General features: G+C 38.9%; 7 protein-coding genes, 1 long non-coding RNA gene and 2 pseudogenes across 10 annotated transcripts; 7 read left to right on the forward strand and 3 right to left on the reverse strand.

The window, feature by feature from the left end:
- Positions 1-7,742: 7,742 nt before the first annotated feature.
- LOC146559843 (extracellular calcium-sensing receptor-like) lies at positions 7,743-12,263 on the reverse strand. Its single transcript, XM_085244350.1, has 10 exons — positions 11,995-12,263; positions 10,827-11,124; positions 10,516-10,602; positions 10,290-10,397; positions 9,993-10,159; positions 9,404-9,881; positions 9,095-9,325; positions 8,867-8,990; positions 8,284-8,756; positions 7,743-8,186 (listed from the first exon to the last, which is right to left on the reverse strand). Exons 1-10 carry the CDS (start codon positions 12,261-12,263, stop codon positions 7,743-7,745), a joined length of 2,679 nt encoding a protein of 892 aa, XP_085100476.1.
- Positions 12,264-27,270: 15,007 nt separating this feature from the next.
- On the forward strand, positions 27,271-30,225 carry LOC146559844 (extracellular calcium-sensing receptor-like). The gene is made up of 6 exons (XM_085243646.1): positions 27,271-27,413; positions 27,491-27,779; positions 27,879-28,634; positions 28,737-28,964; positions 29,048-29,171; positions 29,318-30,225. Exons 1-6 carry the CDS (start codon positions 27,277-27,279, stop codon positions 30,223-30,225), a joined length of 2,442 nt encoding a protein of 813 aa, XP_085099772.1. The 5' UTR covers positions 27,271-27,276.
- Positions 30,226-34,877: 4,652 nt separating this feature from the next.
- On the forward strand, positions 34,878-38,315 carry LOC146559845 (extracellular calcium-sensing receptor-like). Its single transcript, XM_085243645.1, has 6 exons — positions 34,878-35,035; positions 35,121-35,409; positions 35,632-36,438; positions 36,533-36,760; positions 37,163-37,286; positions 37,417-38,315. The coding sequence occupies exons 1-6, from the start codon at positions 34,899-34,901 to the stop codon at positions 38,313-38,315; spliced, it is 2,484 nt and encodes an 827-aa protein (XP_085099771.1). The 5' UTR covers positions 34,878-34,898.
- A 452-nt stretch (positions 38,316-38,767) lies between these two features.
- Positions 38,768-42,046, forward strand: LOC146559846 (extracellular calcium-sensing receptor-like). Of its 2 annotated transcripts, none has more exons than XM_085243630.1 (5): positions 38,768-38,973; positions 39,103-39,388; positions 39,504-40,328; positions 40,423-40,653; positions 40,786-42,046. In XM_085243630.1, exons 1-5 carry the CDS (start codon positions 38,768-38,770, stop codon positions 41,953-41,955), a joined length of 2,718 nt encoding a protein of 905 aa, XP_085099756.1. In that variant the 3' UTR covers positions 41,956-42,046. The 2 variants fall into 2 exon arrangements, with proteins under 2 accessions (XP_085099756.1, XP_085099757.1); XM_085243631.1 differs by lacking the exon at positions 38,768-38,973 and having other exon boundaries at positions 39,137-39,388; positions 40,786-40,909; positions 41,042-42,046.
- A 2,920-nt stretch (positions 42,047-44,966) lies between these two features.
- On the forward strand, positions 44,967-47,988 carry LOC146559847 (extracellular calcium-sensing receptor-like). The gene is made up of 4 exons (XM_085244351.1): positions 44,967-45,872; positions 45,963-46,190; positions 46,388-46,511; positions 47,075-47,988. Exons 1-4 carry the CDS (start codon positions 45,081-45,083, stop codon positions 47,986-47,988), a joined length of 2,058 nt encoding a protein of 685 aa, XP_085100477.1. The 5' UTR covers positions 44,967-45,080.
- Positions 47,989-57,227: 9,239 nt separating this feature from the next.
- LOC146559848 (extracellular calcium-sensing receptor-like) lies at positions 57,228-61,306 on the forward strand (annotated as a pseudogene).
- Positions 61,307-62,502: 1,196 nt separating this feature from the next.
- On the reverse strand, positions 62,503-64,464 carry LOC146559849 (uncharacterized). The gene is made up of 2 exons (XR_014888188.1): positions 64,008-64,464; positions 62,503-63,244 (listed from the first exon to the last, which is right to left on the reverse strand). It is a non-coding gene; the product is annotated as an uncharacterized LOC146559849 (long non-coding RNA).
- Positions 64,465-69,295: 4,831 nt separating this feature from the next.
- LOC146559850 (extracellular calcium-sensing receptor-like) lies at positions 69,296-75,947 on the forward strand. The gene is made up of 6 exons (XM_085243648.1): positions 69,296-69,559; positions 69,704-70,498; positions 70,589-70,816; positions 70,967-71,090; positions 71,626-71,839; positions 75,929-75,947. Exons 1-6 carry the CDS (start codon positions 69,296-69,298, stop codon positions 75,945-75,947), a joined length of 1,644 nt encoding a protein of 547 aa, XP_085099774.1.
- Positions 75,948-80,745: 4,798 nt separating this feature from the next.
- Positions 80,746-91,775, forward strand: LOC146559851 (extracellular calcium-sensing receptor-like). 2 transcript variants are annotated; one of them, XM_085243636.1, is made up of 6 exons: positions 80,746-80,936; positions 81,074-81,371; positions 81,453-82,247; positions 82,399-82,626; positions 82,803-82,926; positions 90,862-91,775. In XM_085243636.1, the coding sequence occupies exons 1-6, from the start codon at positions 80,761-80,763 to the stop codon at positions 91,773-91,775; spliced, it is 2,535 nt and encodes an 844-aa protein (XP_085099762.1). In that variant the 5' UTR covers positions 80,746-80,760. The 2 variants fall into 2 exon arrangements, with proteins under 2 accessions (XP_085099762.1, XP_085099761.1); XM_085243635.1 differs by lacking the exon at positions 80,746-80,936 and having other exon boundaries at positions 81,108-81,371.
- Positions 91,776-94,573: 2,798 nt separating this feature from the next.
- On the reverse strand, positions 94,574-99,426 carry LOC146559852 (uncharacterized; annotated as a pseudogene).
- Between the last annotated feature and the right edge of the window lie 1,773 nt (positions 99,427-101,199).

A 101,199-nucleotide genomic window follows, 5' to 3' on the forward strand; every position in this document is an offset into this window, starting at 1 on the left:
GATACAACTTGATTGACATTTAGTGGCTAATTAGCTTAAGTGCCAACAGTATTGGATGTAGGGTTGCCAACCGTCCCTTAAAAAAACGGAATCGTCCCGTATTTAGAAACAAAAGTTCACGTCCCGTATTGAGCTAATAAGGGACGCACTTTGTCCCGTAATACAGTGAGAATCAAAAGTAGTCTATAAATGTTTATGGAATTAACGCTTTGTTTGAAAACATAATTCCCAGCCCCTCTCCTGCTTTGTGACCAATGAGCTGACAGCACACTTATGACAATTCGAGTATGACAATTCAGATTACCGCTCATCTCATTGGTCGAGGAAAGGTCGCTTACGGAGAAAATACCGGAAGACAACAGATGACCACAACAACAAGCATGGCCAACAGGGAAACAAACGCCGACACTGCGGTGCAAGTCTCGGACGACAGTACACCTGAAGCTGGGCAAACACTGTGCGATTTTTTTCAGTCACGTTATTCAGCTGCTGCTCAAACTGCACGATTAACTCGCAGGGGTTAGACGTTGGTAGGTCACGATGCAGGTTCTCACACTATACCGCCCGATGCTCTGATGCGACCTGAGTGCGCACACTGTGTCTCCATAAAATGAAGGTTATAACAGAAAATCTGTCGCTCTCCCTCTCTCTGTCTTTCACTCACACAGACACGCACACCACTATGGGCTCAAAATGTGGTCATAAATATTTTGTATGTGTAAAAAAGATTTGTATGTGTAAAAAAGATTTGTGTGTGCGTAAAAAAGATTTGTGTGTGCGTAAAAAAGATTTGAAATAATACCTCAACTGAAGCCAATTGTACTAAATGCACTATATGTGCACTGTTACAAGAATATTTTTCGTTCTATTGTTTTCTATTAATTTATATTATTTTAAGTTAAGCAGGACAGAGTTCTTTTAAAGAAAGATTTACTTATATTCTCAAAAGTTAAGCATGACAGGCTTCTGTTTAAGAAAGAGACCTGTTTTACTGTGTTAATGTTGTCATTTTGAGCTAAAAATAAATGGCTAAATGATCATTTGTTTCCCATATGGTCATATCACAAAGAATATGCATCTGCTTAAATCAAATTCAAGTCAAATGGTTAAAAAATAATTTCACACACAAAAAAAGAGCTACAAAATTCACCACACTGTGAAGGGTGAACTGGGTTGCCCGGCCCTGGCCACGAGGTGTCCCTTATTTATTTTTCAGGGAGTTGGCAACCCTAATTGGATGCCAGTGTTATTTAAGACCACTGGCAGCACTGTGTTAAAACAAAATAATTCCATAATTCATGGAAATCACTGCATAGGCTCAGGAAAACTTCCAGAAGGCACTGTCTATGAACACAGTTCACCACCTTAAATTACTAGTTAAAGCTCTGTTACGCAAAACATGGATCCACCTTGCTATCAGAACTCAGTTCAAAAGCATAAATCCCTGATGGTATGGGTGCACGATTACTTTAAATTGAATTGTCAGTTTGCAGATCTGGAAAGCAACCCTCCATATTGAAAGGTTTAAGAATTCATTTAAGAGTAACATAGGCTTCCATCCATCTATCCATCCATCCATCCATCCATCTATCCATTCTATTCCACTTATCACTTGTGGCGGGGGGTGGGGAGTGGAGCCTAACACAGAGAGACAGACAACCTTTTGCACTCATAATCACACCTATGGGCAGCTTAGAATTACCAGTTAACCTGACCCTATTAACTGCATCTTTGGACTGTGGGAGGAAGCTGGAGTACCCGGAGACAAGCACAGAGAGAACATGTAAACTCCACACAGCCAGGTGGTGAAAACAAAAATCAGGACCTTCTTGCTGTGAGGCAACAGTGCTAACCACTGTTCCACCGTGCTGCCTGTGATGTGCTGACAAATCATGAAACAAAAAAAATACAACAAAGTACGGCCAGGACTGTCAAAAAAGCTAGAATCCTTGATCAGACAATAATAGGACAAAAGTAACAGTAACTGCTCTCCATAGTTCTCAGACATAAACAGGCTTTTGCTAAAAGAAAAATTAATGCTACACAGTAGTAAATATGGCTGTATTACAGATTTTGAGATGTGTTAATGCCATCAAATTCAATATGACTCTGGGTTATGATTTCTATGTTTTATTGTAAATAAAATCTGTGATTTGCAAATCATTGCATTCTGTTCTTAATTACATTTCTGTTAACATTTTGCACAGTGTCCTATCTTTTTTCAGGGATTGTACTATTTATTTGCATTATTTGCAAGGAGAGACATTTAGGCATTGAAATGCATGTGTACACAAATGTGCCTCAACTAAGAATTTCAAAAGCAATGAAATAAAAGATGCACATGCCTTTGAAGCTCAAAAAGAAACGCATGACTGCATGACTACAGTGGGGTTCAACTAGTCTCTTAAAAATATCGTGCCACTTCTTGCAGATAGTGCTATCTGAGACAGGACAGGATTGGTTCTTTTCACTTCTAAAACTGATAACATCTGTGCCTTCTCAAGATTGTAGAATTTCATTTACAGGTACAAACTGAACCTGACCTCTGGACAGTCTCATATGACATTGAATGGTCTCTGACAGGATATGAAACAATAGTTTGACACTGTTGGTCATCTTGTGATGCGAGCATCAGTTACACATTGACACTGACTGAGTGGTTGTAAGGAAGCAATTCCCATAAAGTGAGAAAAGTTGACTTACCCCCTGAATCTCTTTTACGCACTCAGAATCTTGTTCTGAAGTCTGAATGTGACTTCTTTTGAATTCTCAGAGTCTGATGTAATATTACCATGTTAACTGGTCCTGGGTGCCTGGGTGTATATGTGGTAGTCCTTGTCCTCCTGGTTCAAGGAGAGCAGTGCTGACTTACATGTTTCCTTGACTGCTGGCCTTGTGCTGAGAGAGAAAAGGGTACTTTTCAGGATTCATTATACTGAAATAGTGTTTGAATAAATACATAATAATAACTGGAAAATAGCTCTTCTTCACATGCATTTAAGAGAAATGAAATACATAAATAATGTGTGTCTTGTGCTATAGACCAACCCATATCCATAGCCTTTCTTTAAAAAAGTTTTCCATTCATTTTATGTATCAGTAAAAACTAAATTTCACACTTCAAAATGCCTTCAAGTTGTCATATTAATATTAAGGTGAAATGTGGAATCATAAGGTATTTTAATATAATAATTTCATGTAGCTCCACGGTAACTGTTAATTATTTAGGTCTTTAAAATCTTAATGAGAAGCACTTTTTTTTCATTGAAATATTTCCTTTAAAGTTCACGGAATAGAAAATTAAAGGAAACTTTAGGGAAATGTCCTGTACATGCGGTTTCCCTACAACGTGTAAGTCATTACTATAATAGTGCTACTCCTCCTCCTTGTCATAACCTCCAATTGTTCTTGTCTTTCTGGATTTTATGAGTCATTAGGTTTTGTTACTTAACATAAGGAAAAGCCTAAACATAACTGTTATCGATCTCTCTTGTGTGCTGCCTTTCTCTTTGTGTTTTCACAGATAATTTTTTTCTCTCCAAAAAAACACCATCATTCATTCGACTGTCACAGCTTAGGCTGCACTGACAAATGAGCAGAGATTGCCATAGGTGTGTGTTGTTAGTATAAATAACCAATTCAGGAAAAGATGTGCCAGCAAAGTGTAGCACCACCACAGGTATTAAATTACATTTTTGAAAAAACGGCATCTTTTTTTTACCATGCCAAAAAATATAATTATTATATAATCATAATGCAGTTCTGTCATTCATAAAGTCTTCCTTTTTAAAAAAAAAAAAAAATCTCCCTTAATTTGAGGTGTGAGCTAATCACCCAGAAATGAACTTCATGCTCCTGCTTTCACTGAATTTGCTTCTTTTCCGAGGGGGTTCTCTTTGGGGAGCCTGCATTTTGGTCTATTGTGGCCAGATATTAGTTGCAGTCTGATTTATGTTGTCTATCTGCTGCCTGCTGAGTTGAGCTTCGGTGGTCCTGGTGGCTTTTCATTCTGTGGTACCACAGGAGAACCTGATGTGTTGTCAGCAGAGGTTGGGAATTTGCCCTCTGTAGAGGTGATCCTATGTTTAAAACATAGCACTTCTTTAGGTCTGTAGTGATTGGCGTACTTTTCATACTAGTGCCCATATGAGGACATGCAACAGAGATTTAGTCTTGTTCAAAGCCCTGTGCATTGCAAACTGCTTTATATTCACAATTTGAATTTCCCAATATGATTTGTATTCTAAACATATTTCCCTTTTCATTTCCTCAGTCAACCTTATTTTCACAGGCACTGATCTGTGCACTGTGGCTGACCTTGCCTGCTCATCAGCCAGCAGAAACAGACATCATGGACAATAGGGAACCAAGATCATTACTGAATGTGCAGTGGGGTCAGTATAGTGCCTCTCACTAGTTTTGGGCTACATTGGTCTACTGGCCTTTGTCTGCCTCCTCCTGGCCTTCTAGCCAACAAATGTCCTGATTTTAATGAAGCCAAACTAATCACCTTCAGTGTGCTGATCTTCTGTAAGTGGCCTTTGTGCCAGCAGTACATTAGTTTTCCTGGAACTGATACTTGCATAAAGAAGGTATTTGCACTGTACTGAAGTTAAAGCACTCTGTTCTGTATTGCACCAAAGTCTTTTTTTATTCTTCTTCTGATGCCTGAGACAAAACACACATACACTTACAAAAAAACCAAACAAAACTAGGAATCAATCAAACAAACAAGAATAAATCTTGATGTCCTAATAGCATGACACATTGATCGATAGGAAAGAACATAACAGACTTAAAACAAAAGTGAAGCAAAATCTGACCAAGTACTGACCCTTTACAAAATGCGATGTATTTATCATGACACCATTCCCTAATGGTCAGATAAAATGAGATTGATCTGTCCATTTTCAGCTTACCTTACTCTAAGGAGGAGTATGTATTTCTGCATAAATAGAACAGAAATTTTATCATACTATCAGCTCATGAGCTCATTTGGTGCTACTCATATGACAGTCCAATAAACATTCATCAGAGCTCACGTGCGAGTGTGCTGCACATTGTGGGAATTGTTTGCTCTGTCACATATTATTCAGTGTGAGAAACTGTATTGCTGTCTCTCGTGTTCATTCTGTCAACACATTTCTTATCTGTCCTCCCATTTTGAACCGCTCCAAAAATGAATCTGGTACCTAATTAGATTAACATGGTGACTCATACTATATCAAAAAAAAAAGACATCATCACACTTGCTTCTTCAATTTCAGAGGATTTTTTCTAAAACCCTCTAATCATTTGGTGTCCTATATAATGGAGGCAACGATGTGGGCTCCGGTGAATGGTGCTATTATGGAAGAGACCATTAGTTTCTGCTGCAGTTACTATGGTGCCCATCTCCCATGTGACTATTTCTCTTACTACATAATAGGTAAAAGAAAGAAAAAGCAACCTCAAAAGAGTTGGTGTGAGGAGCAGAGAACTACAGAAAGCTTTGGGAATATAGCAAAAGAAAGACCATCATCACAAAAATAGATTTGAGGTCATGGTGCACAATGGTTATACAGTGTGACAAATATATAGACTTACCTTCCTTACCTACTTCCTTAAAATAGTTTTTCATATTCATTACATCAATACATCGTGTCCTTTGATGTCATCGGTAACAATGGCGCATTTGAAAAAAAGTGGATAATAGAAAGACTGCACCTAACAATAAAATGCAACAGATCTGCATCTACGCAAAATGACTCTCAGAAGCTTTTATCTTTTAAAAATATAGTTTTGCACAAATATCCAGTGATTTGCACTTCCTCAAATGCAGGCAAGGGGTTTGTTGTGATTAACTTTTTCTTCTGTTAATCTGTTCTTTTTTATTATCCATATAATGTCTGAATTTTGTAGAACATTTCCCTTCTAGCAATCCAGGAAAGAGATATGACATTTTTTTTCATCTCTGCCAAATATGTTGCTTTGATGGCTTGTCTTAATGGAGTCTGTGAGACTAAAGGCTGATTGCTGCTTTTATTGCTTACAACCCTTTAAGTAAAAGTTTGCTGAGTATTAATCAACAAAGTCAGATTCTCAACAGTTCCAGCTTTTTGACATAATAACAGAGTATTTACCCAACTTTACAAACAGCTCCCTTAAAGTATAATGTAACGAACCGCAGCATCATGCTGTTACTTAATGTAGGGCTGCTGGAATTTATAGTGAATTTAGTCATACGTTTATCTCAAGTTCAGTCATTTCTAATACTTACAGTATATCTTATTTTAAGCACTTCATAATAATGATACAATCTTACTAATAATTATTCTAATCTCTGTCACTGTAAACTCTTGGGTAATCTGATAAACATTTAATCTGCATTTACCACATAACAAAAAAACCCCAACAAACAAAGAGTGATAAATGATGAGAGTAAATAGCTGTACATAGAAAATAGCTGTATCTATGAAGAATTCATGCTCTCATCCTAACATTTTGTCAGTATTTTTATTAATGGATTTACTCGAATCCTGGATGTGTGCATTCTTCACAGTCACTTATATTTTTAACACCAAGCCACACTTCAAATTAATTCTGTATGTCTGGATATTTAAAGACCATTCATTTTATTGAAGTTTTCTCCTTTTAAACCAAATTCATTATTTAACCTTCCAATGGAGATTGTTTATTCTGGTTTCTTCAATTACATCTAGCAAACACAGTTATGATCTAAATGATTACTCTGAAATTAATCAGGCAGGCAGTGCACTTTGAAGAGGAGTTGTATTGGAATTTGCATACAGAGAAGATACAAAGGCTAAGTGTAAACAGGGTGTAGATTAAAAAATAGTTAATAAATGTAAATCAGTGAGGCACTTTTGTCTATGTGCCACTCCCACTCACTTGTTTTCCCTGTCTATCTCAAATGAATGACAGAGGCCCACCATTTCTCCATTTCCCAAAGTATTCCTCTGCCTTGGGAGGAACAACAGATCAATCAGTGTTGGATAATCAATGTTAGCTTGAGAGCAGCTGGGTAAGCCAGGAAAATGTCTAATGCTTTAGTTTGTTATTGTAAGGAACAGCCAAGCGTGATGTTTATATGTAAAGGCCCCAGGAGTAGGATTTAATTAACAAATGACAGCTGGGATTTCTAGAGAGCATACCTCAGATACCCTGGGCCTCATTATTCTATCTCAGGTCAAATCAGCATGGACACCATTGCCAAAACCCATTCATGTCTGGCAATGACTTGTCCTTCAAATTTCCACTGAAGATGTCAAAGAAGTGTGTAGCCTGAAAAATACAACTGTGGGATTGTAAAGAAAAAGAAGAAGAAGAAAAAATAGTGTTCATGCATTCAGTTAACAGGATAATGAACACGTAAAACCCATGTAGTCAGCACTGACTGGATGACCATGATTTGTGTCCATTATTTTGGCGGTGTTCTGATGATGGATGGTGTGTGTGTGTGTGTGTGTGTGTGTGTGTGTGTGTGTGTGTGTGTGACAGACACACTGAGACACTTGGAAAAGTTCTTAGAAAGAATAAAGGTATCTGACATTTCCTGATATGATAAACAGCAGAAGAGACAATTGACAGCACACTACCACCATCTGGTGGCAAAACACTGATGCCACCACTTGCATTTATTTACCAATCAAATACACACAACTGTTTGCTGATTAATTAGTTTAAACTATGTGAAAAATAGTGAGTGACTGTAAGTTCAGAAATAAAATTAATACAATGTTCTAAAATCTTTTGGATGTGGATGTTTTGGACATGAGATGTTTCCTTGTGTTCTTTTCTGGCCTTAGTAGAATTATGTAGCACTTGGGGGCAAAGATGCAGCCCAGCAATCCATAACTTGAGGCCAAGATAGCAAACACCTCTGTGACTGTGGAGTACTTTCCAGGAGAGCTGATGTAGGCAGGAATAAACGCTATCCACACAGCACAAAAAATTATCATACTGAATGTGATGATTCTGGCCTCATTGAAATTGTCCGGAAGTTTCCTGGCCAGAAAAGCCAAGACAAGACAGAGAAAAGCCAGCAGGCCAATGTAGCCCAGGACCAGAGCATATGCTAGATGGGAACCTTTGTCACAGAGAAGAATGACAATAGGGCTATCACGTGGCATTAGTTTTTGTGGCATTGGGGGAGCAACAACCAGCCATACTGTACAGATGATTACCTTTATTTAAAAAAAAAAGTACATGTTTAGTATTTCAACTTTTTAAAGAAATGCTCCATAATTATTCTTATCTTAATAAAAAGTAAAAATTCTTTACCTGGACAAGTGTACAACAGGTAATGATTATCCTTTGCTGCAAAGGCCCAAACCATTTTATGACATGACTGCCTGGAAGTGTAGCCTTAAAGGCAATTAGGACCACTATGGTTTTCCCCAGAATGCAGGAGATACAGAGGACAAAGGTAATTCCAAATGCTGTGTGGCGCAGCAGGCAGGACAACTTAGAGGGCTGACTGATGAAGATCAGGGAACACAGGAAACACAGAGTCAAAGACAAGAGTAGCAGGAAGCTCAGTTCAGAGTTATTAGCCCTAACAATGGGGGTGCTTCTGTGACAGTAGAATATGAAGGCCACAAAGCAGGTGCTGAAGATGCCAGTGAGGGAAATAACCATCAGAATGATTCCCATAGTGTCACTAAAGGAAAGGAACTCCATCTGTTTGGGGATGCAGGCAGTCTTCTCAGCACTGGACCAGAACTCTGGCAGGCATTGGATACACTCTATGGCATCTAAAGGAAAGACAGAAAGGCCTTAACTGCCATATTGTGACTTTTCCACAGCAAATGCACTGGGTAAGTCACATTGTAAACAGTAATGTGGCCAAATGGCATTTCCTCACCAGTCTGATTGCTAATCTCCCCAGCTGCACAAACCACACAATCATGGCAGCAAATAGGGAAGTTAGGTCTGATTGCTTTCCGGGTCCCTGGGGGACAAACATTGCTGCATACTGACAAGGGAACCTAAGGCAACGTGGAATCACAAACTACACTGGTCACATAATGAAAACCTGAATATACAAATTACAGTTCAGAAAATTGTTGTTGTATTCTGCTGAGACCCTTACTTTGGTTTGGTTACCAGTCCATAAAATGTTCTCTTCCTGGATTTGAAGTTTATGGTGTGAAGCTGCAGTTGTCTCATCAAATTTACCGACAGTGACAAAATCCATTTTTCCATTTGGCTTCAGCTGCCAGTTAACAAGGTCATACATGGCTCTAGGGTCACCATTCCCATCAAACTTTGTTTCGTCACCAAAAGTGTTGAAATATTTTACCTGTTTTATATAATGAAGCAGCTAGAAAAAAAGTAGATATGATCATTTGAGTAAAGTGACTTCTGTAAATTTATAATGAATTATTAAACAAAGTAGTACCTGCCATGGCTTTATACTGTCCATATCTGGACATGCTTGCTGAAGAAATGGTCCTTTTCCTTTCACACAGCTTCTCATAGCCTTGATTGCATGGGCAAGGGCATACACAGCGTTATAGACATTGTAGGAAATCCTTAGCTGTGACACATCTGAATAGATATTTGCTATGCTCCCCAACTCTTCTGTTCCAGAGCATGGAGGATTACCCTCAGTATTATATTTTTGATCTTCAGCCTCTACACCCAGACTGCACTGAAACACCTCTTCCCAGAAGGGTGCCAGGAAGGGATCATTACTTGCATCTGAGCTTAAGGGATTCAAACGAAGAAGGAAATCTCGCAATCCAGGTATGTCTGCTCGCCGAATGGCAAATCCCATCGAACCCTGGAGGATGTGATGGTACTTTCTAGGGGTGGAAAGAATGGCAGCTGTGCTCCAAGCCTCACTGGCCAGCCATTGTATCCCAGCAAGCTCCATTCTGAATTCATGAAACATGTAGATTTGTGTTTTTACAGTGATAAAAAAACATTATAGACTTAAAGTCAGCAAATAAAACAGATGATACTGAGGACTTGTGGAAGAATCCAACCTGAGCACTTCATCAAACAGAGCTGCTGCGTCTTGTTCCACGGCAAACACCAGAATCACCCAAACCCCAGATGATTGGATGTTGGAAACAATAGATGATATCGTGCTCTGCGCTCTGTTCTTAGGTATAATTTCATGAAGAGCAACACAAGCACCCAACTTTGTAACCTAAGAGAGCAATAAAGAAGATAAATAACAGTAAATATCATTTTCATAGTTATTTTAGTAAGATACTCAAAGAAAAGGAAAAGAATGCAATTTTATTATGAATACCTTTATTTGTAATTGTCTGACTCACCTCATTTACAAAGATATTAGCCCCACCACGACCATAATCATCATCCCCTGCAATCACACCCACCCAAGTCCAGCCAAAATGCTTGACAAGTTGTAGTAGTGCATCTACCTGGCAGTAGAAAAAAAACCAAGACTAACACAGAGAACCAAAACAAAAAACAAATATAAAATAAAACAACAACAAAAAACAATGCAAAATATATTTTTGTTTGAGTGTTGCAGTGAACCTGGAAGAAGTCACTGGGCATGGTCCTTAAAAAGGCAGGGAACTTGTTTTTGTCACTGAGACATGCACAGCTTGAGAAATAGCTAACCTATAAAAACAAAACAAACAAAAAAAATCCCATAAATTTCAATGTAAAATAAAACCTTGATGATGACCGGTATTGAACCTTAAAAGACTCTTAAATTAGTCTGTTGGATTTAATTCACAGGCCTGACCTACCCTAGTGGTAATTCAAAAAAAAAAAAAATGACAATAAGCAATGCACACTACTATGTCGATTACAGAATATTTTACAAGCTGTGAGAAACCTACCTGTGGCACATGAAAGACTCCCAAGAAATGAGCTACTACAAGAGACTGAGTAGAGCCCCCATCTCCAATCACTGCTGGTATGGACTCATGACAGACTCCTTGCTGCTGTGTATTTCCTGCTGAATTGTTCTCTGTACCCCTTAACTCTAATACAGCCTTTAGAGCCTGATGGGGTGTACTGCATGAATCATATATCTTATAGCCCAGTGTGATGTTGGGAAGGAGATTGCCCTTTCTGTTAATTTCCTCAATGGCAAAGATCATAGTTTGCATCCAACGGAATGTCCGAAAATTAAACCTGGAAGAAAACAGCAAGAAATTTACATTTGAGATGCACGGGTTGACTGGCCAGGGACTAGAACTGGATGATTTCCATTGTTCTGAGTCAGGACTGGTAACTGGCATACCAGTCTCACGTAGTCTCACGTCATGCATGTACAACACATGCACAGTGATGCAAGCAAATAGTTACTTGTTACATGGTACCATGTTGCTAGGATACAAGCTCCTTTCTGTGAGAGTAGACACAAAGTTCACCAAAGCTATCAGGTAGGGGACTACAATGAAAATAATCCTGTCAACTAACATTTGTGACACTTAAATTATCTTAAAGATTAAAGATTTCTAACAAAGGCAATGTGGCACAAGCTAAAGCTAACAAGAAGTCAAATGGGTTGATCTAGTCACAACCCAGCAGCCTCAGTATGCACAAAGGATCACTAATTATAAGGAAAATAATGGAAACAAGTTAAAACAGAGGAAATGATCAGTGTCCTGTTATTTGGTCAATTTATAAACATTCTGGAAAATTATGTCAGCAACTGACATTTGTTTTGTTACATAAACGTGTTGCACCTGTGTAAAGCTGGGGGTACAGTGTGTGCATTAATTACAGTTAATTGTTCTTAAAATAACTTTATTTTCAGTTGGTTCAGTGAGAGAAGATTCTCCAACGTATTGCAGTTTGGGGGAAATTGTAAAGCTTAAGTTATTTTGTATCCATAATAAACAAAATATTTTGCATTAAAAGTTTATTTTTATTTGTACATGCTTTTAATTATAGCTCTTCGGAATCAGCAAAAATGATATTCCCAAGTAACACTATATTTCAACATCCTTAATGTGAAGTTCCAAACAGCAATGTTAAGGATATTTAAAGAACTCTTACCTCGTGCACTGGGTAGACGGAGGTGTAGAAGTGAAAGACAGACTGGGCTCCACCACCATGTCATGAAGGGAGAAGAGTCCTCCTAATATGATGTCCCCTTTTTTTTCCAGTGCAGGCAGGCTCATCGTGCCAGGAATTATCTCACATTGATCTTGGTACGAGTCATAGGCAAAAATCCCTGTCCACAAAAGACTAAAGAGGACAAGCCTTGCTCTTCTCCATGAAAGACTAAACTTTGTTAATGTCAGTGTCATCCATAAAGGGTTCATCCTTTCTGGAAAATAAATAACTATATACATCTGATAGTAAATTTTGCAAAACTTATAGAAATTTGACCATGACCAAAAAAAACTAATAAATTAAAAAACAGTTAACTTGTTAAGAAAAAGCATGAAGAATGCATCATTACATCATTAACTTATGCTGACACAAACACAACATTTAAAGAAATTTAACATACAGTATTTGGCCAACATAAGTTGATTAATATAAGCTCAATCTAGTAGTTAAAATACTTTCTATCAATCTGCTGTATCTTCCACCCCTACCAGTGGTGCACAAATAACTGTATAGTCTTTGGCATCAAGTAAGAGATGCTGCCCTGTATGATATATATGCTCTCTGTCTCATGCTGCAACTGTCAGATTGGCACTATCTCCCTGGAACTTATGATCAAAGGAAACAGAACATGAGGTTCACAACAAGTAACAACAACAACAAGGAACTGGGATGGGCACCTGACCATAATGAAGAAAGACATGAGCTGTCTCATGTCTTAGTGTTATGCCTGACTAGGTATTCATCCTTCAGGGATAAGGAAAGGCACATAGTAGTGCAGTGTTAGACAGGGCTTCTACACTACATCACACGTGAATACATTACTTTTAGAACATACACACAGCTGTACTTTTATCAATATAAAATACATTAAATTGACTTACACTGATTTACTCTAACCCTGAACCCTTTCTCCTACAATTCCCTAAACTTTTAAGGTACATTTAAAATAACCATAATTCAGCCATAATTTGATTTTTATGCTTTTAGGATTTATGTTCTGACTTACTTTTGGTGCCTAAAAGAAAGGTCAGACTCTGGAGTAATTTAGTGATTATTAATGAGTCATTGGTGTGTTTTGCATATTGTTATCAAGACAAACTCTGCAGGCTACAAAACACAGCAAAGCAGAATGAATATCACATGTTGTATGTTGTGCTGCCTTAGGCCATGCGATTGTGTTATGCACCTAATATGTCCCTGAGTGATGCTCAGAAGTGGAAGGATGGTGTCCTAGGAGACAGTGTTTAGTATTAGGATACGATAATCTCTGTATTGTTTAGTTGAGCTTTTTAACAAGACCTTGGGCTCAAAGGATCAAATGCTCTCATGGGAAAGGATTAACATTATTTTATTCTAAAAACAACTTGATGAAAAGAAAAAAAATAGACTGTAGTTAAAAGCTATCGTCGCTGGGAGATGGGTATCATGGTAAGTGAAGTTCCTCTCTTATAACAATACAAAGACAATATAAATGAATCAACTTTCTAAAAAAGGAAGAACAGAAAGAAAATACTGAGTCACAGTTAAGATCTTTGTCTTGCCTTCCTCCCCTCACCCCAACTGGCAGCCCCTCGCTGAGCCTGGTTCTGCTGGAGATTTCTTCCTGTTAAAAAGGAGTTTTTCTTTTCCAATGTTGCCAAGGCACTTACTATGATATGTAGGGGCGGTTTTTCTGTTTTCTTTGATTATTTTAGGAGTTCTCACTTGCAACATCGTCACCATTTTCTCTGCAACAGCTGGAGTTAAGCGTGTGAGAAATCGGGCAGGGCAAACTGTATGGAGATCGCACCAGGCTATTGGTTCTGAATGATTATGATTCACTAACATGGTGGCGAGAACAAAATAGACTGGTATGCAACACCGTTACCACACATTTCTGTCATTTGACTTTAACATTCCATTCTTGTACCTTACATCTCCCATCATAAATCAGACAGACACACATACATATATGCACATATATCATTATACACACACACACACACACACACACACACACACACACACACACACACACAGTTGCTAGCTCATATATAACAAATTAACTTACTGTTCCTCAGATAGATGATTTTGTTGGCCCTTACTGGACACTGACTTTTAACAATACATGAATGGATGGTTGTTAGTGGCATATGAAGGAATCCAGATGAGGGTTGATACCTTCATGTTTGAGGCCAGTGAAGTGTCATGTGTTGACTGTGAAGCAGACAGGTAAGACCCATATGCTGGACAAATGCGCAGTTCATTTCCCCAAATTTGAAGTGTAGACCGGTGTAGACTTTGTGGTCCCATATATCCCACAATTCATAGCGCGGCGGTGGGTGTGGATATTTTGTTTCGAAAAAAACGGCGGATGCCTGAAGCGTGGCCGCCAAAGAGTAAACTTCCAAAAGTAAGTACTGAATATTATGTCACTTATTTATGTGCGATGTATGTTTAATAATGAAGAACATTAAAACATTACTGTTGGCCACATGTTGGCAAATATATGTGTCATTAGTGATGTTTGTACTTTCAGCGTCAACTTGGTTTTAAAGCTTTTACTTTAAAATATACGCTGTTCAATAGTTGACTTAATCTTACAGAGAATGTGATGATTTTATAGATAATTAAAGTCAGTCATATATCCACAAACACAACAAGCTGAAAGTCAGTGATGCTGCTCGGTTTGCAGTCGTGAATATCACGGCACAAGCAGGATTCACTGCATTGTTAATGTTTGCTATGTTATATTGCTGCCTCTGTTCGGTGGTGTCGAGCCAAACAGACTTTAACATGTGTTTGAACGAGCTGACGTTTCACTTGTTAAGCTGAAAGAAAGATGCTTTAATCACAAGAATCACACATGTGTCCTGGGAACCAGGGGCGATTCTAGGATCAGAGCTTTGGGGATGCTGAGCACCCAGACAGCTGCGCAGCCAGGCAAGATAAACTTTACTCGTCACGATGAGACTTCTTCCCTGTCTCTGTCAGTCCCTGCATTCCTAAATGTCTCCAGTTTTCCCGAGTTCTTTCTGATTGTCTCCTTGGTGCATTTAAACCCTGTTCCTCCCTGTCCTCATCATCTGTTGTCTTCGTCTCCGTTATCAGTCATCATAATTTTACCATCTCTGTTCAAGTCTGCAAATTTCTTTATTAAATCATAAGATTCTTAAATTCATCAAGTCTCTCTGTGCCTGGGTCCTCGTCACAAAACATGACATCACTGTTTTGTACATCTTAATACAATTTAATCTCCAGACTTGTGAAAGAAAAGCAAAACACTTTTTTGAAAAGTCTGTAACAAAACCATCAAATCTAATCATGGTTATTTAAATGCTGCAAAAGAAGAATGGATTGGAATAAAAACAAATACATATCCTAACCTTAACTACTGGGGGAGAATAATGAATGATGCTCATAGTGAGTGATTTACTTAATCACTTTACTTTTTACATACACATTTTTAATGTGTATGTAAAATATAATACAGATACATAAAAATACACTTCAAAAATAGAAGTCCTTGAAATGTACAAATGTACAAAATATTAATTTAAAACAATTATAAAAATGGAGGCAACTTTGCCAATGGTACAATGTATACTATGTATGAAAAGATCTTTATTGCAGATACTACTATGGCTCTGCAGATGTTTTTATTTCATTTTAACCTATTTCGCCTCACCTTGAGGTTAGCACATCTGTCTATCACTTTTGGTGGTCAACTCTCTCAAGCAGTTTAAAAGTGTCTGTTTTGCCTGTCACTATTCCCTGTCTGTTTTCTTACCTGGTTCTTCCTGACCTTGTAATTTCTCCTCACGTTCCCCTCTTTCCTCTCTCCCTCTTTGGACTGACAATCATACACAAATAGATTGTATTCAATTAAATGAAAAAATTACATTAATATGAAAAAAAAATACTATTATGATCACTAATGAAAAAGTCCTCTCTCAGTGTACTTTCAACCAAAAGGCAAATAACCAAACTACATGTACAGCTGATAGAAGATATAAATATTGAAACACTGATCCAGCGAACTGCGTGTACTACGAAGCGTGCGGTCGCTGGATTGGGACACAGCCAGAGAGATGCAGTCAATACATACACAGGAGGAGATGGGGAAGTGGAGACAGCTGGGAACACAGCGGGGGCAAATCAGGAGTAACGACACAGGTGAAGCAAAGCTGAACATAATGCACAAGAGACACCGGCCACCACAATAAAACAGAAAGCATAACCACTGAGACAGAGACAAAGACACGAACTTGACATGGACAAGAAAGGTAAACAAACAGAGACACAACTGACTTCATGAGGAAGGACATGGGAGGAATGAAATCTAAAGACTAGATAATACAACAGAAAAAGTAAATAAATATAAAACAGAGGGATTACAACTACAATAAGAACCAAAACCTGGAACAGAATCTTAACTGCAGAATATTAAATAAAACAAAATCAAAGGTCCAAACACATAAATGCTAGGTCGCAGACCGACAACTATGAAAACAGATTGTTTTATCTTTTCTGTTTTGGAGAAAGTCACTGCTACAAGTGGTCTGAAGTAGCTTTGGGTATTGGTCGCAATTGAGAAGGATGAAGATTAAATTCCACAGACAGATTAGTTCTGTCTCAGCATTAATGTGGGAATTGTAACCACACTTTTTCACTGATGCTTCCCTTTGTTGGATTTACCTTACAAGCTCATTTCACTGGACCCCGCCTGGTAGAGTGACAAATCAGTGACATGCAACACTAAATCTTGGAGAAACTCTAGGAGAAATTATATAAAAATGATGAAATTATATCTTTCTTGGGACGCCTTTCTAGGCTGCATCGCGTTTCATGTGTGTTGCTCCTGCATATCATCCCTCTGGTGACAGGCTGATTGCTGAAAGGAGCATAAATTGAAAGTTTCGGAGGTCTTGCTTAATTTACAGTCATCTCTGTCCCATCAGTCTGAGTCTGCAGATATTATCAGCTCGATAGAGAACAACTTGTTCATTTTCTTTCTTCCTTATTAGATGTCATTTTTGCGCCGTTATATTGATGTAAAGGGCTACAAACAACTAGTTTGATAATCAGCTAATCCAAATCCAATCTATCTATTTATCTGACTTCTTTTTCTCATCTTTACGTTAGGTAGTGAGGTTAGGTGTAGTGTAGTTTCTTTCTTTTGGTTAGGATATCTTGATCTAATTGGAGATAAAATATCTGAATTTCAGGAGCAGGACCATGCCTCCAAACATGCTCATTCCGGTTCTCATCTATATATGTCCCCCAAGTTTACATGCCCCACCGTCCCAGCCCTTTACAATTCGTTAACGTCTTCACTTCTATTTAGTACATGGGGATCTGCCAGGCCCGGGAACCTCCGCCAGTCCCCTTCGAGGCCTTTCCCAAACCGTAGCTCAATTTATGTCCAAGCCATTCACCTTTATCTACTAAAACGATGTAAAACCTCATATGAGGACGTGGGCCCAGCGAGTGAATCTATCTATCATGGAATGCATGTCACACATATCTAATTCCTTAGATTTGTTTGTCTGATATTTTCAGCTAGAACGATCTCTTTCTCAGCCTCATCCTAGAAGGGACATAACATGACAGTAAAGGAAACACTCTGGATTTAGCAGTCAATTTGAATTTAAAGTATTACCTGTGGCTTCAGCTTTTAAGTATAAGCTGGATTTGCAGAATGCCTGGAAGGTGAAGAGCTCAGAAATCAGGAATAACATTGAGTATAATAAGTGCAAAAATTACATGGCTGTATCGAGCACACAGAAGAGATTAAGAACATAGAATTACAAATTCTAGCTGGCCTGGAAACACATTTTCTCTGCTGTTCTAAGGAAAATGAAAATGATCCAGGCAATATGTATGCCTATACTCTACATGCACTCTGTTGGATATATATGGAAAAATAAAGAACCTCTGGTTGTGATATGATGGTATAGGGCTTGATTCACTATGCAGATCAAGCAATTCCTTGTTGTTTCTCACACAGTGAATATTGAGCAAAATTTCACTGCCTCTCACTGTCATGCAAAAATCATTTCCTTTTGTACTGGAAGAAGTAAGAGACCTGCGGCCTATTAGAGTCTTCAGAATATTCAGTCTCCAGGCTAATAGTCTGTTCAGAGAATGAAGGTTACTTCAAACTTTGCTGTTTGATTTTCAGCATTTTTAGCATGAATATTTTTTCCCACAAAATCAACTTAAAGCCAGTGGTGTGGGGCAACTTTTCTTATTATTATAATAAAATAATAATAAAGAATCAGCTGAATTAAGAGGCTTGAGCAGACAAAGTTAACTGTAAATATCTACACAGTGGGGATTGAAAATATGAATGAAAAATGAATCTGATGTGTTGACAAAGCAGCTGGTTAAACATATTCAGATAATTTCATAGATGCTACTTCGAAAGTGTACCTACTCTCCCATCAGATTACCATCAAAGACCAGTGGTTTATCCATAATGTGCACGTGCAAATTACAAGAAAAACACAGCTGGCCTTTCAGCTTGTCCAGTTAAAGTAATTTTTAATGGAGAATGGACACGTCCCCAAAACAGAGAGAAGTGGGTTTTTTCTGAGATTGACACAAGTGAAGCTGACTGCAGCCACAAGATGGCAGCAATATAAAGGATGGATGCACATGTTAATTGACAGGCGCGAAGATCTCTGACAGTGACAGCATTGTCTGAGATAAAAAGAAAGAGGTTGGTTTCCTATGGTACACATTATTATATATGTATTTTTAGACAGCATTGCTTGCCTTGCTTGTCCTGTCAGAATGCCACAGGAGTTATGGAAAATTTTGAAAATTCTTGTTATTAATTAAAATGGTAACTATTAAGCAAACTTCAGTTAAACACCACAACTTTTGATTTTCCTAAAATAAATCTCATATCTCAAATCCTATACATACTACAGGCTATAGTAAGAAGGAACAATTGGGTGGCATACACACAGTTGTACAAGCTATTTGGATAGAGCACCACTTTGCTAACGTTTGGAAGAAGACCCAAAATGTCACAATAAGAAGAAAGGGAAATTGGTTAGGATGTTCAGCAACAACCCAGGAACCACCAAGCCTGCCAGAAACTAGAAACTGCTGAAAAAGTAGTGTCACTGTCCACAAGAAGCCAGTTTTACATAACCATGGACTGAATGGTTCAAAATTGCCACTTTCAAATCAATATTCAGCTGCCCAAATTGACAAGCCAAATGATTTCTGGGAGAAATGCTTTATGGTCAAACAAGAAAAAGATCAAACTATTTAGCCAAATTGACAAGAGGTATTTTTGGAGTACGAGTACCAGTTATTAAGCATGGTGGTGGTATCATGCTCTCGGGTTATTTTGCTAGTACATTGCACAAAGTCAATGAAATAATTAACATCACCTCAAATCAACAGCTTCAACTTAAAAACAACTGGTTGTTCCAAGACAACAAACATCAAAAGTGATTTTGAAACTGATAAAGTTATAAAGTAAAGAGTTGTCAGTTATCCAACCAGAATTATGCTAGAAGGTTGTTGCTGTCTACCAGGAGCATTTGGTGTGGTGCAGCATTTGGTGTGGTGCAGCTCGATAAAAGTCATTTAAGGGGTAGTGGTCACATCACAATTTAGACTCAGTGCCATCTTATAAATGTATAGATATAATATACGATTTAAAATATATATGCATACGCTTATGTATAACATGAAATATGTCACACATATTCACAGACACAAAAGTTTTTAAATATCCTTCACTTGTGGCAAGTTTTTTTGATGTTTGCATGTCACTTGTTTGTGAACTTGTAGATGATGAAAACAACATGTGTTGTCTTAATCTGAATGAATAACAACATGCATTGAAGCATAAGTGTGTGCACTTGGGAAGCACTTAAACTTGTTTGTGAGCATATTATGAAAGGGAAACTATGTTATGACATCAACCTAAACCTGCCAATTTACCTTTTTCCCAGAGGGGTGAGAGGTAGACAAGGGGCAAACTGGGCAAGAAAAGACAAGCAAGTGTTTTCGACAAGACTGATGACATCTGGCCCTTAGGATAGAAAACAAGCGTTCACCAGGTGTTGCGTTGAAAACTAATTAATTTAGAATTTTTTTAATTGAAGGTTACCTTGTTTCTCTCAAAACAATTAGCATTGATGCCATTAATTAGTGAGATGGCAGTGAGACATTAGTTACTGTCACCTGCAATTATTAGTTTAATATTGAAGAGAAGAAAAAAAAACTCTTCTAAGTTAACTTTAAGAAACATACACACATACTGAGTACAAAGGTATACAAAGTATAAAGGTTTCTATTCAAGGGTGTCATTGTTTTCACAATTTGAAATTAAACATTACATTTCAAAGTAGTTTATCTAATTTATGTTCAAGCTAATGCTGTACATATATATTTATATTCATTAGGTTTACAAGGATTAAAAATATCAGTATGAGTTCAAATAACATTGGCTGTATTCAGGCCACTCAAATCTCCATCATGACTTTCAGACTTCATTGTAACTCTAATTCTGCTGAATATCTTCTATTTGATTGTCATCTACCCACAATTTAATTGTAATTCAGTTATCTAGCTGTAAAACCTTTTAGGCAGAACTGGGAAATATAGTCTTTTTCTTCTATGAGCACAGTCATCTTTAGAATTTCCCTCGTTGCAGCCTTTTAAAAAGTATCCACACGTCATCATCAATTCTTTGGTAAATGTCATATTTTGATATGGACACTTGGGCCTGTGACTATCTCCTAGTATGCAGCAGAAATCAGGGCAGTGGGAAAAGACTTGCCGCCAAAGATGACCTTAACCAAGTACCCCTATTGGTTCCATTGAATTTTGGCAAACAAAGCAATTGTTTGATTTCAGTCCTTTTGTGAGTTTGCACTTCACATCAGAAGATGTTTCTCATTATTACTGAATGTCACCGTTATACCTGAAGCCCAGTGATATTTTGCAAACATTTGGATTTACTCTTAAGATTGTCCCTGTAAGAGAAACTACTGTGACCTTATAGAGTCATGAGAAAAGAAAGTACATCTTCTTTCAGTTCTAAGGTTTTATGTATCTGGACATAACAAAAAATAAATAAACCATCTGGTCCTTACCAGGTTCAAAAATTATTTCAACACATTTTGAGGTACACAGCAATAAATAATCTAACATACATATTACATACAGTATATCATTTTTGTTTTTAACAAAAACTATCCCAGAATGAACAAACAATGAGTCAGAAACTATCAAGATGACTCAAGAACCACCTTTAGCAACATAAACTTGAAGTAATGTTCTGCATATCTTTACCAATCCCTCACATCACTGAAGAGGAATTTCAACCCAATACTATTAACACTATTGCTTCAGATTATTGATTATTTGTGGGCATTTTTTTCCCAGTGATAGCATTCTGGCCAGGGTGAGGTCTGTCACTTTGATTCTTTACTTTCTCAGGCATTATGATTTGCTGCTGTGCTTTGGATCACTGCTCTGTTACATGATGTAGTTTAGGCCAAGCTTTAGCTCTCGGATAGATGATCTCACATTAGACTCTACAATACTTTGGTATCAATGTGCTCAGATTCTGTGGTGAAATGGGCCCAAAACATCACCCCTCTACCAATGTGCTTGATATGTAATAATTTCCCCCAGGGATCAATAAAGTATTCTGATTCTGATTCTGATGTGGTATGAGGCGTCTGTGCTGATGTGCTGGATTTGGTTTCTAACAAACATGCATTATGGTTAGACATTTCCATTTTCTTCTCTGCTTTTGAAAGGATATTATTCCAGAGGTATTGTGGTTTATTAGGGTGTTGCCATACTTGTTAAGGCTTTTTTCTAATTGTACTGTCATGAACTTCAATATTTAACATGCCAACTTGGGCCTATAGAGTCTGAGATGTGACTCTTAGGTGTTTTTGCAATTTCTTTTAAACATTGCACAGTCTGACTGAACAAGTCCCTTAATTGGTTTTAATTAAAGACACAACATTGAATTTTAGGGCTTATCATCATTGAGGTTAAGAAATTAAGAAATTAAGTTTCAATCTATAATAAGAACACACAGCCAGTGTCAATATTGGTGTGTCTGTGGCCATGCCACGTAAAAAAAAAAAAATAAATAAATAAATAAAAAAAAAAAAAAAAAAAAAAAATATATATATATATATATATATATATATATATATATATATTTAACTTGTCACTGTGCTTATGTTGAATTTCTTTATATTTCCCTCATGTGTTGGTCTACTTTTTGTTCTGTAATTGTTGTATATGTTTGTATTTATATGCATTTTTGTCCCCTTACAGTGTGTGTATGGACTAGTAATATTGGCTGTATACAGTTTTTTAGTTACTACTACTACTACTACTACTACTACTACTACTACTACTAATAATAATATGCTGCTGCTGCTGCTGCTGCTGCAGCAGCAAAATATACACCATAACTGGAATTAGTATGGTTTTCAGTAATTCCACAATACTACCAGCAGATGACAGTATTGTCCATGGTATGGTGATCCAATGGAGGTACAAAGAAATCACTGATTTGTGATTGTGTGTATGTGTAATTTGTTAGGAAAAGTATTTTACTTTTTTTCTTTTATTTTCATTGATTTAAATCTTGCACTACATACTGTATTGCTGTCCCAGATGTGTTCTGTATAAGAACAAAATTAGGTTTCAGCTTTTATAATTTCTTATTTATTTCTCTCTTTCCATGTTCTACCCCATAATTTAGCTGACTTGTATTCTAAGTTCCCTGTTATGGTAATACTGACCTTCCAAGACTAACTCTAACACTTTAGTGTAGGCCGTTCACTCTTGCAACACTAAAATGCTCTCCTGAATATAAAGATCATTTAGTAATAATAAAGAACATCACTGGACTGCACAGAGATCTGACCTGATCCCCATTAAAAAAAGAACACAGGTAATAATCATCTGCTGCACTGCTACAAACTTATAAATACTACATAAGTGTACCAAAGGAAGCAGATCGTTTTTGGATTGTTATCGAAATGTAGCTTAAATATTTATTATTTGTCAATGTTTTGCTAACCTACCCTGCAACAACCCTCATAATACCAAAGAGAATAAGCCTAGGTGTATAAAAAGTTCAGATCCAGTTGATTGATAATATGTCTTTTGACACTAAAAAAAACATATACGAAGTTACCTTCTGACTTTCATTCATTTCATCAAGTTCAAAAAGTAAGATCAATCATAGACTTTGGCCTTGACGGCACCAGCTCTCCAGTGGACATCATAAGGGTATCATGATGCAACACTCCTGGAAACAAGTATCTGCTAAGAGGATAGGTGTGTGAGCTGAGTGTATTCTGGAGGGAATTTCTCAGTTTGTTATTGTGCTTGTTACTGGGATGAGCCACAGGTGTAGGTCATGGTCAGGCCTTAGGCACCTGCACTTCAGCACCTGTGTTCGAACTTAATCAATACCCAAAGGTAAACAACCGTGACTGAAACACCAATTTAACTTTGCATAAACAAAATTAACAATATCTTTTGGTAATTCAAAAGGGCCCAAGAGGCACACCAGCTGCTACTGAACATCCCTTTGGCTGAAAGGCAACAATAACAAAATTAATTATTGCAAGGCTCAATACACTGCTAAATCAGTTATGCTAAATTGTTTATTTTGCTTCCTTGTCAAAAGTGTAACTTTAATCCCCTAATCCAAATGCAATACCTTCTTAAAGTGCCACACAGGGAAATAACTGAAAATACAAGGTAAACATGCCAAAAGCATTTAGCACAAATTCAAATCAAGAATGATTATGTGTAAATCCCCATGCAATATATAATGTTGTTTTTTGTTTGTTTCTTTTGTTTTTATTTCACATTCAAACTTTCTGTTCAAAGCAGACAGAACAAAGAAAGAAAGAAATTGACCGATTAAAAAAACAACAACATATTAGCCCAGATTTCTAGATTACTAGATGTAGGATTCCACATCACTATGTTCATCCAGCTGAGGTTTTGTTAGTCAAAAAGACTTTCAAATCATCTTCCCCAACTGTTCATAACAGTTTACAAAAAAACAATAGTTACTATCGAAAACTACTGCACTAGTTGTTTTCTGAAAAAAATGACTTACTTGGTATGTCATGTTACAATATTAAGTGTAATGAAAAAGGCAGATATTTGGGTCACATTACCAGGAATAATGTACACGGTTATGACAGTGTTCAGCAGTAATACTACCATTTGTATGCTGGAACACAAATTTCCTATGTGATCTAAAATAGTCAATATTAAAACTTTGCAGCATTTTGAAGCCCTGCAAAATGGAAGTGCCTTGTTTGTATAAGTCCCCAAGATGAACAACTGCAAACCATATACTATATTTAATTATGGTCCCCACTTTTCATACCTTTACATTTTGAGGAACTGTATGTACACTGATGTATAAATTAACTAACTCTAAAAATGTAATCTTATTGAGCTACAGTTACACAAGATATGGTATTACTTGTGTTTTCACAAGTCTGTGTTTAATTCACTTGTAAACTTCTGTTTTTCATTTGCAATGATATGGATCTATATATTATTGTTTTAGCACTGCGGTTATTGGAACACTGTTAATACAGTGGAATAAGTAAATCGGGTATAATTGAAGATATTCACAAATACATGTATGGATAAAATACTCTTGTAATTGTTTTTTGAAGACATATATTCTCATTATTTTCATTACAGCAAACAGAGTGTGTACAATCATATGTATAAAATAAAATAAACTGAATGAAAGAAAGGGAATCTGAACACTTTCAAGTTAAACATACGGTAGCATTCATCATCTCTACATTTTGAAATCAAGGCCTGCTGGCCATAACTCTGTGTGAAAATAGCCAAATAGTACATTTTACTCATAAATCAAATCCCACTAAACATCATATCTATATTGGGTCCATCAATTCTGGTCATGGATTAATGTCCAAAGCAGGTCCAGATCTTGGACGTCCAAACTTGGACGTCAATATGATGTTCAACGTTTGAGCTTTGGACTGGGTAATATTTCTGGACATTATGTGTCTATGACAGGTGCAGGAAATGTACATTATTTATACATTTTTTTAAATCATTTTTTAATTACAAATGTGTTTTATTACAAAGAGCTTATGGTTGTAAGAGGAAGTGAACATGATTGTGATTGGTAGAGAAGTTGCAATGACAAGTAGGAGAAGTTTGTGAAAGTGTATATGTATGAACTGGACTATCTGCTCGACAGTCTTTGTCAACGCGCACATTTTCCAAACTGTGAGAAGCTGGGGACATGTCCACCGAGCAGCTGCTCACTTTTGTTTTAGCTTCAAGAGCCTGCGGCATCTTGGAGATGTGCACTGATCACTCTGCATTTCTTTGTACATAAATGTTATGATCTAGACCCATTTCAGAAGGTGGCATACTGTTCCAGATCATTTTCCAATAACTTCATTTGATTGTCTCAGCCACAAATGATAGCTATAGACGGATACAAAAGTGTAAACAAAGCAACAAAAAGATTAACTGGTAGTCTATAGAAAACATGTCCTTTACCCTCTGAAAATATGTGACTACTGACACTATCCGGTCTTTAAGTGATGACGTGACGAATCCTGCTTCCGGGCCTAAAGTAGTCTGTGTTTAATATGGCTTTTGTGTTGTTAACATGTTTAATGTTATGTATTTTCTTCTATTTAATCTCAAAAAGCTCCTAAAACAGTCAGTGATCACTGTTGACCTCCCTCGGCTTTCATTACTGCTAATCATTTATTTAAGCTCAGTTTTTAAAACCTTAGGATGTAACTACAGCCCAGCCCATGCAGCAGTATATGAATGACTAACCTTGTATTGTGGATGGATTATCTCAGTTGTTCTCCTGGCTGAAGTTTGGTCCTTTTACAGCATCCTGCCATGCGATTACATTTGTTCCTGACCACCGAGAACACTCACGTTAACTTTTATCGAGTGGAAAAAAGTTAGCTTGTTTACATTATGTGTGTGTGAATGCCAGAGTGAATGAATAAAGTGCTTTGGGTGCCTTGAAAAGCGCTATATAAATCCAATCCATTATTATTATTATTATTATGCTCACATAGCTGTGTCACTAGCGGTCACGTAGCAAATCATTATATACCAGCTAGCCAAACTTCAGTAACCCTACAAACGTCACTGCTGTTCTGACTTCATTTATGTTGGATGTGATAGAAGAGCCGTACGTTTGAATTTGTTTCCAAAATCCATCAGTCAGTATTTAGATGGAAGCTAGCGAGCTAACTTTCTGCTAATTTCTAACTCCGTTAAATGTCATAAATTCCGTTTTCATGGATGCCCGGATGTTAAACTCAATTGTTACACCTGGTAGAGCAGAACACTGATCATTTTATTACAGATGAAAAACTTTAGACAGTTTTTCAGCTCTCAGTGATGCCACAGTGATCATTTGATTTATGGACCTGGAGTTTGAGCCCAGACACGGCTAGTGACGTCAGACTTAAAGACCGGATAACAACAGTATAAAAACAACATTTAAACAGGCTTTAGGCTTTAGGCTAAGTTTTGTTAAGTTTGGCATTGAGAAGATGTCCACAACAACCACAGTTTGACTATAAATAGCCTGTACATGGAGGTCCTACAGACATCTACACTAGATGTTCTGTAGACGTTGAGAAAAAAATGTCACCTGGCATTACAAAACAACCCCTCCAGTGGACCAAAACTGGATGTCCAAAAGTGACATATTAAAAAGGTTACTCTGACATCACTTTGCATAGTGGGATTAAATTAAAATTTTAAGTATTTATGGATTTTTTTTCAAAATGCACAAGTTTTATCTAATATTTTATGTTAAATCCTCAAATTGTGTATAATTATGCATTGATATCCACTGGACTTTATGTTTGTTGGTCTGAAGTTATAATTTGTTTCATTTGTTTAATATAAATTTGGAAATCTAAAAAACCTAAAATTGTAACAAATCATTATCAACACATAATATCATGACGAGGCCCAATGAAAGTTTTCCTGTCTCTGATTGGTTGGTAAAAACTAACGTATCCTGCCATGGTCTAAGATAAAATTCTGCTCTAACCCAGACAAGAGTAGCTTTTTCCCACCATAATGCATACATAGAAGATGTTGTCATTGATAACAGGGCTAGTGTTCATTGGATTTTTTGCATTTCAAACTGTAGAGGAGAAAGCTTCTCTGTGTCAAATGCTGGGGAGTCCAGAGTTTCCTATGATGTCAAAAGAAGGAGATGTTATGATCGGTGGAGCCTTTTCCATCCACAGCAAAATAACATCGCCTTCACTTGTCTTTACAGAGAAACCCAAACGCCTCAGGTGTTCCAGGTAATTTTATGCTATTAACAAAAATACTGAGTTTTGTGACAGTAAACACAAGTTTATATTTCCTTGTCATTTCTCAGTGTCAACCTTAGGGAGTTTCGATTTGCACAGACGATGATATTTGCTATTGAGGAAATAAACAAAAACAGTTCTCTTCTTCGCAATGTTTCTATTGGATATCGTATTTATGACAACTGTGGCTCAACACTGTCCTCAATGCGTGCAGTTATGGCCCTGATTAATGGTGATGAATGGATGCTGGGAAAGAGCTGCTCTGGCCAATCAGCTGTGCATGCTATTATTGGGGAGTCTGAATCCTCTTCAACCATTGTTCTGTCACAAACTACTGGACCATTTAAAATACCAGTGGTAAGAGGGATGTTGATGGATATTCCATGTATGCATATGAAATGTAAACTTTCCTTATTCTGTCTCTCTTTCTTGCATCTTTCTATTGTGTGTACTCAGATAAGTCATTCAGCTACTTGTGAGTGTTTGAGTAGCAGGACAGAATATCCTTCTTTTTTTCGAACCATTGCCAGTGACTTTTATCAAAGTCGAGCCCTCGCTCAACTGGTCAAGCACTTTGGCTGGACCTGGGTTGGAGCAGTCAATAGTGATAGTGACTATGGTAACAATGGCATGGCTATCTTCCTCGCTGCGGCCCAAGAAGAAGGAGTATGTGTGGAATACAGAGAGAGGTTTCACAGGGCAGAACCAGAAAAACTTCTAAAAGTGGTTGATGTGATCCGTAAGAGCACTGCCCGGGTTATTGTTGGTTTCCTGGCCCATGTAGAGATGAACAACCTTCTGGAGCAATTGAGTCTGCACAACATCACTGGCAGACAATTCATTGGAGTGGAGGCCTGGATTACTGCTAACAGCCTTGTGACTCCTACCAGCTTTGCTGTATTGGGAGGCTCACTGGGCTTTGCAGTGCAAAAGGCTAATATCAGTGGCATGGAAGATTTTTTAGTCAAAGGCTTTTGGGAGACAGAATTTCAGTGTAAGGAGGCAAACCAGGACAGTATGATAAATACTACATTTTGCAAAGAAAATCAGGATCTAATGGAGCTGATAGATTATGATGATGATGTGGCAGAGCTGAGATACTCCAGTAACATTTACAAAGCAGTCTATGCTGTAGCCTATTCTCTGCATAATATCCTAAAGTGCTCAAACATTCAAGGGTGTGACAAGAAAGTTCATGTTACTCATAGGCAGGTAAACTAAACTAATGACTAAACTTTTCTTTGTTTTGTACATCAAAATAGTGATATTAATATAATGGCAATATATGACACAGTTTAGTTTTCTGGTCTTCAGGTAGTGGAGTCCCTAAAGCAAGTGAACTTTACTATTAAGAATGGGGATCGAGTGTGGTTTGACAGCACTGGAGCAACTGCTGCCAGGTACGAGGTGGTAAACTGGCAGCATGGACCAGATGGATCTGTTCAGTTTATACCAGTTGGCTATTATGATGCTTCTCTACCTCCTGGTCAGAGGTTTGTTCTTAAAACGGAAGCCATTGTGTGGCCTGGAGGAAGCAAAGAGGTAAATATTTTAACTGATAAAACAACAGTTAAAAATGCGTCTCTTCAAAAACTTTCACATATTCCTCTTTATTGGATCTGAAGTTGCCTGTCTCAGTGTGCAGTGTCAGCTGCCATCCAGGAACACATAAAGTTCTTCAAAAAGGAAAGCCAGTCTGCTGCTATGACTGTATGCCATGTGCAGAAGGAGAAATCAGCAACACCACAGGTATCACAGTCCTGAATTACAGCAACGTGCATACACTGTTTGCTTTCTACAGTTTATGTGTCATGTTTAAGTCTTCTGTGGTACAGTTACTGATTTACAGTTACACTGATTTAATACCAATAACGGCAACACTATTTTCATTACAGATTCTAATGACTGCAAAAAGTGTCCTGGAGAATATTGGTCCAATCAAAACAGAGATGCATGTATATTAAAAAATGTTGAGTTTCTTTCCTTCACAGAATTTATGGGAAAGATTATTGTGTTTTTTACTTTCTTTGGTGTTCTCCTTAATTTGATAGTGGCTGCTCTATTCTTAATCAAGAAGGACACTCCACTGATAAAGGCCAACAATTCTGAGCTGAGCTTCCTGCTGCTCTTCTCCTTGACTCTGTGTTTCCTGTGTTCTCTAACTTTCATTGGTCAGCCCTCCGAGTGGTCCTGCATGCTTCGACACACAGCATTTGGCATAACTTTTGTGCTCTGTATCTCTTGTATTCTGGGGAAAACAATAGTAGTACTGATGGCCTTTAAAGCTACACTTCCAGGGAGTAATGTCATGAAATGGTTTGGACCTGTACAGCAGAGACTGAGTGTTCTAGCATTCACTCTCATACAGGTATTGATTTGCATTCTTTGGCTAACAATAAACCCACCATTCCCCTACAAAAATATGAATCATTACAAAGAGAAAATTATACTTGAATGTGCCCTGGGATCACCTGTAGGTTTCTGGGCTGTGTTAGGATACATAGGGCTGCTGGCTATGTTATGTTTTGTACTTGCTTTTTTAGCTCGAAAGCTGCCTGATAATTTCAATGAAGCTAAATTTATCACTTTCAGCATGTTGATATTCTGTGCAGTGTGGTTAACCTTTATACCAGCTTATGTCAGCTCCCCTGGAAAATTCACAGTTGCTGTGGAAATATTTGCTATTCTGGCATCAAGTTATGGGCTACTCTTTTGTATTTTTGCACCAAAATGCTATATTATTGTAATTAAACCTGAACTGAACACAAAGAAACATTTGATGGGAAAAATACAATCAAAATAAATCAAGGCACCAGTTTTATTTCAAATGCATTTAGTCGTATACTTTTTGATTTCACTACTTACCCTTACGTTTTGGTGTGACATTCATTTTCACATGTATTATATTTGTATTTTCTAGTTTTTCAAAAATCTTCAAAAAATTGTACAAAGTGAATGTACGATGTTTTCTGTAGAATGTAGAGTTTTCTTTTTTGTATTGATTTTGATAATTTTATAGTGTACTAATTCTAACACTGTCAGTAATATTAACAATAACAATCAACAATAAAAATGTGTAATAAAAATTTGATACACTTTTTTTGGTTCATTATTAAATTGGGAATTAAGTGAATATAACGTTCTTTAGTTTAATATGAATAAATTAAACTAAAAAAAACTACTTGTCGCACTTTATTATTAGCATAGGTATAGTCTACAGTATAGACAATGCCTTCTGATTTGCAAACCTTTATCATGTACACATGAGTCAAAAAGCTTTGTCATTACAAAATAAAAATGCTTGAAAAAACACAGAAACCTGAACCTGATCCTGCAAATTGTTGGATTATTGCAGGGTCTTTTTACCTTATAATATAAAGCACCTTGAAGCAACTGTTATTGTGAATTGCTGTTATATAAATAAAATTAAATTGAATCAGTTCTGAACTGAGTTCTGTGTTTAATATGTTAAAAGTAATTTTTTCAAATATTGCAGTATGCACTTGTGAACCAGGCCTCTTTCTCAGGCATGACCTGTTCACACTCAACCTTTTAAAAACAATCACTCCTCAGCACTGATCAAGTTTGTTGGACATAGTACAGCCTCACTGACAGAAAAGTGCAAGGTACAGTGGGGCAAAAAAGTATTTAGTCAGCCACCGATTGTGCAAGTTCCCCCACTTAAAATGATGACAGAGGTTAGTAATTTGCACCAGAGGTACACTTCAACTGTGAGAGACAGAATGTGAAAAAAAAATCCATGAATTCACATGTAGGATTTGTAAAGAATTTATTCGTAAATCAGGGTGGAAAATAAGTATTTGGTCACCTCAAACAAGGAAAGTCTCTGGCTCTCACAGACCTGTAACGTCTTCTGTAAGAAGCTTTTCTGTCCCCCACTCGTTACCTGTATGAATGGCACCTGTTTGAACTCATCATCTGTATAAAAGACACCTGTCCACAGCCTCAAACAGTCAGACTCCAAACTCCGCCATGGCCAAGACCAAAGAGCTTTCGAAGGACACCAGGAAAAGTATTGTAGACCTGCACCAGACTGGGAAGAGTGAATCTACAATAGGCAAGCAGCTTGGTGTGAAAAAATCAACTGTGGGAGCAATCATCAGAAAATGGAAGACATACAAGACCACTGATAATCTCCCTCGATCTGGGGCTCCACGCAAGATCTCATCCCGTGGGGTCAAAATGATCATGAGAACGGTGAGCAAAGATCCCAGAACCACACGGGGGGACCTGGTGAATGACCTGCAGAGAGCTGGGACCAAAGTAACAAAGGTCACCATCAGTAACACACTACAACGGCAGGGAATCAAATCCCGCAGTGCCAGACGTGTTCCTCTGCTGAAGCCAGTGCATGTCCAGGCCCGTCTGAAGTTTGCCAGAGAGCACATGGATGATACAGCAGAGGATTGGGAGAATGTCATGTGGTCAGATGAAACCAAAGTAGAACTTTTTGGTATAAACTCAACTCGTCGTGTTTGGAGGAAGAAGAATACTGAGTTGCATCCCAAGAACACCATACCTACTGTGAAGCATGGGGGTGGAAACATCATGCTATGGGGCTGTTTTTCTGCCAAGGGGACAGGACGACTGATCCGTGTTAAGGACAGAATGAATGGGGCCATGTATCGTGAGATTTTGAGCCAAAACCTCCTTCCATCAGTGAGAACTTTGAAGATGAAACGAGGCTGGGTCTTCCAACATGACAATGATCCAAAACACACCGCCCGGGCAACAAAGGAGTGGCTCCGTAAGAAGCATTTGAAAGTCCTGGAGTGGCCTAGCCAGTCTCCAGACCTCAACCCCATAGAAAATCTGTGGCGGGAGTTGAAAGTCCGTGTTGCTCGGCGACAGCCCCAAAACATCACTGCTCTCGAGAAGATCTGCATGGAGGAATGGGCCAAAATACCAGCTACTGTGTGTGCAAACCTGGTAAAGACCTATAGTAAACGTTTGACCTCTGTTATTGCCAACAAAGGTTATGTTACAAAGTATTGAGTTGTATTTTTGTTATTGACCAAATACTTATTTTCCACCCTACTTTACGAATAAATTCTTTACAAATCCTACCATGTGGATTCATGGATTTTTTTTTTCACATTCTGTCTCTCACAGTTGAAGTGTACCTCTGGTGCAAATTACTGACCTCTGTCATCATTTTAGGTGGGGGAACTTGCACAATAGGTGGCTGGCTAAATACTTTTTTGCCCCACTGTATATCAGACAACAGTTTACGGACCATATTCAGTGTTAGTATTTATCATACAAGCCCAATTCTGAAAATATTGGGATATTGTACAAAATCTGTTTAAAATTTGTTTACGCTATTGTGGATAAAGTATGGGTTTCTACGATACCATCTCACACACATGTCCACACAGAGAGAAAAGAGAGAAAAAAATGTCAGCCATAGACATCGCCACTATGATACCATGATGTCACCCATTAGTTTTGGACTGCATTTTAAAACCTCAAGATTAATGTGACTTCTGTGTTAATGCTATAATAATGCTAACATTTCACTCACCACTGCTGTCAGGACACCTGTCAGTCACAGTGGCTATGCAACTAACTACAGTATCTATGTGAACGAGTTACAATAAAGTCCAAAGATGTCAACAATACATTTTGTACTCACTTATAAACATGATTTCAGTTGTAAAGCTCCTTGTGATTGCTTTTTTCTCTAGCTGATTGCCACAGTCACCCACATTTTGAATCAAACGCACCAACCTGTTAGTAGTCATTTACCATGTACTCTCAGACATACAGCGAAACCTGAAAAAGTGTGATGCAGGCCAGAAATGTAGAATATTTGCCCTCAAAGTAAAGGTTGTGCTTCATAACTATAATCAACATGTTTCAAGAGGTAAAACTTTAAAGGTAAATGTTCTCTGTTTCTGGTTTATGGGGCGCCGTTTGTAAACTGAAGCATGCTGAAATTAACTACCAGCATGTCCAGAGATTTAGCTGGACATATGCTGCGGTGATTGTAAAGTGGACACTGCAGTTGCTTAGTGTGACTACTGCTGAACCTTTGGATGGCCAACAAAATGGCTCTTTCGATGTTTTCAGCTAAATTGCTGGACATGTTGGTAGGCAAGAAGTGAAGCAGCCCATGGCGGTTAGATGTGACTGTCAGGCAAGAGCAGACAAACAACCTGACCACTACCGGCACACTTTAGCGCCGGAGGTTTTTGTAAAGCTTTTATTTTGGTTTTCTGTTGACCTGTACAATAAATTTGCATGTTAGCTAAATATTTAGTTTCCCGTAACATTTAGATTTAACATTTAAATTTAAATACAATATTTAGATTTAGTATTTAACATGTAGATTTAACATTTAAAATTGTGTTTTAAATATAAAAAGTTACAAATGTTTTAGTAAATGTTGTAAAAGTGACTCGAAAAAACATGTTTTTGTAAGGTTTTAAGCTATATGTGGAAAAATTTTGCCGTTAATTTCAGCATGTTTCAGTTTACAAACGACGCCCCATACTGGTTTGCTTCACCCTTTTCCCAGTGTAACTAGAGCTTGGCAAGTCACTTGCTTATCTTTATCGTTCATACTAACTTTCAAATGTGGGAACTAGCCAGCCGTAGCTACGTATGCTGCAGTGCCATAACGGTTTGTGACCAGTTTCATGACTGCTAGCAATCTCCAGTAACTACTCATGAATTTCAGATTTCACTAGCAACTTTTGGTTGCCAGTGGGTTACTAATCAGTCTATATAAGTGTGTGAGTGTGTTTACAAAACAAATATTTACATATATGTCTTGTTTAGAGTCTTTATTTAGTTACCACAAAGGTTATGGAATGTTGCCACCTAAAATATCTTAAATAGAAGTTTGACAGCTGTTTAAGTATTAAGTATTTATTTTAAATTGTGTTGATTTTATCACACTGCCAAATGGTTCCTGTTTTGAACCATCAATTAATAAAGAAAACTGTGCAGCTGAATTAGAATATCTAGCTCTGTGTGTGTTGAGTTGTATGGTCCCACGTGGAGTCTTGTGTCATTCAAAAATTTAATGTTTTTAAATTATTAAATCGTTTCAATTACCACTATTATAACAATTTACATAATTTACAAAACAATTTACACTATTATTATATCAAATGTTTCCAAAGAAGACAGCTTCAAATATATGCATTTTCTGGTAAGGGTGACTCAAAAAAAAAAAGCTGTCTCCCATAAAAATCGCAAAACAGTGTGACAATGTATGTCATACTGTGATATGATAGGAGGACCTCAGGCTTCATCAATTATAGCTCTATAAAGCTCTGCCCATTAAAGAATACACATGCTTGGTCAGTAATATCAAAACAGAGTACAGGGCTGTACATGCATGAGTGTGGTTGTCTGTAAAAGATGTATGACTGCACATTCAGAGTGTTATTTTGGGGTTTATTTATGGGAGTCTGCAGAGCAGAGGAAAATACTGTTCTCTGTGAAATGCTGGGAAGTCCAGAGGTTCCTCTTTTGACTAAGAAAGGGGATATTACTATTGGAGGAGCTTTTTCTATCCATAGCCAAATCTCAAAGCCTTCGTTCTCCCTGACTCATACTCCAGAAACTCTCACATGCTCCAGGTTTGTCTTTTTTCCCTTTGCAGGGTTCATGACTTGAAGAGCTTTACATTACACTTTTTAAAACACTTTTTTTTACTCTTTTCAGGATAAATTTGAGAGAATTTCGTTTTGCCCAAACAATGATTTTTGCAGTAGAAGAGATCAACAATAGCAGCACTTTACTGCCTAATATTTCAGTTGGTTATAAGATATTTGACAGCTGTGGTTCAACACTGCCTTCAACACGTGCAGTGATGGGTTTACTAAATGGACAGGAAAGGACAGCAGAGAAAACCTGCAGCAGTCATTCATCTGTTCATGTCATCATTGGAGCTTCTGAGTCTTCCTCAACCATTGTGATGCTACAAATTTGTGGGACCTTCCAAATACCAGTAGTAAGTATTTATAATATTTGTGTCAATTTTTTATAATGTGACTCTCTCCAAAAATTGAAGTTTAGTAACTTTTTTGGTCACTTACAGGTTTATGTGAATCTTAGATTTAAGGCTTCCAAGCTTTACATTAAATTTAGTTACAAGCCAGAAACAACATTTTGTTTTGTCTCTGAAGACCCAACTGTAAATTTGTTTTTGTTTTTCTCTTTTACTTCATTTCAGATCAGCCATTTTGCCACATGTGCTTGTCTGAGTAACAGAAAGGATTACCCTTCATTCTTCAGAACCATCCCCAGTGATTACTATCAGAGCAGGGCCCTGGCAAAACTGGTAAAATATTTTGGATGGACATGGGTTGGGGCAGTCAGAAGTGACAATGATTATGGCAACAATGGGATGGCAACTTTTATCACAGCAGCAAGTCAGGAAGGGGTTTGTGTTGAATATTCAGAGGCCATTTCAAGGACTGACTCTAGTGAGGAGGTTGCAAGGGTGATTGAAGTGATTCGTAGTGGCAGTGCAAGAGTTTTGATTGCCTTTCTTGCCCAGGGTGAGATGGACATTTTGCTGGAGGAAGCTCTGAAGCAGAACTTGACTGGGTTGCAGTGGGTGGGCAGTGAATCGTGGATAACAGCAAGTCATTTGACTACTAAGAGGTACTCTGGCATACTGACAGGGTCTCTGGGCTTCACTATCAAAAAGGCAAAGATTGCAGGCCTGCGAGAATTTCTTTTACAGGTTAACCCAAGTCAGGATCCTCAGAATAGTGTGCTAAGAGAGTTCTGGGAAACGGTTTTTGGCTGCAGTTTTCAATCCAGGCTGCCTGGTCAGATTCAGTGCTCTGGCTCTGAGAAGTTAGAGGACATAAACAATCCTTTTACGGATGTATCACAACTAAGGATATCTAACAATGTGTACAAGGCTGTGTATGCCATAGCTCATGCTATGCATAACTTGTTAAATTGTGGTCAAAGTGCTAAAGCCATGAATCAGTCATGTATATGGAAGGATCATTTAGAGCCAAAAAAGGTAAGACATTACCTTACAAAATCGTAGAAAAAGTATTTATTTGATCTAGAATTCTATATATGCTAAGTTACCAACCCTCGTTTTGGATTGGTAGATTGTGAAACACCTCCAAGATGTCAATTTCACTCTTCAGTCGGGAGAAAGAGTATATTTTGATGAAAATGGAGACCCTTCAGCAATGTATGAACTTGTGAACTGGCAGAGAAACCAAGCAGGAGATATAATTTTTGTGGCTGTAGGGAGCTATGATGCTTCACTACCAAATGAAAGTCAGCTTGCCGTGAATGAAATCAATATAACATGGGTTTCTGAATCCCGAATGGTAAGTCTATTTGAGAGCAAGGAATATTTATTTAATACTTATTTTGCAGGTTGATTAAAATTCAAATTTTATTAATAAAAACTGTCATTCAGAAAGTTTTTTAATATTGAACTTTAGCAAATAAAAACAATCTCTCCCACATACACAGATATGTATAATCCTTAATTTTCAATGTTAATTTTCAATAACAATGTTAACATAACAGCTTCAGAACTATTTTTATGTTAATTTTCCCCTCTGATGCAGAATAATGAGTAAAATAATGGTCTGAAGGTTAAATGCATGTTTGTATGTTTTTCTTTCTTCAATATTATTAATGAGAAATAAATTGAACAATCTAAATTCAGTATGTGGATTACAAGAGGAACAAACTGTGACCTTTGAGTTGTGGTGTTGTTACAGAAGCCATTGTCTGTCTGCAGTGAGAGCTGTCCGCCAGGTTTCCGCCAGGCTGCAATTAAAGGCAAACCCATCTGCTGTTTTTCCTGTATTGCCTGTGCTGCTGGAGAGATTAGCAACTCAAACAGTGTGTAGAAAATTTCCTGTCATTTTTACTATGTAAAAAAGTGTTAATAAGTTGATACATTACTAGGAAGTGTTTATTTCAGTATTAGGTGTATCAAAATACTTTTTTATGTTTGACACTTTCTACTCAGATTCTGCAGTGTGTTTACTATGTCCGCTGGAGTGCTGGTCGGATGAAGATCGCAGCCACTGTGTTCCAAAGGTGATTGAGTTCCTGTCTTTTGGAGAAACTATGGGGGGCCTACTCGCCGCTTTCTCATTGTTTGGAGCAAGTTTAACATTGGCAGTGTCATGTGTTTTCTTTCGGTTTCGTCACACACCTCTTGTCAAAGCCAGTAATTCTGAACTGAGCTTCCTCCTGCTCTTCTCCTTAACTCTGTGTTTCTTGTGTTCTCTGACCTTCATTGGCCAGCCTACTGAGTGGTCATGCATGCTACGCCACACAGCTTTTGGCGCAAGCTTTGCCTTGTGTATGTCATGCATTTTGGCTAAAACTATAACAGTGGTGATTGCCTTTAAGGCTACAAGGCCAGCAAAAACAGTTCCTCAGTGTTCTGCTGCACTTCAGAGAACAAGTGTGCTCAGCTTTACTTTACTCCAGCTGCTGATTTGTGTGCTGTGGTTAATTTTTGCTCCACCATTCCCCTACAAAAACACAGTCCATGCCACTGAAAAGATTATACTAGAGTGTAATTTAGGTTCACCTTTAGGATTCTGGGCTGTTTTAGGATATATAGGACTTCTCAGTTTGCTATGCTTTATCCTTGCTTTTCTGTCTCGAAAGCTGCCTGATAATTTTAATGAGGCCAAATTCATCACCTTCAGTATGTTGATATTCTGTGCAGTCTGGGTCACTTTTATCCCAGCATATGTCAGTTCTCCTGGTAAATTTACTGTAGCTGTAGAGATATTTGCTATTCTGGCCTCAAGCTTTGGGTTATTTTTCAGTATATTTGCTCCAAAATGTTATATTTTATTAGTGAAACCCGAAAGAAATACAAAAAGACATATGATGGGGAGAAACCATTAAAAAATAATAAATGCATGAGGGTTTGCTTACTCCATCTTTAAGATTTGTTTATTTTAATTTGTATACAATCATTGATCAATTTATTACTTTATATATTGGTCCTGGAAACCAGTAATTCAAATATGTATTGCATTTGTTTATGTTTTACTCTTTAGTACGATGTTAAAATGTGAACCACAGATGGAATATGTAATAAACAATAATAACTTAGTATAAAGAGTGGTTATGTTGAATGAAAAGATATTACTTTCGTAGGAGGCCCTCTAAGCCCATTAACATCCCTATTCACTGGTCAGTCACAGCAGAACCAATATCATTGGTAGAGACAAAGACAATAAACACAGCTGTCACCCATAAGTCCCTGTGGCTTTGTGACATAAAAGTCATATTAAAAGCAGTGTTGAGGAGGCTTATCTTTGAGCATTTGTTAGGAAGCATTCAGCTGAGGAACTATGCTGCTGATAGCCAACCTACTACTTCTTTCCTGTCTGGCTGTGAGAGAAGGGAAGCCTGTGTGTCAGACCTATGGGACAAAAGAACTGTCTCAGTTTTCTAAGGAGGGAGAAATCAACATTGGAGGAATTTTTTCTTTCCATCAGAACCCCATCACTGTTTATCCAACTTTTGAAGTCAATCCAGGAAAAATACAGTGTGAAGGGTAAGACTGGGATGAAATAATTTATCTATAAATCCTATTACAATATGGGTTGTTTGTTTATATTTTAAATATAATCTTCCTCTTTGCTTATTTCTGCTATGAAAACTTTGGTCCTTCTTCTTTGTCCAGACTGGACCCAGGAGAGCTTCAGTATGCATACACTATGATGTTTGCTATAGAAGAAATTAATAACAGCTCAGGGCTGCTGCCAGGAGTGACACTTGGTTATAGGATCTTTGATTCCTGCCCCAGTATACCTTTGTCTATTAGGGCATCACTAAACTTGATGAATAGATATGAAAGTGGAGCAGGGAGCTGTAACAAACTTTCCAACGTACATGCTGTCATAGGAGAAACCACATCCACCTCCACGATAGGCATTGCACGCACCATGGGACCATTCCATATACCCGTGGTGAGTGTTGGGGGCATGCATGCTCAATGCACACATAAACTTCCTGAGATGCAATAATCTTCATTAAATGTCTTCAATGCTCAATATGACATTTAACCATGTTATTGTTTTCCAGATCAGTCATTCAGCTTCTTGTGCATGTCTTAGCAACAGAAGAGACTATCCTTCTTTTTTTAGAACCATACCTAGTGACATTTACCAAAGCAAAGCATTAGCAAAGCTTGTGAAACATTTTGGCTGGACCTGGGTAGGAGCTATCAGAACTAATAATGATTATGGGAATGGTGGTATGGCCACTTTCTTGGAAGCAGCAGAAAGGGAAGGTGTGTGTGTTGAGTACTCAGTGGCCATTTACCGAACTAATCCAAGGAAGTGGTTCTTAGATGTGGTAAATATTATAAAGAAATCCACCTCTAAGGTAATAGTGGCATTTGCTGATGGCACAGACCTTGACATACTTTTTAAAGAGCTTCATGCTCAAAATGTGACAGGCCTGCAGTGGGTTGGGAGTGAAGGCTGGATCACATACCGTTATATTGCCTCTCCAGTAAATTACGCTGTGGTTCAGGGGGCAGTTGGCTTTGCAGCATTAAATGCTCACATTCCTGGACTGCAAGAGTTCCTAGCCAGCAGCAGGCCTTCCACCGTACCTGGGAATCAGGGCCTTGTGGAATTGTGGGAGACAGTGTTCAGGTGCAACCTGTCTCCTCAAACAGAGACTCATGCTGAAGATCTGACAATAGCCTGCACTGGAAAGGAGTCTCTCCTGCATGTGAAGACACGTTTCACAGATGTGTCAGATGCCAGCCTGCTAAATAATGTGTACAAAGCCACATATGCTGTTGCTCATGCTCTACATATGCTATTTACTTGCAAAGATGAAAGGGAGCCTTTTAAGAACAATACTTGTGCTGATACGGAAAATGTACAACCATGGCAGGTAAACATAAAAAGAAACTACTGTGTCTAAATGCAAAATGTTATTTTTAATGACTATTGTTACATAGTCAGATAACATTAATGTTTGTCTGTAGGTACTGCATTACCTAACCAAGGTCAATTTTACAACTAAGACTGGTGAAGAAGTGGTCTTTGATGAGTTAGGTGAACCTGTGGCACGTTATGCATTGGTGAACTGGCAGATGGGTGAAAAAGGTTACATACTTTTTAAGACAATTGGTTACTATGATGCATCCCAGCCTGAGGGTCAGGAGTTTAAGATGAAAGCAGGTGTGAGAGCCATCTGGGCAGGAGAGAATTTCGAGGTAAAACAACACAGATAATACTGTTCCTTTCTAACCCTAAAGTTCTGACGCTTGATCTTTTACAATCACACTAAATGTATACAATTGTAAATCTGGAAGTAAATTGTTTTTAATATTGTCCCTATAATGCAGGTGCCAAGGTCTGTTTGCAGTAAGAGTTGTTTGCCTGGGACCCGTCAGGCTTTTGTTAAGGGCAAGCCAATCTGCTGTTTTGATTGCATCACCTGCGCTGATGGGGAGTTCAGCAACACTACAAGTGAGACAGCTGGATTTCTAGCCTTTACTCTTGTGCTCATTGTGTTTCTGTTGGGCAAAATCACTGCCAGCACTTTACTGGTCTATTTAAAGATGTATGTGGTGTACATCATGAAGATATTTATGTTTTCAGATGCAGTGAAATGTGACAAATGCCCTCCTGAATTCAAGTCCAATGAAGAGAGAAATAATTGTGAAATGAAAGCTATTGAGTTCCTCACGTTCACAGAATTATTGGGTATACTGTTGGTCTCCTTTTCTCTCTTTGGTGCGTGCATCTCAATGACTGTAGCCCTAATATTTTTCCAATACAGACACACTCCTATTGTCAGAGCAAACAACTCTGAGCTCAGCTTTTTGCTGCTCTTCTCCTTGACTCTGTGTTTCCTGTGTTCTGTGACCTTCATTGGCCGGCCCTCCGAATGGTCCTGCATGCTTCGACACACAGCATTTGGCATAACTTTTGTGCTCTGCATCTCTTGTATGCTGGGGAAAACGATAGTGGTTGTAATGGCATTCAAGGCTACACTTCCAGGCAGTAATGTTAAGAAGTGGTTTGGACCTGTACAGCAAAGACTGAGTGTTCTAGCATTCACTCTCATACAGATTTTGATTTGCTTAGTTTGGTTAGCAATAAATCCACCATTCCCCTACAAAAATATGAACTACTACAAAGATAAAATTATACTTGAATGTGCCCTGGGATCACCTCTAGGGTTCTGGACTGTGTTAGGATACATAGGGCTGCTGGCTATGTTATGTTTTGTACTTGCTTTTTTAGTTCGAAAGCTGCCTGATAATTTCAATGAAGCTAAATTTATCACTTTCAGCATGTTGATATTCTGTGCAGTGTGGTTAACCTTTATACCTGCTTATGTCAGCTCTCCTGGGAAATTCACAGTTGCTGTGGAAATATTTGCTATTCTGGCCTCAAGCTATGGAATGTTATTTTGCATTTTTTTGCCAAAGTGTTACATTATTTTATTAAAACCTGAAAACAATACAAAGAAACACCTGATGAGTAAAGGGACCTCAAGAACGATCTGAGAGGTTGCTAAAAAAAAAACCAAAATTGAATCTGTCCTTTCTATAGTTTAAATATTGTTCAAATAATTCAAAACCCACTGACATCTAAGAAAACACAGCAATTAATTGTTTCAAAAACAAATGCTGGTTCACTACATGAAAGAAGGAAAGAAAGAAGCAAATAACTATAGTCCTTCCTACAAGCTCTATATCGTATATTAAATATTCCCAACAAAATCTGTAATTTCTTTTCCATGTAAAAAGTTCCGTTTATTTTTTTTTTACATTTTTCTTTCCCTTAATTAATATTTGTACAAATAAAGTTTTGATAAATTTTGAATGTTCCGTTGTGTTATTTTGCGCACCCATAAAAAGTGAATAATGACAGACTCCAAGACTGTGTATGTATCAAAATTCCATTCAATTCAAGTCAGTTTTATTTATATAGTGCCAAATCACAACAACAGTCACTTCATGGTACTTTATATAATATAATGTAAAGACCCTGCAATAATGGAGAGAAAACCCCAACAATTCAACAACCACCTGGTGACAGTGATAAGGAAAAAACACTCTTTAACAAACAACCTGTGGAAGAGAGTCAGAGATTCATTATAATTAATGATTAAATGCAGAGTGGTGTATAAACACATAGTGTGTGCAGAAAAAACACTACATGCATCATGAGAAAGCCACCAGGAGCCGAGGTTTATTTCCTTACTGTGGTGAGTTCTGAAACATGACTATCACTCTTTCAATAAACTATCCCACTGCAGATTATCAGTTAGGTCTTTAACAACTAATCTTTTTTAAATAATTGAAAAAAGGAAGGCTTGAGATTGGCCTTCAATTAGTTCAAATGATCGCGTGATGACATTTAAAGTAATAGTTTAATTACTGCCCTGAAAAATGACTAGGGCATATAGCCCATTAATAGAGATAGACTGATCATATTTAAGATTGAAGCATTAAGTAGTGGTAAGACTTCTGTGAGCAGTCTTGTAATAATAGGGTCCAATAGAAATCTTGATGGTTTATTACAAAAGTTGTATTGATCAACAACTACTGATCAACGACCATTGATCAAAGACCAATGATCAATGGCCATGAGTACAATTCAGAGTTGATTCAGAGATGGTCTTTCCCTTTTCACGTAAATGGCTTCCCTTGACTTCCCGCTCAAACCAGCGTTCCTCCCTGTCCAGGATCAAATCAAATCAAATCACTTTTATTGTCACTTCACATTACTGGTACACTGTACATGTGAGTGAAATTCTTGTGTGCAAACTTCACAAGGAACAGTGGTGTGCAAAATGCAAGAAACAAGAAACAAAGCAAATTATAAGAATTGAGAATTATAAGAATAATACTAAGCAAGCCTACCGTATACTTACCGTTAGAGATTGACAAGGTACAATGCACATGCTATGGTAAGGGGTAGCCAGGATGACAGGTCAGGGGGAAGACATCATCAGTGCGAAAGGAACTGACTTGAAAGATAGGATGATGGAGTCGGAACAATACTGGAAGAACATATGGGAGAAGGACGCAACTTAAAATACGCTCAGTGGCTAGGGGATCTGAGACAGGGACCAGTAACCATCACAGTGGCAGATATCCAAGACAGGGTCTCCAGTATGAAGAGTTGGACAGCATCAGGGCCTGACATGGTTCACGCTTAGTGAACTACTAGATATCATACTAGGTATCAACTGAGTTAAACTGAACTGAAGAGCTTCACTCCTCAAAAGCTGTATAAACCAGAATAAAAACATGTCTGAAATTTTTCTTCCTGTTTGCCTATTGTACAAATAATTGAAAAACCAATTGAAAATGTTGAAGTAAAAGGAAAGGAAATCATATGGCTAACTTTATCAGGCTCACAAACGTCTGATTTTCTCGAATCTACATGGACCTATTGAAATGATAAATGTTATATTGCATCCGAATCAATGAAAGTTGAAAACAATGAATTTATGGTAATTTATGGGCATGGTAATACAGAGAGGACATTTACAATAATTCAGTAGTGTTTTGCAGGGCCACTCCTCTGGCCCCTCCTTTTGTTCCACATAGAAGAAGCATGATGGTTCTGTTATTCATTTTTGCTGCTTCAAAATGTATAAATAAAGTCTGCATGTTTCACTTAGACTAGGTTACTTGCAATGCCACCCAGTGGTTTATTTTTTACAGACAGCATGTCATTTACACAGAAGTGGCCAGAACAGGGGTGGGCACTTTTCCAACTGTTATTGGTGGCATCTTTCTCTCAGGCAAAAGAACCTGTGTGCATACGAAGAGGGGATCCTGAGAATCCCCAGTTATCTAGGGATGGGGACATTATACTGGGGGGGATGTTCTCTTTTCACAGTAGCTGGAATGACAGAAAGGATACCTACATGCAGAAACCACTGCCACTTCAATGCACGAGGTAAATAACATTATAAAAATAAATTTAAAATAGATAAATGATCTAAGACATAAAACAATTCATCCTTTTATTTCTTGCTTTTATCTTGTTTTTCAATTTTCATATAACTGACTGATTTCAGTATTTTATGTGTTAGTAATCTATTGTCTTTATGTCAACTTTTTCATTTTTTCAATGAAGTTTGAATTTCAGGGAATTTCAGGTCGCCCAGGCTATGCTTTTTGCCATTGAGGAGATTAATAACAGTACAGACCTACTGCCAGGAGTCTCTCTGGGCTATAAAATGTATGATACTTGTGGTTCCATTGCCCAAAGCATAAAAGTTGCACTAGCCTTGATGAATGGTAATCAAATTATTTTCACAGCACCTGAGGCCCCTTGTACCAAACCAGCACAAGTGCAGGCTATAATGGGAGAGACTTCTTCCTCTCCTTGCATGGCAATAGCTACCGTAATTGGGCCATTTTATATACCAATGGTGGGTAGAATAGCTAAAAATATTTTTTTTTCTGGAAACACAAATGTGACTCTTTAAAAGTTCTGCTTTCTTTGTATTTTTCCATTTTAGATAACCCTCTTTGCAGGGATATAATGTGCTTAACACAGTGAAAACTGAAATTAAATGTGGATGTGTGCAACATTTTTTTTCTATTTTTAATGGTCAGTGTGACTATAATCTCTCTTTCTTTTCTTTTCTTTTTTTCTTTTTGCTTAGATGAGTCACTTTGCCACATGTGCTTGTCTCAGTGACAAAACCAAGTACCCATCCTTCCTCAGAACAATACCCAGTGACTACTACCAGAGCAGAGCCCTGGTCTATTTAGTAAAGTACTTTGGATGGACTTGGGTTGGAGCTATTCGAACCAATGATGATTATGGAAATAAAGGCATGGCAACATTCACAGAAACTGCACAGCAGCTGGGCATCTGTCTGGAATATTCTGTATCTTTTTTTAGGACAGATCCCTATGAAAAAATTCAAAAGATCATTGACATTATAAAAGCTTCAACCTCCAAGGTGATTGTTGGCTTTCTGTCCCACTTTGATATGGATGTGCTATTACATGAGTTTTCTCTCAACAACCTCACTGGTTATCAGTGGATAGGCAGTGAGTCTTGGATATTTGATTCTCAAACCGCAGAAATGGATATACATCACATACTGGATGGTGCCATTGGTCTTTCCATTCCCAAATCACACGTCACTGGCCTGAAGGAGTTCATGCTGAATGTGAAACTTCTTAATTCATCTAATGATTTGTTTACTGAGTTCTGGGAGGCATTATTTAACTGTAAGTTCAAGGAGTTGAAGTCAACAGCAGAAAATCCGAGAGAGTGTACTGGACATGAAGATCTTACTGGAGTTAAAAACAGTTTCACTGATATGTCACTCATGCCTATCTTTAACAATGTATATAAAGGAGTGTATGCAGTGGCCCATGCCCTTCACAATATCCTCAATTGTAATAAAACATGTGAGAAAAATGTGCAACTAGATCCGTTCATGGTGAGGTTACATTTAAACAAAAAGTAGCAGTTGTGCTGTCTGTGTTACAAAATGAGATTCAATAAATTAACAGACTGCCTGTCTTCTTAGATTTTGCAGCGCATTCTAAAAATTTACTTCAAAACAAAAGAAGGAGATGAGGTTTACTTTGATGAGAATGGAGATCCAGCAGCAAAGTATGAAATTATAAACTGGCAGCCAAGAAAAAACGGCATTGTGGAGTTTGTGACAGTTGGCCTTTATGATGCATCACTTTCTCCAGGCAAACAGCTGACTCTGCAAAATAACTCTTTAATCTGGGCAAGAAACTCAAAGCAGGTGAGTGATCAATAAACAATGAGTACAAATAATAAGCTTATTAAGAATAAAGAATTAATTATAACCAGGTGTTATTTTAAAACATTTGAACTTCATGCATATAAATATAAAATATGCATATAAAATTAAGAAATGATTGTAAAGATCATCATACATGCAGTTTATCCATGGTTATTATTGTACATTTATTCATGCAGGTGCCTGTGTCAGTTTGCAGTGAGAAATGTCCCCCAGGAACACGCAAGGTTCTCCAGAAAGGAAGGCCTGTTTGCTGCTATGACTGCATAAGATGTGCAGAGGGAGAGATAAGCAACACTACAGGTGTGGTAATATTTCAATAAAAAAACTTTAATGAACTACAAGCAATATTACTGTTCATGTTCCAGCATATTTTTTCATTCTTTCGCAACATTGAGGAAACCCCTCAAAAAATTTGAATAATTATGCTCTTTTTTTCTATACATAAAGCAAATGAAGAGTGAAATATGGGGCTGTTTCAGCCTACTGTGAATAATATGAGCACACTCCCTGCTTCAAAACCTGCCCTATCTATCATAACTTTCGTTGTTGTTCCAGCACCAGTTGCTTTATACCACAGCATGTAATTTCTTGATGCTGCAGTTTGTTCAGAAACAGTGTCAGTTTTACTGAAAAATGCTCAACGATGTTTGAAGTGACTTATTTACCATTTTTCATATTGACTGTGCAAAAGCATTGTCAACACATTTTTTCTCATCTTCTCATTGTGTAGCTTTAGCAGTAGCCTGACCAATGTAGAGTAATAGTTAGTGTGCTAGTGAGTATAATATGCTGTAAAGTAGATTCAAACGCATAAATCTAGTAAATCTCCAGAATTCTAACATTGTGTTAACATTAATTTGCAGATTCTGTTACCTGTTTGAGATGTCCCCCTGAATTTTGGTCAAATGAAAGAAGAGACACGTGCATAAAGAAGGAAGCAGTGTTTCTATCATATGAAGAAATTATGGGAGCACTCCTGACTGCTGCATCTTTATTTGGAACATGCATGACTACTGGTGTGGCATTAATATTCTTCAAATACAGGAAAACTCCTATTGTGAGGGCAAACAATTCTGAGCTGAGCTTCCTGCTGCTCTTCTCTTTGACATTATGTTTCCTGTGTTCTCTGACATTCATTGGTCAGCCCTCTGAATGGTCCTGCATGCTGCGACATGTAGCTTTTGGGATCACCTTTGTGCTCTGCATCTCTTGTGTTCTGGGGAAAACAATGGTTGTTTTGATGGCTTTCCGGGCAACGCGTCCAGGTAGTAATGTTCAGAAATGGTTTGGACCTACACAGCAGAGACTCTGTGTTACAAGTTTTACTCTTATACAAGTTATCATATGTATCATTTGGTTAACAGTTTCGCCTCCTTTTCCATTTAAGAATTTTAAGGAAATCAAAGACAAGATCACTTTAGAGTGTGCTCTGGGCACATCTGTGGGCTACTGGGCTGTGCTTGGCTACATTGGACTTTTGTCTGTCTTATGTTTCATTTTTGCTTTTCTGGCTCGAAAACTGCCTGATAATTTCAATGAAGCCAAGTTTATCACCTTTAGCATGTTGATATTCTGTGCAGTGTGGATCACATTTATTCCAGCATATGTCAGCTCTCCGGGGAAGTTCAGTGTTGCTGTAGAAATATTTGCTATTCTTGCCTCCAGCTTTGGACTGCTGATTTGCATTTTTTTTCCAAAGTGTTATATCATCTTACTGAAACCAGAAAAGAACACGAAAAAGAACATGATGGGGAAGGGTCCACGATCGCCATCATGAAAATAAATAAATAAATAATTATTTTGTTTGTGTGTGTGTACGTGCTTCTGTGCTTGGTTTGTTTGTACCAGCAGAGAATGCAAAAATGCAACCATAACACATTGCTCAGACATGCTTGGTCAAAATGACTAAGCAAATATTTTAACAATGTCTGCCTTTAACATGCATGATTTAATTTAAAAAAAGAGACCATATTATGATTGACAAACAGAGAGTTTTGAAGAGAAAAAGTGACAAAAAGTATTCCTTTGTACATGAATTAAAAGAAGATCATGTTGAAATGGAGGCTCATGTGAGATTGAGCTAATGGTAAATCTGACTGAAGATAATAGCATAAATTGAACAAGACATGAAGTGAGAATATTAATATGTAACTGAACATTCACATGGAATTATTGACTTTTCTTATTAAAGCAGCAAATAGAAAAGAAAAAAAATGTGATGAATTCATATTAACGAAGTAACCTTTGTCCTCATTAAAAGCGGGTGAAAATTCAGAGAGACTGACATTGAGTGATTGTATGTCAGAATCTGTGATTGGATGTCTAGAGAGAGGGAGAGAGAGAGGGGTATGCAAATCAAATTGACAAATGAGTATAAAAGGGGGTACCCAGGAACATTTGGAGCTGTGTCTTCTTCTAGTTCTCGCAATGAGCAGACAACATCATCTGAAGATTCGGTCTGTGGACTCACTAATTTGATTTATAATTTTTGACTTTTTTCTGCTCATTTTTGTTGTGTTAGAGTATACATGCAAGAGGATTTGCATTTCCATTGTTTCCTACTGGACTTGGCTCCTCTCCTAATGGGTTATAGTTACACTGAAGAGATAATATTAATATTAATATTCAATTGATATTATTTGAATCTGCTTTTTCATTGCTCCTGCTAAATTGCTTTAATAAAAATATCCCACATTTAAAAAGTAAATTGTGGACATTTCCTTTTTAACCCACTGTGAAACAGTAATATTAAAAATCTGAGTATTGATCTACATTAGTATAAATACTACAGGTTACTCCAGCCTTTTAAAAGTAACAGACCCCTGGGGCAAACTGTTCAGACCACTAATCAAACTCAGCCATATTCCAAGAGCATTGATCTAGATGAAAGCTGCCGCAACAGGTGTTGCTGGTAAATACTGGGCCTGCAAGGCTACTTTTAGCTCCAGGGTTTTTTTTTTTATCAGAGTAGGCAGGGTAGAAACCTGGGGGTTAGAGGCAGTTAGTCTGGAGGAAGTCCCTTCACCCATCGGCTCTAAGCTCTGCACAACCTACTGAGTAATACACAGTAGGTTTTAAACAGAGTCAATCCAGACTTCCTGTATTGGGGTGCTGGTTTTACAGGTCGACAATATATTTAAAGAAACTTTTTAGTAGTAGTTACAGGTTTTGTTGATTTCAAAGAACGGAATTTCTTTTCATTCACAAATTGTGACTGATCGTTCAGACCCAAGGTATGACGAGACATACAGAAGGTAGGAGACAATGCCACTTGCAGCTTAATAAAATATCACCATTTTCCTTCTCACCTAATGTTGAATTCTATAAGATTATTTGGGTAACAATGGACAGTTTGAGCTGAGACAATGGAGTTGGTGCAGAAGGTTATGTAGTCAGTGATACACTCATTAAGTCCATTGATGTCCTCACCCTTGGGTTCACAGAGTGTCTCCCAGTCTGTCATCTCAAAAACCGCCCTGTAGTTCTGCTAAAGCCTCTCCCTACCACCTCCTAATACTCCTAGTAGTCACAGGCTCCTTCTTCACCATAAGCACATAGCGGTGGATATGGTGATCATCTGACCTACCCAGTGGGGGGAAGAACTGCATGCATCCTTGACGTTAGCATACAGTAGGTCCAAATTCCTCTCCCTCTTGGTGGGACAAACCACATAGTGTGTAAGTTGGCTGTGTAGCGCCCTAGGGGACATGGTTGAACTCACCAAAGATAGCAATGAAGGCACTCGGGTGCTGAGGCTACGTCCACACTAGCCCGTATAGATTTGAAAATGGCATTTTCATCTGAAAACGCTCCGTGTACACACTATCGTTTTCAGTGGTTTTCACAGAGTTGTGTGTCCACATTGAAACAGCCGAAAACACTTACCTTCCAGTAATGCACATGCATGAAACGCATTTATTCTGCCACTTATTTACTTTCCGGCTCTTTAAAATTTCGCGGCAGAATGCTGAGGAAAAGCACTGAGTTTTTTAAATGGACTAACAATGAGGTGGAGTTGTTGCTGCGAGTAACACATAAGTACAAAGTTGCAAAAGCGAGTGAGAATTAAAGAATCTGAAGAAAAGCTATCAGCAGCATGTACAGACTGATATTAATCTTTAATAGGGCTGTCAAAGTTCGTAGCAAACAAAACAACTCAGAATCAGAATCGTGTTTATTGGCCAAGTATATGTGGAGACACATACAAGGAATTTGGTTCCGGTAGATGGTGGCTCTCAAGCACAGCAATGTAAATCACACACACACACACACACACACACACACACACACACACACACACACACACACACACACACACACACACACACGCACACGTGTCTATATATACACATTACACATACATACACATACATACACAAAGCTGTGTAAACCAACTATAAAGAACTTATATACATAAAGTACAGAAATCAAATGAAGTGGAATGAATACTACAGAATGTACATAACGTGCAGTTGCAGTCTGGCAGTGGGAGCAGTGCGACAGGTCAACTGTTTAGAAGGGAGATGGCGAGGGGAAAGAAACTGTTCCTATGTCGGGTGGTCCTGGTCTGCAGGCTACTGTACCGTCTGCCAGAGGGCAGCAGATCAAAAAGTCTGTGTCCAGGGTGTGAGGGGTCTGTCATGATTTTCCCTGCCTGTTTCCTGGTTCTTGAGAGGTACAGATCCTGGATGGAGGGCAGGGGGGCGCCGATGATCCTTTCTGCTGCCCGTACAGTCCGCTGCAGTCTGCTCCTGTCCTGTTTAGTGGCTGCACCATACCAGACTGTGATGGAGGAGCACAGGACAGACTCAATGACCGCAGTGTAGAACTGGATCAGCAGCTCCTGTGGAAGACTGTACTTCCCCAGTTGTCTCACGAAGTACATCCTCTGCTGGGTCTTTTTGAGGATGGAGTTGATGTTGGTCTCCCACTTCAGGTCCTGGGAGATGGTTGTACCCAGGAACTTGAAGATCTTCACAGTCGACACAGGGCTGTCTGATATGGTGAGGGGGAGCAGAGTTGAGGAATGTCTCCTGAAGTCCACTGTCATCTCTACAGTTTTAAGAGTGTTCAGCTTCAGATTGTGCTGACTGCACCAGAGTACCAGCCGCTCAACTTCCTGCCGGTATGCAGATTCATCACCATCCTGAATGAGGCCAATGACAGTGGTGTCATCTGCAAACTTTAGGAGTTTAACAGCCGAGTTCTTGGAGGTGCAGTCGTTAGTGTAGAGGGAGAACAGTAGTGGTGAGAGGACACATCCTTGAGGGGCGCCAATACTGAGGGACCGAGTTTCAGAGGTGATCTCCCCCAGCCTCACTTGTTGCTTTCTGTCTGTCAGGAAGCTGGTGATCCACTGACAGGTAGCTGGTGACACGCTGAGCTGGGAGAGTTTGGAGGAGAGAAGTTCAGGCACAATGGTGTTAAAAGCCGAACTAAAGTCCACAAACAGGACCCTGGCATAAGTTCCTGGGCGGTCGAGGTGTTGCAGGACAGAGGTGGGACCAAGTCATTGTTTTGCAAGTCTCAAGTAAGTCTCAAGTCTTTATCCTCAAGTCTCAAGTCAAGTCTCAAGTAATGTCAGGCAAGTCAGAGTCGAGTCTCAAGTCACTGGTGTAAAAGTCCGAGTCAAGTCACAAGTCTGAAACTTTGAATTTCAAGTCCTTTCGAGTCTTTAAAAAAAAAAACACGGAAAAATAATGTTGCAGTTATATGCTAAATGTAAATATTAGACCATGTAATTTTAAAATCTGTGTTTTTCTCAACACATGACAAAATAGTGAACTTAGAAAATATACACAAATTGTGAAATTGCACCTCTTTAAAATGCAGCTCAATTAAACCTAGCTCCAAGAATAATTTTCACCGACAGTTCTGAGATAAGCCGCATGTTATTCTTGGATGCGGTTGTAGGACCAGCTTTAAAATCGCATGACAAAAATATCATACACATTAAAAAAAACTGCATCACCAACGTAGCCTGGACAACATTTGCTAGTTAGATGAAGTCAGCTATCTCATCTTAGCATATTTATATGCATATTTATAATCATACGGTTCTTGGAGTGAGTGCACACACTCGTGAAGTTTAGTAACTTCCGGTCACTGCAACAAGCCCAGGTACAGTTTACCGACGGATGGGTACAGGACCTTGAAATGCACCGTGTAGAACGAAAGACCATCGTACGTATCATAAGTTTACCAGTCTCACAAATTGTCGTCATAAATACACATTTGTTAACCGTTTATTAATAGCACCTTTGAGCTCAATGGTAATTAATTAGTAGTGGAAATAATTTCTGGTACCCATCACAGAAATGTAGCAGTGACAACAATATTGTATGCTGTAATCGTACTGGGCAATTAGTGATACAAAAAACCTGTTTTATCCTGTGAATAAAAGTATATGTTTTTGTCAATGTACCATAATAACAGAAGCGAAACGCAATATTGTGTCAGGACAATTCACTATTTATGCACAATAAATAAAGGAGCATAGCGCGACAATTTCTGTTCAGCGCCAGACTTGCTTGTAACCTATATCACTAATTATGTTATGAAAATGACGTATTAACTACTAAAAAAACACTGACCTTCGTGTAAATGCTTGGAGCAGACTAACCTGTGAGCTGGAGTGTTCTGGGACGTTATATTTGATCTTTGAATGGCTGCAATCCAGGCCATCCGTCGCGTCTTTGTTACTTCGGAAACATGGCTTGAACAATTTCTCTTCAACGACGTAATCCGATAACAACCGATCTCTTTACCCGTCGGCTTCCCGTGGCTGTCATGCGACCGGCTATTGCAGTTAATAATACAACGGCTTCTTGACATTTTTGTGTTTCTTTTTATCGCTGTATAACTGATTTTAATTGAAAGCCTGCGTGCGCTAGTACCGCTTGCCACGAGTTCCCAGAATCCTTTGCGGTTCTCCCCATGAATGACGTCACATTTTCAATCTCTATATAATATGCATGTTAAATTTTATATTTGGGGTAAAATATCAAGTCTTTTCAAGTAAACCGGTTCAAGTCCAATTCAAGTCCCAAGTCATTGGTGTAAAAGTCCAAGTCAAGTCACAAGTCTTAGAACATTTTTTCAAGTCAAGTCTAAAGTCATAAAATTAATGACTCGAGTCTGACTCGAGTCCAAGTCATGTGACTCGAGTCCACACCTCTGTTGCAGGATGTAATGTAGCCCCATGAGGCGGCAAAACACTTAGCAGGGTAGCCAAAAGAATACACACTCACACTGGCATTGGGAATTCCACAGCGTGTTCTTTAATATACCTTCTCTTCATCAACCATATAAGCCCGGTTGAACGGCTGCAGCTTAACAAACATAGCGCAGAGTGTTCGTACAACCCATAACGTTGCAAACAAAGGTGTCTGGAGAGGTAAAACATAACATCCGTCCCTCCTCATGCACTAGCATGCAAGCACATGTCCACACAATCACAGAGAGAGTCAGTGGCGCATATAGATGACAACATTAACCCTCGACTTGGGTTGTCTGAAAGAGACAACACACCATTGTGACTGTTACAACACTGCGACGTGAAAGCACCGTTTCCAATTGTATGCGTTATCCAGAGCGTTTTCAACACGTTGCGTTTTCCATGAGCGAAAATGCCATCTCAGTCTGGACGAGAGGCCAAAACGGAGAGAAAATGATTAGTGTGGACATAGCCTGAGTCTGTAATCGGGCTATAGCAGAGTGGATAATCTCACATACAGCTGTGGGTTTAGCAGAGGGAGAAACATAAAGAGCCACCAAGATTACTGGGTAAATTCCCTGGACAATTAATATGGCCTGAGTCCAACAGTGCACAGTTCAGTTTCCGGGCAACAAATCCGCTCTTTGATTTTTATTTGAGCAGGGTTACACCACCTATTGTTAACAACAATGACAAGCCCCTCTTCGTTCTGCTTACTGCTCACAGTGCTGTCCAGTTGGCCTGAACAGTGTGGAAGCCTTTCATAGATGCACTGTCATTGGGTGCATCCATGATTCAGTGAAGCCTATCAAGCTTCGATCGTGGCTCAAGACTTGGGAGTTTGTCTTGAATCGGAAGGTTGCTGGTTCGAGCCCCAGCTTGGACAGTCTTGGTCGTTGTGTCCTTGGGCAAGACACTTGACCCGTTGCCTACTGGTGGTGGTCAGAGGGCCTGATGGTGCCAGTGTCCAGCAGCCTCTGTCAGTGCGCCCCAGGGTGGCTGTGGCTACTATATAGCTTGCCATCACCAGTGTGTGAATGGGTGGGTGACTGGATGTGTAAAGCGCTTTGGGGTCCTTAGGGACTAGTAAAGCGCTATACAAATACAGGCCATTTACCATTTACACAGAAATTCAAGCCTGGAACTTATAGCTCATCAAGGTCTTCAAGTCTTTAAGACATTACTACAGTTTAACTAACTGGCGTGTGTCATCTTGCCCCATAGTTAGACAGAGCTAGGTATCATCTGCATAGCAATGCCTTAAAATGATACTGTCCAATGGAAGCATGCATAATATAAATAGAATTTTTCATAGCATGAAATCCTGTGGAACTCCATAATTTACTTCACAGTGTAAAGAAGTCACCCCATTTATAAAAACAAACTGGAGTCTATTAGATAGACATGATTCCAACCACTGCCATGCTGTACATTTAATTCCTATGGCATACTCTAATCTTTGTAATAAATACCGTGATCAACAGCATCGAGCGCTAAACTGATATCTAGCAAGACATGCCCTAAATCCACAGTGGCGGGGCGTTGTCTTTGCCCTGCTGCAAAGGAGGGGTGGCGCAGTGAGTGCACAGGGCAGCACGGAGGTGGGGAGGGAACAGGTGTGCAGAACTGTTTAATGAGGGAGACCTGTCTTATGTCTTTGGCACTGAGAAGGAGCTGACACACGGGGAGTGACGGAGTGGCTGCGTCCAAGGCTGATCCCGGAAACCGCAGGAGGAAAAGACACTGTATTTTGAATAAAGCACAGTTACAAGCACAACCCAGACGTGTGTGTATGTGGGTCCTGTGGGTCCTGTGTCACAAGTGGTGTCGAAACCCAGGTGTACGCCGTGATGTCTACATCACAATAAAATGACTCCAAAATAAAATGTAGTCAGGAGCCACCAAACTCTGTCCAGCATTATGAAAACGTGCCCAAGCAATGCGCTGCACAGTGGTGGAAATGTCACAGTACTGGTCCACATAACATGGGTTCTTCCCTCCCAGAATCAAGGTGACGGGTGTGAGTGTGCTCAAGAAACTACCTGGTACCAGACCCACCTGGCCTTTTTGACGGCCACGTCTGGCCCATGTATCTGAAACATAAGAACATGTGCTTGAGCACATTGTTTCCACATTTCTCTTATTTCATGAACAAAGTCTTGTTTAGCATTACCACATGTACCAATAATTTAATGTTTAAATGATCAGAATTGTTTTAAATACAATGTAGCTGCCATCACCAGTGTGTGAATGCGAGTGTGAATGGGTGGGTGACTGGATATGTAAAGCGCTTTGGGGTCCTTAGGGACTAGTAAAGCGCTATATAAATACAGGCCATTTACCATTTACCATGTCGGACCCCTGCCAGGTCAGCCCGCCGCCCAGCCTGCCGCCCAGCCTGCCGCCCAGCCACCTGTCCAGCCATTGCAGATTCTGGGGCAGATAATGCAGGATCTGGCTGCTATGTCTGCTCGGCAGGCGGCGGTCCAGGACCAGCAGCTGTCTTTGCTTCGCCAGCAAGCGGTACAGCAGACGGCGGCGCTGCAACAGTCGCTGGGAGGTCCGGCTGCGCCGCCTCAGCCTCCCCCACTGTTGGTGATGCTGGACCGGATGGGTGATGGGGAGGATCCGCTGACATTCATTGAGACATTCCAGGCCACGGTGCTTGCCTGCCGGTGGCCTGAGGAGGAGTGGGCTCCCAGGCTGCTGCCGCTGCTGCCAGGGGAGGCACAGATGGCGGCCCTCAGCCTGCCCCCTGCGTCCCCGAGCGTCTTCGTCAATGTCTGCAGGGCAGTGCTAGATCGGCTCGGGCTTACCCCGGAGGACCACCGGAGGCGGTTTCAAGCAAGCTGGATGTCAGCGGGGGAGCAGCCATTCACTTGGGGTCGTCAGCTGGAGGAGGCGGCGGCGAGATGGCTGCGACCAGGGCCGACGGAGGAGGAGACGTGTCTGCTGAACCTGGTGGTGTCTTTAGTTAAGACAGCTGGGTTATGTGATGGCTTTTAAAGTAATGGTTTAATCACTGCCCCCCAAAATGCCTGTGGTATATAACCCATTAATGGAGATAGACTGATTATATTTAAGACTGGAACATTAACAAGTGGTAGGACTTCTTTGAGCAGTCTTGTAGGAATAAGGTCTGAAAAATTTTGAATGTTTGGAGAAGGTGATTTCTCAAGTTAACCCAGAGAGATCAATTGCAGAGAAAGAGTATAAATAAATATCAACTGAACTGAATAGAACTGAATAGCTTCACTCCTCAAAAACTGTAGATGGCTGTTTTTCCTCACTGTACACAAACTGAAACCAGAATATAAACATGTCTGATTTTTTTTTCTTCCTGTTTGCTCGTTGTGCAAATATTGGAAAAACTGATTGAAAATACAACAGTGAAAGAAAGGAGATCATATGGTTTCATTTATCAAATTAAAACATTTCCAAATATAATCTTAAAAGATAATAAAGGTTTTCTTGAATCTTCATGGACCTATTGAAACTATAAATGTTATATTGCATCTGATTCAATCAATAATGATATTGTATAGTAGTGTAGTGTTTTGCAGGGCCACTCCTCTGGCCCCTCCTTTTCCTTCCACATAGAAGAAGCATGATGGTTCTGTTATTCATTTTTGCTGCTTCAAAATGTATAAATAAAGTCTGCATGTTTCACTTAGACTAGGTTACTTGCAATGCCACCCAGTGGTTCAGTTTTTACAGACAGCATGTCATTTACTCAGAAGTGGCCAGAATTGGGGTGGGCACTTTTCCGACTGTTACTGGTGGCATCTTTCTCTCAGGCTAAAGAATCTGTGTGCATGCAAAGAGGGGACCCTGAGAACCCCCAGTTATCTAGGGATGGGGACATTATACTGGGGGGGATGTTCTCTTTTCACAGTAGCTGGAATGACAGAAAGGATACCTACATGCAGAAACCACTGCCACTTCAATGCACGAGGTAAATAACATTATAAAAATAAATTTAGAAAGGATGAATGATCTAAGATGAAAAAAACCCCAAACATTTTTTTCTTGTTTCTTGTTTTTTTCCTATTAATATAACTGACTGATTTCAGTATCTTATGTGTTAGTAATCTATTGTCAACTTTTTCACTGTTTGAATGAAGTTTGAATTCCAGAGAATTCCGGGTCGCCCAGGCTATGCTTTTTGCCATTGAGGAGATTAATAACAGTACAGACCTACTGCCAGGAGTCTCTCTGGGCTATAAAATGTATGATACTTGTGGTTCCATTGCCCAGAGCATAAAAGTTGCACTAGCCTTGATGAATGGTAATCAAATTATTTTCACAGCACCTGAGGCCCCTTGTACCAAACCAGCACAAGTGCAGGCTATAATTGGAGAGACGTCTTCCTCTCCTTGCATGGCAATAGCTACCGTAATTGGGCCATTTTATATACCAATGGTGGGTAGAATAGCTAAAAATATTTTTTTCTGGAAGCACAAATGTGACTCATTTTAGATAGGCCTCTTTGTGGGGATATAATGTGCTTAACACAGTGAAAACTGAAATTAAATGTGGATGTGTGCAAAAAATGTTTTTCATTTTTAATGGTCAATGTGACTATTGTCATTATTATTCCTTGTAACATCTTTAATTTTATCTCGTTCTTTGTCTTTTTCATGGCCTTTCCCCCCCCTCTTAGATCAGCCATTTGGCCACATGTGCTTGTCTCAGTGACAGAACCAAGTACCCATCCTTCCTCAGAACAATACCCAGTGACTACTACCAGAGCAGAGCCCTGGTCTATTTAGTAAAGTACTTTGGATGGACTTGGGTTGGAGCTATTCGAACCAATGATGATTATGGAAATAAAGGCATGGCAACATTCACAGAAACTGCACAGCAGCTGGGCATCTGTCTGGAATATTCTGTATCTTTTTTTAGGACAGATCCCTATGAAAAAATTCAAAAGATCATTGACATTATAAAAGCTTCAACCTCCAAGGTGATTGTTGGCTTTCTGTCCCACTTTGATATGGATGTGCTATTACATGAGTTTTCTCTCAACAACCTCACTGGTTATCAGTGGGTAGGTAGTGAGTCTTGGATATTTGATTCTCAAACCGCAAAAATGGATATACATCACATACTGGATGGTGCCATTGGTCTTTACATTCCCAAATCACACGTCACTGGCCTGAAGGAGTTCATGCTGAATGTGAAACTTCTTAATTCATCTAATAATGATTTGTTTACTGAGTTCTGGGAGGCATTATTTAACTGTAAGTTCAAGGAGTTGAAGTCAACAGCAGAAAATCCAAGAGAGTGTACCGGACATGAAGATCTTACTGGAGTTCAAAATAGCTTCACTGACATGTCTCTCATGCCTATGTTTAACAATGTATATAAAGGAGTGTATGCAGTGGCCCATGCCCTTCACAATATCCTCAATTGTAATAAAACATGTGAGAAAAATGTGCAGCTAGATCCATTCATGGTGAGCCTAAAAATCTAAAATTTTATTGTTCAAATCGAGTTACAAGAAGAATTGTTTAAATTTGAAGACAACATATGTTGATAATGTCATTAAGCCAGCAGATCTATTAAATATCCATCAGTGTATTAACTGCCTTATTACATATGTTTTTAGATTTTGCAGCGCATTCTAAAAATTTACTTCAAAACAAAAGAAGGAGATGAGGTTTACTTTGATGAGAATGGAGATCCAGCAGCAAAGTATGAAATTATAAACTGGCAGCCAAGAAAAAACGGCATTGTGGAGTTTGTGACAGTTGGCCTTTATGATGCATCACTTTCTCCAGGCAAACAGCTGACTCTGCAAAATAACTCTTTAATCTGGGCAAGAAACTCAAAGCAGGTGAGTGATCAATAAACAATGAGTACAAATAATAAGCTTATTAAGAATAAAGAATTAATTATAACCAGGTGTTATTTTAAAACATTTGAACTTCATGCATATAAATATAAAATATGCATATAAAATTAAGAAATGATTGTAAAGATCATCATACATGCAGTTTATCCATGGTTATTATTGTACATTTATCCATACAGGTGCCTGTGTCAGTTTGCAGTGAGAAATGTCCCCCAGGAACACGCAAGGTTCTCCAGAAAGGAAGGCCTGTTTGCTGCTATGACTGTATAAGATGTGCAGAGGGAGAGATAAGCAACACTACAGGTGTGGTAATATTTCAATAAAAAACTTTAATGAACTACAAGCAATATAACTGTTCATGTTCCAGCATATTTTTTTCATTCTTTCGCAACATTGAGGAAACCCCTCAGAAATTTGAATAATTTTGCTCTTTTTTTCTATACATAAAGCAAATGAAGAGTGAAATATGGGGCTGTTTCAGCCTACTGTGAATAATATGAGCACACTCCCTGCTTCAAAACCTGCCCTATCTATCATAACTTTCGCTGTTGTTCCAGCACCAGTTGCTTTATACCACAGCATGTAATTTCTTGATGCTGCAGTTTGTTCAGAAACAGTGTCAGTTTTACTGAAAAATGGTCAACGATGTTTGAAGTGACTTATTTACCATTTTTCATATTGACTGTGCAAAAGCATTGTCAACGCATTTTTTCTCATCTTCTCATTGTGTAGCTTTAGCAGTAGCCTGACCAATTTAGAGTAATAGTTAGTGTGCTAGTGAGTATAATATGCTGTAAAGTAGATTCAAACGCATAAATCTAGTAAATCTCCAGAATTCTAACATTGTGTTAACATTAATTTGCAGATTCTGTTACCTGTTTGAGATGTCCCCCTGAATTTTGGTCAAATGAAAGAAGAGACACGTGCATAAAGAAGGAAGCAGTTTCTATCATATGAAGAAATTATGGGAGCACTGCTGACTGCTGCATCTTTATTTGGAACATGCATGACTACTGGTGTGGCATTAATATTCTTCAAATACAGGAAAACTCCTATTGTGAGGGCAAACAATTCTGAGCTGAGCTTCCTGCTGCTCTTCTCTTTGACATTGTGTTTCCTGTGTTCTCTGACATTCATTGGTCAGCCCTCTGAATGGTCCTGCATGCTGCGACATGTAGCTTTTGGGATCACCTTTGTGCTCTGCATCTCTTGTGTTCTGGGGAAAACAATGGTTGTTTTGATGGCTTTCCGGGCAACGCGTCCAGGTAGTAATGTTCAGAAATGGTTTGGACCTACACAGCAGAGACTCTGTGTTACAAGTTTTACTCTTATACAACTTATCATGTGTATAATTTGGTTAACAGTTTCGCCTCCTTTTCCATTTAAAAACTTTAAGGAATTTAAAGATAAGATCACCTTAGAGTGTGCTCTGGGCACATCTGTGGGCTACTGGGCTGTGCTTGGCTACATTGGACTTTTGTCTGTCTTATGTTTTATTTTTGCTTTTCTGGCTCGAAAACTGCCTGATAATTTCAATGAAGCCAAGTTTATCACCTTTAGCATGCTGATATTTTGTGCAGTGTGGATCACATTTATTCCAGCATATGTCAGCTCTCCGGGGAAGTTCAGTGTTGCTGTAGAAATATTTGCTATTCTTGCCTCCAGCTTTGGACTGCTGATTTGCATTTTTTTTCCAAAGTGTTATATCATCTTACTGAAACCAGAAAGGAACACAAAAAAGAACATGATGGGGAAGGGTGCTCCACGACCACCATCATGAAAATAAATAAGTTATTTAATTAAAATATTAAGTTTGTGTGTGTGCTTCTGTGCTGTTTTTTTTTTTTTTTTTGTACCAGCAGAGAATGCAAACATAGCACACTGCTCAGATCTTGTCTGAGGTGTTTAGCGTGTGGTCAGAATGACTAAGCAAACATTCAGACAATGCCTGACTTTAACATTTATGATTCAATAAAATAAAAATTTTTTTGAGTATATTATGATTGACACACACTTAATTCATAGTGCACAGTTCTCACTACTGTTGGGTTCAATCTTATGAGAGAAGACAGCTCAGCAATCTGTACGAATAAAGAGCACCCAGGTAGTAAACACTTTTATTATGAGATAGAAAAACAAAATGTTAATTTGATTGGCCAAAATTTTTCGGGGGAGGTTGTGGTCGTGGACTTGTTTCCCATTATTTGCCTTGGGTCCATTCCATGGATCACCATACACCCTGGTATGGATATCTCCTTCTGCAATGAGAAGAACAGATAAAAAACCACCGACTGTCTAAACAGAAAACTTATTCCTTGTGGTATTTTTTAAGCAGTCTGGTTTTGGATGGGCGTGACATTATCTTTTCAACACTCTATTCTACAACACCGATTTGTGTAATAAAAGATAAGATATAAATGTGTTATTTTAGATAAAATATAAGTGCGTGATAAAAATTGTGAGGTAATTGTAATATGTAAGACAATGGGGCACACATATTAAAAATTTGTTTAAAAAAATTAAAACAAATCTCTACTTTCACACCTTTTAACATGTAAATCCATAATCCATCTTAAAGCCTCATATCCTTTCTTGGTATCAATGTGATATTGGACCAGAGTGGTCTTCCTCTCTTAAACCTGTTTCAGAAGTCCCCAGAAGGTGAGAAAAATTTGTCACTCTTCTAATAAAAGTTAATGGACCTTACAGGCCATCATCCTTTCCCATCAGGAGAGTGCAAAATGAGGTCCTCTGGACAAGCCTGATGACCTGAATGTTGGAGGGAAAAAGAACAAAAAACCGAAGTTTCCTCTCTCAGTACCTTCCTTCTGGCTTCCTTGACTGTCGTCTTCACTTTTCAGGTCCTCTGCACTGTAAACCCGAACAAGTTGACTGAACTTAAATCTTTTGAGGTAATCAGTTTCCACAAAAGTTTTAAGTACAAAAACTCATATCTTCTAAGTATGGGGTACTCAAAATTTGTATTTATTGTTAACCTAAAAATTTTAAATTATATTTTATATTTTATTAATTGAGCTTTACTCAAAGACTGTATACTTTAATTTCAATATTTTTGTGTTTCTTGTAGTTTATTATTTTGATGCAACACAATGCAATTATATTACAACCTAAACTCAAATTATCTGATTATTAATTAAAAGATATTTATGTTGTGAGTGTAGACTACTGAAAAAAAAAAAGTACTGAAATTCAGTTACTTTACATTTTGTTTATTTAACATTTTTTCATGAAAATTTAAAAACATCACAAATGTTTTTATAAAACAACTAACATGGACATCGGCACCATAAAGTGAGCATTATAAATTCTGTGTAGAACATTTATCTTTTTATAAACTCACAAAGGACGACATCAGTCCTAATTGCATCTTTCTCAAAATACACAAAAATGCAAAACAAAAAGTCAAATACTAATCACTTTTTTTTTAAATAGAAATGAAAATTTTTTTTTTAAAATGGGTACAAAGACGATCAGCTTCCAAATAACCAGATAAGGCAGTCAAGTATAGGAAAATTAGGTAAACTGATGGAGTTAAATCCACCCAAAGCCTGTAGTAAACTTAAAGTGCTTAAAGTGCTTCAAACAAAGTGCTCAGTAACAGAGTGCGTGTCCTAACAAACATTGCCTTATATTCCTTAAGAGCATGTAGGCAGGGGTTTCAGGGGTTTGCCGTCATCAAGCCCCATGAAGATATTTTGGACTAAGGCAAATGTGTGAACCAGCTTCCTGGGGTAGTCTAAATGCAGAGCATAGATCAAGCCAAACAATAAAGCAAATGCATTTGCAAATCTGGGAATATCACGCATCACCTAGTCGCCTTTCACCAAAACAGCCATGCTTGAGGAAGTAAAATGGACTGGACTGGGAAGCGCCGTCGGTAACCACTGTGAGAAGGGCAACTGGAGTGTCAATGAGGGTCGACTCATCCAATGCGTCCGCCTGGAATAGACACAGTATCAATGATAAATGGCCTGTATTTGTATAGCGCTTTACACATTCAGTCATCCAGACATTCACACCCATTCACACACTGGTGATGGCAGCTACATTGTAGCCACAGCCACCCTGGGGCGCACTGACAGAGGCGAGGCTGCCGGACACTGGCACCAGCGGGCCCTCTGACCACCACCAGTAGGCAACGGGTAAAGTGTCTTGCCCAAGGACACAACGACCGAGACTGTCGGAGCCAGGGCTCGAACCGGCAACCTTCTGATTACAAGGCGAACTCCCAACTCTTGAGCCACGATCGCCCCAATTAAATAAGTAAGGTTGGTTTGAGAGAATGTGACAAGCATGACCTCTAATCTAGCAAAACATTCAGCAGTGTAGTGGGTTACTTTGTAACGAGTTAGGGTACTCTACTTTTTTTGAAAAATGTACATTAAAGTGTTAGCTTCTTGCATTACATAATTTGTATTTTTATTATTTTTCTAAAAAAAAAAAGTAATTTTTTATTTCATGACTTTATCTCAAAAAGAAACTAAATCTTGACTTCAGCCTGGTTTTTGGGCCACCTGCAGCATAGCCATAGTGCTGTGATACGCCTGTGCCCTGCTCCTGACCTGTGTGTGTGTGGGTTTTCTACAGAGAGGGTATTTTGTTTGTACAATTTGGTAGCTGCTAGGGTATTAAATTGTATTTAAAAAAATCCATAGCATTTTATCTTACTGGCAGAATTTAAGTAATGCAAAAATACACTTACATTACATGTCTAAAAGAATTCTGGGTCCTCCTCCCGCAGGTATACAGGAAGGGCACGAAGTACTGCAGTGCGTTTCACGTTGATATCAGGCGCCTCCTAAAAAGGGAAAAGAAAAGTTCATTTAACGCAAAGTTTTCAGGTGTCATTCTTTGGGGAGAATACATGTTTATGAAACTGCATGACATCAGACTCTACTAAATTTTGGAGACTTTTCTTTTAAGATACAACCTTTCTGTCTCTTGTGACAGAGAGTATGTTTCTTAATCATTTGACAAAAACCCTACACAGTATTTTAAAATAGTGTTCTCCAGATCAGAGCTGTGATCTATATAGAACATGGGGTTCAAAGCAAGGAAAAATTGTGTGTTTATCAGTGAAACTTTTAATTTGTGTTAATTTTATCATTATCAATATATGAAATCTTCACCTTAAGGGACTTAATGAATGGTTTCTTCAATAGATCTTTCAACTCACCTGTGTTTACTGTCGCCACCTGAAATTAATTGCAGTCTGAATTTTTTTTTCTTCTGTCTTTTTGTCTTTGGCCTTCAGCCTTGGAAGAAAAAATAAAAATATTGAAAACCTTATCAGCACACTAAATATACAACACCTTGCTATATTTCAATTGTTTTAGATAGAAGTTGCCACTGCTAGCTAAGTCACTTTTGAATGATGCTAATGAGAAGAAAAAAAAAAAAAACCTGCCGAACAATGAGGCTGCTGTTGTAAAAACGCCAACTTTCTTGCGTTGGCAAGGGGTCGTTAAAATATCACTAAGACCCTTTCTTTATGTGTGATTCTTCGTAAAACTGTGTTTTAATCGGTTAAAACTGTAAAACTGACGACATAATCTATGTTTGAAAAAGAGCGCGAACAACCGCGAACAACTATTCACCACCTGGGTCTGTGCTTTTTAACACAACAGCGCATTCGAAAACAAGTTATTGGCTGCAACATATTAATATACTTGCTTTTTTACGGAAAAAATAAACATAACGAAGGTTCCGTTTTACTTACAAGTTTCTCCAAATGTGTTCTACAGTCGCTCGAGAAGGGCAGCCATATTGAACAGAATTTTCTGTCAACGTCGTTCAGGTTAGAGAGAAGACGTCATGACGTCATGACGTCCACATGCGGAGCTCGGAAAAAACATTTACTCAAAAATCATAATTAAGAAAGCAGTATTTACTCTTAACTTCTAAGCCATGTACAATTATAACTGTTTGAATCGTTAACCGAACAGAAAAGTTTTAAGTTGTTTCAACTTTGTGAGGAATTTTAATTGTTATATCCACAAACTTTATAAGTCAGGTAGACTGTTGGGGTTTACAGTGTGCCATACTCTAACAATGGCATCTGAAGCTATGTTTTTAGGAATGAGAGTGCAGCACACAATACCAAACACGCCAAGAGCGGAGAGGGGAAGTCTAAGGACTTCCTGTTCTATACCACCCTCACTGACTTGAAAACAAATTTTTCAAATGGACCTGCAATGTTATCATCAGATTAAGTTAGCCAATTGGATATTATAGTGTGGTCCACATGTTATTAGGGATTCCCCAACAGGATGAATGTAAACACGTTTACAATTTAATTAGGTAACACATGCTCATTAGACACACATCTTAGAACTTCAATAACACCAATTTGTATCACAATCTTTATGAAATCAATATTAAAATTGAGGAATCATCTTAACCACAAAAGTATTGGAGTTAGGTTTGACCAGTACCCTATTACAGTCACTGGAAGCACTAGTCTTACCATTGTACAGGTTCCTAACCACATCCAAGCAGGAAATCCAAGTCTTTTCCTCCACAGAACCACAATAGATCAGACTTGGAAATAGGTATCTGGTATTGGACCAATTCACAATGTTTATTATTTTATTAAACCATGAAAGCTTTGCTGCACTTCACCTACCTCTGTTGCATTATAGTAAACATGTATAATTACCCTCCTTTGGCATTTAGTTGGGTGGTGTGGTCATGTTGGACGCTCTGAAAACAAAGAACTCAGAACATAACATTTAGCAGGGGTGTGACTCATGTGCAAAGCAATCATGCAGTGTAAACCTTTTAATTCTTTACACATCATGATTTCTCTCAGTAATGATACAATAGCATTTGCTGGTGATGTTCAGTAACAACAGCATTAATGAGACAGTCAGGTCAAGGCAATATGACAAGATCAGACCTAATTATTAGGCTGATGATTAACAGAAATGACATTCATTCACTGTAGCAAAAGTAATTTGTAATAACATATAAAATCATTAGTTCATCTTCCTCGCAATGGTATTTGCTGATAATCCATTGTGGGCTGGTTTGGAGGGGGCCCCCAAAGACCTGGTGGATTCAGCTGTTGTTGTGATGCCAGTGCTGCTGCTACTGCATGTTTTTATCTTAGTCTTCAAATCCATAGGTGTTGTGACCATCTGCTTGGCCTGTTTTGTTAATTTCCTTTTCATTCCTTCAGGGCTCTGTGTGCGGGTAGGCAGAGGTGAGGATCCAAAAGCAGGACTCGCTGAAAACCATAGCTTTATAGCTGGCGATAAAAACAAAACATGAACTGAACACTGACTGCAGAAAACAGAAATCAAACCAGGGAAAAACACAAACTAGAACACACAGGCAAAATCTGATTGTACGACGCAACACTGAGCAAAGACAAACACAGAGCTAAAATACACAGGCCTCGACGTACCTGGAAATCCCTCACCTAGGGTCTTCTGGGTGAGGGATTAGATCAAACACAGAGTGATTCAGAAGGCCCCTATGAGAAGAACACTTAGGGAACAGTTCACCCTGCCCATGATAGGGTTGCCGGGGCCCCTCCCTAAAGCCAGGCCCAGGGAGGGTGCCCAAGGGCAAGCCAGGCCTTAGTCCATGGGGCTTGGCCAGGCACAGCCCAAAAAAAGGACATGGGCCCATCGTCCTGCAGGAGGCACCGTAGGGGTCATGGGTGCATTGTGAGCTGGGTGGTGGTCAGGAGCAGAGGCCCTGGCGGACTGATACCTGGATACCAAGACTGGCAATTGGGAAATTGAATTTTACCTCTCTGATGGGGACAGAGGCTGAGTTAGTGTGTGAGGTTGAGAGGTACCAGCTGGATATAGTCGGGCTCACCTAAATGCACGGCTTGGGCTCTAGAACCAGTCTCCTGGAGAGAGGTGGTGGACTGGAGCGGGTATCCTAGTATCTCCTCGGCTTCCTGTCCGTACATTGGGCTTTCTTCAAGTGGACAAGAGGGTTCGTTCCCTGCGCCTTCGGGTCGGGTAACGGGTCTTGACCATCGTCTGCACTTATGCACCAAGTGGCGGTTCAGAGTACCCAGCATCTTGGAGTCCCTGGGTGGGGTGGTAGAGGGTGCTCCACCTGGGGACTCTGTGTTCCTACTGGGAGACTTCAATGCTCATATGGGCAATGACAGTGAGACCTGAAGGGGCGCAAACGGCCTCCCGGATCTGATTGTTGTTGGACTTCTGTGCAAAACACAGTTTGGCCATAAGGAACACCGTGTTTGAACATGGTAACGGGCTTGGTTAGCCTGTGGGAATTTGGAGGCAGCTGATAGCTACCAACAGGCCAAGTGGAACACGGCTTGGGCAGTGGCTGAAGCAAAATTTTGGGTGTGGGAGGAGTTCGAAGAGGCCACAGAAAAAGACTTTCGGACTGCCTCGAAGAGATTCTGGCACACTGTCAGGCGACTTAGGAGGGGAAAGCGATTGCTCTACCTACACTGTGTATAGTGTTGGTGGAGCGCTGCGGACTTCAGCTGAGAAAATATTCAAGCGATGGAAAGAATATTTTGAGGACCTCCTTAATCCCACTGTCATGGCTTCCATGGATGAAGTGTGAGATGGCCCCACAACAGCCCTTTTGAATGTCTCCCTAATTATGAGGTCTCAAGGTTGGCAAGTATGCTCCCACTCCCCAAATGCTCTCAGCCAGCCACAAGCATGCTCTGCTACTCTGTCATAGTTAGCTGATATGACTGATAGGCTTAACGGCCTCTAGACTGTGGAGCAGCTATGCCATAAGTGAGTGGCAATGTGAACACAATAACACAACAATCAACTAACTTGTAATCGAGTGCGTTACAATATGTAAGGAAACATGTTAGAAGTGGCTACAGGTTGTATTTATTTTAAAGAACAGAACAGACTCAATATATGAAGAATCATACAGAAGGGTGAGAGAAGGCCAACAACATCCTAATTGTCCTTCTCACCTCAAGCTTCATGTTTTGAACAAGGCTCAAACACACAAATATGCATAAACACGCATATTTAACCCTGATAAAGTTATTTATTGTTAGCAGATTAGACATGCAACCCTTCTGCCTCCAGACAGCAGACAAGTACAAGCTAAACTACAACACTAGCAGGATATTCCTTTGTTTAGAAAAACATTGCATATAAGATAACAAAGCAGGTTTTTGTTTTGAGCCTACCATAGATCAGAAAGCAGGTTGTTGTTTTGAGCCAGCCCTAAATCAGAAAGCAGGTTGTTGTTTTGAGCCAGCACTAAATCAGATTCTCTTGAGTCTAATTAAAGTTAAAGAAAATGTAGTTTAAACTGTATCTCAGTCAATTAAAAAATTGATAACAAATACGTATTTGGGATTTAAGCACATATAGAATATATTTTGAATAAGACTATAGTATATCACAGAGTTACTCCTCTCACCCCACCTTTTTGTTCCACAGGGATTAATTTTTGCTACTTTAAAATATATAAATACAAGTCTTACTGTATACAGTGCCATATAATGCCACCCAGTGGTTTAGGTTTTCCAGACAGCATGCCATCTACGCAGAAATGGCCAGAACAGGGGTGGGCATTTTTACAACTGTTATTGGTAGCGTGTTTCTCTCATAGTGAGGAGATATGCAAGAGAAGAGGGGACCCTGAGAACCCCCAACTGTCTAAGAATGGGGATATTATACTAGGAGGGATGTTCTCTTTTCACAGCAGCTGGAAAGACAGAAAGGATAACTACATGCAGAAACCACTACCACTGCAATGTACCAGGTATAACATTGCAAAAATTTATTCAATTTTGAAATATCTAAAAGTGGTCTCCAAAAAAAAAAGGTGTCAGGTCTTTTGTCTCATTCTGGTTTAGATATTCATGTATTTCAGTTGTGTTACTGACGGATTGATTTTAACTGAGTGACATTTAACAATGTTCTGTGTCTTCTTCAATGTGAAACTAAATATTATATCAATTATTTACTGTTTGGATCAAGTTTGAATTTCAGAGAGTTCCAGTTTGCCCAGGCTATGCGTTTTGCCATTGAGGAGATTAACAACAGTTCAGATCTACTGCCAGGAGTCTCTCTGGGCTATAAAATGTATGATACTTGTGGCTCCATTGCCAGAGGTATAAAAGTTGCACTTGCCTTAGTAAATGGTAATGAAATTTTTTCTGCAGTGTCTGGAGTACCCTGTACCAGACCTGCATCAGTGCAGACCATTTTGGGAGAGACTTCTTCATCTCCTTGCATGGCAATATCAACTGTAATTGGGCCATTTTATATACCAATGGTAGGTAGGATTGGTAGAAATGTAAGAATTTCTGGAAAAAAAAAACCCCCAACAAAAACCATTTGCCTTTATTGTTCCACTTTATCAATATATATCATTCTTTGTGTTTTTCCATGTGAATGAGTTCTTTTTCCTTTCTTTTAGATCAGTCACTTTGCCACATGTGCTTGTCTCAGTGACAAAACCAAGTACCCATCCTTCCTCAGAACAATACCAAGTGACTACTACCAGAGCAGAGCCCTGGCCCATTTGGTCAAGTACTTTGGATGGACTTGGGTTGGAGCTATTCGAACCAATGATGATTATGGAAATAATGGCATGGCCACATTCACAGAAACTGCACAGCAGCTGGGCATCTGTCTAGAGTATTCTGTATCTTTTTTTAGGACAGATCCCTATGAAAAAATTCAAAAGATCATTGAAACTATAAAGGCTTCAACCTCCAAGGTGATCATTGCCTTTCTTTCACACATGGATATGGATGTGCTAATAAATAAACTGTCTGTCCATGGCCTAACTGGGTACCAGTGGGTAGGCAGTGAGTCTTGGATATCTGATTCCCAAATAGCTGCAATGGATATACATCACATACTAGATGGTGCCATTGGTCTTTCAATTCCAAAAGCACATGTCAGTGGCTTGAAAGAGTTTATACTGAATGTAAAATCACTGAATTCATCTAATAATGAACTCTTTATTGAGTTCTGGGAGACACTATTTAGTTGTAAGTTCAAGGAGTTGAACTCAACAGCAGAAAATCCGAGGGAGTGCACTGGACATGAAGATATGACTGGAGTTCAAAACAGTTTCACTGATATGTCACTTATGTCTATCTTTAACAATGTCTACAAAGGAGTGTATGCTGTGGCCCATGCACTTCACAAAATCCTCAGCTGTAATGAAACATGTAACAAAAATGTGCAGCTAGATCCATTCATGGTGAGGTTACATTTGAACAAAAAGTAGCAGTTGTGCTGTCTGTGTTACAAAATGAGATTCAATAAATTAACAGACTGCTTGTCTTCTTAGATTTTGCAGCGCATTCTAAAAATTTATTTCAAAACAAAAGAAGGTGATGAGGTTTACTTTGATGAGAATGGAGATCCAGCAGCAAAGTATGAAATTATAAACTGGCAGCCAAGAAAAAACAGTATTGTGGAGTTTGTGACAGTTGGTCTTTACGATGCATCACTTTCTCCAGACAAACAGCTGACTTTGCAAAATAACTCATTAATTTGGGAAAGTAACACAAAGCAGGTAAGGTATTAGAAAATAATTAAAACCGTAATTAAAAGCTACAATTTCAATTTTGAATGTTTGAATTTGGTTTGAATTTGAGGCAATGAAAAATAAAGCTCAAATGATACAGGGACTTTTGTTGTAGTCATTGTGCATTTATCCATACAGGTGCCTGTGTCAGTTTGCAGTGAGAAATGTCCCCCAGGAACACGCAAGGTTCTCCAGAAAGGAAGGCCTGTTTGCTGCTATGACTGTATAAGATGTGCAGATGGCGAGATCAGCAACATTACAGGTTTTGTGCTCTAACAGAAACTTTAGAAGTTAGTGAGGCAGGCTTTGCATTTTTGTTTAATTCACATATCCCCCAAAGCCAGTAAAATACACCTTATACACCTTATAAAAAAGAAACAGACAAAAAGACCTATGCCAGATGTCTTTTCACAGTTCAAGAGTCAACTCCAGGTGACACCAAATCTTCAACGTTAATAGAAATAAAAAAAATATAACAAAACAGTCAACTCAGCAGATACCATGGGTTTGTAGGTTGATCTCTTTTCATTTTTGTATGCTCTATATTTGGCTAGGTGCAGAGTAGAAACTGGAGCAATGTAAGAAATGCATCATCTGCTATGTTGATGAGAAAGTGAAGAAATGTCAGGAAACATGTTGCTTCTTCTCTTTATGATTGTGTGACATCAGTAGCTTACTAGAGTAATTGTAGAAATGATATAGGATAAAGTAGATGTAAACACTGAAAATTATGCACTTGGGGAAAAGTGAAAAATCTACTCATGAAGTGTAACATCTGGTTCATTATCAATTTGCAGATTCTGTCAGCTGTGTGAGATGCCTCCCTGAGTTTTGGCCAAATCAGAAAAAAGATGCCTGTATTAAGAAAGAGGCAGTGTTTCTATCATATGAAGAAATTATGGGAGCACTCCTGACTGCTGCATCTTTATTTGGAACATGCATGACTACTGGTGTGGCATTAATATTCTTCAAATACAGGAAAACTCCTATTGTGAGGGCAAACAATTCTGAGCTGAGCTTCCTGCTGCTCTTCTCTTTGACATTGTGTTTCCTGTGTTCTCTGACATTCATTGGTCAGCCCTCTGAATGGTCTTGCATGCTGCGACATGTAGCATTTGGCATCACCTTTGTCCTTTGTATCTCTTGTGTTCTGGGGAAAACAATGGTTGTTTTAGTGGCTTTCCGGACTTCACGTCCAGGGAGCAATGTAATGAAATGGTTTGGACCTGCACAGCAGAGACTCTGTGTTACAGGTTTCACTCTTATACAAGTATTCATATGTGTCATCTGGCTAACAATTTCTCCGCCTTTTCCATTTAAGAATTTCAAAGAATTTAAAGATAAGATTACCTTAGAGTGTGCTTTGGGCTCTGTTGTAGGTTATTGGGCTGTGCTTGGCTACATTGGACTTTTGTCTCTCTTATGTTTTATTTTTGCTTTTCTGGCTCGGAAACTGCCTGATAATTTTAATGAAGCCAAGTTTATCACCTTTAGCATGCTGATATTTTGTGCAGTGTGGATCACATTTATCCCAGCGTATGTCAGCTCTCCAGGGAAGTTCAGTGTTGCTGTAGAAATATTTGCTATTCTTGCCTCCAGTTTTGGACTGCTGATTTGCATTTTTTTCCCCAAATGTTATATCATCTTACTGAAACCAGAAAGGAACACAAAAAAGAACATGATGGGAAAGGGAGCTCCATAATCATCTTTCTGAAAAAAATAAATAAAACAATATGTAAGCAATGGTTTGGATATTCAAACAACAGTTCACTTCATCCTTCGGTTACAAAGATTGTATTTTTAAAATGCATATGAATATACCAGTGACATTAATATGGTCATATTGCGAAAAGTATTCACGCTCACTCATCGAAATTATTGAATTTAGGTGTTTCAATCACAGGTGTATATAACCATGCATGTAGGCATGCAGACTGCTTCTACCATCTACTATCAAAAAGTTGATTCTGTTCATTGGACATAGTGTTTTCAGTAGGAGAAATGTTTTGTCACTCATCCAAGTGACTTCTTCACTCTCAGCTGACTTCAGCTTTCCCAAACCTACTCTACTTGGCTCTACTTTAAGAGTCACCACCATCTCAAAGCAGGATATCAAAGACATAGCACAAGTTTGTCCACGTGGAGGTATTTCTCCTCTTTATTGTGAGTGTTGTTAGAGTCATTGCTCAAAAAAGTTGTCATGGTGTGCGCTCTGTGAAAGGCCGGAGGAAGGACCCAAATGCAGGCCCAAAAATTAAACTCAAAGCGACAGCTTTATTTGCTAGAAAAACTCAAACATGAAATACAAGATAACTCAAACTAGAAACTCAAAGCACAAAACTCTAATCAGACAGCTGGGAAAACTAGAAAAGAAAACCAGGAACAGAGAACCAGAATGTTACCATAAGCACAGAGGAGAAAACGCAGCACAATGAAGGTACAACACAACAACTAACAGAAAGAAACACAGGACTTAAATACACAAGCAGGACAACAAGAGGATGGGGAACAGGTGGTAGCCATACGGAAAAGAAATAGTAAAAACTTATATGTGATTACTCATGAAAGTGGCCACTTTCATGAGTAAATCATATAAGGCTTACATGATTTACTCATGAAAGTGGCCACTTTCATGAGTAAATCATATAAGGCTTACCTGATTTACTCATGAAAGTGGCCACTTTCGCATTACTTTCATATATTGTTTTAGTAAGTATCCAAAACATACAAGTTTCATTATATAATTTTTCAAGGGATCTTATATCTGTTTTCACACTTATATGCTTTTCATACAAGTTTCACACAAGACAGATACAAACTTTATAAGATTTATATATATCTTTTCCATATGGGTAACACAACTGGGACAAGTCAGACCTAACGAGACAAGGGAAGCAAAACCAGACACAGTGCACACAGTACAGGGAATATCAAAAGAAAACAGGAAACATATGACAGGCACAGAGGCATGGACTTGACACTGAACAGAGGGAACATGGAGCACGGGGACAGGATTAACTGGGGAACAAGAAAATAAACATGAAGACAGAACTACGCCTACACTAAACATGAGGGGCACAGGAACAAAACCCAAGAACTAGAAACCCCAAAGAAGAACTAGATAGCTAGAAATACAATACCATAAACCAAAAAGACTATTAATAATAAACTATGATGAAATCAAATATTAATAATAACACAAAACACTGGGTCACCAACCCATGACCGTTACAAAAGTAATGTATTACACAAATTACACAAAACACTTTTCTTAACCCTTTAAAACCAGTCGGAGCGGGCACGCTCTGTTTTGCATAACTATTTTTAAATCGCGGTAGCACTGCAACCACATAAGCTAGCGCAATAATTTTTTTTGCATATGAAACCGGAGGAGTTGTACTTACATCTTATGCCATCAGCGTGTCCTAGGTCACGGTTTCCTTCCACATATAGCTTTGCAAAAACTGCATAAAAAGTGTTTGCAGGAACAAAAACATAATATTCCAGAAACCCCAAGTGTTTTGGAGTTTGTAAGTGTTTTGGAGTTTGCATGTGTTTTTTAGTTTGCAAGTGTTTTGGATTTTCCAAGTGTTTTGGAGTTTGTACGTGTTTTGGAGTTTGCAAGTCTTTTGGATTTTGCAAGTGTTTTGGAGTTTGCAAGTGTTTTGGATTTTGCAAGTGTTTTGGAGTTTGTACGTGTTTTTTAGTTTGCAAGTGTTTTGGATTTTGCAAGTGTTTTGGAGTTTGTACGTGTTTTGGAGTTTGCAAGTGTTTTGGATTTTGCAAGTGTTTTGGAGTTTGTACGTGTTTTGGAGTTTGCATGTGTTTTTTAGTTTGCAAGTGTTTTGGAGTTTGTACGTGTTTTGGAGTTTGCATGTGTTTTTAGTTTGCAAGTGTTTTGGAGTTTGTACGTGTTTTGGAGTTTGCATGTGTTTTTTAGTTTGCAAGTGTTTTGGAGTTTGCAAGTGTTTTGGAGTTTTTACGTGCTTTGTCTCTAGGGGCCAACGTACAGTTGCATTCAACTAGCGCTTCAAAATAGGAGTGAGAGGAGCAAAAAGTAGCAGGTAATTTCAAATGGAGCATTTCTGTTTGTTGCACTGTGTGTCTGCTAGCTAAATTTACAGCAGCTGTATTTCACAGTAGTGATGCGCGAATCATGAACGAATCGTTCAATACTCGAGAATCACTTTACTGACTCATGAATCATGATTCACAAGCCCAACTAACTCACTGACTCATCCCTGTTGCTGTTAGCAGCAATGTATCTAGCTTATAATTAAAATTGTGGAGAAAAACACAACATCCAGTAACATAACAAAAAAAATTCTGCTCTGAACTTGAAGAAAAAACCCTGAGTACAAGCTCACATCAAGAAAATAGCTCCTCGGTTCACAGTAGCATCGCTCTGCTAACATGCTAACAGCACATTTGAGCTACTCACCCCCTCCCTTCCTGTGCTGAATCGTAAGCCTAAGCGAATCACTCAGGACTCACTAACCCCCTACCTCCTGTGCTGAATCGTAAGCGTAAGCAAATCACTCAGGACTCGCTCACCCCCTCCCTCCTGTGCTGAATCATAGAGCGAATGAATCACTCACTCGCTAACCCCCTCCCTCCTGTGTTGAATCGTAAGCGAATCACTCAGGACTCGCTCACCCCCTCCCTCCTGTGCTGAATCATAGCGCGAACGAATCACTCACCCCCTCCCTCCTGGCTCACAGCTCAGTGGACATTTAGATGAGAAAATATATATTTAACACATTTAAGGAAAATACTAATAAAATAAAAAATAAAAATATATTAAAATAAAAATAAATAAATGTTTATTAAGCAATTTTGATACGAAATTGCTTAATTTTAGAAATGTTTTTGCTCTTTTTTGCTCTATAAAATAGTTGTTTTCTTTTAGAATCATTCATCTTAGCAGTAGGATTTACATGAAAAGAGAAACAAATTAAGTTTGAGTGAAAATGTATATTTTTTGCACTCTCTGGTCGACTGACTCAGTGACTCAAAAAAACAGATTCACTTTGGTGAGTGATTCATTAAAACTCGATTCAGTAAAAAGAATCAAATTTACCATCACTATTTCACAGGGAGCAAAAAGAAAAAGAAGTAACTTCACTCAGAGATACTGTAGAGCAGAGCTTTCCAAAGCCCGCCCGAGCCATTGCAGGGGGGGGGGGGGGGGAGGCGGCGCTATGAAAAAGGAAAAAAAACAAACAAACAAATGCTTGGACACTGCTAGCACGGGGCGCCCACACAAACGCAAAGCAGGAGATGAAGCATAGCTGAATATGTTTCCAAACCAACTTCATTCTAAGCCAAAGACTAGAAAATATTGTGAAGCATACCTTCCCTTTGGCTTCACCTGCACAAGTGCCAAGGTAGGTCTCCCCTGCTTAATTGGTTTTCCCTGCGTCGGGAGCACGCGTTGGGCTGTTCAAATCACAGACAAACAGTATCCCACATTCTTGGTTTTTAGTTCACAATCACTTGTTGTAATAACTAACTACTCCTGACATTTTGGAGATGTTAAGTCTTTATACAGTAAAGTTACAGTGGGATACAAATAATATCAGGCTGATCCTGTCACGATTTGTCCCGTCTGTCTAAACAGTATCCTACAGTTGTTGACGTTTTTAAGCCCATGTTGCACAGAGAGGCATATGTTGAAAAATGTATTGATAGCAATGTTGAATATTATTACACAGGAAAAAAACAACTACACATAAAATAATTACACCATGATGCCTCTGCCTTTCTAAATGGGGGGACAGTAACTGCGTGTGTATATGTAAGCGTGTAAAACCTGAAGATAGTCAGATTAACAGTAACAATATTTTGTCTCTATCTGCCATTCTGCAATTCATCTCATGTAAACAATAACGTGCGCACAGCATGACGTGAAAAAAGGCACACACCTTTGAGGTTGTGTGACGAACTCTGTATTCCTCGTTCACACGTAAACGCAAAAAAGGAGTTTTAAAAAGATCTCAGTTTTCGGTGATTCGAAACGCCGTTTATGTGTGGACGAAAGTCCCAAACGCATAGAAAAAGCTGCGTTTTCAAAAAAAACAAACATTTTTCTTGTAAAAGAAAGGAGGGCCTAACGAAAAAAGTTTGATATAGAGTAAGATAAGAAAGACAGGACAGGAGAGGAAGAAGAGACATTCTGATTGGTATTTGATTATTGGAAATTTAAACCTTATTAGTAAGTCCTCGTGTTTTGGACTTTGTGTCTGTACATGTGACATTATGTTTTTTCATGTTGTAAGACGTGCTGCAGGTAGATTGTTATTTAAAGGTTGCATGGAGTTTAGTGCAGGGTAAGCAGTAATGGATTCAAAATAAAGCACTGTGTTGGACTGGAACACAATGGCTGCTGTGGTGCTCATGGTCAAAGTGACTCTTTACATTAGGAGTAACGGAATACATGTACCGCCGTTATGTATTTAAAATACAATATATGAGTAACTGTATTCTGTTACATTTACAGTTTAAAAAGGTGGTATTCAGAATACACATGCTTTTTTGAAATAAAGAGATTACACGGCGGCCTTTTCCTGTTTCATATGTTAGGTTAGGCCAGGGGTTCCCAAACTTTTTTCGCTGGGCCCCCCTTTGTTTTACAGAAAAATGTTCGCGCCCCCCTCGCACGCACACGCACATCCTCCAACCACACACACGCATATTTTGCTCAATTGTGGTTTATTTCACACCTCAAACATTTAGTAAACAAATAAGCAAATACAAGTAATCTACAGGTAGTAAGAAAATAAACTACTAACTCTTTTACGCTACGTCTGCACCTACATGGGTATTTTTGAAAACTGCAACCACAGCCTCCCAGACACTGTTCAGAGAGGTGTACTGTTTTCCCTCCTTGTAAATCTCACATTTGATGATGGACCACAGGTTCTCAATGGGGTTCAGATCAGGTGAACAAGGTGGCCATGTCATTAGTTTTTCTTCTTTTATACCCTTTCTTGCCAGCCACGCTGTGGAGTACTTGGACGCGTGTGATGGAGCATTGTCCTGCATGAAAATCATGTTTTTCTTGAAGGATGCAGACTTCTTCCTGTACCACTGCTTGAAGAAGGTGTCTTCCAGAAACTGGCAGTAGGACTGGGAGTTGAGCTTGACTCCATCCTCAACCCGAAAAGGCCCCACAAGCTCATCTTTGATGATACCAGCCCAAACCAGTACTCCACCTCCACCTTGCTGGCGTCTGAGTCGGACTGGAGCTCTCTGCCCTTTACCAATCCAGCCACGGGCCCATCCATCTGGCCCATCAAGACTCACTCTCATTTTATCAGTCCATAAAACCTTAGAAAAACCAGTCTTGAGATATTTCTTGGCCCAGTCTTGACGTTTCAGCTTGTGTGTCTTGTTCAGTGGTGGTCGTCTTTCAGCCTTTCTTACCTTGGCCATGTCTCTGAGTATTGCACACCTTGTGCTTTTGGGCACTCCAGTGATGTTGCAGCTCTGAAATATGGCCAAACTGGTGGCAAGTGGCATCTTGGCAGCTGCACGCTTGACTTTTCTCAGTTCATGGGCAGTTATTTTGCGCCTTGATTTTTCCACACGGTTCTTGCGACCCTGTTGACTATTTTGAATGAAACGCTTGATTGTTCGATGATCACGCTTCAGAAGCTTTGCAATTCTGACACTGCTGCATCCCTCTGCAAGATATCTCACTATTTTTGACTTTTCTGTGCCTGTCAAGTCCTTCTTTTGACCCATTTTGCCAAAGGAATGGAAGTTGTCTAATAATTATGCACACCTGATATAGGGTGTTGATGTCATTAGACCACACCCCTTCTCATTACAGACATGCACATCACCTAATATGCTTAATTGGTAGTAGGCTTTCGAGCCTATACAGCTTGGAGTAAGACAACATGCATGAAGAGGATGATGTGGACAAAATACTCATTTGCCTAATAATTCTGCACTCCCTGTAGTTGTTTTTTTCCTGTGTAATAATATTCAACATGATGCTCACTGTGCAGGTGCTAGCAAAGAGTCAAAATTGTATTGTTTTTTTTTCTGAAAATGTTTGCACATTACTGTTGTGCTCTCATCTTTTTGTATGATAAAAATAAAAGTAATGTACATATCCATACTGTAGACTGTGCCGCTATTTTCCTTCTCTGGAGCACAAACTCAAATTAGCTCACTGTAGCAGAAGTACAAGTGGAATCAATAAACGGGATCGAGAGACAAGCAGACTTAACAGTTCCAAGGAACTGGACTTCTGGGAATCTGTTCTTAAGTCCCGTTCCTAGACACTAATAATAATGCACCAACCTACTCGAGAGCTTTCTTAATTTGGTTAGATGTTGTGTTGTCTTCAGTTTTTCATTACCATGGAAATAATTCTGTCAGCACGCAGTTTAGTTGTCTTATGCACACTTTCAAGTCCTTTGATGCTTTTTTTTCTTTTATTTATTAATTTTTTTAAATGTAACAGATTGTTGCTTTATGATTTATTCACATTCAAAACAGTATGTGTTAAAAAAATTTTTAGTAATGTGACTATGTAAACAATTTTCATTGTGTAACCAGAAATACTATAAAACATTATGTTGTATATTATTATAACGTATTAAATTACGCTACTAGGTAGGTAGGTAGGGTAGGGTAGGTGTAAGACCACAATTTTCCAAATGACCAAAAGAGGGTGCTAGGCATTGTTGGAAAAGAAAGAAGAAAAGAGAAAACAGAAAAATGGATGCAGCAGAATTTGGTGCTTTAGAAAGTTAGCCTGGATTAAACACAAGAATTATATTTTTTTCTTTCTGGTTAAATGTTATTAACAGTGTTATTTTATCATTATGTGTGAAATACAACTAAGATGTGGAATAAGGTACTATGCTGTTTTGTAATGATATAAAATATTGCAGTTGCTGTTACACTTTATGAACACAAGTAGATTAGAAATTTTTTTTAAGAAAGCAATCGTTAAAATTACATTTTTGTAATTTTTATTTTTAAGTGTTTCATTGCAACTAAGAGTGTGAGTCTTTATTGCTAAATTTATACTCTTTCTCTTCTCAGTTTCATTGTGATTTTACTTCCTCACACAGACAAAAGACGGGTGAAGTGAAGAAAATCAAATTGGTAGCTAGTTGTTGCAGTTGGAGAGGGAACCACTGTAAACACAAATTACTATAAAGAAAAAGTGAAATTGTTGATACTGACAGCCTGAAATACCTCCAAACTGTCGATTTTTTAGTATTAGCTTCTCCCCTTCTAGCAACTGGTAGACTGCTGGTAATCTTTATTGTAGAAAACACAGAAAAACATCAAACTGAATCGATCTGACCCATCAGTTGCCCAACTGTGAGAAATACAGTTGTTTTAAGATTGATATATAATATTGCATCACTAATATGAATGTAGGTGTGTGAATGGGTGAATGTGACTTACACAAAGCTCTCAGAGCAGCCTGAAAATACAATATAAAGTGAAGTAAATAAAGTAGGCAGCTCAATTATTTTAATTGAATTAATAAATAAGTATGTGTTTTCTAAGAAAGTAATAATAACAACTTTTTTGTCACTTACTGTAGGAAGAAGCCACTATAATTTCATAATTTTTCAGTGCATATTTATTTATAGTGAATCACTTTTTGTATTATAACTACATATTACATACCTACACACCTAAACTGCATTTCCTTCTTTTACAAAAAGTAACCTCCATAAAATTGTATAATTGGACATGTTCCTCCTCTTCCTCAACCTGAGAATGCATCATCTCTCTTCTGTTATTACATCTTAGGTTGCACCAGAAGGTATAAATATCAGTGCAAGTCTTTCATTTACACGAAGGCATTTATAATGGCATTAAGTGGTTTAGCTCTAGACTTGGCATCCTCACACAGATGGCCAGAGCAGGGGTGGGCACTTCTCCAATTATTATTGATGGCTTCTTTTTCTCAAGCTGAGGACCCAGTGTGCACGCAGAGAGGTGATTCTGGGAACCCAGTCCTATCAAAAGATGGGGATTTTATATTAGGGGGGATGTTCTCTTTTCACAGCAGCTGGGAAGACAGAATGGACAACTACACACACAAACCAATGCCACTACAATGTACCAGGTAAATGATAAGAAATGAATTTAACACAGTCATTTAAGAAATTCATCAATTCTTGGCTTTAAACATCCTTTGAAATGTTTTTTCCAAGTTTTAAGGGAAAATGTGATGCAATTCCAATTATTTGTAAATGTCTCAAGTTTAAATTTCAGAGATTTCCAATTTGCACAGACTATGCTTTTTGCAATTGAGGAGATTAATAACAGTACAGACCTACTGCCAGGAATCTCTGTGGGCTATAAAATCTATGATACTTGTGGATCTGTGGCCAGAAGTGTAGGTGTCACACTGGCTTTGGCTAATGGAAATGAAATTGTGTCTGTACCCCCGAAGGCACCATGTACCAGACCTGCACATGTGCAGGCGATAATAGGAGAGACCTCTTCTTCTCCATCCATTGCAGTAGCTACTGTTATTGGACCATTTGTTCTGCCAGTGGTGGGTAGGCTTCTTTCTTTATACATTTTATATATATATAAAGATATATATAATGTTTAAAAAATATTTTTATTCTCTTAGATCAGTCACTTTGCCACATGTGCTTGTCTCAGTGACAAAACTAAGTACCCATCCTTCCTCAGAACAATACCCAGTGACTACTACCAGAGCAGAGCCCTGGCACATTTGGTCAAGCATTTTGGATGGACTTGGGTTGGAGCTATTCGAACCAATAATGATTATGGAAATAATGGCATGGCCACCTTCAAGGAAACTGCACAGCAGCTGGGCATCTGTCTGGAGTATTCTGTATCTTTTTTTAGGACAGATCCATATGTGAAAATACAAAAGATAATTGAAATTATAAAGGCTTCAACCTCCAGGGTAATTGTTGCATTCCTTTCCCATGTGGATCTGGATGTGCTGCTACATGAGTTTTCATACCATAACTTGTCTGGGTACCAGTGGGTAGGCACTGAGTCGTGGATATTTGATTCACAAACAGCAAAAATGGATATACATCACATACTGAATGGTGCCATAGGTCTTTCCATTCCTAAAGCACATGTCACTGGCCTGAGAGAGTTCATACTGGATGTTAAGCCACTGAATTCATCTAATAATGAACTCTTTATTGAGTTCTGGGAGACACTATTTAGTTGTAAGTTCAAGGAGTTGAAATCATCAGCAGACATTCAGAGAGAGTGTACTGGACATGAAGATCTGAACGGAGTTCAAAACAGCTTCACTGATATGTCTCTCATGCCTATCTTTAATAATGTATATAAAGCAGTGTATGCAGTGGCACATGCACTTCACAATATCCTCAGCTGTAATAAAACATGTAACAAAAATGTGCAGCTAGATCCATTCACGGTGAGCTTTACACCAACTTAAAAGATTAAATCACATTAGCACGAACATTGTTGTCATAATTAAAAAAATATTTTGTCTTTCATAATCTTTGACCATTAGGTGTCCAAGATATCTCTATTGCAAGTAACTGAGTTTTGGCATGTTATCTTAGGTTTTGCAACACATACGAAAGATTCACATCACAACAAAGGAAAGAGATGAGGTTTACTTTAATGAGAATGGAGATCCAGCAGCAAAGTATGAAATTATAAACTGGCAGCCAAGAGAAAACGGCGTTGTGGAGTTTGTCACAGTTGGTCTTTATGATACATCATTGGCTCCAGAAAAACAGCTAAATTTGCAAAACAAGGCTTTAATTTGGGCAAGAAACACAAAGCAGGTACACATTCATGCAACTTTGGGGTTTTTTGTTTTATTTTTTTCAATTTATAAATATGTATTTAATTTGTTTTACAGTATTTTGGTTTTGATCTTTCAAAATTAAGAAATTGTTTGACAGAGAACTTCATTTTTTTCTTAAAGTCCATATGCAGTTTAATTTTCTTGATCATGCAGGTTCCTGTGTCAGTTTGCAGTGAGAAATGTCCCCCAGGAACACGCAAGGTTCTCCAGAAAGGAAGGCCTGTTTGCTGCTATGACTGTATAAGATGTGCAGAGGGACAGATCAGCAATGTTACAGGTGTGGTGACATTTCATTTTAACTTTGGTGCATTACAAAGCAAAGTTAGCCATGTAGGACGGTCATACGAGAACTATTTAATAATCGTGATGTTTGTTTTTATGCAGACATAATATGCATTTAGTACGGAGCCCTGCAGGGGACATGGGAGAAAAAAAAATTAAGACGGACTTTTGCGAGATCTCGCAAAACTAACTCGGGATCTCGCAAAAGTTTTGCGAGATCTCGCAAAAGAAACTCGGGATCTCGCAAAACTTTTAGCCGCATTCTTCGGATGCCGGCTCGAAGCCGACCGGGAGGTCGAGGCACGATGTGCCGGGAAAGCGGTGTTCCTCCCGGCTGTAGTAGGTCTCGACCTCCCGTTAGCTTCGAGCTAGCGGGAAGAATGCGGCTAAAACTTTTGCGAGATCTCGCAAAACTTTTGCGAGATCCCGAGTTTGTTTTGCGAGATCTCGCAAAACTTTTGCGAGATCCCTCCCATGTCCCCTGCGGGGCTCCGTAATTTCGATTTCCTTCTCAAACTAAGTAAAACTATTTAACTAATAGTCACAGAATCATAACATTTCAACAGTAAGGAGACAGATTTATGTTGGGCATTGTTTCAGTTGACGGTTTTGGATTTTTACAGAGCTGCATAGAACTATATGTGCATTTTTTCACATATATACTCATAATTTAAAATACATGAAACTAGTAACCAATATGATGAAGAAGAAATCATCCATTCATTTTCTGCTGCTTATCCATGTCTCGGTCATGAAGTAGAATTGATAAAAAGAATTAGATAAAAGTTTACATGGAAAAAAAGAACAGGTTTATTCAAGACGTTGTATTTAGTCTTGTTGTTGCTAATAATAATAATAGAAATAATAATAAATTTTACACACAGAGACCCGCAATAACATGCACAACTTACAAGTCAAAATAGAAATATAAAGATATAGTCTGTGCCAAATTTCATCAGGTCTTTTTATTTATATTGTAGTGTCTCTCCAACAGAAGACAGAGACAGTCGGTTATTCTGTTTCTGAGTTTATTTGGAACAGTAACACATGTTGTTCTACAGACTCTCTGTCATAGGTAGCTGATATAATTGACAGGCTTAACAGCCTCTAGACCAGGGTTCTCAAACTTGCGGCCCCTCTACTTGCGGACTGCATATTGATGTGAAGAATTTAAATTATTATTCAAAACATAATTTAATATGAAGGCAATGTGAGCAGAGTGTTACAGGTATTGCCCTTTAAGAATGTAGCCAGTGTAGTCTGTGCTTTAGGGAGACAGTGTGGGACTGCCTCTCCGTTATGTGTGTGAGTGTGAGCGAGGGAGAAAAAGGGGAGTCAAAAAGTATGAGTTCTCACCGACCAGAAACAGGAGATGGAAGCATGTAAATATAATAACAACCACTCCAGCCAAAAAGAATGCTTGACGAGCCCAGTTGTAAGTAAGCTGTTAAGACTAGACTGTACGCTGTGTTCGTGTTTTCCTCCGAACCAATAGAGTTCAGTTGGAGCAGCCTTTCAACACCTCTCTCTGTCTCTCACTAGCAAAGTTGACCCAGACAGTAAAGCTAGTTCCTGGCTATGAGCCCAACACAGAACCCGACATATTAGCCAGAGGTCTCTTTACTACGGTATGGAGCCGTTGACCTGGCTGAGGTAGCAAGAGAGTACACACACGTGGAAGGATTGGCTGTGCCAGTTCAATGAGAGTCAAAAACTAATGTGTACACTTACGTCTGCATTTTTATTTTGTTAAATATGAACAAAATTATAGCAGAAGTGCTGTCACGTGTTTGGCCAGAAAGAGCGTACCAATTTGTTTATTTGGTAGTTCAATGAAAGGCTTCAGTTAAGAGTGAGAAAAAGAATTCCTTTCATGTTTGCAGTTTTGTCTTGTTATACAATATTTGAAATTTAAAACAAACAAACAAAATACAACATTTTAGGAAATATTAGTGGGTGTTTTCTGGTTTGTTTGGGTTTTTTGTACTACTTGAACATGAAAGTGGCCCTCCAATGAGATGGTGGTGCCAGCAGTGGCCCGTGGCTCATTTGAGTTTGAGACTCCTGTTTTAGACTATTACACCTTCAAGGATACTCAGTAAATTACTTCTTTGCAGGTGTGGAGCATATCTGCCAAAACTGTGTGGCAATTCTGAAAACAGTAATAACACAACAATTGGATTAACTTGTAATCCAGTCCATTACAATATATTTTAATGCCTTACAAAACCAGGATTATACATAGTCTGCTTTTTTTCTGTAAAGTAACTCTTATGTTAGCCTCTCAGTTATAGTCAGTGTTTAATATTTACCACAATCCTTTGTTCTAAACTTAGAGTTAATACAATTAATGGTGATTAATACTCAATAAATGTTTTTCTCTATCTGATAACACCACTGAGGCTAAATATTAAACACTAAATAATATTTGGAATAATATCTGGAAAGTATAGAAAATCTATTATAACTCCTTGTAAAATTTAAATAAAAAGTATGCCACAATCACAAACACTGATGGATGCTCAATTTAATTTAATTCAATTTTAGTCATACAGCTCTAAATTGCAACAACTGTTGCCTTGAGGCTGTTGTTGTTGTTGAAAGCTGGTTCAAAAGTAGAAAAAGAAGCCTGAAAACCAAAGGCTCTGGCTCCCATTCTACTTTTAAATACTCCAGAAACCACAAGTAAGCTTGCAGTCCAAGAGTGAAGTGCTCTAATAGGGTGATATGGTTATTAAGATAAGATGCGACCTGAGTATTCAAGAGCTTAAAAATGAGAAGCCCGATTTTAAATTCAATTCTGGATTTAACAGGGAAGGGAAGCCAATATTGGAGAAATATACAGTACACTCTCTTTCTAGTTCCTGTCCATAATCTTGCTGCAGTATTTTGGATTACGTGGAGGCTTTTCAGGGAGTTTTTAGGACATCCTAATGACAAACCAATTAAAAATACTCCAGCGTAGATGTACTAAATGCATGCACTAGTTTTTTAGTGTCACTCTGAGATAGGATATTTCTAATTTTAGAGATATTGAGCAAATGGTAAAAAGCAGTCCTACATATTTGTTTAATATTTGACTTCAAGTTTCCTCACAGTGTTACTGGAGGCTAAGGTAATGCCATCCAGAACAAGAATCTGGTTAGATACCATATGTCTTTGATTTTCAGGCCAGTGCAATAACCTCAGTTTTATTTGAATTTAGAAGTAGAAAATTAGAGGTCATCCAGGTCTTTGTCTTTTAAGACATTCCTTTCGGTCAAACTAATTGGTATCTGGCTTCATGGATAGATAAAGTTGGGTGTCATCTGCATAGCGGTGAAAATGTATGCTATGCCTTCTGATTATACCTCCTAAGGGAAGCATGTGTAATGTAAACACAATTAGAACCATGTGGAACTCCATAATTGACCTTACTGTGTGAAGAGGACTCTCCGTTTACTTGATAGCTATGATACAAACCACTGCAATGCAGTACCTGTAATGTCTACAGCACACTCTAATCGTTGTAATAGAATATTATGGTCTACATTATCAAACATTGCACTGAGGTCTAACCGGACAAGCACAGAGATGAATGCATTGTCTGAGGCCATAAGAAGATAATTTGTAACCTTCACTAAAGCTTTCTGTTTCTGTACTGTGATGAGCACTGAATCCTGACTGAAACTCTTCAAATAAGCCATTCCTCTGTAGATGATCAGTTAGCTGTTTGATAACTACTCATTCAAGAATTTTTGAAAAGAAACAAAGGTAGGAGATTGGCCAGCAGGGTCAAGAGATGTCTTTCCAAGTAATGGTTTAACTATTGGCAGATTGAAGGCCTGTGGTACATAGCTGATTATTAGAGATAGGTTGATCATATTTAAGACTGATGCATTATTAATGGTAGGGCTTCTATGTGCAAATGGGAAGTAATTACTGAAGTTAACTCAGAAAGATCAATTGGAGAAAAATACTCAAAATAAGTACCAGTGGTACTGAAAGTAGCTGTAGATAATGTTACAATCTTTGAGATGATTATGAGTAAATTTTTTTTCTCCAATGGTTACAATTGTATTTGTCGTGGTGGAGGGTTTATGTGTCCCAGGGACCCCAGGGGCTATGTTGTCCGGGGGCTTGTATCCCCTAGTAGGGTCTCCCATGGCAAATTGGTCCTGGGTGAGGGACCAAAGAGTGATTCAGAAAACCCCTATGAGTAGAACATCAAGGGAACAGTTAACCCTGCCCGGGATAGGGTTACCGGGGCCCTGCCCAGGAGCAAGGCCCGGTGAGGGTGCCCAAGGGTGTCTGGTTAATGGGCCTTAGCCCATGGGGCCTGCCAGGCACAGCCCAAAAAGGGGACATGGGTCCACCGTCCTGCAGGCCACCACCTGCAGGAGATGGGGTAGGGGTTGGGTGCTGGGTGGCGGCCAGGAGCGGAGGCTCTGGCGGACCTGGAGAGTTTCTCAGTCTGGAGCTGCCCCTGGTGAGAGGCAGCAGGCTGGGGTGGGTATCCATAGTATCACCTTGGCTTGCTGCCTGTACATTGGGGTTTCTCCCGGTGGACAAGAGGGTTTACCCCTGCGCCTTCAGGTCGTGGAATGGGTCCTGACCGTCATCTATGCTTATGTGCCAAGTGGCAGTTCAAAGTACCCAGCCCTTTGGAGTCCCTCTTGGGGTGGGGGTTTCAATGCTCATGTGGGCAATGACAGTGAGACTCGGGGGGCATAACTGGGAGGAAAAGCTTCTCTAGACCTAACCGCGGACTTCTGTGCAAACCCCAATTTGACCATAACAAACACCATGTTCGAACATAAGTGTTCATAAGTGCACGTGGCACCAGAATGCTCTAGGCTGGAAGTCGATGATTGATTTTATAATCGTATTACCAGACCTGCGGCCATATGTTCTGGACACTCAGGTAAAGAGACGGGCTGAGCTGTCAACTGATCACCACCTGGTAGTGAGTTGGATCAGGTGGAGGATGCTGGACAGACCTAAACATATAGTGAGTGTGCACTGGGAACGCCTGGCAGAGGCCCCAGTCCACAAGATCTTCAATGCACACCTCCGGCAGAGCTTCAACAGCATTCTGAGGGAATCTGTGGACATTGAGTCCAAATAGACCATATTCAGCACCTCCATTACCAAAATCACTGCACTGTGCTGCAAGGTGGTTGGTGAATGTCATGCTGGTAACCCCTGAACCAAATCGTGGACACCAGAGATGAAGGAGCCACCAGGCTGAAGGAGGAGTCCTATCAGGCTTGGTTAGCCTGTGGGACTTCAGAGGCAGCTGATAGGTACGGACAGGCCAAGCAGAACATGGCTCGGGACTCGTCACTGCACGGATATTGGACTGCCTCAAAGAGATTTTGGCAAACCGTCAGGCGACTCAGAAGGGGAAAGTGGTACTCTACCTGCACTGTGCATAGTGCGGGTGTAGCGCTGCTAACTTCGACTGAGAAAATTGCCCTGAGTTCCTGAATGCTCTGGATTTTTTAAGGCTGTCTTGGCTGACACACCTCTTCAATGTTGTGCGTTACCTCTGGAATGGCAGACCGGATGGTGGTTCCCACCAGAGGGTGTGTTCCAATTACAGGGGGATCATACTCCTCAGCTTCCCTGGGAAAGTCTATGCCAGGGTGCTGGAAAGAAGAGTCCATCCGTTAGCTGGACCTCACATACAGGAGGAACAGTGCAGTTTTGTCATGGAACACTGGACCAACTCTTTATCCACTCGAGGATACTTGAGGGTGCATGGGAGTTTGCCCAACCAGTCCACGTGTGTTTTGTGTATTTGGAGAAGGCATTCGACCATGTCCCTCGGAGTGTCCTGTGGGAGATGTTAACAGAGTATGGGGTATCTCTCCCATGGCTACATGCCATTCAATCCTTATTCAACTGTTGCAAGAGATTGGTCCACATAGCCGGCAAAAAGTTGGTCTCATTTCAGATGGGTGATGGGCTCCGCCAGGGCTGCTTTTGTCACAGGTTCTGTTTGTAATTTTTATAGACAGAATTTCTAGGCGTAGCCAAGTGTCGGAAGGCTTTTATTTGAGTGGTCTCAGAATCTCATCTTTGCTTTTTGTGGATGATGTGGTTCTGTTGGCTTCATCAGGTGATGGCCTTCAGCTCGTGCTGGAATGGTTTGCAGCCAAGTGTGAAGCGGTAGGAATGAAAATCAGTACCTCCAAATCTGAGGCCATGGACCTGGAAAAGGCTGAAAAAGAGTTCCTGCCCCAAGTGGAGGAGTTTAAGTATCTCGGGGTCTTCTTCATGAGTCACGGGAGAAGGAAGCAGAGAGAGCTGAGCGTAAAAGGGAAGCTCTCAATTTACCGGTCGATCTACGTCCCTACCCTCACCCTATGGTCATGAGCTGTGGGTAGCGACTGAAAGAACGAGATTGCTCTCCCTTGCCTCTCCCTTAGAGAGGGTGAGAAGTTCAGCCATCTGGGAGGGGCTCAGAGTAAAGCCGCTGCTCCTCCACATTGAAAGGAGCCAGTTGAGATGGTTCATGCATCTGATAAGGATGCCTCCTGGGCACCTCCTGGATGAGGTGTTACGGTCATGTCCCACTGGGAGGAGACCCAGGACTCGCTGGAGAGATTATATCTCTCGGCTGGCCTGGGAACACCTTGGTGTTTTCCCGGACAAGCTGAAGGAGGTGGCTGAGGAGAGGGAGGGTTTCTTTGCTTAGCCTGGTGTTAACCTGGCATTCGAGGCTAATTAGGATAATTTACATCTGGCTCTGCATTTAGATTATGTAATTATTTTATATTTTATATCTGTAATTTATATTTCATATTGTGATTTTACCTGTATCATGGTTTTACTGGAAAGCACTTTGGTGTACTTCGGACTTTAAATGTGCTATATAAATAAATTTGATTGATTGATCAATGGTCATGAGAATTTGCATATTAATGATCAAGGAATGGACCTCCCAGCCCATTGTTCATTCAGTGGTGCTAGTTTCAGACATGTTGTGTTGAGTCTGTCATATTTAGCATTTACATGGATGTTAAAATCACCAGCAATAATTATTTTATTTGATCTGACCAGTAAATCAGATAAAAAGTCTGAGAAATTAGACAGAAACTCTGTATAAGGCCCAGGTGGAAGATAATAACAAATAAGACTGTTTTTTGAGTTTTGAACAAGGCTAAGCATCAGGCTTTCAAATGAATTAAAAGTCTGTCTTGGTCTTTGGTTGATTAATAAGTTGATGTGGAAAACTGCTGCCACACCGACCCCTCAGCCCTGATAGTTACTATGGCTCAGGGGTGTTGATTCATTTAAACTAACGTAATTATTCTGCTGTAACCAGGTTTCTGTAAGGCAGAGTAAATCAATTTGTTAATCAATTATTAATTAATGTACGAACAGACTAAAAGACTTGGAAGAGAGAGACCTAATATTTAATAATCCACATTTTACTGTTTTACTCTTTGTTGTAGAAGCGCATTATTTTATTGTCCCTTCTTTGCGATTTTTTATGTTTAAGTTGTTTTTTGCCGGTTTTTAGTTTGTTTTTTTGTCTGTTTGGGAGCTGACACTGTCTCTGAGGAGATGGGGTTTTGGGGAATAATGGGAGGAGAGAAGCTGCAAAGAGGCGTGTAAGACTGCAACTCTGCTTCTGGGTCCCAACTCTGGATAGTCAGGTTTTGGGGGGAATTAATACATTTGGCAAGACTTCTAGAAATGAGAGCTGCTCCATCCAAAGTGGGATGCATGCCGTCTCCTCTCTAGACATCACATCTGTTAATCCTTACTTGATCACAAACCAGTATACCTGTGTGCTTAACTTAATAAACATATTGTTTATCACCTTGTAATTGTACAGCATCAGTAGGATGTTTCATGGATGTTTTAAATGCAAACACATATGAAATTGTGCTCATTAAATTTAACAACTTGTAACATCTGCATCAATATTAATTTCCAGATTCTGTCACCTGTGTGAGATGTCTACCTGAGTTTTGGTCAAATGAAAGAAGAGATTCCTGTATCAAGAAGGAAGCAGTGTTTCTGTCATATGAAGAAATTATGGGAGCACTGCTCACTGCAGCATCTTTATTTGGGGCATGCATGACAATTGGTGTGATACTCATTTTCTTCAAGTATAGGAAATCTCCTATAGTGAGGGCAAACAACTCTGAATTGAGCTTCCTGCTGCTCTTCTCCTTAATTCTGTGCTTCCTGTGTTCTCTGACCTTCATTGGTCAGCCCTCTGATTGGTCCTGTATGCTCCGACATGTAGCATTTGGCATCACCTTTGTCCTCTGTATCTCTTGTCTTCTGGGAAAAACAATAGTTGTTTTAATGGCTTTCAGAGCTACACGTCCAGGTAGTAATGTTAAAAAATGGTTTGGGCAGACACAGCAGAGACTCTGTGTTACAGCATTCACTCTTATACAAGTTGTCATTTGTATCATCTGGTTAACAACTTTTCCTCCTTTTCCATCTAAGAATTTGTTACAATTCAAAGATAAAATCATCTTAGAGTGTGCCCTTGGCTCAGCTGTAGGCTTTTGGGCTGTTCTTGGTTATATAGGACTTCTGGCTATTTTATGTTTTATTTTTGCATTTTTAGCACGAAAACTACCCGATAATTTCAATGAGGCCAAGTTTATCACTTTCAGCATGCTGATATTCTGTGCAGTATGGATTACATTTATCCCAGCATACGTTAGCTCCCCTGGGAAGTTCAGTGTTGCTGTAGAAATATTTGCTATACTTGCATCTAGTTTTGGACTGCTAATTTGCATCTTCATACCCAAATGTTATATAATCTTACTGAAGCCAGAGAAAAATACAAAAAGGAATATGATGGGGAAGAAGGTACCAAATTCACTTTGAAAATTGAATTTAGTAAAATGGTATTTTACTCTTATTATTTTTCCCAAATTAGTTTGTCACCATCCTGTCAGAATATGAATAAGCTCCTTCTCCTTCCTGATGCATTTTCATTACTTAGTTTGCAACTAGGTAAAAAAAAAGCATACCAAGGCACTGCTAGCTAGAGGTTATTGAGTCAATCATATATTTATCATGGCATGCCTTTATTTTGTCTTTATTTTATGTCAAACCCTGGAAGTTTGAAATTTGAATTACATGCCACTGCAGATAAAATCAGTAAGAGTACCTGTTCTTCTATAACCTGTTCATTTTCATTTTCAAGAGGTTTCCATTGCCATTATCAAATTTTTGTGCGCACCACAATGCAACTCCATCAATTGTTTTGCTTTGTGCATGTATGTGTTTAATGCATGGTTCTCAAAGAGCAGCTACACATATATATGGCAAATGAAATAAGGAAAGTAAAAAAAAATCTGGGGCAGCACGGTGGTTAGCACTGTTGCCGCACAGCAAGAAGGTCCTGAGTTCAATTCCAACATCAGGCCGGGGTCTTTCTGTGTGGAGTTTGCATGTTCTCCCCGTGTTTGCGTGGGTTCCCTCCGGGTACTCCGGCTTCCTCCCACCGTCCAAAGACATGCAGCTTGAGGGGATAGGTTAATTGGAAAATCCAAATTGCCATTGTGTGAATGTGCGAGTGAATGAGAGTGCAAATGGTTGTCTGTCCCTGTGTGTTGGCCCTGCGACAGACTGGCGACCTGTCCAGGGTGTACCCCGCCTCTTGCCCTATGACAGCTGGGATAGGCTCCAGCGCCCCCCGCGACCCTGAAAAGGATAAGCGAATGGATGGATGGATGAAAAAAAAATCTCTTACTATATCAGTAAAAGCAATAACAGTAAAGCTCTTCCTTTGTATAGGATTTAAAACAAAATATAATATGTGGTACTTTAAAAGATGAGTTTTTAGTGTAAACACAAGTTACAGTAAATAAACAAATAAATCTTTTGGTGTCAGATGTTTGAAATATCTCTAAACTGCTGATTATTTGCTGTTGCCTTTGTTCTCTGTTACCTCTTCATCTGCAGCTGGCGCAAAGACGCACTTATCCACACAACTGTCATTTGCAAAGTGGGTCTACAAACCCAAGCATTAGGGCCACAGGTGGATTGCCCTATTTCAGTACACCAAGCAAAAAATGTAACACCAACCAACCAACCCAGTGATATCAAGTTCTGTACTGATACAAGATGGCGCTACACATGCTGTAAAATCTTTAAACACTTTCTTAAACCATACTTCAAAGACATTGTTAAGTCCATGACATGTTTTTAGAGTAGGGTTCAATGGTGTAAATTTTCCTTACCATTTCCTATTAACTTCAGACTGAATTAGTATCAGACTGATGACAGATCTTAATATCACATCTATGCATCACAGATGTGAAAGTGTAAGTGAATGGATGACTGTAACTTGTATAAAGTTCTAAGAGTATAAAAGTACTGTATAGGAAAAAGATTTTTTTAGTACATTATTTGTAGTGAATTGTTCTTTCCATTGTTAATTTATATTTAAATGGGCCTTTGTATACACTGTTAGACTTTTCATTGCCACTTTACGGTAACATACTGGCCTCACTGTGCTGTGTTACGGTAGCTTAATGCTCTGCAGGATGATACAGTTTTTTGCTGGTGTGGTATAATACTCTTGGACAAATTATGGTAACACGCCGTAGCCTTTTTTACGGTATCTCACTGGCAACAGTGACGCCAGTGAGATACCGTTATGTCGTTATGTCGTAAATTACGTCAACAAAGTAACATCATACTGTGATTAAAAAATTGGTATACTACTGTTTATTCACGGTATGCCACTGTAAGCCCGCTGCAAGGTAATAAACTGCAATTTATTAACCAGTAACTTACCGTTATCACGCATCATCAGTACCAAAAATATTCATCTCTGCTAGAGGATACCGTGTCCCAACAGGCGGTCATTTACCGTTTAACAGGTCGTAATTTTACCGAAATTTCAGTTAACAGTAACATACTGTAAGAGACTGGAGGGTTCCAAAAAAAAATTGGATGGATGGATGGATGGATGGATGGATGGATGGATAGATAGATAGATAGATAGATAGATAGATAGACACACACAAAATATAATTCATGTGCTTTACACCACTTTATTTATTATCACTGATTTTTCCCTGCTGAAATACACATTTCCAAAATCAAAAACTAAAAAGAACCGAAAACATTTTCATTGAGGAAGCACTTGTTTTTACTAAACCATGTAATACATTATTTTCTCAGATGGTTGTACAAACAATAACGATATTATGTCATATCCATATCATGGCAGACAACATATGCTCAAGTGTTGGGTTTTCTTAGTTATATTTTGTAGGGTTTTGAAGTGCCTTGGCATTCATTTTGTTGGCACCATACAAATAAAGTGAATTGTAATGAATATAATATCAAGCCCCACACTTCTGCCTTTATATACACTTTGTCCAAAATACTGGCTCACACCACCAAATCATTGCACAAAACAGGGTCCACGACATGGATGAGCGTGTGTGGTGTGAAGGAACTTGACTGACCTGCACTGAACCCTGATCTTGCTTTGTGGACTGAGTTCATTGATTTGTAGGGTGAGCCAATACATGTGACAATTAAAGTGTAAGTAGCTGAAATAATTTTTAACAAACAGGTAAAAGAAGGGAAAAAAATCAAAACTGTTGCACTCAAAAAACCTATTGGACAGAGACAGCGTCTTGCAAGATGGCAAGAGAGCTTGTCTTCATTGTTGTTCGTCTTGTGTAAATGTCCAGAAAGCATGGGCCATGGATCATCTGTGGAGACACAGGTAACAACACATTGGTCACTTAAATTATACAAGAAATTCACTAAAAATGGCAACAGTTACCTAATTTGAAGTTCTCCACTCAAATTCAGTAAGCCGCTGGAGGAAAGTTGTGACATGAGGGTTAATGTAAACAACCTTTCGCTTCACAGTGGTCCCAGTCTTTCTGCTTGTCCCAACCTTGGAGGTACATTTTGTTCCCTCTTCAGGGTTTATCCTTACAAAAAACTTGCACACGCTGACTCCTGGTATTCCAGGTTGAATACATCAATGTCAGAGACTGACATTGCATCAGCAAAGGTGTTCTCTTTGTCCAGCTCAACAATTACACGCCCCTCTGCACTCACCATCCAGCAGGTGGCGGTCACTGAACTTTGTCCTTAAATGTATAGGGGCAACATGTTGTCATTATGCAACATAAAATAATTGTAATACTTCACTTCTTCACACTGTCTAGATAGTCATAAAGCAAATAGCTACGTACTGTTAATTATTAATGGCCTTATGTACATAAGTCCGTTTTAACATATTATAATTGTACATAATTGGGAATTATTCTGCACATTAAACACACCTAACAAACAGTCAGCCCAGTTAAATTACCAGAGATGAATCAACTCTATGGTTATTTTGGAGTTCATAGTTTGTGCTGCTGTTAAACTTTACAGTATTGACTTCAGTATTTCTGCTGTTGGTGTAGCTAGACTACTACGTTGATCAGTAATATGTATTGTGAAATTTGATATTGTTACTTTGCTGGATTCACTGAGACACTTGTCCAACAACCTTGGTTTATAAAGGAAATTACAGAAATTTGAGCTAACAAAACAGACACTGGATACCTGTGTCCACGAAAAGCTCCTGTGCCAAACAGAAATTCTAATATGGTCTAATCAGCTCTATTTCATAAATGACTTCTTACCAAGCATAATCAGCCTTGGGGTGATGGGCAGGTTGCTCTCTGCTTCAAGGGACATCCTGGTAGATGTTTCCTGCCAGAAAAAGGACCAAGACATTTTATGTAACAAATAAAAAAAATATAACAGGACAGCAAGCAACAGCATTAAACATACAGGGAGTGCAGAATTATTAGGCAAATGAGTATTTTGTCCACATCCTCTTCATGCATGTTGTCTTACTCCAAGCTGTATAGGCTCGAAAGCCTACTACCAATTAAGCATATTAGGTGATGTGCAACTCTGTAATGAGAAGGGGTGTGGTCTAATGACCTCAACACCCTATATCAGGTGTGTATAATTATTAGACAACTTCCATTCCTTTGGCAAAATGGGTCAAAAGAAGGACTTGACAGGCTCAGAAAAGTCAAAAATAGTGAGATATCTTGCAGAGGGATGCAGCAGTCTCAAAATTGCAAAGCTTCTGAAGCGTGATCATCGAACAATCAAGCGTTTCATTCAAAATAGTCAACAGGGTCGCAAGAAACGTGTGGAAAAACCAAGGCGCAAAATAACTGCCCATGAACTGAGAAAAGTCAAGCGTGCAGCTGCCAAGATGCCACTTGCCACCAGTTTGGCCATATTTCAGAGCTGCAACATCACTGGAGTGCCCAAAAGCACAAGGTGTGCAATACTCAGAGACATGGCCAAGGTAAGAAAGGCTGAAAGACGACCACTACTGCACAAGACACACAAGCTGAAACGTCAAGACTGGGCCAAGAAATATCTCAACACTGGTTTTTCTAAGGTTTTATGGACTGATGAAATGAGAGTGAGTCTTGATGGGCCAGATGGATTAGGCCCGTGGCTGGATTGGTAAAGGGCAGAGAGCTCCAGTCCGACTCAGACGCCAGCAAGGTGGAGGTGGAGTACTGGTTTGGGCTGGTATCATCAAAGATGAGCTTGTGGGGCCTTTTCGGGTTGAGGATGGAGTCAAGCTCAACTCCCAGTCCCACTGCCAGTTTCTGGAAGACACCTTCTTCAAGCAGTGGTACAGGAAGAAGTCTGCATCCTTCAAGAAAAACATGATTTTCATGCAGGACAATGCTCCATCACACGCGTCCAAGTACTCCACAGCGTGGCTGGCAAGAAAGGGTATAAAAGAAGAAAAACTAATGACATGGCCACCTTGTTCACCTGATCTGAACCCCATTGAGAACCTGTGGTCCATCATCAAATGTGAGATTTACAAGGAGGGAAAACAGTACACCTCTCTGAACAGTGTCTGGGAGGCTGTGGTTGCTGCTGCACGCAATGTTGATGGTGAACAGATCAAAACACTGACAGAATCCATGGATGGCAGGCTTTTGAGTGTCCTTGCAAAGAAAGGTGGCTATATTGGTCGCTGATTTTTTTGTTTTTTGTTTTTGTTTTTGAATGTCAGAAATGTATATTTGTGAATGTGGAGATGTTATATTGGTGTCACTGGTAAAAATAAATAATTGAAATGGGTATATATTTGTTTTTTGTTAAGTTGCCTAATAATTATGCACAGTAATAGTCACCTGCACACACAGATATCCCCCTAAAATAGCTAAAACTAAAAACAAACTAAAAACTACTTCCAAAAACATTCAGCTTTGATATTAATGGGTTTTTTGGGTTCATTGAGAACATGGTTGTTGTTCAATAATAAAATTATTCCTCAAAAATACAACTTGCCTAATAATTCTGCACTCCCTGTAGAGCTGTATGAAAAAAGCTTACATTTGCTAAGACAAAGAGGGAGTCTTCATCTTCCTTGTAATACTTCATCATGAGAAGTATGGCTGCTGTGCCAACCTTGTTGTTGGTCAAAACTCCCTCACTTTCTATCTGCTGGATGAGTGTCCTTATACCAAGGTTCCATTTGAGCTTCTGGGTGGAGAAATAGTTAACAATCCTTCTGCCTTTGGTTACGAGGGCCTGACCTAAGCACTCACTGACATCGATGCCTGTGAGTTTGTAAAAGTGGTTCGAAAGACCTTTCCGAGTAAACAAGAATGGCCACTGCTCCTGAATTTCAGCTACTGAAAGTGAGGGACAACTGTTGATAAGCTGCCGCTGAGAAATATATGTGATGCACATGAAGTCATCCACATCAGGTCTCTCCACAGCTCCAGGTCCTTCTGAATTAAAAATTGTTAACAAGATGTGTTTCTTTTCCTCTAAAGAAGCTGGCGTTTCCCCCTGAGGAAGTTCAACTGGCTGCCAATTTATACAGCCATAGCTATCTGCAAGGCATCTAACTTTTTTATGTGAGGTTGCATTACTGTTGGGACTGCAGTCTTCCTCATTCCTGGTTCTCTTTGTTTGACGAAGTCTATGTGTTGTATTATCTCGATTAACATGTTGAACTCTAGATTTGATGCTTCTTAGTAGTGAATAATATCCACAACCCAGTCTTTCTCCCTTTTCAGTAAAATCTGCAAATGTTTGAGGGTATCTGTTTATAATGATCTTAGCAACCTCTTCACAAGATGCACGTTTAGGGTTTCTGCAGTTAACTTGCATGGCCTCCACAACAATTTCTAACCATACTTCTGTCCTCTGGATGACCTCTGTCTCCTCTTGTGATTGCATGGGACAGTTGGAGTGGAAATCATTCCCAAGCTCCAGAGTAATGGTGTCATTCAAATTCTTTGGTCTGCCATCTAAAAAAAAGAGAGATGGTGTTAGATTCAGTGTCTACTTTTGTTACAGCTGCAAAGATCCTGAAAATCCTCTATGATGCTCTGTATAGTGCTGGTTGGCAAGAGCATTTTAGCCTGCATTTTTAAATGACACAAAGTCAACTGTCTTCTAATAGATTAACTGTGTCCTCTCCTTGTATTATGGCAAATCCTCCAATTTCTTGTTGCCTTGACTGCTGAACTGTCTACTTATGTTTTCGAGAAATATGGCTGGAAAATGATGTTCGGACACTGAAGTATTTAGAGCAACCTTCAAATGGACATAATACTTTCTCCCCCATCTTTGATATGAAATCTGAGAGGGGCACAAAGAGCTGTGAAGTTTTGCGCAGCATACCCACATCCAGGAACTTGACAGCCGAGGTCACCAGTGAACATATAAAACTCCTCCTTAGTGGTCTCCCTTCTTGTTCTGTGATTCCTAGGCATATGTGAATGAAGGCAGAAAATGTTCTGAAAGTGGCAGGGCAGTTCTCAGTTCCACAAGAAAGCCTATAGTTAGCTACATGTTTGTGGCTTTTAACATGCAAACTGAACAATATATATTTGCGTGCACTGATGCCACAAAATTTAGAAATACACATAGTTGCAAAAAGTTCAGTGACCAATTACCTTTCCTAAATGACATATGCAATGCAAAAAGTAAGAGTATTGTCAATAGGGACCAATTCCCAGTTTTTACATGATCAAAATTATTCACAAAAGGCTTCAATAAACAGAAAATGTGTGCCGACAAGAGAGCAGTGCACAAAAATGAAAAGATATTTGAGCTCGACTCTTTAATGGGTTTAACATGACTTAGTCAGCACCCCGCACCGTACAGGTAGTACAAGCACACCTGAAAACACTGACCAGCTAACAGCTTTAAGCATTTGGGCGCAACCTCGGTAGTTCACCGATTCACCTGTTGCAAACGTCCAAGTTTCTATCAAGTCTCATAAATCCATTGGCAACTATTACCTAACTAGTCTCTTGAGTCTCCACATTCATAGATATTGACATTTTTTCTTAGCATTTGACTGAAAATATCCTGGTAGGGTAGCTTGAAAGTCAAAACAAACAGTACTAAGAACGCATTTCTGACTTCTCTCGAATAAGAGAAAAAAACACTTACCTTCAGACTGATTAGCTGGTGTCAATCCAACTTTAATGTGTTCCATGTCAGTCCGTTTTAGGGAAAAAGTGTTATATGGTTTCATTTAATTTTGAGATACTCCCGCATGGACGAGCAATTTGGAGTCTAGCAGAGTTATCACGAATAGCATACGATCTTCAGATATAATCCAATCAACCTTGCATTTAACCCGATTGAACATCCAGTTAACTCTGATTACTTCTAAGTTGCACATGTTAACCATCTATTCATCAATAGTTGATGGTTATGTTGTTCTCCTGCTTTGCAGCTTTGTTTGAGTCTGAATTGCGACTTAAACGTGCAAAACTTGAGAAACAGATCAATATTTTCCTCTTGTTGTTATTTAATGGTGGTTGGCAACCAGCGAAAGGAGCATTAACCACCTCGAGCAATATTTTCTATCCCCATTGTTGTTTTGAAAGTGAATACCCGACGTGTGCGTCATACGTCACGTTGTACGTCAGGTGAAGGTGTGGTGTCGGCTATCGCACCTGTCGCATTACAAAGCTTCAAAAACGTAACAATCGCTTTAAAAACACAACCCAACGCGCTAAACATGAACAAACATAAACACCCGTGTTACATTATCACGTATATCCAGGACATCTCTTCTGAACCAAGACGAAGTGGTGCTACAAAGGAATTATTTGTTTAGGAGAGTGCATTTAATAGCAGTCTGGCCTGCCACAAAATGCACCGCTAAAAATACAGTTTCTGCTTGTCCCAGAATTTATTAATTTTGAGAGTGAAGTTGTAGGACTGATGCTGGTTAGTGGTGTAAGTTTCATGGATGTGACACCTTAACTTGAGTAAAAATGATGACCAGAGCATATTATTAGGTTAGTTCACTGTAGTTAGGCAGAGGTGTCTTAAAAAGTACCACCTTATACAAACCAAATGAAGGTCCAGTATAAGAAAGAATAAGAAGAGAACAAAGGAACACCCTGCTAAATGAAGTCATTTTTAAACATTACTCTAAATGTAGCCATTAGTTTTTGTTGCTGGCCATACAAAAAATAAGTATACTTCAATTATATTTCCCAAGTATACCTTACCTAGTACGTATACTAATAATGCTTCTTGGGATTATATTGGCCCCCGTTTTAGTACATAACAGTATTCTTGAAATTAACTTTTAGATGTACTTTTTGTTCACCATAAATGTACTAGCATAATGTCATAATGTCTACAAGAGTATAATTAAATATACTCGACTCTATCACAATACTAACCTTACAGTATTAATAATGTTTCACATTGTTTGAATAAACAAATACATTTATTAATATATGAGGTTCCATTCAGTTCAAGGAATTAAATTTTAGTGTGGCTGTAACTTACTCCTTCAGTTAAAAATTACGCTGTATATTGTAGTTTATATGTTATACTACTTTCACAGTGAATCGCATTTTATAGTAATACACTCTGAATGAGGATTTAAGTAATTACTCTTAGATCTACAGTAGAAAACAACAGAAATCCGGATGGTGTAATAGTAATCTCAGTAACATCACCAATTGTTACATTTGCTGTATTTTACAGCTGTTTCCATGGGTACGGTGAGTTACCGTAAAAATAATGTAATCTCATGGAATTTTCCCACAATTACATGCAAATTACAGTACTAAACTGCTAACATCCTTTAGAGTTTTTTACTGTTGATTTTGCAGTACTAAGCTATGGAAATTACTGCAAAGGCTAACAGTGTATCGTTATTTTCTGTATATGAACCAACATTAAATTGCAAATTTGGGCGAGTCCCTCCGTTTGCTGAACCTGTACATCAAATGGGAATGAT

The sequence above is a fragment of the Mchenga conophoros genome, linkage group LG14 (genome assembly GCF_057382185.1).
Source record: "Mchenga conophoros isolate Kocher_MC1m ecotype Shallow Benthic linkage group LG14, M_conophoros_male_GT1.1, whole genome shotgun sequence".
In the NCBI taxonomy this organism is placed as follows: domain Eukaryota; kingdom Metazoa; phylum Chordata; class Actinopteri; order Cichliformes; family Cichlidae; genus Mchenga; species Mchenga conophoros.

Bases quoted from the DNA above. Each gene is read 5' to 3' on its own strand.
- LOC146559843 (XM_085244350.1), bottom strand. From the start codon at position 12,263: ATGAACCCTTTATGGATGACACTGACATTAACAAAGTTTAGTCTTTCA. The intron at 8,757-8,866 runs GTGAGGAAATGC...TCTTTCCTTTAG, and splicing joins GGAGATTAGCAATCAGACTG to ATGCCATAGAGTGTATCCAA. The intron at 8,187-8,283 runs GTAAAGAATTTT...TTTTAAATAAAG, and splicing joins CCTGTTGTACACTTGTCCAG to GTAATCATCTGTACAGTATG.
- LOC146559844 (XM_085243646.1), top strand. From the start codon at position 27,277: ATGCTGGGGAGTCCAGAGTTTCCTATGATGTCAAAAGAAGGAGATGTT. The intron at 28,635-28,736 runs GTAAACTAAACT...TCTGGTCTTCAG, and splicing joins TTCATGTTACTCATAGGCAG to GTAGTGGAGTCCCTAAAGCA. The intron at 29,172-29,317 runs GTATCACAGTCC...TTTTCATTACAG, and splicing joins AGAAATCAGCAACACCACAG to ATTCTAATGACTGCAAAAAG.
- LOC146559845 (XM_085243645.1), top strand. From the start codon at position 34,899: ATGCTGGGAAGTCCAGAGGTTCCTCTTTTGACTAAGAAAGGGGATATT. The intron at 36,439-36,532 runs GTAAGACATTAC...TTGGATTGGTAG, and splicing joins ATCATTTAGAGCCAAAAAAG to ATTGTGAAACACCTCCAAGA. The intron at 36,761-37,162 runs GTAAGTCTATTT...GTGTTGTTACAG, and splicing joins GGGTTTCTGAATCCCGAATG to AAGCCATTGTCTGTCTGCAG.
- LOC146559846 (XM_085243630.1), top strand. From the start codon at position 38,768: ATGCTGCTGATAGCCAACCTACTACTTCTTTCCTGTCTGGCTGTGAGA. The intron at 38,974-39,102 runs GTAAGACTGGGA...TTCTTTGTCCAG, and splicing joins GGAAAAATACAGTGTGAAGG to ACTGGACCCAGGAGAGCTTC. The intron at 40,654-40,785 runs GTAAAACAACAC...CCTATAATGCAG, and splicing joins GGGCAGGAGAGAATTTCGAG to GTGCCAAGGTCTGTTTGCAG.
- LOC146559847 (XM_085244351.1), top strand. From the start codon at position 45,081: ATGAGTCACTTTGCCACATGTGCTTGTCTCAGTGACAAAACCAAGTAC. The intron at 45,873-45,962 runs GTGAGGTTACAT...CTGTCTTCTTAG, and splicing joins TGCAACTAGATCCGTTCATG to ATTTTGCAGCGCATTCTAAA. The intron at 46,191-46,387 runs GTGAGTGATCAA...TTATTCATGCAG, and splicing joins GGGCAAGAAACTCAAAGCAG to GTGCCTGTGTCAGTTTGCAG.
- LOC146559850 (XM_085243648.1), top strand. From the start codon at position 69,296: ATGCGTTTTGCCATTGAGGAGATTAACAACAGTTCAGATCTACTGCCA. The intron at 70,499-70,588 runs GTGAGGTTACAT...TTGTCTTCTTAG, and splicing joins TGCAGCTAGATCCATTCATG to ATTTTGCAGCGCATTCTAAA. The intron at 70,817-70,966 runs GTAAGGTATTAG...TTATCCATACAG, and splicing joins GGGAAAGTAACACAAAGCAG to GTGCCTGTGTCAGTTTGCAG.
- LOC146559851 (XM_085243636.1), top strand. From the start codon at position 80,761: ATGGCTTCTTTTTCTCAAGCTGAGGACCCAGTGTGCACGCAGAGAGGT. The intron at 81,372-81,452 runs GTGGGTAGGCTT...TTATTCTCTTAG, and splicing joins GACCATTTGTTCTGCCAGTG to ATCAGTCACTTTGCCACATG. The intron at 82,627-82,802 runs GTACACATTCAT...TTGATCATGCAG, and splicing joins GGGCAAGAAACACAAAGCAG to GTTCCTGTGTCAGTTTGCAG.